Genomic DNA, 144179 nt, shown 5'->3' with positions numbered 1-144179 from the left:
GAAGGGCGTGAAAATGAAAGACTCCCTAGCCCTCGCAAACCTAATAGCGTCGGGGTCGGAAAAGAACAAGAGTTGACCAAGAGAGGTCGGATAGGATAGATGAAAGTGAGGAGCCTAACACAAGTAAGTGGAAGCAATGCCAGGACTCAGCTGAGGGCCCCGTGGTAGCCAACCCACGCTCCAAAGTTCAGAGCCACTGAGGCCCCTTTTAGTCGCCTCTTACGACTGGCAGGGGATACCGTGGGTGTTATTCTATTGCCCACACCCACAGGGGGAATCGTGATGAGGATGAAATGATGATGAAGACGATACATACACCCAGCCCCAGTGCCAGCGAAATTAACCACTGATGGTTAATATTCTCGACCCTGCCGGGAATCGAACCCGGGACCCCTGCGACCAAAGGCCAGCACGCTAACTATTTAGCCATGGAGCCGGACATTATTATTATTATTATTATTATTATTATTATTATTATTATTATTATTATTATTATTATTATTATTATTATGTCCCACTCGTTGGCTGAACGGTCAGCGTACTGGCCTTCGGTTCAGAGGGCCCCGGGTTCGATTCCTGGCCGGGACGGGGATTTTAACCTTAATTGGTTAACTCCAATGGCACGGGGGCTGGGTGTATGTATCGTCTTCATCATCATTTCATCCTCATCACTACACGCAGGTCGCCTACGGGTGTCAAAGAGAAAGACCTGCACCTGGCAAGCCGAACCCCTCCTGGGATATCCCAGCACTAAAAGCCATACGACATTTCATTATTACTATTATTATTATTATTATTATTATTATTATTATTATTATTATTATTAGTTCAACATGGACTTGTGTTGATATGAAGTGCTATTGCAGGACATAAGTCGGATCAGTTTATAAATTACATCCTGTACATGGATTGATCTGCTATACGAAGGATTAAATAAAAATATTTCACGTTCGTTCTGCGTGCTAGCGGCATTATGAACTGTGGTTTCTTGAAGTCTGAAAGCTTGTTGTGTAAGTTTAAGTCCTTCTGAACATCCTCCAGTGGGCCACGCCTAAGACAACAATAGGGGGAGGGGGCTGCCAAGCATGCACCCTGCTCTCTCGACGGAGCCAGATTTTCAATAATCTCCGGCAGGCGCGCTAGGAATGCAGCTGCAGGGTGGGATGTTCCTTGTCTGCTAGTTGGCGTTCTTCACTTCTGTGTGTACTCTTGTCCGAAGTCCAAGGATACTTAAGATATTTAGCTACAAATCCTCTTCGGCTAGATTCTGGTGAACTCGTAATGTTTCCTTATCACATTTCCCATAAAGCAAAAGTGCTCTAAAATCGAGTTGCTTGATTGAAGTGCTAAAAGTGTGGATTGTGTCCACTTGTATATATATTAGCAGTTAACCGCGGCTTTGATCGACTGGATTTCTTAATTGGATAAAAGTGATCGTCCCTCGGTACTATACTAAGACATTATCTAAAATTCCCTAAAGTATAAAAACTCGCCTAAAAATTGAGTTTCATTTACCCCAGAAACTCTATGTAAACCACGTTTTTGGCATTGCCTTTTGGGACTAAGATGACCATGCGACATAGAACTGTACAAGTGAGAGACAGTCTTCACTCAAGTCAAAAAAAATGTTTCTTTATTTTCAAAGGAGATTCCAGAAACCAATTTTCACGTCTGTAACATCTTCAGTTTTTGAGATATAAGTATCCGCATAAATGGTATTTAACCCCATTTTCACCTTTTTCGCCCGACGGGATATTCCGAAAACAAAAGAAGTGTTTCTTTATTTTTAAAGGAGTTTGCAAATACCAATTTTTACGTCTGTAAAGTTATAAGTTTTTGAGATATAGATATACTCATTTAAACAATTCACCCCATTTTCACCTCCTTAGCTACGGAATATCAAAAAATTCTCCCTTAGTGAGCTCTTACATTCTGATATAATGTATCCCCAAAATTTCATTTTTTTACGTCCAGTAGTTTTAGCTTGCGCAATGATGACTCCGTCAGTCAGAACATGTTATTTTATCTCTATATAGATATATAACGTGTTCTGATCTTAGGCAGATATTCACACAGGTGTTCTCCATGCACTCCTGTCTGCAGCCTTCCTCTTAGTTTCTTTGTAATTTCCTGCTATTTTTACACCGTCCACTATCACCATCCTCTAACATTCCATTTACCTTCTAGAGCTTCCATCAGCAAACACTCTCTTCGTGGCCATTTCCTGCTCCTTGTGTGGATGTTTTGTAATACCGTCCTCTTCTATCCAATACATGGTCGTCCCGTACCCTTTCCGTCCAGGACATCCTTCACATCCTTCTCCATAACGACATCTCAAGTGCTTCTAGTCTCTTTTCATCTACCTTACTTAGCAATCAGGTCTCCGCTTCATATAGCGCCACACTCCAAACAAAGCATTTCACCAGGTTCTATCTTAACCACAAGTCCAAACGTCCACATAGGTCACCGACATTGTTCTTCTAATCCAATATTTCGTTCGTAATAACAATAATAGTAAACGAAACTTTATTTAATAAAATTTAAGGACCCTGATTTATTTAAATTTTTTACATAAAATTGAAACAGACGGTTTTTAATATAGGCATTCATTTTTGAATGCACTAGAGTTCTTTTCCTATTTTTCTCCTTACTGATTGCAGTTTGGACAGACGTAGGTGACATGTGTTTTGCGAATATATTTGTTACATTTTCAATAGAACATGTTTGTTTTATTGTCACTGCTTGAGTGAAAAAACTTACACCGTTGATGGCTCGTAGGTTTTTGTTGTTGTTACTCTTTCTGATACACTAGCCATATCTTTAGGGTTTTAGATGCTCCTGATCATTTTCGAAGATTCCTCCATTCGTGATGTAATGTTCTCTTCCCAGTGACTTCCCACGAAAGGACTAAGCGAATAAAGATAAGTGGGAAAGAAATCTACAGTATTAGATTTGCTGACGACATTAACATACTAGCAGATTCTGAGAAGTAATTAAATAGAGTGTTGAAAGTTCTGGGTGATATATTGAGACATTACAAACTTGATATCAATAATAAAAAAAACAAAATTTTAGTTGTGAGCAAAGGTGGGAGGGGAGTTAATACAAACATAAGAATAGGATATTCCAAAGTAGACCAAGTGCAATATTTCTGTTACTTAAGAAGCGTTATAACTGAAGGCAAAATGTGTACCAAGGAAATTATAGGAAGAACAGCTGTTGCTAAATAGGTCTTTAAAAATAAAATAAATATAAGTCTAAAAACAAGAAAGGCTTATGTAAAATACTTGGCCTGGAGTATACTACTTTATGGTTGTGAGAGATGGAATATTGGAAAAAAGGGAAATAGTTTCATTGGAAGCAACTGGAATATGGATTTCGAGGAAAATGAAGAGGAAAGAACGGAAGAGGAACACCAAGGAAGATATACTTTGAAGATGTGAAAATCTTGGTGGAATGTAAAGACTACAGTCTCCGTGGCTTAAGCGCCAGCGCACCGGCCTGTCATCACTGGGTTCCGTGGTTTATATCCCAGTCACTCCATGTGAGACTTGTGTTGAACAAAGCGGAGTTGAGACAGATTTTTCTCTTGGTACTCCGGTTTTCCGTGGCAACATTCATTCCAGCAACACTTGCCGAAGAGGAGTGTGACAGGCTTCGGCAGCCGGCACAATTCCTATCCTCGCCGCTGGATGGGGGCTTCATTCATCCCATTCTTGACCTGGTCGAATGAATGGAAATAGGCTGAGGATTTTCAAAGACTATAAGGAAGTGAAGAGAACAGCAGGATTGAGAAGGGAATTGTTGCAGCCTTTAGTGTATAATGATGAAGTCAAGTTGCCAAGTATTTTCTCGTGGAAGTGTTTGTTCCAGATATATTCTCTCCTACTATTGAATGCCCAAGTAAATTACGATTTCATACTGGTTAGAGAAAATAATGATAACTAAAACACTGTAGCGCGCTAGTTTGTCAGATGAAAAGCGCCGATTGTCTGCATCCTCAGTGGACTGGAAGTCACCACATCTCTTATGAAGCCGCCTAGCGGGCCGTGAATGAATTACGTACACGAGAACGCTCCCTCCCTCTCCCTTCTTCCTCTCAACTCCTTAGATAATCCAAGATCATCTTGAGGGTTCTCTAAGACACTAGATCTCTCTCATTCTTCTTTATAAATGTACAAACTCTGCTTCATTGGATTCGAAAATCAAGTCAAGGATAAAATTTTATAGCTTGTTTGCTGCAACGTAAGTGTGCTTACTTCTGAATAATCACAAGGTAATGCTTGACTGGTGATTTCTTTTGTGTCGTCTCTGGCGATGTGGGCACAGTGGATAACGTCTTAACTACGAGGATGCTGAAAGTAGTATAGTGTTAGACACTGACATCGTAGTAGACCTATTGTTTAACATTCATAACTGGACCCCAGTTGTTAGACAGTAACATATTAAATGCAAAGTAGTTCGGTTACTAGGAAGTGTTATTTTTTCAATTTGGTTTATGTCGCAACGGTACAGATCGGTTTTACGGCGGCGATGGGATAGGAAAAAGGATAGGGGTCGGAAAGAAGCGGCCGTGGCCTTAATTAAGGCGCAGCGCCGGCATTTGATGGTGTGAACATGGGAAACCACAGAAAACTATCTTCATAACTCTCGACAGTGCATTTTGAACCCAATATCTCCGGAATGCAAGCTCACAGCTACGCGACCCTAACCGCATGGGTAACTCGCTCCTTATATGAAGTGTAATCGGGCCGCATTTTCATAATGTAGCGAGACTAAGATAAATTCTAGGAGTTCTGATCAGCCGTACCCCTAATTGTTATGCATACCTCATAGCATAACTGGTGTACAGGCTTGCGTATAGTTGTTACTCGCTTCAGTAAGTTTGTATTCTAACCTCTTACTGCATAAAAATTCGCGCTCTAATCGTAGCTAAAACAAGCAACGATAGAATAATAGTTACAGTAATCATAAACATAATTTCGTATGCGAATTTTTGAATAATGTGAACAAAATATCTTTATATTTGTGAATATAATTCATTTCAAAGTTTTAGCAGGAACTCTACTGCTATTTTTATACATATCAGCAAATAAATGACATCTCTTCACTGCCATTGTGAGGGAGAAATGTGAATTTTTTCACGTGAAGACTAGTTTTGAGGGCGCAATAAGTGCATTATTTTACTGATGCTTTACATTTAAAGCTTCTGACCATTCCTCCCTGCTGGAGATATTTTGTTTTGTTTTCGCTGCCATGATCGATCTGAAAACGTTTTGAAACGTGTATCAATTTGATTGCCACTATACTTGTTAAAATTTAGTACTGAATTATAATACTCTGTTTTCAGTTCTGGCGTTAGTTTAATTGAACCGAAATATGTGATGGGTAACGACTACCACCATGCAAATATTCAAAAGCTTGAAGGAGATGGTCACTGATGCCAACCGTCATGCATGAACGGGCTGTTTCTTGATGATTACGACTGCTGCAAAGACATCTGCAGGTATAATATTGGGATACGATCTGTTATAACCCCTACTATTTATGTGACTCACTCTACACAACTGCGCAGCGGGCAACGGCCTTACATAATAGGCTATCGGTTCGTATCAACACTCAGGTCTTCGTTATATACTTCTTTTCATCTCTCAATCTGCAAGCCTCTGAGAATTAGCTCTCCACAAGTCTCTTTGCAGTAAGTTTAGATCCACACCTCTTATATTTAAATCATCAGGAACTGAGCTGGACAGTGGTCCTCTTAATCTCCCTCTGCTTTTCTTACCCTCCATGATCGAGTCAATTAATCTGATAGGTAATCCATCTTCCTCTATTCGCCTCACATAACACCCCACTTATACGCGCAGCTTCATCCATGTACTTCAATTCTGTCTTAGCCTTTATCTCCTTTTTACGAATACCCTCTTGACATTGTTTCCACCTATCTGAACTGGAATTAATTATTATTATCGATACCTTCCTGTCTGTTGTCTCTCAAATACCTCTGATGTACCCAGCTTTCACTCACGTACTGAAGAAATGTTCAGATGTATAGATAATTTCATTTGAGAGATACTTTTCTTGCAGATTACCCTTCATCGTTACTGCGTTTATTTCTAATTCTTCTTTCTCCGTTTTTGGCCTACTTTGGACCGCGGCAAACAATTGACTTTCTGGTTAGTCCTTTCTTCTTCTCCCAGAACTTCATCATTTCTCCGTGGTTCCTCTTCCTCTCCTCTGACCAAATGTTCTTGGAGTTTTCATTTTGCTTTCGTTGTAACTCGTTGAATTTATCAATTTTAACTCGAAACATATCTCTATTGAATATTACTTTTGGATTGATGCCAACTTACTTCATGCCTTTTCTTGTTTCCTCTACCCATTTAGTAGTTGCTTTTAATTTGATGATGTAGGTAAAGATTTTCTTTCTTAGTCGACTCTCGTTCATTCTTGTGAGGTGCCCATACAACTTCAGTCTCCTCCTACGTGTGGTGTCTGCGATCTTATTTGTCTGGCTGTATAGATGTTCACTTCTCCTCTTCCTGCATGTACCATCCTTTCTTTTATTGGGTGCTACGACCATCCTCAAGATTTTTATTTCTTCTATAGCTCATCCATTTCCCCTTTCTTATTCAGTATCAGAGATTCTAAAATCTTAAGTCCCTCTGATTTTATAACCGTTGTTTAGTGTCTGATCTTTGCTCTTTTATTGTATCTATTCTGTATTAATCTATAGGATAAATCCATCTTTCTGGCCCTTCCCTACTTTGCTTCTTTATCAAGACCGTTCGGCTGGATTCAGTTACCAAGATATTTAAATTTATCTGACCTCTTGACTTTCCCATACTTTGTTTTCAGAAGCTTTTCTTCATTATGTTTGTATTCTATGTACTCTGTCTTTTCGTATGAGATCCTGAGTCTGCTCTCTCTGCGACTTTTTATTTATTTATTTATTTATTTATTTATTTATTTATTTATTTATTTATTTATTTATTTATTTATTTATTTATTTATTTATTTATTTATTTATTTGTGTCTTTTTGAAGTGACGAAATTAGGCTCTTTGCACAATCTTACATTTTACGAGATACAATTTTTTTATGTTTTTACAGTATTAATTTAAAATCCCGAGGAAATCAGTTACAATTAATGAGGAAAACATATTAATCAGATAAGGAGTAATAATAGAATTAATTTCTATTACTGAAATATTACAGGATAAATAAGGAGTGGACAGAAACAGGAATATATCAAATTGATAATTAAAGAATGTGTAAGTTAATTCTACAGTGTCTACTAACCAGCTAAGAGGAGAACTTACTCTAATATGAGTCAAAAAAGAAGTGAATGAATAAGACTATGGTAAAATCTAACCAAATGAGTTGGCCGTTCGGTTACGGGCGTGAATTTGTGAGCTTGCATTCGGGAGATAGTGCGTTCGAACCCCACTGTCGGCAGCCCTGAAAATGGTTTTCCGTGGTTTCCCATTTTCACACCAGGCACATGATAGGGCTGTATCTTAATTAAGGCCACGGCTGCTTCCTTTACAGTCCTAGCCCTTCTCTGTCCCATCGTCGGCATGAGACCTGTCTGTGTCGGTGTGATGTAAAGCCCCCCTCGTGGTCCAATGGGTCTCTTGTGCCCGCCGATCTTCTTTGGTCCTTTGTCCCTATACTTCTAGTGGGCTTCCATTGTTTTTTCAACTGTTTGTTCGTAGGCGACTTTTTCTCATCTAGTGAGTTTTGTCTAAGTCGTTAGTTGATCCTGGCGACTGGAGTGGCTATGCGCTAACTTCCAGTATTTCAGGGAAGGTAGGAGCAATTGCGAATGTGGAGTGATTGAAATGCGGTGGTGGCGACCATTGATTTATGGGCAAGGGTTATGTGGGTACTTTCATTTGGAGGCGTTGGGATCTAGAGGAGTTGTGGGGCGTGTGATATTGTGGTTAGGCACACAGTGTTCTTGGTGGGAAACTTGGCTTATGTTGTGCTGGTGAAGAAGAAGAGGAGCTCTATTGTGGGGATAGATTGTGTCAGGCGGTTTAGATTCTGTGTAGGAGAGAGGGTGAGATTTAGGTTTACAGAAGTAATGACGGAAGTTGTTGGTTGGATGGTTGTGGGTGGCGCAGGTGTTTGCTCGCGATATAGTGAGCTTTTATTGCCTTTTTAAGGAATGGGCAGCCTGGGTAAGAAGCGGCGTGATTCCCTTTACAGTTGGCACACTTTGCCTGTTCTCGTAGGACTGGGCAGACGGTGTGATGGTGATGATCGCCGCATCTATTACAGCAGGTCTCATTAGGACAGCTTGAAGCGGACTGATTTAGCTGTAACACATGATATTAGAGAAGACTGCGGGCGGGGTTTGTTGAGATTGGTGTGGATTCGTTTTGGGGTAGGTGCAGATTGGTAGATAGGGGAGGGGATATTTGAGGTTGTGACATGGGTATTGCTTGAGAAGTTTCTGATTGTGAAAAATCAGTTTGGGTAGGTCTGGTGCTGCGGGTTGTGTGGTTTTAATGCTTTGGTTTTGTTAGGTTTACTTTTGATTTCCTTGGTTTGTGTATAAACTGGGCGGGATGGTCGAGGTGAGGTTTGTGTTCTGGTGTCCATTAGGGACAAAGTTTGAGTGCCGCATTCCCAGAATGTAAGATATTCCTCTGATGGTTCTTCTTCTTATGGTACTGCTGGTTCAGGGTCTTGGAGGGAATCTGAAGGTTGTATAATTATAAGGTTGGGGATATATGGGAGTGGAGTGAGACTATGAAGTATGTTCTTCAGGAGGAAGTCTCGGATTGGTGTGATCATTAGCGTGTCACTTTGAGATTGTTTTATCACTGCAGCATGGGTTGGAATGATATCTGAAATGGCACCAAGTATTGCGCATCGGTTCATTGGAACAGGTCCTTGGATACCAAGAGGGATCATGGCTATGCTGCATTTAGGTGAAACGGGGAATATGGAGTTATTCTTGACATATCTGAATGGGTTTCCAAGTTTAGGTCTTCCATGTCATGTTGGGAATTAGTATTGGCGGTTGACCTGTGTGAGAGTACAGGCGACGGGGGTCGAATGGAGTGAGAGGGAGATTGACTTGGGGAGGAGAGGAACTGTGTAACTCATCGATGGCTAATGTAGCAAAGCTTGGGGGTTGAAAGGGTCCCGGCTTCTCGGTCCACCAGGCTTGTTCTGATTTCTGAGCATAGAAGGCATTTCGGGAGTATTTCTTGATGGGAATTCGTTTGGTAGGATTAGAAGGAGTGAGGATGAAATACTGGAAAGGTCAACTGCACTTGCGGACCGGGCTGTATGAACTTCAACTTGTTGTCCGAGTCGTGTCAGGCTAGTTTTGTACGTGGATTACGCCACGGGCAAGGCGCAAACTCAGGACACCAAGCTGATCGGACAAATTGCTGGGGGCCACCAGGGTGGCTAGTGGCTGCAGTTGTCTCCGTAGACTGTTCGCAGCTAGCGGCTGCTAGCGGCGGAGATTTCCTCTTCGGGGAAGCTATCTCCGATGTGCTCTCTACCGCTTCTCGTAGTGAGGGAAAGTCTCAAGCTGTACAGTGTAGAGATAAGGTCAGCAGCAGTCAGTGTCAGTATTCATAGTGAGAGAAATGGAGCAAGAGGTAGGACCATCGCGTGTAGTGAAGCACAAAAGAGGAAAACCGCTCAGAAGTGATCATAGGCAGTGCATTGTGAATGTGTTCAATAAACTAAGTGAACAGAATTCAGGTTTAGTCGTTTATTCAGAAGTTCAGATCTTCGCACTGTTGTATGTGATGCGCAGCCCTGTACGTCCGAACACGAGACGTTGATGGGGTGGAGGTCGGTACTGTACGTTCAGCGAATCACAACTTTTTCTTTGGCGGTGGGTATATAAGGCAGGCGGGCTGACGTCACAGACTTGTCTGCGTGCTGGTTACGTCGTGATCCCGAACACTTGCTGTGTAGCGCGCTGAGATGGAGCCAAAACAGATAATATTAAATGAGAAGAGTAAAACCTAAATCGTATTGCCTAAGATACTTACATTTAATGGATAATTTTTGGTAACATTTACACATTGTTCACTCATACAATCATTCAAGTCAGCTGTATGTACTCTGGGGGAAGGCTGTTTTAAACGTCATAGGCGAACAAGAGTTTTAAATATCTACCGGGATCGTATTCCATAACCCGTACCAGCGACCAGGAATGATATCTTTGCGGCGGCTAAGAAACAATACCTCGTATCTCTCACAGTGCTCTTCCTATCCATTATGTTCCTTCAGACATGTCACGCCTTCCAGCCACTTATACATATCACAACATTTTCCGTTGTGTTCATTTTCGTATGTTTGTGTATAAAAGAAAATTAACCTTATATACAGTATATAAGGGCAAGGTTCGTTTTCCTTTACGCGAAACCATAGGATAAAGAAGACAACTAAAATTGTTTTGATGGACTGCATATCCACAAGTGGCTCCGAGGTGTGATCAGTGAACATAATGGATAGGAAGAGACTTGTGGGATGCAAGGTATTGCTTTCTAGGTGACATATAGGTATTCGTTCGATGCTCTGCTATTTCGAAAAGTGACACGGAGCTAATATTAACGAAGACAAATCTAAAATTGAGCGCTTGTAATACTGCATAAATTTGTTGACCGTTGTAATTACGCTGACTGTACACAAACAACTCCTTTGAAAGGAAAGACTAATGCTCGGTCAGTCTCCTACTGTTGAGGCCTACTTGAGTGAATTACAACTCCTGGTAACTTCGCTTAGCAACGCGCACGAACAGAAGCTCATCGTGTTTCTATAGAGGTTGCCATAAAAGGGGTTAAGCAAGGAGATTACGAGCTCCTTTTGAGGGGACTAAATCTTACTCCAGACAGTTATAATTACACTGTATTAAATGGTTGGTTTGCGATGTTCTGTTGTTATCAGTGAACGCCAATTCACAGACACTGGCTGAGTTTGAACGGGAAGACAATGAGCCTGTCGCGCTAACAGAACACGTCTGTCATACAGGAGCGATAAGCTGCAAAGCAGATGTCAGTCAGCTCGACAAATCCGCGAACGAACTAATGGAGACCAAAGCTAACTTAATTTGTAATGAAAATAAATTCGTAATGCATCGACGATTTAGTTACTAAATTTAAAAATGTTGTTTGACTACAATTCCATCCATTCTTTGAATTTATTTCACCTCTTTTTCTCTCTCTAATGTGCCATCAACAGTCATAGAACGTCAGTCTTAACTTTTAAGTCTCCAAAGTCATATTTTCCAATTTTTCATTCCTAAATTTTTGCAAAATTATCAGAAACATGTTTGTCAATTCAAAGCCAAAATATCGTATGTATTGAATGCTTTGCATAGATGCAAAGCTATGAAATTACAGGGGATAAAACCGCGCTTTAATCTCACGGAATGTCCATACTCATGAATACTCTGTTACAAACTTGATGTTAGTATTGATTCAACATTCAATGTTTACAGTTTGTTTTACTCTAGTATTAAAAGCCTTAAAATAATATTTACTTCTGTTTCGTCACAGAAACCGCTTGATGTCTCACATATGATGAGATGATGATGATTATTGGAGCCCGGATGTTTGTGCAGTAATAGGTGAGAATGCAAACCAACTTACCTGGTAGGAACTGTCGTCTACCAGCTCTTCCTTCGTGTAGCGAGAGTAACATAAATTGTAGGGATTCTAGCAGGACTTACTCTTAATGTTGATGTAAAACTCATAGCAGAACCATTGTGCACCTGCCGTCGAGGCTTAACCATAACCCTGACAAGCTACCTAATACAGGTCTGGTCTCTCATTTAGTCTGGTATCTTACCCTTCATCTCACCGGCTTGCGTGACCCTACCAGGAGCCGAAACCCCCAATATCATTTGGAAGGTCCATCTAGGATCCAAAAACTTAATTTCGATAGACCACCTGACGAGTAAAAGTACCCAAAGCGTACACTCCGATTTTCATTAAACTAATGTCACTGAAAATACTTCAAATTGTTGACGAATGATACTTATATTGTCGGCACTCATGAACGTATTGCAAGAAACAAATGGAGATTTAGGTCCGAGAGTGGATGAACATTTATTTGAACTTGTGGATGTTTATGTAACTGATTTTGGTCTCCTATCCCTTTCAGACCGAGTACGCACAATTGTGCGGGTTCGTATTTTAGTTATCCCTGACCATATTTGATGTTTTTTCGGCGCTACACCGGACTGCAGTGATTGTGCAGGACACGTGGCGTGTATTTAAATTGATTTTAGTATGCGCTTGACCGCCAGGGCGAAGGAAGAAGAGTTTAAAAGGCACAGTTGATCGGCGAGATGGCAGGAAGCAGTAGTGCCGAAAGTAAGTATTTATTTACTGCGTTTATATTAATCTAGAAGCTTTACTGAATACCGGAATATATTCAATGAAGTGTGTACATTGGTTAGTGAACGTAAATTTTGAAGCTACACCATCGTACGTGATACAACGAGGTTTTGAATTTTGATACGCACAATTGTGTGGGTCCTGTTTTTCGGATGTTAGTTTTTATTTTGTAAAATAAACTATTAATATGTGTATTGAGGAGCATTTTAGTCAGTTCTTGACGTACAAACAAAAATTCACACCTCCAGTTTTCTTTCAGGTCTGAAAGGGCTATACTAACAAAGGATCATCTAAAAATATGTTTAGAATTGTATCCTTCACATGAGTCAATGAAAGGACATTTTTTTCGTAGATTCTTGGACAACTTACAGTGATGTGAACACTAATGTAATTTCTCCGTATGGTAAAGAGTTGGAACTACTGACGAGTTCTAAACAAACTACTTCTTTTACTAGAACGCTCGATTTGTATGGGTTCGGAATCTGGAAAAAAATTTAGGAAGTTTTCTGTTCATGTGCTAATTGTCACCCTGCATAAAACTTTCATAAGCGCAACAACATGATCAAAGGGCAATCTCTCGTTCATAACGAGTTTCCTCACCTAAGTTGGTAGACGTACCAGTTCAGTTATGTTTTTCCAGCAGGGTAAACATATGTCAGGAGTATGAAGATTTTCTCATATTAATCCACTTCTTAATGCCATGAAGACAATTGGTTTGTAGTTTTAAGTCATAGAGAAGTAGGCTGTTGTAATTAGGTCTGTTTTCATTACACAATGTTTCAGCTCATATAGTCCTTCCTTAAAGATTTCGTTGCGTCTCTGAAATAATGATTCAGTTACCTTTATCTGTAAGGAGGGGAAAAGAACAGCGCAATTGGGGCTGATGTAGGACGTTTTGACGATGTTTCTGTCTCCATGGTAACACCACTTTGTAGTTGCCTGCGGACGGTATGCAATACGTGTCTGCAGTGTTGCACATACACTATGTATTTTACGTCATAAAACTATGGCTAGCGCTAAAGTAGCACACCGTACTCAATGGGCCAGGGCTTTGATTCTCGGTTCAGTTCCCCCGATGAGCTTCATTCTAGTAAACTGTTCCGGTAAAGACACGTAATGCTATGTTATAAAAGCGAACTAGCGGGCAGACTCATTGCAGGACGTTCAAGTATCTTGATCTACACCATGAAGGATTCTATTCTTCTTCTTTGTTCAAATACCAAGTGTTACATTGCACTATTCGTCATCAGTAGGGCTACCATAGAAGTTAGCCAAGCACGACCATTGGGACTGCTAGCTCTGTAAAGTTTCGGCCTTTTCTAAATTTGAATATCTGTTTTTCTTAATCAACACCAAAATACTGTTTCCAAGCCGACATGCCTCTTCCATAGTTACCGATGACCCAGCGCTGAGGAGGTTTCACTTCTGACCTACCGTATATCCCAGTAGGACAGAGGGTTTCACCCCCTCCTCCCCCGATTAGAGTCGGTAACATTTATTGGCAATACAACGTACTCCCCTGAAAGAGCTTCCATTAACTTGATCTCTTAGAAAGAAAAAGATGGTTCTAAGTCACTGTCTCCAGCATGCAAGTTGCTAGCTACATCATGCAAACTACTCGGCCTGTTTCTCTGTTTTATTATTATTATTATTATTATTATTATTATTATTATTATTATTATTATTATTAATATTATTGGAAATAGGTACACTTTTAACGATTTAAATCCTAGAAGTGGTGTGGCAAGTATGATAGAAAAGCTTGGGTGGGAGACACTGGGGACTAGAAAGAAACGAACACGGTTATGTGGTATGTATGATGCCTACACGAATAAGCCAGCTTGCGGAAAGTTAAACAGTCGAGTAGAAAAGGCCATTTACATAAGTAGGAGAGATCATCCACATAATGTAAAAGGTAGATCGGAGAAAACTAATTATGTAAGTATTGTTTGTAAATATAGGAACTGATGATTGGAATGGTTTACCTGCAGCTGTCTCAGAGCCTTTTCCCAAAAATGTAAGATGCTTCAAGAATAGACTCCAGCATTCTGTAAGTTGTGTGTAAATGTCTGTGCGATAGTGTCATATTTTAAAGCAATGCTGAAAACTGTAGTATTAAGGCATTTGAATTATTTGAGGTATGTTTGAATTTGTATATGGACGTGCCCTATTTAGTAATTTAGTTATCAATTGGGCCGCTCAATGTACTGTAATTCACAGTGTAAAATTATGAAATACGTAAGGTTCGTGTGAATTGGTATATGATGATGCTGGATTTAGAATGTTAAACTGGTAGTATTTCCTGTAATATTTTTCCCATGTACTCTTGTTGCACTTGATGATGTTGTTGTGTTGTTGTTATTGTTGGGTAATTGTGTTTTAACTTTACTGTACTTTATTATCATAAGCGATCATTGTCGCCGGGATATTTTCCAGTTGCGATGTATTTGTTAATAATAATAAAGTAAGATTTGAGTTCTTAATTTTCCAAGTGTTAGAGAGCTGGTAAACATGGATAAAGGAATACGTCCTAGAACATGTTGACCAGCGATAGAACCAGTAAACTCACCCTGAAATAACACGTCTATTCAGAAATAGACAACTTGATAAAGTTCAGTAAGAGGAAACCTTCAATTACAACTTCATAATTGGGAATTGCCAAGCTTGTTCATTTATATCCTTCTTTATAAGGAACAACGTCGCTAATTTGCGATTTAATGAGTATCTTAAGAAGTCCCTTTGATGTCAAGAAATACAATTATTTCGTCTTGTTTACGTATTCTCGCTAATTATCTCCGATGTCTTAAGAATTATGTTGCGTATCCATTCTCAGGGTAAACGAATATCGCACTAATGAAGAACAGACAGTTCCTCTCGATCGTTCGCTGCTAAATTACATTTGCTACTGCGAAAATACTGGATCACTAGAAACTCACTTTTCGCATAACACACACCAAAGTAGAAGGGGTTGTCTAGCCGAAGGGGTAAAACTGGGATCATAGAACTCGAAACTCTAGCCAGACCGACACTGTTATTTTTCATTATTTTGTTATTTTCATTTCAAAATACAAAGGTGTTAGGTAATTTTTACTTTCTGTAACCTCGCACTGACTCTGTTAAGTATTTGGGTACTATGAGGACAGGATAGGGCTAGTTCTTGAATTGTATTACCTACGGCCTAGTTAACTTACAGCCTGCAGTTTTTGCCTGATATGTGCGTGAGAAACCATGGAAAAACCATGGAAAAACCATGGTCAAACATGCTGAGGGTTTGACCCATACCACATACACTATAATGCCATTTATTTCATACTCAGAACTTACCTACACTGACACCTCACGCAGGTCTTCTTGTACACTGATTCAAATAATCAGAATGTGGTCGAACTCAAGCCTCGTATTTCTAGAATCCCCATGCCATGAGGTGGGAGTTCTTTAACGGTGACTCTGTAAGACACAGATTGCTGTTTGCTTGCACGGCCAGTCTATTACCCGGTATCAATGGATCGTCATCTGAGCCTTTGGAAATATAAAGTTTTTACCCCTTCCTCATGAGTGAAAACATCAGCAAGTTGATTAACATTCACCGAGAGCGTTGGTCGTACGTAGCTGTGAGCTTGCATTTGGGAGATATTGGTTCGAACCCCACTGTCGGCAACCCTAAAGATGCTTTTTCCGTGGTTTTCCATTTTAAAAGCGGACAAATGCTAGCGTTGTACCTTGGTTAAGGCCATGGACTCTTCCTTTCCCATCCTTACGTCACCGAAAACATTCGATGTATTTTTTTTTGCTAGTTGTTTTTCGTCGCACCGACACAGTTAGGTCTTACGGCGACGTTGGGACAGGAAAGGGCTAGGAGTGGGAAGGAAGCGGCCGTGGCCTTAATTAAGGTACAGCCCCAGCGTTTGTCTGGTGTGAGAATGGGAAACCACGGAAAACCATTTTCATTTGATGTATTAGTGCGAATAGAAAAGAGAAAAAATGTGTTGGTAGCAGTGTTGCCAACTTGTATTTTCAAAATCCGCTAAATACTACTAAAATCCGCTGAAATTCCGCCAAGAAATCCGATCTCAAATAATGAGCAATAAAAAGAGCAATAATAATAATAATAATAATAATAATAATAATAATAATAATAATAATAATAATAATAATAATAATAATAATAATAATAATAATAATAATAATATCTGCACTCACCTGATCTGTGAGTTTCACTGGGATTAACCCCCTGCCTGCGAGCCGGCGAGCTAAAACTTGTAGACGTTTTACTGCCGGGTGCAAACTACGTGAATCCCCTACCGCAAGGGGCACACACAAAACAGGCCAGTTCATTAAACGGTCTTCCTTCATAGCATAAATATAAATGCTACTCTCTCACAGTTTCATTATCTGTCGTCATTCGTCAACCAAGAGATAAGTAACCTTTCCCCACGCATTACAAATTTATGATACCATGATCTCATAACATCAAATCCAAATAGCATGTTTTCTTCATGTCAGTGCTAGCTCCTGATAAGAAGTAGGGAATAGCTCGGAGACAGACTGGAGAATAATTTTTTTTTAAAACGTAAAGTGGATAAAACACTAAATTCTGCTATAATAAATCTAGAACTCCGCCCAAAATCCGCTGTCCGCTAAATTATATATTTCTCCGCCGACATTCTTCTAATTCCGCCAAATTTAGCGGAAAATCCGCTAAGTTGGCAACACTGGTTGGTAGCTCTCAGTGTATCACCGAAAACTGTATCCAGCATTTTCAAGGGAACCACTCTCTCCGAAGGTCATTATCACACTGAAAATATATTCTCTATTCATCGAGGTACTGGCGGAGAAAGCCGAAGCTCATGTTTTTGCCACGTTACAAATAGAAAGTAGTCTTTTGACAATGCCACATTTTAAAGGCACTAAACACTTACTAGAAGCTGTGTACTAAAAACTCATTCTTGTGCTAGCGGCCATGTACAAGGGCTGCAAATAAAGGAATGTCAACGTAGTCCGGACACTCGCAGGAGATCGGGCATGCGCAAATACGGTATTGGAGCTGCAGGTGGTGCTATTGTCGATGTGCTGTGTGCATTTCATGAGCATCCAATTGGGAGTGTTGTTACTGTGTGGCGTTAAAGTGAAGCGTGTCGATTTCACCGCTCTAAAGCATGTTTTCAAAAGGTGACCAACTTTGTTGGATTTAAATCGAGGTTACCCGCGACAAAAATGCATTTCCGTATACGACGATAGCACGATGGGTCAAGGCGTTTTTTGCGGGTCAGTATGAGACTGCGGGTTCGCATCATCGGTGGACTGTCCGGTAATTATCTCAGTTATCACACGGTGTGGTACATACTGGCGAAATGCCTTGCGTCCCGTTGAGTTCCACATCAACTCACGACGTTCAGAAATGGCACCGGCATCCACCTGAACACATACCACAACGAAGGAGACGCATTTCTGCTGCGTATTGTCCAAGACGCGGGCACGACTATTGAAGCCTGAATTAAAACGTCAATCGAATAAATGGCGCATGTCCACAGAAATTTGGACAGGAACCCAGTCGGGTGAAGCTTATGCTGGTTGTGGCATACGACTACGATGATGTTATTCGTACGCATGCTGTGCCTGAGCGACAAACCGTCGGCATTGACTAATATTGCCGATTTCTGGAGCGAACGCCCGTTGTCAAGTCGAAAACAATGTCAAGCTCTTATTGCAACGGTGGCTTTGGGAGGTCTTTCTTGGAACAACCTCCGTACTCACCAGACGTGAGTCCTTGTGACTTCGACCTGTTTCCAAAGTTGAAGGAACCCCTCCAACGTGGCCGATTTCATGTCCTGGCATCTGTACTCCGTGCAGTAGGGCGTTCCGTCACTGTCATCAACAGAGAACGCCTTGCGAACTTTACCCAGTGGCTTCCCGACATTCGGCAAAAGATAATAGACTTTGCGGGTGACTACACATTGGGGGAATGTAATGCAGTAGTACTTGTGTTCATTAGATCTTGCGCATTGCCACTACATTATTTACAACCCTCGTGTAAACCAGGAGGCTTTGGAACAGAATAAGTGAATAAAGCGGTGATTTGAAAGTCACCAAGAAGTGAGCACGTGATATAGCGTACCTGGACGGAAATCTCTCTGCGGCCTGGCGGGATCTCAAAGCCCCCGCTACTATCTAATGTAATTGGCTGGGTCGTATAAGAAGACGGCCTGTGTCTTGCCTGGATACGCCACTGATCCATGCGTAACAATGTCGCTCTGCTGACTCGGCTGCACGCCAGTATCAATTCCACAAAGTGAAGGCCCTCTCCTCCATTATGTGTTTCTTCTACGCTTGATTATAGCCAGGAGTTCCTTCGTATCGCATTGAGAATCCATAGCATTTTCTTTTGGGGATGCACGTACCAGGGAATTTGACTATTTGCGTTTAACGAAGCCTCCTTCATTAGTGTCATTATTATTATTATTATTATTATTATTATTATTATTATTATTATTATTATTATTATTGTTATCAGTGTATGTATATTACTAGCTGTTACGCGCGGCTTCGCTCGCCTGAAGTTCGTAATTTGATAAAACTAATCGTTCCTCCTTACTGCGCTGAGATATTATCTGAAAATCACTAAAGTACAAAAACTCACCAAAAAATTTAATTTCTTTTACCCCGAAACCTCTTTGTAAACCACGTTCGTGGCATTTTCTTTTCAGGCTAAGATGACCATCTACTGGCACAGCTAACTCTGGAACATGTGACATAAAACTGTACATATGAGGAACAGTCCTCTCTCAAGTTGGATATTAAAAAGTGTTTCTGTATTTTTGAAGAAGATTAAAAACTACCAATATTAAAGTCTGTAACATCTTCAGTTCTTAAGATATACGTATCCTCATAAAAAGAATTCAACTCCTCCTTCACTTCTTTCCGCACACACCCCCCCTCCCATTAAGTCGAATTAAAATAAAGAAAAATGCGTGCTTCTTTATTTTTGAAAGGCAATTCTTAATACCAATTTTTTACTCCTGTAACATGTTAAGTTTCTGAGATATGCTCATTTTAATAATTCATCCCCCTTTTCACTTCTTTTCACCCCGTTAGCAGGGTTTTCCGAATAAAATACTTACTTTCTTATTTTTAAAGGATATTCCATATACTAATTTTTACGTCTGTAATAGCCTTAAATTTTTGGTATGTAACTATCCTCATAATAAATGGATTCAACCCATTATTGACATATTTTTACCTCCACCCCTTAAGTGGAATTTATGAAAACAAAAAATACGTGTTTCTTTATTTTGAAAGGAGATTCCAAGTACCAATTTTCACGTCTTTGAACTGTTAAGTTTTGAGGTATAGGTATACTCATTTTAAAAATCCAACCCCCTTTACACCCACTTAGCGACTTACTAGACTGTAGTATAAATGAACCCCCAAAATGTATTTATGTCCAGTAGTTTTGGGTCAGCGATGATGACTCAGCCAATTAGGATTATAATTGATTTAATGACTACTACGGAGCGCTTGTGACTAGTTTCCTTTTTGGAAGTTCACGTTCATTCTCAATATCTGTTGAGCCCGGATAGTAATTTTTCCTTTCTGTCTTGCCAGAGTCGTTTCAGGAATTAAATACTTTTGTGTGGTGGAGACCGAGAACTAACCAGAATTAGGAGTGGTCTACGAGATAAAGATCAGAAAATGCAGTATAATCTAAATCTTTATGGACTTCATTGAGCCAAATACTTCCAGTCTTATAGCTGTTCTTGTTGGCGAGTCTATTGTTGTCTTTTCGTGCCTACCTTGCCTGCCAGCTTTGCCATTTCCAACTGTCGGTATATTGGGAGTTCTCTTTTAGTTGGAAATTTCGGTCCGGGAGTACTCTAAATCCATGAATGTTTCTGAGTCTTTCAGCTTTTTCCAGGTCGTCCACGATACCTTCCTTGTTTATTATCAGACTGATGTTTAACGGACAAAATTAATTAAAATTGAGCCGTAGGCCTAGTAAGCAGTCAATTAAAGTGTCAGCACATGTTAGCTGAGACAATACTATTATTATTATTATTATTATTATTATTATTATTATTATTATTATTATTATTATTATTAACAGATTCTCCACTGCGTATCAGAATTGGGGTCTCACTATGGCTGTGTAGAGACCGATCTTTCCATTATTTGAAATGCAGTTCTAGTTGTATCGGTTGCGTTGAGTTTCGTAGGCCTCGTCTTTTTATGAGGAGGGTACCGTCTCTACCATTCGGATGAATCCATTCACCGAGATATCGGAAAAGATCAATTTCCCCAATCGTTCCATGGGTAGTCTTGAAAGAGCCTTTTCCGGGAAGCAAGTTCTAGAAGTTCTGGGTGATTTTCGACAAAAGAGTAGCTGTACGGTAATGTTGCAAAGTTTGGGCTGGGAAGACTTGGGAGAAATGAGACGAGCTCCTCCACTAATTGGTATGTTCCGAGCTGTCAGTGGAGAGATTGCGTGCAATGACGTTAGTAGATGCATAGTTTCGCGTAGTATTTTTAAAAGTAGGAAAGATATGAAGATAAGTTGGAGTTCAAGGGAGAAATAGGGGCAAATATTCGTTTATAGGAGGAGGGGGTGTAAATTGGAATAATTTACCAAGAGAGATGTTCAATACATTTCCAATTTCTTTGAAATCATTTAAGAAAAGGCTAAGAAAACAACAGATAGGGAATTTGCCACCTGGGCGACTGCGCTAAACGCAATGGTGATTGATTGAAGTATTTGGTTTTAGTCATACGATATTCATTTCTGCTTTACATGGTGAAAAAAAAAATTATGCGGACAATCACTGAAAGACACGCAAGTAAAACTTTTACCCGGAAGCACTGGTTGGAGAGAGCACTCAGTGTTAATGTAACAGCATAACCACCAGTAGCGTTACCCTGCGAGTCATATACGACTATCACAGCAAACGGGGTTCGAAAAAGTCTTCGTTGATCTGTACACAAACGATAGATCGCAGGAGCATCGCCATAGTGGTTTGTTACGAGTAACACACACCATGTAGGATGGTAATATGTGTTAGATTAGGATTGGGTAGTCACCAAGCGTTTCTCGCTATGTATGTTATTCCTCCTGTTGAGTCAGTCACACAACCATTCACCCTCTGATTGTTATTATTATTATTATTATTATTATTATTATTATTATTATTATTATTATTATTATTATTATTATTATTATTATTATTATTAACAGAGGAAGTCAAGATCTACCTTGAAGTCTACAAATCCTATTCATCCCCCTTTTCAGTTTTTCGTCGCTTATCATTATCAGTGAATAGAATGATCACCCCTGGAGATTTTATTATTCGTGTTCCTGTACGTGTGTGTGTGTGTGGGGGGGGGGGAGATGAACGTAAGGAATAAACAATATTCTTCTCGCACTTCTTCCACTTCTTCCTCTTCTGTATTTTTACTCCTCAACTGAAAATAGCGCACTGTACGATGAGGAAGAAGTAGAATAAGATGATTTATTTTGCTACAGGTTTAACGTCGCACTAATACATCCAAGGTTTTTGGAGACGCAGGCATGGAAGGGTACAGCCCCAGCCCAGCATTTGCTTGGTGTCAAAATGGGAAACAACAGAAATACATTTTCACGGTTGCCGACGCGACTGTGGGATTTGAACCTACTATCTCCCGAATGCGAGCTCACAGCTCACAGAGCGAGAGAGAGAGAGAGAGAGAGAGACTACTGGCGAGTACGCCGGGCGGTTAGGGGCGCGCAGCTGTGAGCTCGCATCCCGGAGATGGTGGGTTCGAAACGCACTGTCGGCACCCCTGAAGATGTTGTTCCGTTGTTTCCCATTTTCACAGTAGGTAAATGCTGGGGCTCTAACTTAATTAAGGCCACGGTCACTTCCTTCCCACCCCTAGTCCTTTCCTATCCTGTCGTCGCCATAAGGTCTATCTGTGTCGGTGCAACGTAAAGCAAATCGTCGGACTGAGACTGAGGGGGGGGGGACGAGGAAGAAACAAGGAAAGAAACAGAGGAATCAATTAATTAATCAGTCACCATTGATCTGCATTTGAGATAGTCGCCCAGGTGGAAGATTCCCAATCTGTTGTTTACCTAGACTTTTCTTAAATAATTGCAAAGCATTTAAAAGTTATATGAATCGCTCCCTTGGTCGGTAGGAAAAAACAAAAAGAAGGGAAGAAAGAAAGAAAGAAAGAACGAAAGAAAGAAGCACTCTTCTTCTCTTTCTTTTAATTTTCTTCTTCAAGAAGAAGAAGAAGAAGAAGAGGGGAAGAAGAATAAGAAGAAGAGGAGGAGGATGTCAACTTCCTCTGAAGGTGCCACTAGTGGATTTCACGCGGAAAGCTAAAAGGAAAGTGGCATCAAGGAGACAATAATGGCAGGAAAATGTTCAGGCTTTTTACTCGCATAGACGGGTAGATGGAGATAACTACATTACTCCTAGTTCTAATACCTCACAAGCAATAATAAGACGAGGTATTTTAACGATAAACATAATCTTGCGCTGTGCAGAATTCACTCACTTAGTATAAACTCAATTCTGCGCTGTTGTTCTGGGAAACAAAACGAAGACGGCTTTCTACCGCGAACGGGCCTCAGCTTGCGAGTAGCACAAACTTTAACGGAGCGATCGAACGCGATCCTAGCAGCATACATTTTTCTCTCGCTGCCTTTAAAAAGTTCTTCCCTATTTAATTTAAAAAAGAGGCGCGTTATTAATACCAATAATTGTAAGGAATGCGGCTGGATATAGAAAGGGAGGGGAATTATCTGCTCCATGATTTGTGTTCGCGTAATAACAGTGGGGAGCGCTAGTCATTTGTTTGAATGGGAGATTACAAAGCCACGTGACCTACTTCGATCGCCCCATTGTTGAGATTCCATTCCAATAGTCGAGGAACGAATATTACTGCTGCTGTGTTTGAGAGGCTAACTCGCTTCTTAACGTCTGTGTGGGTGAGTTTGTTCTCAGCTTTCTAGAGCAACAGTTACGATTGGATGAAAGTCTTAGTACCCTTTTGTTATTTCGTTCGTAACTCCATTATTTATTTTAATTCAATTTACTACTGTTCTGCACTTAGGGCTGTCGCCGAGGTAGGAGATTCACGATTGTTTACCTAGCCTTTTCTGAAGTGATTTAAAAAGGATGGAAATTTATCGAAGTTTTCTCTTGGTAAATTATTCCAATCCTAGTTCCTCTTCCTGTGAATGAATCTACATCATATGCAGTTTTCAGCTGTTATCCAACTTACCTGTTACGAACTGTCGTCTAGACGCTCTTCAGTAGTGTAGCGAGAGTAACATCAGTTTTTGGCGTTCTAATAGCCCTGGACCGTAATATTTATGCAACTGTCATAGCAGAACTGTTGTCCGGGTGGAGTATACTTAATTGCTTTAGTATGTTTACATTCTAACCTGTCCCAGCCTAAACATCTGGGTTGTACTAATTCCAATCCCTAGTTCCTCTTCCCGTGGACTAATCAGCATGTTGGCCAGGCCTGCTTGGAACATAAGCCTCTCCATCTTATCTTTTCTTTCCACCATTTCTTCCTCTTCGCTCTTGCTTAGTCCTCTCCTCTTCTCTGTACACACTCTTCCACCTGTCTCTTGGTATTTCTCTTATCCTATTATCTCCATTTCATGCATCTAAGTCTAGATGCCTCTATCCTGTTCTGCAGTGGCTCTTCTTTTACTATATCCCTAACCTTCTCATTTCTCATCTTATCCATTTTGTCACTCCTATCCTGCTTCTCAGAAATTCCATTTCACTTGCCTGTACCTTTGTCACGGTTCTCTGCCTTATTACCCAAGTTTCTGATGCGTACGCCAGGACAGATACATAGTACGCCCTTTATCCTCCCCTGCGAACCATGTGACCTTGCCGCGATGGGGAGGGGGGTGGGGTGAATAGAACTTGCGCGTTCCAATGAAGCAGATAGCCGAGCCACATGTGCAACCATATGGGATGGGTATCTGTCGAGGGATCAGACTAACGAATGGTTCATCGAGAATGGGGGTAGCAGGCTTTCGGAAGTTGCAAGGGCGGCAGTCTAGATGATTGACTGATATGGCCTTGTAATAATACTCAACATGGCTAAGCTGTGTTGATACTTCTACACGGCTGAAAGCAACGGGAAACTACAGCCGTAACTAACTCCCGAGGACGTGCAGCTCTCTCTGTATGAATGACGTAGGCTACTGACGATGGCTTCCTCCCGGTAAAATATTCCGGGGGTAAAATAGTCCTCCATTCGGATCTCCGGGTGGGGACTGCACGAGAGGGGACAATTACCAGGAGGATGGATACTAATATTTTGCAAGTCGGAGCGTGGAATATTCGAAGTATGAACCGTTGTGGCATGTTAGAGAATCTGGAAAGGGAGGTGGATAGACTAATCTTCGATGTAGTTGGTATAAGGGACATGCGTTGGCAGAAAGAGCAGGATTTTTGGTCAGGCGACTACAGGATTATCAACACAAAATCAAACAGGGAAAATGTAGGAGTTGGTTTTATAATGAATAAGAAAATAGGGAATCGGATAAGCTACTACGACCAACATAGTGAAAGGATCATTGTTGTCTAGAGAAACACCGAATCAGTGCCCGCCACAATAATGCAGGTCTATAAGCCTACTAGTTCAGCGGATGATGATGAAATCGAAAGAATATATTGTACCGGTTACGACCTGTACATGCGTATTTTTTGATAGTTAATTGCATTCAATCATCACGCGTGATATTCCGAGCAAGCCTGGTTTGTTTACATTCGGTGGAACGAGCGAGCTAGTCGAGGACAGCTGTGTGTGAGACGTAGCTGCAGGGGCAAGTTAGATCACCCGCCTGACACGCCAAGTATAGCTGGCCTGACCTGGTATGTTCTGGATTCAAGCGTCACACCTTCACGAACATTCGATTAAGAAAATTTTAAAACTCCTCTAATAATTATGGTAACGACTTGAGCGACATGTCATTTTGAAGGGAATCACATAAACGTCGCGAAGCGTGAATCTCAAGTAAATTCGTCGAGGGATTCATGAGATAACCAGCTTCAAGGGATCACGCTATATGATAACGTAGAAGCCCCGAATCCGAATATAAGGAGGGCTCACTTTAGCCTGATCAGTCAGTCACAGCCGAGTATTCAGCCTGGCTCTACACGATGCCGTAGTCGTCAGAGGCTATCTTCGAGTAGTTACAGTCTTCATGCGGAACTTAAACCATCACGGCCATATGGGACTTATCAATTGTGCGCGCGTGAACTCTAAAATTATTCAAAGTCTTTATGAGCATAGACTTGTAATATCTGTGAGTGTTAAGGAACAAATCATTCTAAGTCTTTAGGAACAGTGACTTGCAATTTTTACCAGTGATGAACTCTAAAATTATTTAAAGTCTTTATGAACATGGACTTGTAATATTTGCGAGTGTTAAAGAACAATTTATTCAAAGTGTTTAAAGACAGTGACTTGTAATTTTCGCCAGTGATGAACTCTAAAATTATTCAAAGTCTTTATGGACAGTGACTTGTGATTTTCGCCAGTGATTATTCAAAGTCTTTACAGACATTGACTTGTAATTTTTACGAGTGATGAACTCTAAAATTATTCAAAGTCTTTGTGGACATTGACTTGCAATTTTCGCCAGTGATGAACTCTAAAATTATTCAAATTCTTTATGAACATGGACTTGTCATTTCCGCGAATGTTAAGGAACGAATTCTTTAAAGTCATTATGGACAGTGACTTACCAATTATTCAATGTCTTTATGAACTTTGACTTGTAAATTCTGCGACTGACGAAGAACACATTTTCGAAGTCTTTGTGGACGTTGAGTCTATCAGCCACATTGGACTTAGGTGATGAGTGATTATCTACAACATCGTCAGAGACCATCGGAGATCATCCAGAACATCGGAAGTTCGAGACTTACTCATACACGACCAACCTGCCAACGGAGTATTTGGCATCTTCCGGAACGTGTTCCAGCCTGTTCGGCTCGGTGAGTTGGAGACCCGGACCATTAAAAGGACGATGTTGAAGACAACCCCTATCTACAATGAGGTGATGTGCAATTTGATATGCATTTCATGAATAAACTCTTATTCAATCTGATTAAAATTTTTCTTGTAGATAGGACCCTGCCTCCTGTACCAAGCCCTAGCTAGTGTCCATCCATTTTCGCCCTGAGAACTATTTCATGCTTACGTTAAAATTAAAATCTTAAAGTCGGGCTCTTTTACTGGTACAATATGAAGTGGTAGAATATTTAATACAATATGTGAAAGGTGAAGAGAATCTAATTGTGATGGGAGACTGGAATGCACTGGTAGGGCAAGGAAGAAAAGGTAATGCAGTAGGAGAACTCTGATTAGGACAAAGAAATGAAAGAGGAATTCGGCTGGTTGAAATCTGCATCAATAACAATTTTTTCCCTGCTAATACGAAGTACTTAGTTCAAACACCACAAACGGCGTCTGTGTACATGGATGAAATCTGGAGACACAGGAAGGTATGAAAAAGACTTCATAATGATTAGGCAGAGATTCATAAATCAGGTGTTGGCTTGCAAAACTTTCCCAGGAGCAGACGTGGACTCTGATCACAACTTGTTGGTCATGAAATGCCGTCTGAAGTAGAAGAAATTGAATAAGGGGAGGAATCCAAGGACAATGGATCTAGACAAGTACAAAGAAAAGAATGTGAGGTATTGTTTCAAGAAACATGTTGCACAAAGATTAAATGAAAAGGCTTAAGGAAACACAGTAGAGGAAGAGTGGAGTGTCACGAAGAAATGAGGTCAGTAGGGCTGCTGAAGAAATGTGAGGAAGAAAGGATAGATCAGCTAGGAATCAATGGATAACTCAGGAGATACTAGACGTGATCGCTGTACGGCGAGAATACAAAGAATACAAAAAGTGAAGATTGCAGAAAAGCATACAAACGATTAAACAATGAAGTGGATAGGGAGTGCAGGACGGCTAAGGAAGAATGGCTGAAGGAGAAGTGCAAGGATGTTTATGGTTGTACGGTCCTAGGAAAGGTAGATGCTGCATACAGGAAACTCAAGGAAACATTAGGGGAAAGGAAAACTAGGTGTATGGATATTAAGAGCTCAGGTGGACAGCCACTTCTAGGGAAAGAAGGCAGGGCATAAAGATGGCAGCAACATATCCAACAGTTGTATCAAGGTAAAGATGTAGATGATATGGTTATGGAACAAGAAGAGGCTGTTGGTGCTGATGAAGTGGGAGTCACAATTTTGAGTTTTCTACGGAGCTTCGAGATACTTAAATAGGAACAATGCACCTGGAATTGATGAGATTCCCACTAAATTACTGACTGCTCTAGGAGAAAGCAGCATGGCGAGGTTATTCCATTTAGTGTGTAAGATGTATGAGACAGGAGAAGTGCACATCTGATTTTCGGCAGAATGTTGTTATACCTGTTGCCCAGAAAGCCGGTGCTGACAAATGTGAAAACTACCGTACCATTAGTTTAGTTTCTCATGCCTGCAAAATGCTAACACGTATCATTTACGGAAGAATAGAAAGACAATTTGAAACTGAGTTTGGAGAATATCAATTTGGCTCCAGGAGAAATGTAGGAACACGTAAAGCAATCTGATCTTAGAGGATCGAATCAAGAATGACAAGCTCACGTAAATGGCATTCCTAGATCTAGAAAAGGCATTAACTGGACGAAGCTATTTCAGATTCTGAAGGTCATTGGGATCAGGTACCGATAAAGAAGAATTATCTACAATCTATATAAAAATAATTCTGCAGTGATAAGATTCGAGTGCTTTGAAAAAGAAGCAGCAATACAGAAGGGAGTGGGGAAAAGCTGCAGTTTGTCCACCCTACTTTTCAATATTTATATAGAACGGGCAGTAAGGAAAATCAAAGAGGAATGTGGGAAGCGAATCACAACCCAAGGAGAGGAAATCAAAACCTTGAGATTTGCCGATTATATTGTTATTTTATCTGAGACTGCAGAAGATCTCGATAAGCTGCTGAATGGTATGGACGGAGTCTTGGGTAAGGAGTGCCAGATGAAAATAATTAAGTCCAAAACAAGAGTAATGGAGTGCAGTCGAACGAAGGCAGGTGATGCAGGAAATATTAAATTAGGAAATGAAGTATTAAAGGAAGTAGATGAATATTGTTACTTGGTAGTAAAATAACTAACGATGGCAGAAATAAGGAGGGCATAATATGAAGAGTAGCGCAAGCAAGGAAGAGCTTTCTTAAGAAAAGAAATTTGCTCACTCAAACACTGATATAGGAAATAGAAAGATGTTTTTGAAGACTTTCGTGTGGAGCTTGGCATTGTATGGAAGTGAAACATGGACGATAACTAGCTCAGAAAGAAAGAGAATAGACGCTTTTGAAATGTGGTGTTACAGAAGAATGGTGTAGGTGATATGGATAGAGCGATCACAAATGAAGCGATATTGAATCGAATTGGTGACAGGAGATGGCTGTGGCTAAATTTGACGAGAAGGAGAGATAGAATGATAGGACACATCTTAAGACACCCAGGACTTTTTCAATTGTTCTTTTGAGGGAAGTGTAGGCGGTAAGAACGGTAGGGGTAAACCAAAGTGTGAATATGACAAGCAGATTACGGCAGATGTAGGATGCAGCAGTTATGTGGAAATGAAAAGTTTAGCACAGGATAGGGTGGCTTGCAGAACTGCATCAAAATAGTATATGGACTGATGACTCAAACAACAAACAACGTCTTGTATATCACTCTTGTTCTTCTCTGAGGGACATCTTTGCTCATTTCTTCCACTACCATTTGTGATATTTCCCAGGTACTTGTTGTTGTTCCCCTCCAAGCAGGTCTCTCCTTCTTTGTAGGTGTGTTCACTACCTCGCTCATTTTGGCATTATACTTCGTTGCATATTCCACCTCATCCTACCGTGTTCCTCTTCCTTTTCTCCCCAGTTAACAAAGTCATCACTTTCATTTTTCCTTACTCAGTCTTCCTTCCCACTTTTGTCATTAACTCGTCCATTGGTATACTCAAGAGCAAAATTAACAGAGCACTTCCTTATCTTAATTCACCTTTTTTTTCTCTGTGAACGAATATTTCCCCCAATTTGCCATCTTGAAAACCTACTTAAACTTTTCTGATTCTAAAAACTCGATTCAAGATTATTCGTCTCCTAATGTCATTCCACGCCATATTCCCACTGACAGCCCGGAACATATCGCTTAGACGGGTAGCTAGTCTCCTTATTCTCAAAGATCGTAAATTTTTCGTAACACCGCTCTTTAGTCTGACATCGCTTAGAAGAAATCGTGCTGCTTTCCTTTGGATCTCTTCCAGTTTTCGAATCAAGTATTGCTGTGAGGGTCACATATTAAACAGCCATATTCTAATTGAGGAGTTTACAAAACGTATAAAATCCAAAGTAAAACTTTACATGAGTGGGAAAAATGCTCAGTGAAAAATTTCAAATGAAAATTAATTTTAGCACTTTTATTACGACTAGAAGAGCCTCCTTGGCTCAGGCGGCAGCGCGCCAGCCTCTGAACGCTTGGTTCGGTGGTTCAAATCCCGGGCACTTCATGTGAGATTTGTGCTGGACAGAGCTGAGGCGGGTCAGGTTTTACTCCGGGTACTCCGGGTTTCCTGTCATACTTAATTCCAGTAACACGTTCCAATATCATTTCATTTCATTTCATTTCATTTCATTTGTCACTCATTAATCACTGCCCCAGAGGAGTGCGACGGGCTTCGGCAGCCGGTACAATTCCAATCCTCGCCGCTGGATTGGGTCTTCATTCATTCCATACCTGACGCGGTCGAATGACTGGAGACAGGCTGTGGATTTTCATTATTATGACTAGAGTCTGGATGTTTAGGCAGGTTACATTGTCTGGCCATCCATCCATACTTCACATCACAGTCTACACGGTTGTTAGGTAACAATATTTTACATCGCAGTCTAAACGGTTGTTAGGTGATTTTGTCTGGCGTTTACATCACAGTCTGGACGGTTCCCAGGTAATAATACTTTACATCACGGCCTACACGGTTGCTATGTAATAATACTTTACATCACGGTCCACACGCTTGCTATGTAATAATACTTTACATCACGGACTACACGGTTGCTAGGTAATAATACTTTACATCACGGTCCACACGCTTGCTATGTAATAATACTTTACATCACGGACTACACGGTTGCTAGGTAATAATACTTTACATCGCGGACTACACGGTCGCTAGGTAACAATACTTTACATCACGGACTACACGGTTGCTAGGTGACAATACTTTATATCACAGCCTGCACGGTTGCTATGTAATAATACTTTACATCACGGACTACACGGTTGCTAGGTAATAATACTTTACATCACGGACTACACGGTTGCTAGGTAATAATACTTTACATCGCGGACTACACGGTCGCTAGGTAACAATACTTTACATCACGGACTACACGGTTGCTAGGTGACAATACTTTATATCACAGCCTGCACGGTTGCTAGGTAACAATACTTTACATCACAGCCTGCACGGTTGCTAGGTAACGATACTTTACATCACAGCCTGCACGGTTGCTAGGTAACAATACTTTACATCACAGCCTGCACGTTTGCTAGATTACTTTTCCCTCACACATTTTGTTACATGACACTATTTGGTTACACAAATTTTGGGGAACCTCAAGCTCTATGATATATTTATATAAAAAATGCTTGAAGACATCCACGTTTTGTCCGTATGGCATTCAGTGAAATTTCTAATGGTTCCCTAATGCGAAATGGTAACATTACTTCCCTTATGTCCGTCCATATGGCTAAATGGTTAGCGTGTTGCCCTTGGTCCAGGGATTACCGGGTTCGATTCGCTACACTGCGGAAGAGCGGGTAGACGACAGTTCCTAACAGGTAAGTTGGTTTGCAGACTTCTCACTTGCTCCAATGTACAACTAAAGCGAAGACTATGCAGGTTGGAATGAACAAAGTCAAGGATATACGCACTGTACTAGGGGCATCGTTTTATAATTAAGAAACGCAGAAAAATGCAAAAACTATGCTTCGTACGATTGAAGCAAATTATCCACACCTGAAAGCAATAATCATTCCATACTCATTAATGAAATTGAGGTTATTTTCCAGAGAATGAACTGCTAGGTTGTATGATAGAGGAAAATCCATCTGTAAAGTAAGCTATCACAGGAGGCCTTGCAGGCTTAAAGAAGCGTTTCTTGAGGACATCGATAGATAGCGACAAAGAGTACGCTCTTGTTGATTTTAGCACCGGAAATTTTTTGGACATCTTGAAGTGGCGTTACTATGGTTACGGCTGGCAATTCCGTGATCATTTTCTAGGTGGTGGTGGTGGTGGTGATTATTGTTTTAAGAGGAAGTACAACTAGGCAACCATCCTCACATTTTCTAGGAAGGGGAGTTTTTAAAATATATCTGAAACAGTTGATTTTAGGACATTAAAAGTTTGTTTTCGGGGTCCTTCGTGTGTTATTTCTTGAAGTTAGGAGCGTATAAATTAGCTGTATCGGTTCCTTTTACGACATTTTCGATATTTTGCCCAGTTGTTGTTTTGTAGCCCCCTTACAACATGGAGTTAAATTTGAATTTGCCAATGTAATGCAACTATGACCTGCCCGAATATGGCGTGCGCCTCGGTGTAAATTTTGGCACTGATCAGTGGAGGCGTATGGATGTAATCCAGGTCCACCAAGTCATTCACACGTGAGACTTGCAGAAACATCATCTCACCACCATCCTTGCGAAAAGCGTGCTGTGCTTAGTACCCTAATCAGCCAGCAGAGCAAGGGAGGTATGTGAGGAGGATAAATTAAGCGGTTAAGTTGAGTTCCCAACCAGAACATTTCTGAGCAATTGATACTCAATGAAACAGAGTGACGAAGCCTGTGAAGCAGCTAATGTACAAAATATGTAAGGTTTGTGGTAAATAAATAATAGTAATCCTATGGCAAAATATGTCGCGACCGGCCGAGTTGGCCGTGCGGTTAGGGGCGCAGAGTTGTGCTGTGAGTTTGTATCCGGGAGATAGTGGGATCTAACCCCACTGTCGGCAGTCCTCAAGATGGTTTTCCGTTGTTTCCCCATTTTCACACCAGGCAAATGCTGGGGGTACTTACAGTGACGGCCGCTTCCATCCCACTCCTAGTTCTTTCCTATCCCATCGTCGCTGTAAGACCTATCTGCGTCGGTGCGACGTAATGTAAAATTGAAGGAAAAGTCACGTGGTTCTTGTCCTTTGAATCTCGCCTTGTTGCTATGCGTACAATCTGTCACGGAGAGGATTGGTAATATTCTCAGAAGGCACAATATCAAGACCATTTTTAATCCTTATATCATGATAGGCTTGCGATCTATTAATGATCCTATTGGTTTAAACTGTGCTGGAATATGTATTGTTCCTTGGTCCTGCGCATCTCTTAATGTTGGACAAACATGTAGCAACGAGGGTTAAGGAACATTGCAGGCACTTATCAGTCAGAGAAGTCTGCTGTGGCAGAACATGCCATATATAATGACCATCAAATCATTTGTAAGCAGAAATGTTTTACACTTGGAATCGTTTGTGAGGTTATAGACATTGCTAAATACCCGAATAATTTTAACGAAAGGGACGGCTACACAGGCTGTCCCAAGAGGATGGTCAATATTCGGGCATGTGCCACGAGCGATGGTATGAAGCGAAAAGCGTCATATAGACATATGCCCTTTTCGGAACATTAGATTTTAGGCTAATGGCGCGGACGTATGTGTCTTATCGACCCAACCTCTTGGAAGTTTTGAAATGGGTATAAGTTTTCTGCGTATAATGTTCATCATATGCGTGTTCGTGAGACACTGATACGTACAGACAGTCGCTGTACGCTGCTCCATTTCAACAATGACAGGTTGTTGAACTAGACGTTCAGAACAAAAAAAAGAGAACTTGGAAGAATACCTGTTTCACGCAATGTCCTGAAAACTCTTGTAAACACTCAGCGATTTGGAATTCGACGTGTCAGAAAGCGCCGACGGTATTTCTGAACAGCATCAGGAACACTACCATCGCAGAAGCCGTAAATATACACCATATCTGCGTATTCTTCATTAGTGTGGATGTGTGGCGCGTGTACGAACACAGTTAACCGATGCTTGTCTCCGATACACTCTCAATCCCTCGCACTACTTCACTCACAACACACCGTGCACTATTACGCGTTCAATGGCCTAGTTTAATGGCAGAAGGATATCCCGAGAAAAGAGGTTGAAAGCACCGAGGTAGGTTCCGATGGAATAACGCGTCAAAGAAGTTGTACGTCGCTAGCCGAAAAACAAACGTGCATTATATGTGTTATATTCTAGGAAAGCATTCAGAATAGGGCATATGTCCATATAAAGTTTCTCTTCAGATGTTCTTTCCTTCGACACCCTGTATATTGAGTAGATCACGGCTACCCTGCGTGGTTAACTCTTCAACATATTTTTCCTTGACTCTGGATGCCCTGGAAAGGACTGCATTTCCAACATGGTCTCTCTATCTTGAGTCTAGTTACTGTGGAGTGACAGTTGCTACTATCATCTTTGTTATTGTTCTGAAGGTTATCCTGGCTGCAGGATTGAAACACGTCAGAATATAGTAAGTATTAGACGAGATTTAACATCCCATAAAATAAAAGGGCCAGTCAAATTAAAACAGATCACCTGCTACAACATGACCATGGAATGGTTTTGTTCAAAAGTAATTACCGAAAGCGTTATTACATTTATCTCACTTGGAGATGAGACAATCAATTCCAGTGTTGTAGGTCGCTGACGGATCCACAACCACGTCCACTCTTGCACTTCCTCGTCCGAATGAAACCGACGTGCACGAATGTCTTTCTTACTCCGTGATTTGTCGCCATCAGCACGTCCTATCACATCAGGAGTACCCGCTCAATGGGCAGAGATGTGCGCCCTTCTCGGAATCTCTTAGGTCACTCGTGTACCGTCGTCATGGACATACACTGTTCGCCACACAGAGCAGACATTATTTTCGCATACTCCAGCACCCTCAGTCACCAGAAAACGAACCAAACTTTCCTGATCTTCCTAGCTTGCCCGCATTTCTACAGCTGGACGAACACAATAGACCAACAAAGACATAACCCAACAACGGTGAGTTGTCACTGTGCACTTCTCCTACCACAGCGATGGCAGTATCCATACGTAAGAACAGTGTTGCCACTTTTCTAGCGGAATGTGTGTTATGATGGGTGATAGGTTTCTATTTGACTGCCTGATGTCATATTTATTTTATTTGAAGGGACTTTACAGCCAGACACGGAATTGAAAACACATCAACCACGTATATCTTTACTGTCTCGGACATTCAAGTATAAGGGGAGTTCAATATATATTGCAACACATTTTATTTCTCGGCCAGTTTCGGTTTAAACAATTGGAGTATTCCCGCTTCGTCTCGTACAGTTTCATTAATTTCCGATTGGTGGCTGCGCTATAACCAGCCTTCAAAACGTAACGGAGAGAGAGCAGTTATAGAGTTTCTTTTCCGGGAAAACTAGGGCATTACAGATATTCATAGGCGCTTCCAGAATGTCTACGGAGCCTTCTTCACGACAACGCAAGACCTTAGACAAGAGTGAGCACGTGACAGGAGCTCACCAAACTTCAGTGGACTGTTCTTCCTCATCCACCCTATAGCCCGGATCTCGCGCCTTCTGACTTCCATCTGTTTGGCCCAATGAAGGATGCACTCCGCGGGAAGCGCTACTTGAATGATGGGGAAGTTATCGATGGTTCCGACATCGACCAGTCGAGTGGTAACATGCAGGCATACAGGCCCTCACATTACGGTGGCGTACGGCCGTAGTATTGAACGGAGATTATGTTGTAGCAAATGGATTGCGGAGTAATCTGGTGCATTTGAATCCTCAATAAAACCAACCTGCTTTTATGATAAAGTTTTGTTGCATCATGTATTGAACTCCGTTCGTAATAAAATCAAAGGGAATATTTCATGTTTCAATTTCCCAACCAGATGGAAAGCACTACATTCTCAATACTTTTAAAGTCTTAGAAAATATTTAACGCTCTAATTTTATTCGTCTGCCTTCTATTGTTTGCGATCATTAATTTCCAATTCAAACGTTAGCATTACTATGTTTACTCACTTCACTGATAAAGTTAATTAAAATTAAAAGAATTATATTAGGACTTGTGCTGCACTGCCTACTCGGCGGAGTTTGTCATTATACAATAAGGAGTTTTCTCTGTCTTTTTTTTTGCGAACAGAATTAAATCTAGAGTTCCCTTAATTTATTGTGAATCTCTCTCCAATAAGTAGTCCGCGGATAGGAGAAAGAAAAGTTCGATTAGGATTTGTGTTTATAACAAAGAGAAGTTCAGTAATGTAATTAGAGGTATTCTTCTCGGGCAGAACAATTGAAGCACATTTCGGAGAGGTTTGTTGCTATGGCCACCTGCAGGTAGTGCGAGGTGGAATGTATCGGCCACGTCACAGGTACAAAGAGCTTTGTCAGATCTTGCCTACAATGTGCGTTAATTAGATCATAACACTTCCTACCGTTAGGTTGGTGAAACGTAATGAGTAGCAGCCAATAATTTTAATTCGCGCCGCTATTGCACCAGATCCCCTGACCATGACTAAAACCCTTCAAGGCAAATGAGATCTCGATCAGAAAAGACAGATGATTCTCGACTAAATCCAGAATATAAAGTTGAAATTGGAGGTATAAAAATAATATTTGCACATTGGAATAACAATTAATTATGCTCAAAAATATTATTATAATAAGAGCCCAGATATTTGTGCACTAACAGGTTAGAATGGGAAGAGTATTATAGCCCGCCTTTCAGTAATGTAGTGGGAGTAACATAATATCTAGGAGTCGTTTTAGCACTTACTTCTAACGCTTATGTAATCTCATAACATAAGTGTGTGTGGTGTGGTGGTGGTTATGGTTGTGGTATTGGGGGTTAGCTCACCTAATGGTTTGTGACGTAACATAAAATTCAAATAGGCAGAATTCGGATATATTATTAACTTAGTACCATATTTTATAATAGTGAGCAAATAAGCAATAATAATAATAATAGCCAATAAGCTGAGTTAGGGAAGCGTGTAAAAACCCAAAATATTCAAAATTAGTATGTGGAAAGACGATAACAAGATCAATAACAATTGTATTTTGAATAAATAAATTACAAACAACAAGAGAACCAAAATACTAGCGTAGCAGTAACAACCTCAATTAAGACTTGCGAAAAGTATAAAATATCATCAGTAACTTGAACTGGCCACAAAACATTGATTACAATAAAGATATGTCAGATAAAATCATATACCTAAGTACAATTACACAATATAATGCACCTGGAAAGAAGAACTCTTTACTAGCGAAGTAAAGGGGGATCACAAGCAGGGTTGGGAAACGGGACTTCGCCGAGCAACGAAAAAAGACGGAATATTTAGAAAAGTATCACCACATAAAGAAAGAATCTGTAAGGCATTGACGGAGAATATTGGACTTAATTTACCAAGAGTCAGACATCGTGATGCTTCAATTGCAAAACTACTTAGGGCCTATATGAAGTAATCGAGCATAGCACTCGCACGTAATGCACAAAGTTACGAGAATATATGAATAGAAGCACCAGATCCAGAAAGGTTCCGAGATAAGAAGTCGCAACAAATACAAACATGTCAGTGCTCACCAAGTGTCTCCAAATAAAACCTCCTGGGTGCAGAATGATAATAACAAGGCGTAACCAGCACGAAGCATGGTGAGATGTTGAGCCCTCTACACACAAACCACAGTCAACTGAGGAAGTGACGGAAAGTCTCAGTATATATAGCGCAGGTGGAAGGTTCTGGAGACATACGAAAATATTCGAGAAAGTTGGCAGACAATGACGTATTCGTGACGTGACGACGAGGTGGTGAGCGAAGACAGAGGCCTGCGGCCTTCAGTAGTATGACAGGCAGCGGTGCGAGGTGTTGGTAGTATAGCGGCGATGCAGAAGTCAATGACAGAGCTAAATTAAGTAGCATGTAGACTTTTGGGGGAAAGTTACAGCCGGTGAGGGTATACTTGTTACTCGGTTCGGTGATGGTAATGTATATTTCAGTTAATTGACTTAATTGTAATACTTCGGCCAAGTCCGAAGTAGCCCGTGCGTTTATTGCCAGTAACGATGCTGCTAATCAAACTCGAACGCATTAAAATATTGTGCCTGTATTCACCTTACGGAAGCCTGTTCTTCTAAACATAGGAAAGACGATAAATAAAGTACGCGGTACATAAGGCTGTCTACTAAAAACCAAATATCGCCGTCGTAATCTCTTTTTGTAATGGCTCATTACTGTTGCCAACTTGACTAGTTACATATTGAAATCATGAGAAATAACCATCAACAAACTAACCTCATAACGGAGGTTCTTGTTCCAAAGTAAATGATCAATCAAGATATTCATAATTGAATCTGTTTTCAAGATCACTGAGGAATTAAGCACTCCCTCTCACCCTCACTCGATTTAATGTTATCTATTTCTGCTTTTACTTTGATATACGTATTACATACGGTAATATCTAAGTTAATAATATATATGAATTCTGCATATTTGAAGTTCATGTTACGTCACAAGTCAATAACGGAGCTAATCCGCAATACCATCACTGCCGCCGCCACCACCACCACCACACCGCACATGAGATTTACATTATTACAGATGGCGCTGGACAGCAACACGTCAGGTAAAAATGATGGCACATTATCACATGATATGGGATTTTATTGAGACGAACAACGAATGCACAAACAAGCCAACAGATGGCGCTAGACAGCAACTCGTCAGTGACGACGCAAGAGACTGGTATACGGTATAAAAAAAGAGCTGTCGTGAGAGAGGGCGTCAGATGCTCATGCAATCGCAGCATGTCATGTTTGGCCTCCTCCGTCTCCTGACGTCAATCCGTGTGATTATTGGTTGTGGCGTTACCTGTCGCAAGTCTACCGCGATCGCTCGACCTCATTAGGCATACTTAAATACAACATCCGACGGTAATTTCCACGGATATGCTGTATGGAGCTGTTCACAATATTTTCTCTCGGCTACAAGTATTGTTGATGAATGACGGTCGATATGTTGAACATATGTTATAAGGAACATCGTCTTTGCTAATCCTGAACAGTTACACTAATTATTAGTTGTGTATCGTACAAAGTGCCATCTGTTGGTCATTTTGTATACTTTATTTTGGTGTCAATAAAACCCCATGTCATGTCATGTCACCATGTGTGTCAATTACTACCTCTCTACCTCCATTATTCCGTGAACTATTGCCTCGTCAAATCTTAACGAACTTTTGGAACATCCTGTATATGTAATAGCCAAGTCGAAATAGCAGTCAGCATGCGCTGACAGGTTCACACATCCTTTTTTTCGTAGCTGGAATACAAACATTTCTTTCGCGTTCAGAATAATTTCCCTGGTATGACCCCTGCTCCATTCAATTCCGCGATGGCTCAAGGAAACATTTTCTCTTCTCGTGTCTATGTAGCAGATGTTCTTAGAACGACCCTTTAACAACGAGTTTCTACCACATTAAACCGAGGTGTGTGTTTTTTTCGATACCTGTGACTCCTCTTTCTTTTATGATTTCCCCAAAGAATTGGCTGTGCATTTAAAGGCAAGTGCCGGTTGCCTGGTTACGCTGCTGTGCGAGTCTTGCGCGCTTTACTTTACGACTTGAGCGGGCTTCAAGGAATCATTACCCTCCCACACTTCATGTCACCACTGCAGTTGTGGCACGTCGACACTTTGAGTGAGTGGAAGAGTTCTCTAGGAAAGGAAGAAGTTGGTGAATTCCTCATCCAGCAAGCAGAGTTGTTTGATGTATAACTGGAAACTTTTTTATATTTTAGAGAAAGTAGTTCGTCTCCTTGGAAGTGAAGCCTGCAGATATATTCAACCTGTAAATGAGTATATCGCTGGGTTATCACTTTTTGTATACCGGTTAATATTTCCTGATATTGAGTGACTGCCTACACTTATAGGTCAAAATACACCGAGCTTTAGTTTGACTATTAGTATGTGTATTAAACTCCTCTTCAGATCAGTGATAAAAAAAGGCCGTTGCATATGTAATCAATATACCTCGGATTTTTAGGTGGTAATATGTCAGAATGCAAAGTACCTTGGTTTGTAGGAAGTGCCATGCAACCCGTTGTACCATAATCTAGGAAGAGTAGAATAAATTCAAGGAGTTCTATAGGCTGTACCCCTAATATCTATGCAAAACTCATAGCATAACCGTTGCACAGTGTAGGGTACACTTGTTACTGGCTTATGCAAGTTTGCATTCTAACCTATCACCACCTAATAATCCGGATTCTAGTAATCAATACTGAAGTTTTAACTGAAGCAAGCTCAAAGCCTCGCGACTCTGAACGCATGGTCAACTCGCTCGGTAATTGTACGATGAAACTGCTGCTGTAGTTCCTGTTTCAGTTAAAACATTACCGTCACCCCGCCACTGGTTTTGGAGCTCCGAGCTCTATTTTTAGGAGGAGGTGTTCATATGTTTAGATTGCAGATCCTCGCCTTCAAATTGTCCATTTTACATATATTTTTCAACTCTTTTTATGTGCCTCCTTGCATTGTGTTTCCTATCATATTGGTGTGTTATTTTCAGGATATCTTTCAGTACGTAGGAGAATTAAAATTAACTATCCATTGCTCTGATCACGCGAATTATACTCTTGAATTTGCAATGAGGAACTTTAAAAATCCGTAAAGAAGACAAAACTGAAAATGGGTATTTTCGATATTTCTTGTCTGAGAAGAAAATCAAGGTCATCATTATTTTGTTCTTTTTGCATTCTGTCACACCGACACAGATTGGTCTTCTGGTGACTATGGGATAGGACAGGGAAGGAAGCGACCGTGGCCTTAATTACCGTACAGCCGCAGCAAATGGGAAACCATCCTCAGGGCTGCCGACAGTGGGGTTCGAACCCACTATCTCTCGAAAGCAAGCTGATAGCTCCGTGGCCCAAACAGCGCGACCACTTGCTCCATAAATAATTAATTATGCATGCGTTAAGGACTAAATCCCTGCATGACTTATTATGCAGACCATATATTGTGTGAAATAATCCGACGCCTACCTGTATCGGCAACCAGGAAAACGTTGCTGTGAAGCAGTATTGTATACTGCAAACAAGTATGAAATATCAGCCCGAGTCTGTTTTCTTTTCATTGCGTTCTGTCGGTATAAAATCCGCCCCTTCTTGTTTCCCTTATGTGCCGCAGAGTCGTACTTCCCCACTGCACCCTCATTGCAAGTGATAACAGCATCACATACACCAATAACTATGGTACTATATTCTATAAAACAGTTTTGGTAGGCGTTCCCACACACAATTATTGAAACTTTCATTAACATTTTGAGTCTGGCCATGAAGACATTTTTTCAACACTCTCTCTTCACTGAGATCTCTGAAAACAGGTCTCATGGCACTAGGAAGTGAGTGTTTGTGTTGATAACTAACACCACCTGGTAAAGATTTCTGGAAACCACACCATGACTCGTCACCTTTTGGGCACAACAGATGTTGTGGGTATGAGTCAGTAGATGCTTTATGTAAAAATATTGCCTACACAGCTGACCTCATGTCCTTCAAATTATGGGTATTTCTCCTGATAGCTAACCCATAGTAAGTCTGAATCAAGTCTATTTCTGAGTCAGTTAATCTACCAGCACCACGTAGTTGTTTTTTGTCCTGCAACACTTTACCTTTCAAATCTTTTTTTAGTTTCCTAAGTCTGGCACCCATTCTCTTCTGCACATGACCCACACATTCAAGTTTCTCTATATTTACATTAGGGCCATAAGGCTGTGCTTCACTGAATAACTTATATCCTTTGGAATCCCCATCCCCTAGGTAATTCACATACCGCATTCCTCTCTCATCAACTGATCGAAGGAAGAGTTCTTTAGCACCAGCTGCTTCCATGCCCCCACTGGAGCCTTCATAATTCTTTACACATTTATGATACTTGATGTTTAACCTGCACCCTCTGCAGTATTTTGTGAGAATTTCAAAGTCCAGTACCTTACCTGTGTCACTAGATGTGACAGCAACTACTCCATGAGAGGAGGTGTGGCCTCTCTTCTGCCATGTCCCATCTAATCCCACAGTAATGCCACTATCACCATCGTTTTCTTGGATAGCTTCTGTTGCTGCAGTTCTAATTGTTTCATTACTCACTTCATGCAGATGTTTCTTTAAAATCCCATAGTAATTACTAAATTTCTTAGGTGGAGGGGTTAAGTCTAACATTGCACAGAGACTCTCTGCAGCTTTCTGCCCTTTACCTATGCACCGCGTGCCATTCACCATTCTTAAATTTATATTAAAATAGCTATCTGCAGTTTTTCTGAAGTCCTAGTTGACTTATTTATGTTACAATTCTGACAGCTAATAACCAGTTTAGAAGAAAGTCCTTTCCTAACACTTGTATCTTCAGTGATAAACAAAGAGTCTTCACATTTACAGTATTTACAACAGGTGTTATTGCTAATGAATTCTGATAATAACTGTACATTAACAATAATATTACCCTTACCAGTACTATTTACAGAATCACTGTCAACAACTTCTTCACCCAAATACGTCAGTTTTCTACTTGAACAGCTTCGAATATTTAGGCCTACATTATCACTTCGACTACTTTGTTCTTGCAGGGTAGAATGAACACGAAGTTCGCAATCGTTTACTTTAGTATATTTATTGCCCTGGAATTTACGTTTCTTGTACACACTACCGACCCTAGGCATTATCAGTATTTTATAACACCACTTATAGCTTGAAGATGAAACCAACGTGCAACAAAAATCTTCTATAACTTCAAATGAACCAACTTGTTTACAAACACACAATACAAAACAAAAGAAGACGTGGCAGCGCATGCCCAGACTACAGCAGATTAGCCTACATAAAAACAAATTTAAAAAAATTACTAGAAAAGTTTATCACCACAGGGGAAGGAGAAATTTAGATCAGAGTGCAATGGGGCGTGGCATGACTCAACTTACAGAGACGTGCACTCCTTTTAAATATTTTTTAAGAACTAAATATGCACAAAACAATATTAAAATGCATACCATTTTGTTCAGAAAACTTAGGAGAATTTAATACAATAAAAATCCAAAAATTCATTTTTTGACCCACTTCCCAGTCACATTCATCCATCTGCACTGAGAAGGCAGGATGCTGATCTTCCAGTTCATGACTACATTCCAAGTGCAATATTCAGACATCCAGCAATGAAATCTGCTGTTGAACTTTTAAATACGGGCTTCAATATAAATGATAACTGGGAAGGAAAAATGGATCCAACATGCACCACAAGACATTATGACTGTTTTAAATACCCAAATTAATCCAGCTGGTTTTGATCTGCCTCGAGGTACGTGGAAAACTGCCAACAGGATTCGTACAAACCATGGAGTATGTAATGACTTCCTCTACAAATGGAGCAACATTTCTGATCCATCTTGTGTTTGTGGAGCGACTTTCTGGACCATCCAACACATCGTGCAGCAGTGTGGTATTACGTCATACTCGGGAGACCTGAAGGACTTTCTAACGCCGATGCTGTTAACTGGATAGACAAATTAACTTTCACTATATGAGTGCATGCATTGTGGTTGTATACTCTTTTTCATGTCTAATAACTCCCTAGTTATTTTAGTATATCATTTATATATTGTTGCACTGTATATTCCAATGTGTTGTCATACGCTAAATAAATAAATAATAAATAGATAATAATGGAAACAGTTCGCATGTGTGTTCAGAGGTTGGTAGCTTTCACTTTATACTTCTGCAAGGGCCTTCGTACCTATGCGGAGATAGTTACTTTGCTTTTGACGTATGTATTTCTTCGTCTTCTGTCTCTGGCGGTGCGCGGAATTACTGAACAATGTTTTTGTCGTTAGAGACGGGAGTGCTCGTTAGCAATGCTACGTGCGATATGTATTACATCCATAGTGGGACCTGCCATTGTCCCTGCACGTATCTGGTCCCTGGCCTTCTTTATATGCCACGCGGCAGTCATGGGTTAGAAATAAAGCATCATCTTTATTACCGTCTGGCGCTCGACGCAATTCATGTCACGTAAAGCTTGCTGGGTAAATATTTTATCACTTTGCAAACCGCCTCCTAAGAAACTGGCACTGGTCAAGTGTGGCGGAAATCTGTTAGCCGAGCGTAGCAACAAATCTTTTGTGATTTTCTGAACGCTACCAGGATTTTCACACATAATTTCTTCACTGCTTTTCTGCTTATCAGCGTTTTGTTGTCGAAATGTCGTCGTGCAAGATATCGGTAGTGTTTTTGCTGTCGAAGTGTCTCTCACACGTCATATTATTCTGTAGTTACGCTTCGTCAATTAACTGTGTGTGGGGCTTTGAAATGTGGATGTACTGCGGAATGGTTGAAGGCCTGTACTCAACTTACCCGTTTGCAAGTCGCGGTGCACTGACCTCGAGACATAATGATCTAGAACACTGCATAGCCTTGGATGGGAGGGCGACCTGGAGAAATCACAGCCATGTTGACGTTCTGTTTCGGAGAGAGAGAAGTATCCTCTGCCCGTTGACTTCTCGAAGGTAAAAGCATTGAAGCAGGTATAGTTAGAAAGGTAGTAAAATTTTGGTTAACATTAAGCAGGGGTGATGGGAGAGAAATTTTGAATTTATCATACAACCACCAGACGAAACACTTAAATGATCACCCCTTGTTGGTGGGGGGCGCAGACGAAGAATACACCCACGGTATCTCCTGTCTGTCGTAAGTGGTGACTAAAAGTGTGACGAAGGGATAATAAAATTAGAGCCATAAGACTACTTGTGATTAGTACTGTTATGAGTGGCTGGTGACCTGGATTTTGAACCCCCTTTTTTTTTTTAATTCGTTAGGGCCATCTATGGACCACGGTGCTTGTGTTTTAGCTGTTTCTTGAAGTCATCGTCGTTGTTTGCCACAATTGGTGTTCTTAGCGGCTGGTTTGGCAGCTGTTTTCTTGTTGGTACCTCGAGCTTTCCTGATGGCCCAGTAGTCCTTCATTTTCCGGCTAAATTCAATCTTACGTTCCTCAGACCATTTCCTGGTCTCGTCTTTTGGTCTGTGGGTAACTTCTGTGAGGGATGTTACAAAGGATTTAGTTTTAAGAGTTGTATCATAGTTACTCCGATCAGCTATGTCGTTTTGATTTATGTGGAGTTCCGAAAGGCCCTTCTCCACTTGCTTCATCCACACGAACCCAGTAGCTTTGCCCTTGTTAGCAGCCTTGAAGATCCTATGAGATAATCTATTTGAGTCCATTCTGGATAGGTGTCCGTAAAAAGCCAGTCGCCTTCTTCTGATGGCATCTATGAGATTTTCTTGGTGTTTATATAGCTCACGATTTGGTTGATACCATCGGCTTCCATCTGGTAAAATTCTTGGTCCCACTATCCGTCTCAGGAACTTTCTTTCTTGTACCTCGAGGGCTCTTAGTGGGGTCTTCTTAGTTAAATATAGACACTCTGCTGCATAGAGGACTGACGGTCTGATTACTGCATTGTAGTGTCTTAGTTTGACATTCATCGACAGATTTTTTGAAGCATACAGCTTTCTACAGGCATGGTAAGCCTTATCTAGTTTGAGTCTCCTGTGTTCAAGAGCCATTGTTTCGCTGAGGTCCTCTGAGAACCATTCCCCAAGGTACTTTACACTTTTGACTCTCTTGATGTAGATATTATCACTGACTCTCATCTTTCCAGGGGCATCTTTGATGTTAGTAACAAACTCGGTCTTTCCTATGTTGATCAAAAGACCCGTTTTAGCCGCTATTGAGTGCAGTGTTTGGAGCTGAGTAGTAGCCTCCTGTATGTCATTTGCCAATAAAGTCAGATCGTCTGCAAAGGCTAGGCATGGTATCCTCAGGTTGTCTGCTTTAATCCCCATCCGTAATCCAGTGTTCTCTGGAAGGAATCTCATCCACTCTCTAATTATCTTTTCCAGAACGCAGTTAAATAATATACATGAGATGCCATCTCCTTGTCTCACCCCTGTTTTAATGGCGAAACTCTCCGAGAGTTGTCCTCTAAACTTTACTCTGGCTGTGGTATTGTGCAAGGTTGCTTGCACCAGCCTGTTGATCTTGTCGTTAAGTCCTAGTTCTCTTAATGTATTGTAAAGAGTAATTCTATCTACTGAGTCGTATGCTTTCTGGAAGTCGACAAATATAGCTACCCATTGTCGAGCTCTTGATTTGCTGTATTGAAGGATGGTCTTCAGATTTTGTATCTGCTCGGTACAGGACCTCGATGCTCTGAACCCTGCTTGATATTCTCCTAACTCTTTATCCAACTGTCTTGTGACCCCCTTTTATAACAAGCAACATCTCAAAAAAGAATGCATTGCCAATAATTGGATCCACTGATTGCTTTGGATTCATGGCCATTTTTCATCATCATATGCTTTATATTTTAGTCAGTGGATACATTTTGAAGTTTTAATTATCTTTCATTTCGTTGCACCTCATACCATTAGGGGCCGGTGACCTAGCTGTTAGGTCCCTTTAAACAACAAAAATCATCATCAACTTAAACGGTGCATATTGACAAATGAACTTTGAAAGGATTCTCGACAGATTAGAAATGGAATACTACCGGGGTAAGGAGATTAGAAACAAAGATATAATAAATTCAGTAAGAAAGTAACAATTAGAGTGAAGATATTGAGAATCAGGCAATTATGGCAATACGTAAGACTAAAAGAACATTATCAGAATTGTGTGAAATTATGCAAAACATGTCAATAAAGAAAGAAGGACTTTCAAACAGAGAATTAAGAGGTGTGCTGTGGTGGGTAATGGGGACATGTAAAAATAAAGGACAGGGTGAGAAACATAACGAAAATCATTGTTTGTTTCGTGGAGATATAATGGAAGAGATCCATGTATTGAGAGTATGTAGGAGAACCGACGCACTTAGAGTTAAATATTTGGGTAGTGAATCATTATCATAATCATCATCCAATCGTCTTCCATCATTTTGTTCCAGTCAAGGTTTCTTCTTCTTGCACTCTTTATTGAATCGATCCACTTTGTCCTTGTTCTTCCTCTCTCTCTCTTTCCCTATACATTCATCTTCATCATCTATTTTAGTATCCTTTTCTCCTCCATCCTCTTTACGTGTCCATTTAGGTTTACCATTCCGACCTCCTTTCACACATCTTCGTTTTTGAATCTGTCTTTCCTTGTATTTCCTTCATACTTCTTAGGTATTTCATTTCGCTGGTTGAATGCTACTCTCCTCCCCACTTGTCATTGTCCAGGTCAATATGGGTGCATTATCTCTTTACACTTCCAGACTAGGTTTCTTACACTAATCTCCATGTTGAGCCTTGTATTCTGCATTAATTCACTCCCTATGTATTTGAAACTGTCAACAATTTTCACAATACTTTTCCCTTGTCATTCTCCTCTTGATATCACCATAGTTTTGCTTTTCTCTGCACTGATCTTCATATCCTGTTCTTGTTCAGTATGTCAACTTCTTCTTGTACTTCTTTGCTTTTGTTCCCCACCCCACATTACCGTCTGCAAATTCTAATAACTTCATCTCCCTATTCCCACATGTTTTGTTTGTCTCTTTTACAGTTTCGTCCATAACCATTAGAAACATAAGAGGTGACAACACACTCCCCTGTCTCAGTCCAGTTTTGTTTTTAAACCGTTCTGTCTTTCCAAAGTTAGTCTGTACTCTGCTGACACAGTTTTCAGTCAATGAAAGAATCACGAATGATCTGCATTTATGGCGGTCGCCCAGGTGGCATATTCCCTATCAATTGTTTACCTAGCTTTAAAAAAATAATTTCTAACGGACTTTGAAATTTATCGAACATTTCCCTTGATAATGTATTCCAGTCCTTCACTCGTCGTCCTATAAGTGAATATGTACCCCAATCTGTTCTCTTGAATTCCAACTTTATCTTCATATTATTATCTTTCCTACTTTTGAAAGCTCCACTCAAGCAGCTTATTCGTCTACTTGTGTAATTCCACGCCATCTCACTTCTGACAGCTAGAATTATGCCGAATAATCGAGCATCTCGTCTCCTTACTCCCAAGTCTTCCCAGCCCAAAGTTTGCAAAATTTTTGAAACACTACTCCTTTGTCGGAAATCGCCCAGAACAAACCGTGCTGCTTTGCTTGGAATTCTTTGTGTTCTCGTACCAAATAGTCCTGGTGAGGATCTCGTACACTGGAGCCGTACTCTAGTTGGGGGTCTTACCAGAGATTTATACGCCCTCCCCTTTACGTCCTTACTACAACCCTTAAATAATCTCATAAACATGAGTTTGTGTACATTGCTTGCACCATTTCTGCAGTTTGTGTACTCAGTGCCTTTTTGACCATAGTTTCACCACATCCCAGGGAACACTATCCTATGCTTTCTTTTTTTGCTAGTTGCTTTACGTTGCACCGACACAGATAGGACGATGGGGCAGGGAAGGGCTAGGAGTGGGAAGGAAGCGGCCGTGGCCTTAATTAAGGTACAGCCCCAGCATTTGCCTGGTGTGAAATTGGGAAACCACGGAAAACCATTTTCAGGGCTGCCGATACTGGGGTTCGAACCTACTATCTCCCGAATACTGGATACTGGCCGCACTTGAGCGACTGCAGCTATCGAGCTCGGTATACGCCTTTGTTAGATCTATGAATGTCAAGATTGGGTTCACTGTGGATCTTCCACTTCTAAATCCAAACTGCTCCTCCTCCAGCTCTCCTATCTCTCTTTTCATTCTCGTCTTTAATATTCTTTCCATTGTTTTCACCACTTACGCAGTGAATATAAAACAAAAATAGAAATAGAGAAAGAATTCATGCAATTGTTAAGTTATTAAACAAAGAATGGATTACGGCGGGGAGAATAGCAAAATTCTATTGCTTTTACATAAATATGCGGCAAAGGAAATGAAGAAGAGCACTAAGTAAAGAAATGAAGTATAAGATATATGCAGTACTGTACAACATCTGGTACAAAGAACAAGTGTAACAAAAATGGGATAATAATTTTTGAAATGAGTATAAATATTATTAGGCTTAAATATAATAAGAACTTTAATTTAATGTGTGTATCAAACAAATGGTTTGCAATGAATTATTAGTCTCTCGCCAGTTGCAGACTATCGGGAGTTAGGCGTTGGGAGTAATCTGTTCTATTTTATTCTCAGAGACCTTGAACGAATTTTCGTGATTTATTTCGCCTTATCTATGTATATTCAAAAGGTTTACTAAAATCAGCTTTGTCAAATCCATCCGTCCGTTCTACTCGACATATTTGCTTAATTTTTGTTTGATTCTCTCTAGCATTACGTGCCGCTGAATCATCAGCCATTGATAGGTCTCTTAAGTTCAGTCAGTATTTAGTAATCCTAAAATCAAATCACTAAATTACCGCTACAATCATAACAGGCGAAGGCTTATTCTAGCCCGCAATGCATTCTGTACTTAGCGAGTTGTACACAGTTACGTAAAAAAATAACGACATCTACAGGCGAACCTTGTAATTTCAACCAAATTTGGTACGCATATGACTTAATACTGCGGAAGTGAGACACACCCCTAATGGTGGAGTGGGGAGGGTAACACATATCAAGATAATCGATAGCGATCTACATTATTGTAGTGTTGAATCCACAGTTTTTGGGGTCGCTGAAATAGTGTCACTCTGCATAACATTTAAGTTCAAGTTCAACGACCATCGCTCTGTTCAGAAACAAGTGGTGAGAAAGAAAATGATCGAGATTATGGATGTATATGTGTATGTTCCAGCATTGCTCTCAACCAAACTTTACACACACACACGACTTACTACCTCGAGAAAAATACTGTGGGGATAAGACACGCCTAACAGCCCTATGTTTGGAGGTTGGGAGGAAATGTCATGTAAAAACCATCAAAAAAGACCAATATTACTGTCGGATTTTTTATTATGGACACTCGAGTTTAGGTGTTAGTTACAAATGAACCGATAGGCCTATTTAAAAATAAGTTATATAAAAATTTTCCTTGTTTAATTATTCATTAGCGCCTAAAATACATATTTTTTAAGTTGATGAATTCGTTTTTTATTTGTGGTTGTAGTAAATATTGTCCGGGTTTTGGGTTTCTTCTCTAGGAACCTCTCACTTAAAAGTATATACATGGAAAACTACTCAGCTGATGATACTGAAATTTTTATATGTTATAGCCGCATGTATTCGTAGTGTAATACTGAAGTTGCAATATTTTCATAATAAAAATCCGACAGTAGTGTCGAATCCACACTTTTCTGGATCACTGAGATGAATTGTGACGCTTTGAATGCCGTTTATGCCCAAGTTCATCCTCCATCGGTGTTGCGGGTGAAAAAGGGTGAAAAAGAAAATGTCCCAAATGTTTGAGATTACTGTTGAATCCACAGTTTTTGTATTCGCTTGGCTGATTGGGACAGTTTTAATAACAGTTGAAATCATGTACGTCATGTCTATAGGGCGACGCGTTAATACATACAGTTATCAGTAAAGCCCGGATTTTTATGCAGTAACAGGTTAGATTGCAAACTAATTTGGTTAGTAGGAAGTGTCGGCCACCCGCTCTTCCATAATGTAGCAAGAGTAACATAAATTATAGGGATTCTGATGGGCCGTACCCCTCATGTTTATGCAAAGCCCATAGCATAATCGTTGTGAAGGTAGACTATACTTGCTACTCGCTTCAGAAAGTTTGCATTCTAACCTATTACTGCATAAAAACCCGGCCTCTAGTTATCACCTATTATTTATTTATTATTTATTTATTTATTTATTTATTTATTTATTTATTTATTTATTTATTTATTTATTTATTTATTTATTTATTTATTTGGAGAGATAAACTATTTTCGAAACAATATAGGCTACAACAGCTCTATGCGAAACAACATAATGCAGAACTAAAACTTTTAATTAAACACAATAATAACTCTAAAACAACAAACTACATCACAATTAAAAATCTACTGAGATTTACTTAACACATAATTAAGAGTTAATACAAATCCTTAAAGTGGACATTCAGAAAGTACCCGGGCAATGCATGGAGCAGTTCCACATGAAGACAGGTTATCTGAGCTATTTATAACGAATGCTGTGGTGCAGCACGGGTCCTCTAGTTCTAATTAAGATAGGAGTAAAAGTTTTGAAGATGTTTGCTTAGAGTATCATTTTCCACCACCAGTTCCAATGACGTAACTTATTTTAATTACGTTCTCTCTTATCAGGGACATAACGATGCCATTCGTCAATTACTGGAGATTTCATTGGCCACTTACGAATAGAATTGTATTGAGTTGACTTACTAACATGTTTTTAATTTTATCCAAAGTCAAATTTTTGGTAGCGGGACGTTGTAGCGAAAAGCCAGCGCAACATTCCACAGTTGTTACCAACTGTGTTCTTTGTAAGTAAAGAGACCGGCACTTCTTCTTCTTAAGACATCGTCGCCGTACGGAGTTTGGTGGTCCATGTAGCCAGCTCTGATCTTGAGAGTGCAAGATGAAAAGCTTCTTCTGATGTACGTCTGTGCCATCTTCGAATGTCCTTTAGCCATGGATTTCTCTGTCTACCAACGCACCGTTCTTGTTGTATCTTTCCTTCAACATTTGAAATTAGCGTACCAGTTGACGAAAGATGCGTACAACTAGAAATCATTAAGTATGAGAACAAAACTAAGCCACTATAACACCGTGATCAAAACAGAAGGAGTATACGCTGCCGAGACCTTGGATTTAATAAGCAGAGGATTGCTGGAACAATTGGAGAAGAAAGATTGGAAGATTCTAATGACGATTATGGGGCCTATATACTGTATGTTGGACGACAACGAACATTAAGACGTAACAAAGAGACTGCGGGAATTATAGAGTCGATGAAGAAGAGACAAATGCAATTTTATGGACATCTCCTATCTATGAATCAAGAAAGACTGACTCTAAAACTCCTCACACATTTCGAAGGGGAAAAAAGTGTTCCCAGGTGGTCTATGGAGATACATGCTGGTACAGAGATAATGGGCATTAGTCTTGAAGACATCCAAAACTGGAACCACTTTCGTCGATTAGTTTCAGACTTCAGAGGGTTCCTAGAAGAAGAAAATAAATCTTCAAAAGTTATTTTTGCAGAAGAAAGAAAGAAGCAGATAAGTCAACGAATGAAGCTATATTGGCAGAAGATCAAAGCCAGGGGAGGGAAAAGATCATCCAGGATACCGGAGTTGTCAAAATCGAACAGAACAAGAAAAAGAAGAATTGGCTGTAATAATTGATACCGCTCGCCCCTCATAACATGCCCTATGTATTGTGTTTTCCTTTGTTTTATAATAAGTAACAGTTCTTTTTGATTTTTCATCCGATGAAGGACCTCAACATTTGGAATTTTCAATATCCAAGGTATGCGCAAGAGACCGCGATACAGATGCATTTTAAATGCTTGGATCCAGGGTCCAGCTTTCACATCCATATTGGTGAATAGGAAATGTGCAACAGCGGATCATTTTCGGATTCGTAGCTGAAGACAGGTACTGGAAGTCACAAAATATCAGATATATTTCACTCACTTACGAAGTACAAAAGGATGATAACCACAAAAGTTATGAACAGTTTATCAGTTTCATGTGGTAGCGGCACGTTAGCACTCACCACTATTTTCTTACGTTACTCTGAAGTGGTCGCCGAGTGGCTGGCACAGGTAATGTTTGTTGACCTTACCCATTGACGCACTCACGATGTTGACCTTCCCATCGTAGATTGTGCCGATAAACCGGAGAGCTGTATCCATGGTAACCTACCTGTCAGACTTTCATCCTGGATCAACCAAGGAGTTCCCTGCAGGAAGCCCGTAACTCTCAGAGATTTTCACACTTTTCTTCGCGATTCATTTTCATTTATCTCCTGCCAGTTGCGTAACAATGTAGATAATTATAGTGTTAATAAAGAACGCGGAATGCAGCGTTATAGTCGCCGATGATTTAGGGCAGGACTCGTCTAACAGTCAACTGTGCGTCTAAATGTTAGAATGAATCAAAAGCAAGTGCGTGCGTATATGATTGTCCATCCCTTGTCCCATTTCTCTAGGACAGTCGTATTCAAAGTGTGCTACCACTAGGGGTACGCAAATTTATCTTACATTCTCATTCCAGTGAGCAGTTCAGGATAGAGCTGAGCTTGCTCATTTTCAATAAAATCTTGTTTTGTTTTAGTGTTTTCGTTTACCACTATTTATTCTAAAATATATCAATTTGTACCTCCCATTGGCTAGCTGTGCAAAAATGCTTACTCATGCTGCATTGCTCTCCTGTTTTTGGTGATTCCACTCCCGGAAAAACCACGTTTCTGCATCTGTCTTGTGAAGCCTTTCCGCGTTGCCTGAAAAGCGAAGAGAAGGCTCCAATTGTCGAATAACTGGGCTATCGTTAAAGAATGAAAATGCCAGGAACAGTTCTTCTGTAAAGTTCACTCCGAAGGAGTTGGGAGGTTTCGTTTGTCCGGCGACGATATATTATTATTATTATTATTATTATTATTATTATTATTATTATTATTATTATTATTATTATTATTATTATTATTATTATTATTATTATTATTATTATTATTATTGGGTAACAGGGTGGTGTGGTTGCTTAGCTGCTTGCCTGTCATCCCGGTGACCGTGGTTTGCTTCCCGGCCACAACTCTTTCATGCTCCAGTGCGTGCAGAGTCCCTGAGCAAGCGGGATAATCTTCGGAAGATGATGATAGTTAATATTATTTGGCATCGAACAACAATAATTTGTTATTTCTGGTATAATCACCATATACTCGTACTTCAGGGGTACGAAGGTAAAACGATTGGAGTTTCGGGGTACGCCAACAAAAAAGTTTGAGTGCCACTGGTCTAGGGGTCAGGTATTAAGTCAGGTGAAGTATCGTTGATAGTTTTTACTGCCGGATGCCCTTCCTAACATCATACTCATCAGAGGAGTTAATGAGATGAAATGAATGACGTGATATATGATAGTAGGGAGAGGGTGAAACCCGGTGCCGGCACATAGCCTACTCCCATCAAGGGATCTGCTAAAGGCTTAAGTTCCTCATCTGGTGGACGAATCACTATCAACGGCATCATATGCCTAATCCGTATGAAATGGCGTATGCCCTTTAGTGCCGGGTGTATTCGAGGATAAGTTTGGCTCGCCACATGCATGTCTCTCGATTCGACGCTCATAGACGACCTGAGCGTCGTGTTGACGAAGAAATGATGAAGACAACACATGCGCCCAGCCCCGGTGCCAGCGTAATTAACCAATTATGGTTGAAATTCCCGACTCCGCCGGGATTCGAACCAGGGCCCCTTGAAACAAATAGCAATGGAGCTTGGCCCAAGTCATATGAACACTTATGAGAGGTTTGGAGCTGAATTATGCTTTAATAGATACAATCTATTGATTAGACACAACAATCTTGAAAATAAATTCTGGTCCTTTCTACAAGAAAAACAACTTTCTTTGAGACAAGCAGCTTTTCGTTTGATAGAATTTTCTCCTATTACCTGCATATTCAAAGCAACCTTCTATAGAATGATCATCAAGACATTTATCTTAAAAGTGGTTGAAATTTTTTATTGGTGGTAACTTTCTGAATACAGCTTACATATATGCATAAAATACGTTTATTATTATTATTATTATTATTATTATTATTATTATTATTATTATTCGAATGTATACGAAATTCTCTGTTTTACAGGAAACACAGGCCATTCAGATCTCTCCCCTATTCACATTTGTGTATAATATTGAACAACATGACAATCTACAGGAAGCTATCCTTCTTACAAGGTATGACTGTAATGCAGTAACAAAATAGATGTTTAGGTGAACGAACGCATTCTTTACGCTGAGGCCATTCCAGTGAAGAAATTATGCTATAATGATACGAATATTTCTTCCTTCAACATAATGTTACTCGCGATTTCTACGACTGCCTAAACATTTCCTATGCATGCTGGAAGAAAACCGGTGTGCACGGAATACTTTTTCTGCTAGTCAACAGAAAGCTGTCTGAAGGATCCCTCAAATCCCAGAAGATCACTGCTGTTGATGGTGGCGCCAGGTCGTAGGGACTCGTTACTTCTGACCTCTTCTTGCTCCACGAACCAATCCCGGTAACTCTCCAGTTTCACTTTCCAGGCGGCTGGAACAAGAAAATTACAATTCTTAAAGCGGTGCATAACATTCAGATAACTAAACTCATGACAACCAGCGAACAGAGAAAATGGTGTCAGATTTTCCTATGATCATAAATATGTTTCTCGGTCATGACCATCCTTCAACAGCTGTTAATTTCAGATAACCGCCCGCACGGTTGCTAGGTAACAATACTTTACATCACAGCCAGCTCGGTTGCTAGGTGACACTGCCGCACATATTGTGTTATATGACACTATTTCGTTACCCACATTTTCAGAAGAACCCCAGCTGTAAGACATATTTATGTCAATATACAACGCTCTTACTAACCTGGAAAGAAAGAGCAATCAAAGCGTTTAACATTTACGGTACCCAGGATGATGGCTAACACAAGAACGGGATGTAATGTATTCTAATTGGTTTCAAGAAGTCGTCATCATTTTACACAGTTACCATCCTCCGGCCACGCTTGTTGTTGATTGTGGAGCATCCCCTTCCTACCGGCAACCTTCCAAGCAGGCCTGTCCAACGGGGCCCCTGGCATACTTTTTTACCGCCCTCCAAACGCAGATTTAGTTTTAGCAACTTAAACTGTAGGGAAAGGTTCAGGATTATTTTTAAAAATAAAAGTATCCGTTAAATTATTCTCTGACAGTCCTGAGCTGGCTTGCTAGATTTCTCGAGTACGTGGTTATCTGGTGAACTATTCGATGAAAATTCACGTTCGAATTCGCAAGCGCGAATTTTGAATTTTCTTCCTTGTTACGACATGCACAGTTAGACAGACTTACCTTTAAGATCTTGCAATGGCCCTGATTCTCCTCCGTATTCTGTCGGCAGAACTGCGATGGGGATGCGCTCATGTAAGGATGATAATCCAGCCTCCCGACCGTGGACATGGATCTGCACAAAAAACAAAGTATACAATAGTGATAATAATAACAATCTGTATAAAAATAATTCTGCAGTGTTAAGAATCGAAAGGGCTTTGAAAGCAATCCAGAAAGGAGTGAGGCAAGACTGAAGTAGAGAACAGGCGATGAAGGTTGGAAAGCGCATAGCAATCCAAGGAGCGGAAATCAAAACCCTGAGTTATGTCTATGAAATAGTTATTTTATCTGAGTCTTCAGAGGATCTGGAGAAATTACTGAATGGTATAGACAGAGTCTTGGTGAAGGAGTCCGAGATGAAATTAAATAAGTCCAAGACAAAAGTAATGCACTGCAGTCAAACGAAATCAAGTGATGCAGGAAATATTAGATTAGGAAATGAAGTCTTAAAGGAAGTAGATGAATATTGTTACTTGGGTAGTAGAATAACTAAGGATGGAAGAAGTAAGGAGGACAAAAGATCAAGAGTAGCACAAGCAAGGAAGAGCTTTCCTAACAAAAGAAGTTTGCTCACTTCGATCGTTCATACAGAAATTAGAAAGATGTTTTTGAAAACTTTCGCCCTGAGTGTGGAGTTGTATGGAAGTGTAACTTGAAGGATGACTAGCTCAGAAAAAAAACGAGAATAGAAGCTTTTCAAATGTGGTGTTACAGAAGAATGCTGAAAGTAAGATGGGTAGATCGAATCATGAATGAAGGTATACTGAATGGAATTGGTAAGAGGAGATCGATTTGGCTAAATTATACCAAAGAAGTTATAGAATGGTAGGGTACATGTTAAAATTAAAATTTCGTGTGGCTATTTCTAGCCGAGTGCAGCCCTTGTAAGGCAGACCCTCCGATGAGGGTGGGCGGCATCTGCTATGTGAAGGTAACTGCGTGTTATTGTGGTGGAGGATAGTGTTATGTGTGGTGTGTGAGTTGCAGGGATGTCGGGGAGAGCACAAACACCCAGCCTCCGGGCCAATGGAATTAACCACTGAAGATTAAAATCCCCGACCCGACCGGGAATCGATCCCGGGACCCTCTAAACCGAAGGCCAGTACGCTGTGCATTCAGCCAACGAGTCGGACAGGCTTTTGAGGGAAGTGTAGGCGGTAAGAACGGTAGATGTAGACCAAGGTATGAATATGACAAACAGATTGGAGTAGATGTAGGATGTAATAGTTATGTAGAGATGAAACGGTTAGCTCAGGATAGGGTGGTATGGAGAGCTGCATCAAACCGGTCTATGGACTGCTGGCTCAAACACCAACAATAACAGTAATAATTGTTTTTCGTCCCGTTGAAGCCGAGATGACTGCATTTTGTCCCCCAGGAATTCTTGTATGTGCCGGTAAATTGAACGGCACGAAGATGGCGTGTTTGAGCACCTTCAAATACCATCGGATTAAGCCGCGATACGACTTTAACTCAGAAGGTCAGAAGGTTCACAGTATGGCGAGTGTTTTCTAATCGAATGATTTCCGCGTTAACGAGGTGATAAAAGATGCAGAGGCAAGTGGGGAAAGTAGTATGCTTCGAACAGCTTATTGTATCTTCTAAATTGACTGATCCCGAACGACGTGACCAACTCTTGAACGTGTACTGCCAGAGATCTATGAGAACAATTGTTGTAGTACATACGGGCCGCACACTATCTACAATCAAATACAGTGCAATGAAGAAAACTCCAGCTTGTGAATAACAAATAATTTAACACCCCTCACAACCAGGTAACTAGTCGCGCGCTCCACTCGGGCGCCACTGTGCTCAGCAAGAATTTTGAAGCTTTTTGCCAGAAAACAGGAACTCTATCTTTTGTGCATGCGTGCCCAACTTTTCCGATGTGCTGTGGAAAGAACAGCCAAGACATCACTTCCGAGCGAGCCTTCCTTCGACCACTTAGAGGCAACACTGATCACACCAGCACTTCCACCGAAATGAGACCGTGGCAGGTGGTTCCCTCTTGACTCAGCGGTAGTATTAAAGAGGGGATCGCTCAATGCAAACGGGAAAACAAAATACTGTGCAGGAAGACATCACCCGTTCCCGCCAGGTCTTTTAATACTCCTTTAATTACAAAATGTTTAGTTCATAATTTTCACTACAACAACATTTATGTTTTGCTGGCTTTATTTCAATGATTTTGATAACGTTGAGTTCTGTTTTTGCACGTTCAAATCAAATGCCTCTGAGTTCGTGAATGTTTTGTCATTGCAGGTGTTATTGTGTCTTTAATTAGTTTTGTATGAGGAATGTGTATATTTTTTGGGTTGTTGCGTGTTTGTTCGTTATGAAAAACTCAGTGGAGAGCCTCTTGCAAACCACATATTTTTTTAAATATTTTTATTTTTTGATGGGGGGATGGGTTACAGCACACACCTGATTTTCTGCACAAGTCGCCACTGGCCACATATAGCTTTACAATGTTATATCAGGCTCAGACTGTAGAGCGCTGGTCTTCTGAGTCAAACTTCGCAGGTTCGATCCTCGTTTAATCCCATCCCATCGTTACCATAAAACCTTTCTGTGTCGGTGCGACTCAAAGCAAACCGTAAGAAGTAATCGCATAATCGTTTATGCAGTCATTTTTTCATAATTTTCCGTAGGCATGGGATTTATTTGTGACACAGTTGCAGCTCAACACTCTCTGACACTAAACAACTACAGCAGAACAGTAAATATCTGTATGTAATTACAAATACAAGTAACTAGATATGGGAATTATAGGCACGACTAGTTTAGAATGCAAACCTATTTAAACAAGGCGCAAGTGTAATGTAGCTGCTGTACAGTAATGCCGGCGAGCTGCATACATTTTAGGGGTTCTGACAGTTCAGATCGCTGATGTGTATGCAAACCTCAATGCAGAACACTTGCATTAAAACTTATCGGTGCCTATAATTCCCATATCTACAAATAACTAATAATAATAGTAGGAGTAAAAATAATGTTATTATTAAACATTTCGGCCAATTATAGACCACTTAGGAACTAAGACTACGGTACACTATTTGCCTTTTTCCTTTCTTCCCAGAACTTCTTTATACGTCAGCTGATCGCTTGTCTCTGTTCCTCATTTGAGTTTGACGTCGAATTTGCGAAAGCGAAAAATCCACAGACGTTGTCTGTCGCCGGAAGTCCAGCCTGTTAGCCATGATATTATCAGTGATCGGTAGTCTTTGTAGATTCCGTCGTATCTCTTCCAGCCAACCGATGGTGTGTATTAATTTTGAGATTAATTCTTTGCCTGCCGTTCTTCATTCTGTGAAGGTGATCATAAAATTGAAATAATGACAATAATATGGTCTTGTTTGTTGAAACGATGGAGGCAGAAAGGGAGGAAATCCTTGAACTGGAGAAACGAGCACTTAAAATAGGACTTGGAATCGAAAATCAAACTAAAATCATGACTAACAACAAGCACTCACATAAACACCTCAAAGTTCAAGAACAAAAGATTGAAATAGTAAAATAATTCAAATATCTCGGAGAATGGATTGATTGGAATGCTGTGGAATGCAAAGAAATGGAATCGAGGGAAAATAAATTTGAACTGGCCTTCCAGCTAACAAAAGATACATACAACAAGAAATCCCTTTCATGGTGGTCCAAAATTAAATATTTTCTGACTCCAACTTGGCAGGTTCGATCCTGGCTCAGTCCGGTGGTATTTGAAGGTGCCCAAATACGACAGCCCAGTGTCGGTAGATTTAGTGGGACGTAAAAGAACTCCTGCAGGACTAAATTCCGGCACCTCGTCGTCTCCGAAGACCTTAAAAAGTAGTTAATGGGACGTAAAGCAAATAACATTAATAACAGTGATTAAACAAGAAGCGCTATACGCAGCACAAACACTAAACACGAATTTCAAATACCAGATGGAGAAACTCGAGCTAAAGGAAAGGAAAATGTTAAGAAAGGTCATAGGACCAAAATTACTGGATAATAAGTTAATATACATCAATAAAATTGAAAATTCTCAGGTACTGTGCGAAAAGGAACGATAAATATCTACGGTCATCTTCTCAGAATGAACTCTAATAGATTAACCTCTTTAACGAATCTTTGACTTCTTGCGTAACCGCAAAACAAAACCCAACTGGTTTAAAGAAACTGAAAGACACCTGGTAGAATTAAAAACCCGAAAAAAAAAATATTCGATCGAACACCTAAAGTAATAACTAAAGACGAAAATATTCCAAGACAAATTTACATTAAAAGCTAAACTTATTATCTCGGAAGGCGAGAGAAACGAGGATCAGAAGGAATGGAGAAATAGTGGGCGCTAAGAAAAGAACAACACACAGAGAAATGATTGGTTCAACGTACCCCAAATAGGGCGAAACTAAATAATAATAATATTACCGGTAATAATACATTATTTAATTTTACAATGATAATGAATGCACAGTGACACGAAGTAACTATATTTATCCATTCATTCATTTACTTCTTCGTCGATTTATCAAGCAAGTCTGTGGGATCTACTCAGCTCGTACTCACGGCAAACCATCTTAATCTTGCAGGTAGAGAATTCCGTGACCTAGACTCGACGCTACGATCATAATCTCAACAGTCACGTAAGACTTTTTTTTAGTCTTGTGCTTACCTTATTGACGGAAGATAAAAACAAGTGAATAACTTATTGGATTCAAGTTGTCTCCATTGGAACCGCACTGTATTCTCTCGCCCAGTGATTACTGTAATTCGGACCGCTCCTCCTTCTCGAAGCTCAAAGACGATTAAACTGGAGAGAAGACCTTCCTCAGCACAATCCACAAAGTTATCAACTAATTTACATGGAAATGCACTGGTAATACCATCAGGACGCGGTTAATACTCGGTGTTCGCCTTCCACGAGAAAAAGAAAACTTAAATAATTTAGCCTTAGCTTTGTGGACATGAGGGAGCTGGAGAAACGAAGGAAAATGTTCTACAGTTCCACACTGAACTGCATGTACACAACATCTTTGCCTGCTATGGGATAATGATCTACACTGAAGAATGTAGTGTCCTTATTATTCACCTCAAATATCTCCTGACCATTGGCGATATCAAGCCTACCGAGCTCGATAGCTGCAGTCACTTAAGTGCGGCCAGTATCCAGTATTCGGGAGATAGTAGGTTCGAATCCCACTGTCGGCAGCCCTGAAAATGGTTTTCCGTGGTTTCCCATTTTCACACCAGGCAAATGCTGGGGCTGTACCTTAATTAACGCCACGGCTGCTTCCTTCCCGGTCCTAACCCCTTCCTGTCTTATCGTCGCCATAAGACATATCTGTGTCGGTGCGACGTACAGCAACTAGCAAACAAAAAAAAAAAAAACGATATCAAGCCTCAGATTATTTTACAGCAATACGTTATCCAAACACGTTTTTGAATGAAAAATTTGCAATGTGATGGAGGGAATCGCACTGCAACGTCAGAATGTTCAAGTGAACATACAGATCTTAAAATAATTTGTTTCATAGAAAATAGTAATCCAAACTGATCATAAAAGATTGGGTTGTAGACGAATTAATGCTATATAAGTTTGTCGTACTAAGTGAAGCCTAAAATCACCTGGTATCACAGAATATTTGAACCTGTAGATAAGATGTCACTGAAACCGATGTTTCTGTAACTATGTTAAACTGTATTACGTATTGAAATAAATTAGATACATTCATTACAAAATTCTTTTAATATAGAAAGAAGAGATACTCAAGTATGGTATTTTTATGCTTGTGATGATGTTCGAAGGGTAATTAGCTTAGGAAAAGCCATGTCTCCACCAACAATCATGCTCAATAGGAAACACAGGATTTCTGTCTGTAGCCCGACAAAGGAATCTCCTGACACGCTTTCCACAGACCATTGACAGTGCATGTACCTCTATTTCCTAAGGCCTTTTTAGGAGTCCACATGCACAGAAGTCATTGGGTGATCCATCGGGTGCCTTAATCGGAATGTCAGTAAAAGGAATTTCCAGTTTCCATCTCTATTGTCTCTAAGAACAGAGGAGTCGAACGAGAGGTGTGACTGGATGCTTTGTCTTGATGTATCTATACCTGATTTTTCGCCTTTCCATACAGTGCTGGGATATCTGTGTTGTAAATAGGTGTTAATTTTCCTAATGCTAATGGCTTCACGTCGCAGCGACACAGAAGCTGGAAGGAAGCAGCCGTGGACTTAATTAAGATAAAGCCCCAGCATTTTCCTGGTGTGAAAATGAGAAACCACGGAAAACCATCTTCAGGGCTCACAGCTGCGCGCTCCTAACCGCACGGCCAACTCGCCCGGTAAATGGGTGTTAAACCTCTTGCTAATAGTATGTAGAGTTCACCTTCACATTATTTGCGACACAGTGAATGGTTGACTTGACATTGTAGCAGTATCCAGCGATGATCATATAACCCCACTGAAAACTTTCCTGGCATTCTGCATACAATGTTTTATATTTTCTTGTCTCTTGGGCGGTTGTAAATCGAGCAGTGTTTGTTACAGTCACTAAGGTACAGATACGCTTCGTCTAATGTCTCCACATTTCTACATCTGTCCTCTGCCAGACTGCCCTCATACAGCTCTCTTGCGTTAGTGCGACATTCCGAAATGAGACGTAGCAAAAGCTCTAATTGCACGTCTTTGTTGATTACAGTGTTAACTGTTGAAACAAATATCCCCAACTTTGGGAGACAGGTTTACCAACTGAGACAAGGGCCTTCACTTTTCCCGACAGGATTTAAACCTAGTTGGCCTTCAACTTTTTTATTCAATACAGCACCGATCTCGTTCTTTGATATCAAGAAATCATGCAGAATAGCTATATTTCGCATTGGAGAGGACTGTTACGTAGCCCTCCCAGTAAGGGTCAATCCGCTTTGGCATCGTTGCAGCTAATGTGACACACGTTCTCAGTACTGGCGTGGATCAGCACTCCCCGTTTCGACGTGCTAATTTCGATAACAGCGCCGCCATCGGCCTTCAGACTCGTCACCAGGGATCCCGAACGATCTGTATTTCTAGTGATCTTTACGCTGTCTATTTTTAGTGATTTACTTAGACCTAATATTTACAATATTGCTACGAATAAAACTCCATCTGTTTCATTACCCTAATTTATTTCAGGATGACCCAATAAATGCACACACGCACACACACACACACACACACACACAATTCTAATCAGCTATGAATGGCTGCACATACTAATTGCTGTCTATTTACAAGTCCCTCTTCCTTACGGCATAGTAGGCGGTCCAGCCCGCTGCTACACCGACGGACGCTTAATTCTTACTTTCACTTTCCCCAAGTCCGGTCACCTCAGACAGCTGTGTGTAGACCGCTGGATCTGAACACAGGGCTTCGAGCCACTCGACACAAGATGTCTGTTAGTTGGTTCGACTCCACAGACAGTCCAGTAATTCACACAGTCACATGTAGTGAACAACTCAGCAGTAGTCACCAGCAGGACGATACTCACAACAGCGAACATTAACACAGGTCCATTTACTCTCACAATCACGATAACGGTTTTCCTCGCCGACGCACGCCGAGCCTCAGTCCACAGAAATACACGAAGACACAGTACAATCTTCCGTTCCGTCGTCTGCAGCCCACTCTGTCTCTCTCCGACACCGCAACAACAGTTCCTCGTTCAGACGTCGGTGGGATACTACCGACAGTCAACGCGTCTGTCGCTCTCAGGCCAGCCATCGAACCCCAACACACTGACTCCACCCGGGAGCCCTACTCTGACCCCGAGTCCAGCACCAACACTGGCTCCACTACGGAGCCCAAATGTGACGGACTGTCTGCGGCTAGCCTCCCATTTTATAGCTCGGGTGAACTGAGCCAGAATTTTTACGAGGTGGCTAGAGGCAGGACATTCCCGTAGAATCTCCAAGAAACTCACAGGTAAGCCAGCCGACGAGAACAATACACGGAAAAGGCCGGCTCCACCTCACAAGCCAGCTGGGAGATACCCGGTCGTCTGAATCACTAGCTCCTTCCTGGAAGTATCAAACGGGGCTGGCACGTAACAATAATTTTCTGCTTTTAAAATTCGTTTCCGAAAATTATGTCGAATAATACTTGTTTTGTTTATAAAAAGTGCCTGCTATTGAGAAGCAACATTTCCGTATATGCTCATGATGTTCTGCCGGGAAATTAAAAACGTCCGCTGTCTGGATGTGCCGCCTACTCCGAAGTGTCCCTTTGGACACGTTTTACTGATAGGGGCTAAAACAGAAAAACGTGTGAATTATATTATCCGTGATATTAATGGTAAGCGTATAAAATCCATTAATTATAAAATAAACTTTCCTTATTTTAAAATAATTATTACGTAAGGAGTGTTCTGCAATAGGATTTGTTATAAGCAACATAAAAGGATTTACCGTTTCTCTTTCTTTGTTCCAAAGTTTCCCGAACGGATGAGCTGTTGGTTAGAACTTGACGCCTGAGGCAAGCGTTGCTATCTTAATCTGTTATTGTTAATTTTCTACGTGAAGAATTTATTGAAAGCCATCTGGAAGGTAGCTACATTTCCTAAGGCAAAGAGATAATTGAGGAAATACAGAATGAGACATACTCTATCAGATAGGCACAGTGGAGCCGCTTTCAGCAACACAGCTCACTTTCTGGTAGCCGCAATCCACCGTGCCAGTAAGGAGCAGAGCGTGATTTTGTAACCACTATTTGGGTCAAGATGTTGGCTGTATTGAGGGATTTATGTCATCAGGGATTGGCTATTACAAACAGCCAAGAACATTTATAATCACAATCATATTACAGCGACAAATGATGGTAGAGCCCGGTCAGGCGGGCTAAGTGGTTCAGACGGTTGAGGCGCTAGCAGGTTAGAGCCTGGCTCGGTCCGGTGGTATTTGAAGGTGCCCAAATACGTCAGCCTCATGTCGGTAGATATACTGGCACATGACAGAACTCCTGCGGGACTAAATTCCGGTCCCTCGGTCTCTCCGAAAACAGTAGAAGTATTTAGTGGGACGTAAAGCAAATAAGATTATTGTTAGAGACCAAATATTTAGTCTGTAATAGGTTAGAATGCAAACATAGCATAATGTGTTGGCTGGGTAACTAAATAAAGACACAACCTGGTATCTTAATAAGATTTATTAACTAGTTACTAACTACTAAGGTCGTAATATTGAAAGATGCGTTATGACGGTTCTTACAGGGAGGTCCGTTTAGTGCCTGCCTGGGTGAGAAGACGGGAGTAGCGGGTTATGGTTGCCATGGAAACGTGGGCGGACCCATAGTGGTTGCCATGGAGATAAGCCTGCTGGCCGACTCGTGTTGATTGGAGTTGTCAAATTCTCACTTCTGAGTTACGTACAACAGAACACAGCGATCTGAATGAATAAACAGGTGAGCCAGAAGCGAGGGGAAAGGAGAAAAAATGCAAGAATATACTATTTCTCTCTTAGCCCCCACTGTTTATTTACTCTAATACGGACTCCGATCATTCACACTACAGGCTCACACAGTCACAGTCCACAGTTCGCAGCCCGCGCACGACAGTCGCGCAGTTCATATAGATGTTCGCTGTTCACACTCCGGTAGATCTCGGCTCAATGTCCCATGTCTTTTTCCACACTGTAACAGAGACACGACTCCCTCTCACAGCACCTGGCCACACACACGATTGCAGACGACGGAAAGAGTCCTCAGCTACAACAAGCTAGCACATACAGACTGATTGCGCTCTTCGCCCTCGCCGCTCACTCACTGACTGAACCGCCAACTCCAACTCCTGGCAAGTCACTCCTGTCTTATATACCTGAGCCAGTCATTCCAGAGCAGTCCGGATACTGGATGTATCCAGAAGCCTCGCGAGGTGGAAGGCTCCAGGTTAATCGCCTCGTACTCTAATTTTTATATTACGCTGCACCACAACGGGTGGAAGATTGAGGGGGCCGGCCTGACACATAAGTCTGAACATGACTGGTGTGGCTTGAATTGGTGGACGGGCCAAATGGTGACGTCGTGCGCTAGCCGCTCGCGTTGGAGGTTGTAATGGCGGACTAAGAGGCCACAAACGCAGCAATACTAAAACGAATAACAAGTATACTCTAACCGGACAACAGTTCTGCTATGAGATTTGCATAAACAGTAAGGTCCCAGTCTACTAGAACCCCTAAAACATACGTTACTCTGGCTACACTACAGAAGAGTGGGTAGACGACAGTTCCTACCAGCTAAGTTAGTTTGCATTCTAACCTATTACTGCCTAAACATGCGGACTTTACTTGTAAGGGTTACACAAGGCTGGTATCTATCACCTGTGTTGTTTGTATTTTACGTGGATCATTTACTGAAAGGCAGCGAGAGATTCACTTTGGTGGAAAATTAATAACCAGTTTTGACTTTGTCAATGATTTGTTCTTAATGACAGAGTATATAGAATGCCTGGGATATTATATTGTAGAAATGGAAAGGAAATATAGGGAATACAACATAAAAATGAGCATTTCCCAGACTGAAATTGAAGTGTTTATTTGTCATAGCTGCTGTGCTGAAGTGTCAATGTTTGGACACCAGTGAATCGATTGGAAGTCTTTGAAATGTGGTTGATGAGATCCCATAGCTAGACCATGTCACCAACGAGATCATTCGAAGTATTAATTCTTGCAAGAAACGGGAAAGCAGACTATTTTCATCACGTCTTCCGGTATGAGAAATATAGCCAGATGCAACATATCGCTAAGATGAGGATAAACGGTTAAACATGGAGAGAGAAAAGTTATAAACTGTCTTCAGTGTCATGTCTCTCGAGCGATTGGCTGCACGGTTTGGTTTCTTAGCTGTCAGCTTGTATTTGGGTTGCCACTGCTTCATAGTGAGACGTGGTCACGTGAAAAGAGGGATAGTTATCTAGGTATTCCGCTCCTAAAATCACCAGCACTATCAATACCAGAAGACACAATAACTCACCCTGGCGGCGACTTTCGGCTTCAGAACTGTCCGCACCACGGCCAGCAGCTTGTCGACGAAATTGGGTGCGTTCACAAAGTGCATGGCGCTCACTCGGACATTGAATGCACTCTGCGAAGAAATAGAGAAACCTTAAATTATTTATCACCGAAACTAAGTATAATCTGCTTACAGAGAATTCTGCAAACTTCACGTACATTTATTGCAGTTCATTAAATAATGGTTACATTTTAAAAGCTATAGTATTTAACTTCTTTTGTTAAATTTGTGTATTAATTTTTTCTACTACATAAAGTTTGCTCTATAAATAATGCAACGCAGTGACTAAAGCCTAACATTGTTTTTAAATATTAATTTTCTATTTTTTCATTGAACATACGTTGAGTATCTAGTATTCTAATAAATATGCAGAATTATCTCGCCATTTTACAGACACATATAAAAGAGATAAAACTGAACATTTGAGAAATTCTAACAATTTACAGACATCATTTATTAAATGCTCTACACATGCTCAATCATAAAATTGAAGATTAATAATTAAAACTATATTAAGCTTTAGCAACAACTTTACATTTCCGAGATGATAGATGAAATAAATGAAGTTCGAATGCTTAAGGCAGTAATAGGTTAGGATGCAAACCACCTTACTTGGGAGGAACTATCATCCACCCGCTGTTCCGTAATGTAGCGAGGGTAACATACATTTTGAGGGTTTTAATAGGCCGGGACCCCACTGTGTATGCAGATCTCATAGCAGCATTGTTATCCGGGTAGAGTACACTTGTTATTGGCTTTAGAAAGTTTGGATTCTAACCTATTACGTGTAAATTTTCGGTCTCCAATGGCGAAGAAAATTATTTACTCACTGTGGCGCACAGTTCCAGCTTCCTCATGATGGGTACCGTGAACCTGACCAGGTGCGCTATGCTCAGCCCCTCCATGTCAAGGAGGAGAATGTCTCCCAGGGACGTGTCTTCCGCCAGCCGGATCTCGCTGATCATGAGCGCGGCTTTACACAACTGCAAGGGTTCCACGGTATTGGCGGGTACTGGTGCCATCTTGAACACCGACACCCTGTAGCCGTCAGGAGTCAGTCGGGGTAGTGGCACGAACGTTCTGAAATATGACGGCATACATTCATTACTCAAAAGTGTGACGTGAAGTGTTATCCAAATAGCGATCAGTAGTTGCCGGAGAAAAGTGGTTAAGACATTTTCATGTAAGGCAAAAATATGTTATAGCTCAAAACGTGTTGGATGAAAACTGAAGACCAACTACGTACGTTAATAAAGTTTACATCATTTTAAACTATGAGGATGAATGCGTAAGACAACGTGATGCATATGATGGCCACCCAGTTATGGTATGTCATTAGCAATCGAATGTCACTTACCACCTCCCGCCTGGTGTAGCTTGGATATAGATGTCCCACACAGACGAGTTACATTATTTTGATGTATCTTGCCCAGATTTCTCAGTATACAGGAGAAACTCAACTAAACACCGCCACAATCCTCTATTTTAACTAGCTCTGTGGCGTCGTTTGGTTCTAGACCTCTGATCCTTAAATCTTTAGAAACTGAATTTAATCATCGTCGTCTTGGTCTCCCTCCAGTTCTCTTACCTTCCATAATAGTCCATTTCCATCTTAGGTAACCTAACCTCCACCACCAGCCTCACATGAAATCACCACTGGAGCTTCATCAATCGAGTTAATCCCTGACCCATCCTTTGTCTCCTACTTCTGTGTATCCTCCTGCCATTGTTCCCAGCTGTTTTTATGAGCGATCATTCTGGCTACTTTCGTGTCTGTTACTTCTAACTTGTGAAAAAGATATCCTGAGTCTACCCACCTTTCATTCCCGTAAAGCAATGTTGGTTTGTAAACAGACCGACGTAAAGACAGTTCCGTCCGGGAGCTGACTTCCTTCTTACAGAATACTGTTGATGGGAACTGCGAGCTCACTGCATTAGCTTTACTGCACCTTGATTGAATCTCACTTACTGTATTACCATCCTGGGGGAACGCACATCCTAAATACTTGAAATTACCTACCTGTTCAGCTTTGTATCTCCAATCTGATATTCAATTGTCTGAGATTGCTTACCTACTGACATCACTTTAGTCTCGGAAGCTTAATTTTCATACCATACACATTACACCCATTTTCAAGTTGGGGTAAATTAAAAAATGAAGAACTTTTTGATTGAAAATTGATAAAATATTGGCCTTAACAAAGGTGTTCAAATGACTCATACGCGGGTAATTTGGGAGGAAGCTAGACTGATTTAGGAATTGAATTAGACCAAATGGTTTCGGACCGCGCGAGTTGGCCGTGCGCGTAGAGGCGCGCGGCTGTGAGCATGCATCCGGGAGATAGTAGGTTCGAATCCCACTATCGGCAGCCCTGAAGATGGTTTTCCGTGGTTTCCCATTTTCACACCAGGAAAATGCTGGGGCTGTACCTTAATTAAGGCCACGGCCGCTTCCTTCCAACTCCTAGGCCTTTCCCATCCCATCGTCGCCATAAGACATATCTGTGTCGGAGCGACGTAAACGCCCTAGCAAAAAAAAAAAAAAAAGGTTTCGGAACACTTGAAGGACCAGCTCCGTACTGAGTAACGGATTTACAGATCAGGTTTTGTCACTTACTCAGAATAACGTGTGGCAGTGCACATACCTGATTTTAGAATGCTCTGTTTAATGGAATGAAACCGGGCGAGTTGGCCATGCGGTTAGGAGCTCGCATCCGGGAGATAGTGGGTTCCAACCCTGAAGATGCTGGGGCTGTACATTAATTAAGGCCATGACCGCTTCCTTCCCATTCCTAGGCCTTTCCTGTCCCATCGTCAGTATAAGATCTATCTGTGTCGGTGCGACGGAAAGCAACTAGCAAAAAAAAAAAAAATATGGAAGGAGATGGGTAGTAGTTTTAATCGTTACAATTGTCAGTTTGTCATCATTATATCGTGTACACTGAACCACGAATTTATATGTAGATCTGTACTGTATAGTTACAATTTATGTTAGGTTATCTGAGCAAACACTACCATTAAGTGAAATGTTTCACCTACCCTTACCCTCTTATTAGAGTGTTCTATACTCGAAAGTATTCCCCCAATATCTCCAACTCCAATAAGAACAATCACACCCCTCCAAGTCTTTCTTGTGGGGAAGCTCCGTGTAGTTTTCACCACTTAATTTTAAACGTTCATAACTTTATTGACCATAATGAAAATTTCTCCAATTACGTACACGATAATTAGTACAATGTATCAAATATTTGAGGTAAATAAATGTTAATATTATCTTTAGGATTTTTTAAAAATTATATTTATTCCAAAATTTGTCACCGTGTAATGTGCTCCGATAGCATGTAACTCCGACCTGTGATCGTGTATTTGGACTGTTAAATATAAACACTTGTAAGTTATTTGATGTAAGTATTATGAAATCCTAAGCAATAAAATACGACACTATCGAAATGTGGTCATGACTTGTGGAAGGTAGGACAATGATAAAAGTAATTCATCCTGTAATTTGGCGGAGTTTTCATGAGCCCACGTTTTACAACTATTGCACTGAGTCCAATAGTCATCATTAGACCTCGGTTTATTACGTGGAAATAAGTTAGAATGCAAAGTAATTTGGTTTGTAGGAAGTGTGATGCAACCCGTTGTACCACAATGTAGGAAGAGTAGCATAAATTCAAGGAGTTCCATAGGCTGTACCCCTAATATATATGGAAATCTCATAGCATAACCGTTGTACAGTGTAGGGTATACTTGTTACTGGCTTAAGTAAGTTTGCATTCTAACCTATCAGCACCTAATAATCCGGACTAAGACTCATCATAATACATGCCACATGAACTGCAAACAGTTTTTCATTTTTATTGTATCTGTAGTGAACAGTTTCTTGACCGTTGCTCAGCTCAAAAGCCTGCAGATTACGAGCTGTCGTGTGGTCAGCACGACGAATCCTCTGGGCCGTTATCTTTGGCTTTCTAGTCTGGACGTTTCACCGTCAGATACCTTCTCAAACTGTAATCTCGTAGGCTGAGTGGTCCACGAACCAGCCTTGAGATCTAGGTAAAAATCCCTAACCTCGCCCGGAATGCAACCTGGGGCCTGCGGCTGAGAGGCAGGCACGCTCTTACTACAGCGCGGGGCCGGACTCAAATTATAAAACAAGTTCTTTTAGAATCACCAATAAAAGTACGAAGAAACGTAATTATTAGAATTGTTTCAGCAGTCCAAATTTCACACTCTCCGAGAGTCCAAATTACAGTACGCGATATGCAAAGATTTAATGAAAAACTAAATAATTTGAGTAATACCTAAAAATTTATGAATGAAAGCTTAACACCCTTCCTACTGAAATAACTAGTTCACAGTACACGTATCTGACACCGTACAAGCTTACAAGAACTGAGAGTATTAAGAATGTTTTGCTCTTCCCCTTTCAACTTTAAGGGGAGTAGTCAAGGTCCACATCGGCAAATTTTTACATTTTCACTTTTTACATTGCAGTAACGTGTGAATCATTCTGTTTAATGTGGCATTTGTTTCATTAAAATATTCGAACATTTACTATTTTAAATAATTTATTTAAATTATTGGTGCACTTCTATTTCAGGACACGTTGTGTTCAATGTATCACTGATTTACACGCATCTCAGGGACTATTCACTCTAGAAGGCTGTGGTTTTGGCGTCCCTTGAAGAGCAAGTTGGTCACCCTGTTTGAGCTGCAATCGTAAGATGTAGTGTTGTTTTGGCGGAGGTTTTTAAAACTGCAGTAGGTGAGCTTTTCCCAAACTTCTACTTTTAAATGCAATTTACTCGAAATAACCTTTTCCGAAACAAATGTTCCCTTTTCTCAGAAATTACTGGGTGAATTTTGGTGAAATGTTTGCCAAATATTTGTGGTACTGTTGTGGTAGTATGGATCTACTTTGGTTGACATTTATTGAAAAGTTCATTTTTATAATAAAATATCTGCAGAAAATTTTTAAAATTGGGAATATTTAAAATAATCATAACTTTTTTCATAGCATATACATTAAAACTATTCTAGATCTATGTATTCAAAAGACATGAGTTAACATCATATTAAAAAATCATCTTTCTACATTCAATGGCTGCTGAGATAAAGGTTCATTTATTCTGCTGTTTTAACATTGACGAGATACAGCATTACGACTCCTGTCTTGTTGACGTTGCCTCAGACAGGGGGTTACCAAAGACCAAACTTGCAAATACCAAGAATTTTATCGGTCCAATTTACACGGACGTCCTCGAAGTGGGCCCTGTCTTAATCATCCAAACCTCAGATTTCCGAAGACAATGGCGACTCCGTGAAAGAATCACAAATTCGACCAAGAATACCTCAAGTACTACAGTTTTACGTTAAATGAAGGTTGTTATTCTTATGAAAGGTGTATTATGATTAGGCATTTACTTAATTTAGATGTTTATGGGACGAGTTCACGTGTTGAAAGTGTTTGGGTAGGCTCTGGTGCTAAAGCGCAAGTTCGTGACTCACAGAACATCGATGGCCGCCTGTAGCGATTCACCGAGCGGATCTCGGTCTCTCAGAATCTCGGGCAGCAGGTTCCTGAGAGAGAAGTACTGGTCCAGACACTGCTGAGCTCTAACGATGCTGAACTTGCACGTGGTGAGCACTCGCTCCAGTCTCCGGCCATCTGAAAACAAAATGCCGTACTACAATTTACTTTCGTATAATTACAGTCCGGATGTTTGGGCAGTAATAGCAAACTAACTTATCTGGTAGGAACTGTCGTCTACCCGCTCTTCCATAATGTAGCGAGAGTAGCATACGTTTTATGGGTTCTTATAGGACGGGATCCTACTGTTTATGCAAATCTCTCATCACAAAATTGTTGACCGGGTAGAGTATACTTGTTATGTGCTTTAGAATGTTTGTATTGTAACCTATTACAGCCTAAACATCCGGGGTGTACTTAACACAATTCTGTGGAAGGTGAATAGCTCTCAACGTGATGAATGCGACGGTTATTCTGGTGTATTCCAACATCTTTGTGCTTAATGTGCATGTGATTTTGCTCTGATAAAACCTATCTTCAGTGTGTAGGAATTTATACTACCTATGTAAGAACCACCGGTGGTCGGGGGGGGGGGACGTGTAAACTCCTAGAAGACCGGGTGAGTTGGACGTGCGGTTAGGGGCGCGCAGCTGTGAGCCTGCATCCGGGAGATAGTGAGGTCGAGCCCTGAAGATGGTTTTCCGTGGTTTTCCATTTTCACACCAGACAAATGCTGGGGCTGTACCTTAATTAAGGCCACGGCCGCTTCCTTCCCACTCTCAGGCCCTGCCTATTTCATCTTCGCCGTAAGACCTATCTGTGTCGGTGCGACGTAAAACAAATATCAAAATATTAAACATTTTAAAGGGGTAACGTAAAATCCTAGACTACTTCTGCAATTTCTACTATGCAATCACTAGAGTCCGGATGTTCAGGCAGTAACAGGTTAGAATGCAAACAAACTTTCCTGGTCGGAACTGTCGTCTACCCGCTCTTCCGTAGTATAGCGAGAGTAACAGAAGTTTTAGGGGTTCTAATAGGCCGGGATCCTACTGTTTATGCAAATCTCATAGCAGAACTGTTGTCCGGGTAGAGTATATTTATTATTTGCTTTAATATATTTGCATTCCAACCTATTACAGCCTTGACATCCGGACTTTAGCAATACCCGTGGGATATTGTGAACTGCAACACTACACTAAAATATGAACTTCCACCGAAGTTCACTAGCACCAAATCTTACTTACTAGCTTTATCAGACATAAGACAATCTGTGAGATATGCGGATTATGTGACAGTTTCTTTCCTTTATAGAAAACACTCGCAGTGCATCGCAGCACTAGCTGGTACTCGTGCCTCACATTTCAGGACGAACCAACTCCATTACAATTACACATTACCTTGGCTTTTTTGCGAAATATTCTTCTTATTCTTCTTTCCTTAAGGCCTCTGTAGGACCACGGGCAGCTCGTTTATGGTTTGCATTTTCTTCTTCTCCTTCCAGAAACCCTTCATCCTCTCTCCTTCTTTCCCGTTCTTCAGCAGATATTTCCAGTATCTTCTTCACTTGTCTGCCCCACTGGTGCTTCTCTGTCCTGTGCCCGTACCTTTCTCTCTCATTGAGCTCTAGTGTATATTTATTTATCCAGTTCTCTGTCCGTTCCACCTTGGTCCTTCCTCGGTACAGACAACCCTCTTAGTTCCCGTCATTCCTCTTGTCCTACCGGTTGTCTCCCTTACTATCCTTCTCCATCCTTATTTATTTCTTCGGAGATCGTCCTCGTGTTTCAGTACAGTTCGTCCCTTAATCGTTATTCCGATCTTTCACCTTCTCTTTTTGTTCCAAGAATCTTTCTCTGCAGAATTTTACCATACTTCTTTCTCCAGTTGCTCTGCCCCATGTCTTCCTAGTGTCATCGTCTCGGGTGAGTTCCTGGCTGTTTCCTTGTAGTCTGTTGATATGTTTCTTTTAGTGTACGCTTCCCTGGTCGCAAGGTAGGTTGTCCACTTCTTCTTCTTCCTCACCCTGTGTTTTATCCCACCGCAGCTCCTGTTCCTGTACGTTCCATTGCAAATACGGTATCCTAGAATTCCTATTTTCAAGAACTTTCAACTACTGCCGGAAAGAAATACTTACTTCCTTTTGAAGAAGCATATTTGGTTCAATTTCTCCGTATGTACAAGTGTTACGAATAGTATAGAGTGGAATGCTCTCATCTCCCAGTTTCGGTCCACTGGGGAAGGAATAATCATTTATAGTAATCCATAGTTTTTTCTATACACGTATTCTTTTCCTTAGTACTTTTTATCTAATACTACATGAAACATTATGATTAAACTTATTAACAACTTCCACCCAATTTGTACATTGTAGTTTTTAAAAAGTATATTAATTAATAAATTATAATTTTGTTAAACAGACCAGGGAAAGCATGCATCTTATTCTACGCTCTCTAAGTTGTATTAGTGCTTACTTTTGCGTAAAATTTTAGAGCTCAGTCTTCTAGAATGTAAGTGCTTGGAGCGAATATGCTCCTTGAAATAGTGTACTTTGTAAATTATTTTGCCGATAATTTTACCTATTGTACCCGATTTTTGACTTATAATCCAACCTTATTAAACGAGCTTACGATCTCTTGAACAGTTTTGTTGTTGCTTATTCAGACTATCTATCAAATTTTAAAATCAGAAAAAAAAGGAAAGACATAACATTTTAGAATGTAATGCTTTAATTTATTCTCTGATTTTTTCCCTGCCCACCCAGTCACCCCGGCACCTTCTTACATCTCATCGGTCCACTAAAACCTCCGAAAATTAATATTAATATTTTTTTATTTATTCCGGACTATATATCAGTCTCTTTTCGGACCAGCTTTCCTTTAAGGGAGCGAAATCTGGGTGGACTCAGGATATCTTATTCATAAGTTAGAGGTAACAGACATGATATTAGCGAGAATGATTGCTGGTAGAAAGAGGTGGGAACAATGGTACTGGGAATGAGGAGAAAAATGGTAAGTTATGAATGAACCCGACCGATGAAACTGTTCGGCTTCGGTGGTGGGGTCATGAGAGGTGAATGGACGAGGATAGGTTACCTAGGACACTAATGCACTCTGTTATGGAAGTTAAGAGAACTAGAGGGAGACCAAGACAACGATGGCTAGACTCAGTTTATAACGACTTAGAAATATGAGGTATAGAAATAATGAGGCCACAGCACTAGTTGCAAATAGAGGATTGTGGCGACGATTTGTAAATTCATAGAGGCCTGCAGGCTGAACGCCGAAAAACATAACGGTCTATAATGATGATGTAAGTATTTATTCTGGCAAAGTTAGGAATGTACTCCCTTTCTTACACTTAACCAGACTTAGCCTAGAACACTGTTAATAACTACTAATGACAATAATATGAAATCAATATTAACAACAATAACAGTAATACTATGAATAAAAGTAATAGCACGTAGAAGAATAATATCATCTGTATAATGTACATCGTACCTAGAAGAAATGAAAACCTACTACCTTTCTTCCAGTCATTGACCGGGTCAGGGATGGAATGAATGAAGCCCCCATCCTGCGGCGAGGATAGGAATTGTGCCGGCTGCCGAAGCCTGTCGCACTTCTCTGGGGCAATTATTAAAGACTGATAGATGAAATGAAATGATAATGGAGAGTATTTCTGGAATGAAAGATGCCAGGGAAAATCGCAGTATCCGGAGAAAATCCTCTCCCACCTCCGCTTTGTCCGGCACAAATCTCACACGGAGTGACCGGGATTTGAACCACTGAACCCAGCGGTGCGAGGCCGACGCGCTGACGCCTGAGCCATGGAGACTTCACCTAGAGTACATTAAAAAATATAGGAATAATGAATAGTATATATATTTGAGGTGCCTAGTATCAAACACGGACAAAAGCCATTTTGTTAATTTTTCAGTAGAGCCACATTTTTCTTTCTCTATGTTAACCTCCTGATACGAGTGTGAAACTTTTTGTGTGCCACATTGCCAGCCCTGTGAACAAGTAAACCATTGTCGACACTTAATAATTTCATTCTAAGCAATATAAAACACGTTCAAATATGACGATGTACATTTTTGAAACTAAGATTGACTTTTGTCCACTTTTGAAACAAACTATCCCAATATTTTGAAAAAAGTTGCGGGATGGCATGATAGTAAACTTCTGTTTTAAAAGAAATGTAATGAAAAAATGAAAGAAATAAGTTTTACCTTATACTTTGTTAACAACTAACATGATATTTATCTGAACTTATTGTGGTCGTCATCTTCTCCAGATCTTTCTCAATGAGTCCAAAAGTCCTATCTGACAGCAAATATGAGTTTCCAATAACTGGAAATAGCAGTTCTCATTTCTTTTCCTCATTCTCCAGCCACTTATAAACAGACACATTGTCAGGGCGCAGCTTGCTTTGAGATGTGCCTGTTACAACAGACAGTTTGTAACAGTAAAGTTCTCTGGAATAATAAGCCGACTGATCACTTAATTTTGGAGAAACAAGGTTCTTTTGGCAATCATAGGACATTAAAAGAGAGTCCTCTTCTTTTTTCTTAAGTTGTCGATAAAAATTCTCTGCTTGTTTTTTGCGGATAGTTCTCTTCAAAGTTAAGGTTGTTCTTTCCTCTTCATACTTTCCAAACTGAATACATTGCTCTAGTTCCAAGCATGTAGTGCACTCATCTGTGCATGGAGAAGAAAACCCGAAATTTAAGCTGGTATTAAAAATGTACCTAAAGTAAGCTCCCTTTACTTGCAATTCAACTTATGGTGGACACTTCGAAACATTGCCTTTCATATTAAACGAAAATATTTTCCCAAATACTTATGTTATAAGTAAAACACTGAAAAAACATGAGCACTAAACTTCCAAGCACGCACCGACAAGAGAATGTAAACAAATGGTCGCCATGCCAGTTTGATGTCACTTGTAGCAATCTGGCTCAAACGGTCATGTCCGTTTTTTATAGAAACTCTCTTTGGAGGTGTCCGATTATGAAAGAAACTGCATATTTCTTTGTTAAAAATTAAGTACAAATATTCGTTTATGAAAGACATGGGCCACTAATTCAGAGAGAGCATTAAAAATACTATAATTTTATATTCTTAACTCAATTTTGATATGGGTGGCTCATGTCCGTATTTGATATTAGGCACCTCACTTTAAAAATATATAAATGTGTAAAATGTACCGAGATATCGCCTTCAATTGATATGTGAAGAGAAGGATTAGTAAGAAGAAAAAGAAGAAGAAACAATATAAAAGTTTAAAATATATTGAAGATTGTACCACCCACCAATAATCAATAAAAATAATAATAAGAAGATCTGTTAAATGAATGAATGCGTGAATGATTGAGTGGATGAATGGATGAATGTACTGAAATTCTGTTAAAAATCTCCTCTCTCAGTTACGGATAACCACGAACTTGGCAGAGAGTCTCATGAATGAATGAATGACTGAAAGAATTGATGAATGACTCCATGACTGAATTCTTTTATTGTGAATAATTACTATGCAGCGAATTATTCACCCTCTTACATACTTTCGTTTAGCAAAGTAAACTCGTGAGCTGCGTATGCCATTTTAAACACACAACAGCACTCGTACCGTTCTTGAATTCCTGGCAGTGCCGGGAATCGAAATCGGACCTCCGAGGTCGGCAGTTAATAGTACCAACTTTTATGCTATGGAGGCGAAACTTTCATTTTCTGAAAACCTCGTTTGGATGTCTGAAACCGGTAAGAAAATACTGGGATTGCGCACGACCACCCAGTGCATTTTATCTCTGTTTGTATTTTCGTTTTCATTTAGTTTAAGAGAGGATTGTTACTTAGTTTTACTCCGTAATAAAACAGTAATCACAGCTACCACCATCTTCCGAGTCGTTGGAATCCCTCGCACTAACGAATGTTGCTTTGTTCGTTGGTAAACGTGTACGGACCGCTTGACTGTAATCAGTACACCATTGAAGTTATTCAACTGTGCTTCAGTCTAGCCTACAAAAGAATGCAAACATGCTATGTTCCTACAATATGTTGTGTGAGAGAGAATAACACAGCGGGAATGGAACTCATAACTCTGGCTTGGAAGTCAGTCTTGCGCTCGGATAAGCCAAACAATAAAGTCGAGGGAATACTGCACCTGGTATACAGTCATTCATTTGTACGAGAAACAGTCAACTTTATGACTACCTGTTTAAAAGGAACTTCATTTAATATCGAAACTACCGTCTGTCATAGACATGCACCTGAAGAACCAATGTGGGTGGGGCATACAGGGAATAACTGCTTGTTATTGCGGAGATTTAAACGAACATTTTGTGTTTCTAAGCAAAACCAGTTTACCTCTGTGCGAGACAAAAGCACTACGTTCAACTTTTGGAGCAAAACTTACTTAATTATGATTTAGAATAAAAGGCCTTAGTGTACTTTTGGGATATTTAGCATTTTATTGGATTGCCTATAACTTTATCAAAATAACAAGAATCAGAAAGTGTTTTGTGGATTTGGTTACGTAGGTAATGTTTTAACTTCCTGAAAATGTAGGACAGAATACGTTAATTGTTATTCCAAAAATCTTTCACTTGACTAAAGCCATATAGAAGATATTGTAGAATACTTTTGTACTTCAAAATACTTTGTTGAAAAAAAGGAATGTGTGTCTTGGAGAAAAGCAACTTTTTAAATATTTCCTGTGTCATTTGGAATAGAAGGAATGATTTCTCTTTTACAATATAAATAATTTGCTTTAGAAGTATAATTCATTTATTAGTAAAAATCAATTTATGTCTATTTCAGATTTGATTTAGCAGAAAGTAAATTATTTAGAGAACAAGTTGTAAATACCACTCCGTGTTTTACAAAAAAATGTAATTTGTTAAAATCCCTTTTTTAGAAGTACAAAGCGTATTTTACAAAAATAATTTGTATTTCAGAAGAGACAACTTATATGTGTTTTAGAAGAACAATTTTTGTGTTCGAACAAAAAATTTAGCTTTGTTTGAGAAGAAAAAGTTCTAGCGAAGATTTTTTAAGAATAATTTGTATTTTAGAAAAATAATTACTTTCCTTTTCGTAGACCAACTTTTGTTTTAGAAAGAATTTGTTTGCATTTAAAGTAGTCGATTGTTAGTTTAGAAAAATCAATTTGTTTTTTAGTTAATCAATTGTGTATTTGTATTTTAAATAGGCAAGTGTTATTTTAGTAAAAATATTTATTTGTATTTAGAAAACCAACTTGTGTTATAGAAGAAAACAAATGTTAATTTGTTCGATCAAAAATAGTAAAACAAATGTACTGTGTTCCAGAAAAACGACAACAGCTGCATATGGTGGGGAGTCGAAGCGGAGGATTTGGAGGCCAGATATACAAGGTAGACTACCACGTTCTTCTTCAATTTGTGTCTATGATCTTAATTGCGAGTTCCGAATTGTTCTTCCGTACCTCCATTAAACACCTGATTGTCTCCCTAATTTCTTTCTGAATTAACAAATCGGTCCTTATTGTAATTTATTTTAAAGTAATTAAAACTTATAAATCAAGTTTGATCACATGAAGCGTAGAGACGTTCACCCAATGGAGCGTGCCCGTAACGCTGGTTGCATTTTCCTCGTAGGTATCAATTCGTCAGGAACTGCGTTGAACAGCGGCCTTCTGTAAGTCCAGGCAATTGTCTATCAACGTCTAACACAAGATTTTTGTACCCTTTACACTATGTACCTATCGTCTGTACTGCGAGGTGTAGTTGTTAGTCACTATCCTGCGTTTGGTCTGTCAGAGCCAGACCTAACAGATTTGCAAGCGTTAGGAGGTGGCGCTGAAGTGTACACACGTGACATCCCACTGGAGAGATCTAACCTTGTTTAAAGGTATTTAAATCACACCGTAAGGATGGCTAATGCCACTAGGTTTCAAGGTAGGAGATATACCGATCTTCTTCTTCTTTTCCTGCCGCTTTTCCCACACCTGTGGGGTCGCGGGTGCGAACTGCGTCGCACATGGGGATTTGGCCCTGTTTTACGGCCGGATGCCCTTCCTGACGCCAACCCTCTATGGAGGGATGTAAGCACTATTGCGTGTTTCTGTGGTGGTTGGTAGTGTAGTATGTTGTCTGAATATGTTGAGGAGAGTGTTGGGACGGACACATACACCCTGTCCCCGAGCCAGAAGAATTAATCAAAAGCGATTAAAATCCCCGACCCGGCCGGAAATCGAACCCGGGGCCCTCTGAACCGAAGGCCAGTACGCTGACCATTCAGCCAACGAGTCGGACATAGGAGGTATACCGATAGATGTATAAATTCCTTTATTATATTACTACTTGGAATATATCTTGAAAACTGCCCACTATTCTTGGGGAAACTTAAAGCCTGACGGTCGTAAATGCATACTTTACACGTTGCCACTTGGCGACAGCTGTCCTGTTATTACCGCGAGAAAGTTATTGCCATGACAGTAGATGACGAGAAATGGCTGATTGTGCAGCGTCTGTAGTATCCCGTGAGGAATTACGTTGGTAATGGTATGACAGTCTTTAGGAGTTGTAGTAAGGATGTAAAGCAGAGGGCATACAAATCTCTGGTAAGACCCCAACGAGTATGGTTCGAGTGTAGGGACCCTTACCAGGATTACTTGATTCAAGAACTGGAAGAAATCCACAGAAAAGCAGCTCGGTTTGTTCTGGGTGATTTCCGACAAAAGAGTAGCGTTACAAAAATGTTGCAAAGTTTGGGCTGGGAAGACTTGTGAGAAAGGAGACGAGTTGCTCGACTAAGTGGTATGTTCCGAGCTGATAGCGGAGAGGTGACAAGAGTAGACGAATACTAATTTTGAGTGGTGGTCTGAGTGGTGTTTTTACAAGAAGGAAAGATAACAATATGAAGATAATGTTGGAGTTCAACATGACAAATTGGGGCAAATATTCGTTTATAGGAAGGGGAGTTAGGGATTGGAAAAACTTACCAAGGGAGATATTAAATAAATTTCCAATTTCTTTAAAACCATTTAAGAAAGGGCTAGGAAAACAACAGCTAGGGAATCTGTTACCTGGGCGACTGTCATAAGAGTCATGCAAAGTTTTGACCTCAGTCACACCGAATCATTGAATGTAAATTTTATCGATAATCTTAGAAAGTGCCGTTTGACGAGCACTTTTGCCTTTGTACATGTCTTCGTGCTGTTCCCACCAACATCGCTATACAGCTCAACGAATTTCATGTTAGTGTCGTCGCCCGACTTTGGAGCCAAAATTACGCGAAAAGCTTACAAGTAATTTAAAACTTAAAGTATTTGCATTAACGAGGCCACATAGACGGCTGCACCTCTCGGTCGACACAAGCGAACTGGCACAAAATAAATATACAGCTACTGGCCAATTGTCGCGACAATACTGAGCTCCCGGCGGTGGGGGGGCGCAGCTTAGTTCAGTTGGTTGTACTCAGCCTACTCCTGGAGGCAAGCGATTGCCTGGGTAACTGTGAGGACAATTGTCTAGACAACTGGATCGAAGTGTTCACACGTAGCCTTCTGACAACTGACTTATCAACTGGCATAATGTAAACGCGGCATGAACGTCTTCAGCAGCTACACACGTGCTCTTCTTGGCTTATCTTGCAATCAAGACGTATACTGAATGGAACTTTACATGATGTGTCCCCACATTGACCGATGAAGAAGTCTTACCACAAACTTGCTTCCTTTTCCTGAAGAGTTAGATGTCATGCTCGAGCAATCTGTAACGGGCAAGACAGAAACCAAGAATCAAGAATTCGAAGGTTATTCATCATATCCCATATTTTCTGCTGGATGATTCACATTATTGTTCATGGCATTCCAGTAATATTTCCGATCAGTTATGTGGCATGTCTGGACATTATCGAACTAATCAGAGAACGGAGATTTGATAAAATCGAACACTCCATAGGCAGAAGCAAGTAAACAGGAATTCAGTTGAAGTATGACTTCCACGGCCTCCAAACGTTATTAGTAAACATGGCAGTGTCCAGCTATTTTAAGAGTAGAGGCTCGAGGCACGTTATTATGAAATCATCAGCATGAGCAAGGAACGAAGGAACAAACCACAGTGATCTCATCTACATTTTGGAATAAGGAGACGGTGGTTGTAAAAGAAGTATGCAGTGTAAGCATGAACGAATTTTTGTAAGAAACTGAGGATAGTTTTACAAAATTCCATGGACGAACATAAACTGACCAGTCCATCATAATTTGTAGCGAGGTTAAGTAGATATCTTTCCTTCCACTACACAAGAATAGTAATGCTTGCATTTTATTACTAACCATTACCACATGAGAACCCTTGTTTCACGTACTGTTGCAGTGTTATTTGATACTGATATTGTCATGCAGAATCTGTTGTAAGGAATCAGAAATTTAAGAAACAGTCAGTATATGGCATGAACTGTAAATTAAAAGAATTGTGCCCTTGTTCAAATGGACTGAAATGCTATTGACCTACCCAAGGTTTTTAAAAGGGTAGATCACCGGAGAGTACTGACGAAAATGAGGGTGTCTGAACTATATTAAAGAGTGATTAAAAGGGGGGGGGGGCTAAATTAAAAAAATCTCTGAGAATTTGAGTAGGTAAATCATTATCTAACCCTGTAACGATTAGAAAGTGGTGTCCCACAAGGAAGTAGCATTGGTCCTTCGGTTTTATATATATATATATATATATGATACTAGTAAAAATCACAGATAATGGTTCATGCGGATGATGTTATACTGTAGAGCGTAGTAGATAGGTTACAGGATTGTGAGTGAATGCAAAAAGACCGCGACAGTGTTGTGAGATGGACAGAAGGCAGTAGTATTGTGCTAAAACAGGTGAAAAGTCAGCTTGTAAGTTTCACCAGAAGGAAAAACCCATCTCAGTTTTAATTGCTGTGTTGATGGGGGTGATAGTACCTCATTAGATCACTGTAACTACCCAAGTGTTAATATAAGGAAATAACTAAGGTAACCATATATATGGGTTTTTAAAGAAATGTTGCAGATCTGGTACTTAGGGGCTGTAGTAAGGATGTAAAGGAGAGGCTTATAAGTCTCTGATAAGGCCATAATTAGAGTATGGTTCCAGGGTATGGAACTCTCACCAGGACCACGTGATTCGAGAACTAAAAAAGTTCAAAATAAATAAATGTCATACGGAAAAGGATCGTGTTCTCCTGACGCATCGTGAGAATGGACTGGGGAAGGTGAACAAGAGAACCAGAGTATGCTGGATGACAGGTACAAGGAGATTTAGAGCAATGGGAATACAGGAACGAGAGATGTACAATAGAGTGATTGTTAAATCAAATATTCAGGCTTGCACAGGTTTTCAGGACAGAACTAGGCCCAGAAAAAAATCATCATGGACAGAAGAGCCTAGAAGTTTGCAAAGTATGAGAATGAAAGAATATTTGACAAGGAGAAATACGAGAAGAAACGTAGCTGAAACGAATTAACTTGGTCCTCGGCTGGCCGAAATGAAAAGAAGAAGAAATAAATAAATAACGAAAAACCACGCAGTTTATTTTGAGGCCATAAATTTCATTTTTAATATCTAGAATTGGTTGTTCATGCATTCAAAGATTTTATGTAGGCCCTACTGATCGATATTCTGTGAACAGTGTTCATATTTTCGAATGTGTTACTGTGAACTACTTTTAGAGACATATGATTATTCCAAAAAAAACATTAATACACAAATTCCGATGTAGAGTGAAATGTTCCGTGAGGAGGAAGCTATATATATATTTATTTGTGATTCACTGACTGTTGTATAATAGCTGCAGGGTCGACTGAGCGATGGGAGATAATGTATCTTCCTCTACAGTGAAATTCATTTGTCCCAACAGCTGGGAGATAAATCAACCGCTTCTACTCGTTATTTCTCCTCAGTTAGATACTATTTTAACCATTGTATAAAAAGATGATGAAGATGGAGATGGAAGGAATCTAGGGAATCCAGACGTAATTACTTTCTTGCGGCTAGAAATGTAATTGTTCCTCGTCGTTGCCTGGCAACTGCACTTTGTGTTCGTCAGCTATGACATAGCGCGATGCTATTAGCGTATCTTCTCTGTTGCTGGTTTCATGACTCGTTCCTTAACCGTTAAGAGCATTTAAGCCTAAAATTGGCCTCCTAATGTATCCGTAAACACCTTCACCCCATCCTTGCGCTCTTGAGCGAAGTAAGCCAGCCAAAATTTGGTTCAGTTATCAAAATGTATATCTTAACATGACACGTTTTACTCTGGAGGTCTGCACAAACATGCCATTTCTGACAAACTAACAGTGATACATTCGATATGTCACTAACTAATTCAAGGTCTTATGGAAAATGCTACAATTATAAGTTTAACGTGATGATGCAACCTTTCCTCATTAGGATTTCCTGCTTCGAGCCCTCCATTCCGCACAATGAATACAATTTGGAGCGCCGCACCGAATGAACTCGTCGAGTGATTTAAAAGGTTCAGAAATAGGCAGGCGAACAAATATAGACGACATTGTTGTGAAACAATCTTTCCAAAGCCAGCCATCCAAATATTGATCACTACATTTAAGTTCTAAAATAAATGTAAGACTTGGAATCCAGGGTAATAGGGAATAAATATAATGTGCACAAATAAATGTTATTGAGAATTAAATTACTCGCACTGGGCAAGAACACATTACTCGAGTTGAGTTTGAAAGGGCTGCTTGTTTTAAATTCCAGCCTGTGTTAAGAAGTCGGTGTTTTATGTTTTCAAAACATTTTAATTTACATGAAAATGTTCTTTTACCAGATACTGACCAACCACAAAATTGTAACCATACCAGTAATTTGTAAGAATTATGTGCGTAAGTCTATGTTATCGAAAATTCTGAGTTTGCAAATCAGAACGAAAATATGGTTAATGTAGTGTATTTACATTGTTATGTGCCAGCCCCGTGGTAGCCCCTTTCGGTACTTCCACGAAGGGGCTGGTGACTCAGACGACCTGGAATCTCCAGCCGGCTTGTGGAGTGGGGCCGGCCTTCCCGTGTATTGTTCTCGTCGTAAAGCTTTCCTGTGGGTTTCTCGAAGATTCAGCGGTTATGTTCTGACTCTAGCCACCTAGCTAAAATCACCCTAGCTATAAGGAAGGGAGGTTAGCCATGAACAGTCAGTGGTGTCAGTGTGAGACTCAGTGTGTTGGGTTTGGTGACTGGGCTGAGGGCGACAGAGGTGTTGACTTGTCGCTAGTGTCCCACCGAGGTCTGAAGCAGGAGCTGTTGTTGTGGTGTCGGAGAGATCAGTGAGTAGGTGGACTGGAGACGACGGAACGAAAAGCTGTACTGTGTGTTCGTGTATTTCTGCGTGAGACAGCGAGGGAAGCCGCTGTCGCAAATGTGAAGGTAAAAGGACCTTGTTAATGTTCGCTGTTGTTAGTATCGTCCTGCTGTTGAATACTCTTGAGCTGTTTAGTTGATCACAGACTGGACTGTCTGTGGAGTCGAACCAACTAACAGTCATCGTGTGTCGAGATCCAGCGGTGTACACACAGCTGCTGTATGAGGTGACTGGACTTGGTGAAGTGAAAGTAAGGATTAAGCGTCCGTTGGTATGGCAACAGGCTGGACCGCCTACTGTGCCTTAAGGAAGAGAGACATGTGAATAGACTTTTAATTAGTAAATGTGACAACTCATAACTTATTAGAATTGGGTGTGTGTGTGCGCATTTATTGGGTCATCGTGAAATAAATTAGAGTGATGAAACATATGGGATTTCATTTGTTACAATATGAAGAAAATGGATGATCGCTCTCTTAGGTAATGAGAAAGCAATGTACGTCCCAGAGCTCATTTTCGTAGCTCATGTAAAGAGGGGGTATTTACCTTTCCTACTGATAAAGGGCGATGTTCAGCTTTCTTTATCTGTTAGTTATTAGTAACATTCGGCGATTGAAGTGCGCAGACCGATAGAACTAACAGTGCAGTCGTAACTAACACATTTCGATGTTCTTAATTTCGAGATGTGACCTTACATCACGAAATGATGTCAAGAAAAAATGGTGAGACTGTATTAAAGTTTGCAAAAGTGAAGAATAGTATGCAGAGACTGTAAACGTTGCTCAAATCCTGTTCGTAATATCAAGTGTCAAAGGCTCTCTTGCCTAATATAACCGCAGTGAATCGAGGAAAGAAACAGATTTACAACTTGTTCTGTAAAAGGATTTGCTTTAATCTAATTTCACTTCATACGTTTTACATGCAACCGTATGTTTGACAGTTTGTGAAGTAACAGGAGACACTGCTAAAGTATTAGATTTCGTTATGAATATGTAGGAGCTGCAAAGTGATATAAATTACCAACTTAGTACATGGAATTCTTGACGAGAGCAAGGTGTTAGTATTTCCAGATTTCGGAATATTCCGACCATTTGGTCAGGAAGCCAGACGTTTTATTGTGGCAAATAGATGTTCTTAATACAACTGACTGAATCGGGTTCCGAACCCGCAAACCCTAAAATATGATGGGGAGTAATAAGGCAACAAATCCATGAAAACTCTCTGCCAGGAGCATGAGAGACGAGTGCCATAGTTACAGGATTCTTACGAAGACAGTAGCAGTTGAAATCCTAGTGAATGCATGTACTATTTGTGAATGAACCACATTCCTGTAATTCAGAATTCACACAATAAATGTAGGCTCCATGGCTATGATCACGACATCATTATGTCGGGGCCAGGTAAAGGGTTCCTAGGACCTTCAAAAGAGTAACATAAATTCTAGGGGTTCTGATGGGCCGTGCCCCTATTGTTTATGCAAAAGTCACAGCATAACCGTTGTGCAGATTTTTAGGCAGTGCTCGCTTGGAATGCAAACTAATTTGCTAAGTAGTAAGTGCCGTCTTGCCCGCTCTTCCATAATGTAGGGAGGGTAACATACATTCTTTGAGTTCTGGTTTTTCATTACCCCTAATGTTTATGAAATCTCTTACCATACATGTTGCGCAGGCCAGTGTATACCTATTACTCGCTTCAGCCTAAAATTCCTGATTCCAGCTATGACTCATCACAATTATTAGAGTCCGGATGTTCAGGCTGTAATCGGTTAAAATGCAAACATAACAAGTATACTCTACCCGAACAACAATTCTGCTATGAGATTTGCATAAATATTAGGGTCTTGGCGTATTAGAACCCCTAAAATTTATGTTACCCTCACTACATTGCGGAAGAGCGGGTAGGCGACAAATCCTAGCAGGTAAGATGGTTTGCATTCTAACCTATTATTACATAAACACCCGGACTCAAAAAAGTAGCACGTGTCCTTCTGAAAGAATGGCACTCTGAGACTGTAATTGGAAACATCTAAAAGATATGCCCCATTCGTTCTATGTCACTCGAATAAAATAACTATTTGAAATTCATGAGTCCCTAATTAGCCAACGAGGAATGTAAAAAAGATATTATTTGCAGATCTGTGATTCATATATGCAAAAATACACGTAAGAAATATCTTCAAAACTTAGCACCTTTCATAAATTTTTAACTTAATTATTGTATTGTTGAAGATCGATGAGATGTTATCATTTGTTCCTTTGATTTAATTCTCAAAAATACATTCCTAAATGGTTTGTTAAAGAAAATTTCTTACCAATAATTTGCCGTTCATAACCTTCGAACTTTGCACCTTTTGCCTGATAAGTATACTCCAGAATAAATTAGAATACAAAGTAATTTGGTTATTAGGAAGTGTCGTCTAGTCCGTAATGTAGCGAGAGTAACATTAATTGAACGGTTTTCTATGGACCGTGCCCTGACGTTTATTAATATACTAGACACAACCTACAATTGTGGTTACTGTTTTAATATTGCAGAGGATCCTCATTCATTGTGTAAAGAAGTTCACCTCAGGGGGATAGAATGGGTCCTGTGATAAGTACAAACATTTAAACGTGAAGGGTACAGTATACCTGTTACTCTCTTTAGTAATTATGCATTCTAGCCTATTATTGCGTAAACATATCCGGCCTCTACCGATCAGAATTCAACTTTTAGTCGCGTGTGGCTCTAATTTTAGTACCTCATCACCCGATGATGTCTCACGGAGGCCAGACTCTTGTTGCTAGGCACACTCGTCCTCCTTCTTCCCAAGAGATACAGAACTCTGTCGTCCCACATCTCGTCTAGAAATTTAAGAACTTCCATGTTTTTGTAGCGTTCACCGGCCCAGGTACAAACTATTGACGTGCCCTACGTCTATGAAAGTTTACGGGCTACAGATTAAACAGCCCCGCACGTCCCACAACTCAATAAGACTTGCCTGAACAATCAGAGAGGACGAACAGGAAACTTGCTCACATCAGAGCAGAATCTCTTCACAAACATTCTTTGTACAAGTTCTCCTTTTTGAAAGAGAAGTCAAAAGGAATTCATTCCACCATTTGAATACCTTTTGCGTTTATTTTTATTAATGTATCAACTTTTGCTGTCTCCGTTTTTTTAGCCCAGAAATGTATCAATTTATCATACAGGTCACAACTTACTTTTCAATGCCTTTTCCTTTTCCGCACCACTTCAAAGCACAGCGTGTGCCTGCAGACTTCTATTGCTACGTTCCGTCTCTCTCAAATCAATAACGGGAAATCTATGAATTCTTCTGCTTGTTTGTTAATATTTATCATCTCTTTAGGTATTAATATACCAGTCGCATCTTACATTGGGGTTACTATAAAGCTGCAGAGGATCCTCATTCATTGTGCAAAGAGGATCACCTCAGGGGTGTGATAAGTACAAACACATACAAATGTACAAAGTGAGTCTCTCGTGTGGCGCACACCTATTTTGTCGAGCTTTTGAGATTTAACACATCAATTTTCAGATACTAGAAGGGAGTATTTCAAAGCCTCCGTGGCTCAGGCGGCTGCACTCCTTGGTTCAAATCCCGATCACTCCATGTGAGATTTGTGCTGGATAAAGCGGAGGCGGAACGGGTTTTCCTCCGGGTACTCCGGTTTACTCTGTCATCTTTCATTCTAGCAAAACTCTCCAATAACATTTTATTTGGTCTGTCAGTAACTATTAATCGCCCTAAAGGAGTGCGACAGGCTTCAGCAGCCGGCACAATTCCTATCCTCGCAGGTAGATAGGGGCTTCATTCATTCCATTCCTGATCCGGTCGAATGACTGGAAACATGCTGTGGATTTTCATTTTCAGAAGCCAGTATTTATAAACGCGTTCTCGTGGCATAGTTCTGTGACACTGACTCCGTAATATAAGGCAGTGTAAGTTACCATTAAATCATCTGCCTGAGGGTGGGGGCGGTAGAATAGGATATACAGTATTCTCTTCCTATCGTAAGTGACTAAAATTGACCTCAGGGTCTGTTAACTTGGGAGGGTAGGTTTGGCATCATCATCATCATCTAGGTATTCTGCCTTATGGCAGGTCTTGTCATGGGATGAACCTCTTCCACTGTTGCCTGTTCTGCGCCAAGTTTTTCATGTACGAATATTTATTTCCTTGGATATTGTCCAACATTTTATATTTCTTCCTTCCTTTTCCTCGTTTGCCTTTCACCATTCCTTCTATTCCTTCTTTCAGTAAACAGTCCCTCTTCCTACAATGTCCGATTTTTCTCCTTCTAATGATTTGTAACATACTTCGTTATTCTCCAACTCTTCGTAATACCTCCTCATTCCTTACCCGATCTTCCCATTTCACTCGTTCTATTCTCCTCCATACCCACATCTCTAGTGTCTCCAATCTTCTCTCATCTTCCTTTCTCAATGTCCAAGTCTCTGCGTCACACAGCGCTATGCTCCAAATGTAACACTTAGCAAGTCTTTTCCTCAAATCTTTGTTTAGTGGTCCACAAAGTAATTTTGATTTTTTCTTAAAGCCTTTTTTTGCTATGGCAATTCTTTTCTTAATTTCTGTCGTGCAATACATGTCATCTCTGATAATACTTTCCAAATACTTAAAGTTTTGACTTGCTCTTCATACTAATACGGCAACTTCTACCTTTTCCTTCAATTATCATACTTCTGGTCTTCTTCTTATTGATTCTCATTCCATATTCTTCTAGTTTCATGTTGAGTTTATCTAACATTTGCATCATTTCACCTTCGCTTTCTCCCATCACAACCCTATCATCTGCAAATCTTATACATTCCACTCTCCTAACTCCAACAAAAATTCCACTTTTTCGATTAATCATTGGTTATTTCTTCGAGATGTTCAACAGTATTGGCATTGCTTCCGCTTATTTGTGCGGGGCTCCACACGTTTATCTATACTGTCCGACCTCCCTTGGTCAACTCTTGTTCCTTCCCGACCCCGACGCTATTAGGTATGCGAGGCCCAAGAAGCCTTTCATTTTCATGCCCTTCGTAGCCTCTGTCTTTCCTCGGGCAACACCTTCATTTCGGAGGTGTCGGACCCTTTCCCCTTAATTGGTGTTAATAGAGGATGGTTGCTCAGTTGTATAAACACCACCACCCTGAAATCTGAAATCCGGTTTGTATTACATTAAATTTTTTTTTGCTAGTGGCTTTACGTCGCACCGACACAGATAGGACGATGAGATAGGAAAGGCCTAGGAGTTGGAAGGAAGGGGCCGTGGCCTTAATTAAGGTACAGACCAAGCATTTGCCTGGTGTGAAAATGGGAAACCACGGAAAACTATCTTCTGGGTTGCCGACAGTGGGATTCGAACCCACTATCTCCCGGATGCAAGCTCACAGCGGGGTGCCCCTGACTGCACGTCCAACTCGCCCGGTTTTTAAATTGGACGTAGACTACGTTTATCGCCTCGTTCCATTGCTGAGTTTTTCGGCTTCATTCTTAAATGGTTAGCCTGCTGGCTTTTGGTCCAAAGCGCCCCGGGTTAGATTAACCTACTACAGCCTAAACATCCGGGCTCTAGTTATAATGCAGACACTGTACACCGCCGGACCGAAATGAGAGATTTTCCCACGTCGAAAGAAAAGCATTGCTAGAGCTTCCTTTAGCCTGCAGGATGAAGCTTCTTCCAAAGCCGGATGCATGTTTACGGTTGGTTGCCATGACAACCAAGAAGCTTTGCTAAGACGTGTTTAAAATAGAAGTGTATCTCTGTTTCCATATCTACCTGGGAGATTCACAACCTGCTGTAGCCTCCTTCGGTAATCTGGTTCACTGACACAACCAAGAGCAAAAATAGCGGTATATTTGTGTCATCCCTTTCAGCTTCCCTATTGTAAATATCTTATTCTATACTTGATTGTTCCCATTACTATTGTATTTATTCTTAAAACTAGCCAAGTCTGCTTATTATCAGCTTACCTGTTTAATGTATTTATTGAAGATGCCTTAAGGAATTTCACTGCCAACACAAATGATGTTAATATCAACGGTCAGCAGATTGATTTTATTCGGGTTTGAAGACTGTACCGGGGATTCACCGTCTCCGGCCACTTTTAAACTGCCCGTCTTCTGTAAGGCCATCTATGTAATCTAACTTTAACTGATGTAGTACTAAATAGTTCTATTTTCAACTGTCAGATGTCTCTACCATAGGTTTAATTGCTCCATCTTGCGGCTTCCACAAAGAAACTTGTAATCGCATCTAGTGACAGAATACAATGTGGCGGGGTGGACCTAGACATAGTGAACTCGTTCTCATATCTGGGTGTCACTTTACAAGCTACGGTCACCTCATTTAGAATTCACGTAAGAGAAAGATCTTTAGCTGCCATCAGAAGCATATATGACATTACAAACCCGAGTAGACTATCGCTAGACACAGCCATGGCCTTATTTTACGCCAAGGTCCTCCCAGTTCTCACATATGGTATGGAACTTATTTGGGAAAGACTAACGGTGTCCGACCTTCGGACTATTGAAAATGTAAATTCCAGATTTCTGAAACGAACACTGGGCATCTCCAAAATGTCACCATCACGACTTGCGTATGAATTATCCAAAGAAACTTTTTTACTCGAAGATTTGAAAATGATAATGCAGCTTCCACATACGCAGCAAGAAGAGGAAGTTCTCCAAGAGAGAAAGAGGAAACAAGCAGAAATCAGCCTGGACTTTTACTCAACTGATGCCATGATTGACCGCAGCTGGACCGGTCCAAATAATGACATGAGAAGTGCTTTGAATAGGCTGGCGGTACATGGGTTTCACCATCGTCTATGCCGGCGATCAGGCTTCCATGAACCGTCTCTATAATGTGTGTGTATGTTGTGTGACAAACATTGCGATCGCTATCATTTCAGCAAGTGCAACAAGACAACAAAATCTTTAGTAGAATATGCGAAAGGCTAATGTATTTTAATGCACATTTGTGCGCTATTAAATAAATAAATAAACTTGTAATTTTGAGGTTTGTGAGCCTGGTTCTTAGGATTTTTTTAATGTATCAAAGCTGTCTACACTTCTGCTGCTTCCTTCTTCAATTGTAATCAACCTATCGGAAATGTATACATGTTTTCTGTAGCCAATTGAAATATGGGGTTTGTACAGGAACCCAGCCTATCAGTGAAGACTTCTAGAATGTTCCCCTAAGAAGTACCTACTATAAAAGCTGGGTGTTTTAGGGCCGTATTGCCAGTTTAGTGAGTGCGGAGTGTTCTTCGGGGGCCGGGACCGCGGTCGGCTTTCGGAAGGCAGAACTTTCATAACATGTGATAGCTTGAGGGGAAGGTTTAAATGTAGATTATGTTATGTAAGGGAAGAGTGGTTACCCTCTGTTGATTCCCATTCAACTTGGTATGGTGTCACTAAAGTTTCTAATCCTCTAAAATTCCTAACACTCTTTTGGTATTTAATGTTTCTCATTTAGTCACCCCAGTGTAAAATGGGCTTAGCCTCTGTATCTTTGGGCCATAAGCCCACTTAGGGTTTTGTGCAAGTGTTTCACCTCCTAGCGTTTTGTTCATGGCCACCTCTTATTTTTACACTAAGGTCATTTAGTATGGGCACTCATTTGCCCTGTTTAATCGCTAATTGTTTCTGGAACAGTGTGTAACAAACTGTTGAGTGATGAATAACCCCACCTCAACGCAACGAGGTGTAGACACTTTAATTAAGAACAATTAATTAAGTTCGCTATTAGAAACAAGTGCCTCTGTGAGGCTGGACTATAATAATGATAGAGTGTAGACTCCTACAAAGGGTATTTTCCTAGAGCTTTCTAGCTCTTATAAATGTTGTACCTGATTTTTTGGACTTTAAGTCATTGTCGTTGGAGCTGATGAACTCATTATAAGTTGTTATTATTTATTCAGATCTTTTAGTAATCAAATTTTAAATACAAATGGAAATAAATAAAATTTCGAACTTTGTTGTGCTAAGTTCTACTCGTGTTAAATTACTTGTCCACCCATTGACCCCTCACACTTCTTATATCTGTGTGATCCACGATGTTTCCGGAACACAGACGATATCGCCGTAGTCGCTGACTCAGAAACTGTCTAAAATGCTAACTTACGTATGAAATTCAGTGCTAAGAAAAACAAAGGCGTTAGTTGTCAGCAAACATCCTCAGCTAATTCATATTAATGTGAAGGTTGCGAACAAGAAGATTAGAACAGGTCACAGAATTCCTCTATCTTGGAGGTATTATTACACATGGCAGATGTAGGATGGAGCTCAAGAGGAGGATAGCACTGGCCAAACAAGCATTCATCAACAAAATAAATTTGCAGGATATCCAAGTAAGAATTTTTGTTGTTGAAAAATCTTGTCTGGAGCGTGCTGTTATACGGTTGTAAATCCTGGACATTAAATAAGCAAAATAGGAGATGGCCTGAAGCTTTTGGAATGTGAAAATTGGAGGTGAGGATTAGCTGTACGCAAATGAAAGTGTTCTGAATGAAATCAAAGGCACAAGATACCTATTCAACATCCTGAGACATAACATAGTCGTGACCAACGTTACTGAGGAAAATGTCTGGGAAGGAAAGGGCGAGGAAGACCGAACACCGAGTATCTTCATAATTTGATGTTAAATATTAGATATACCACCTGCCCTGAAGACATGCGATTATGGTTGCATTGACAAGGCATCGCCTTTAGTAGCTAAACTCGTGTCCTCATCCCGAGGTGTCTGATATAATTAATAAAAATAGCTACTGTAAAGTCAAGCTCAAAGAAAGAACAATAGTTTTAATATTTAATTCATGTCTCGTTGTAAGTGACTGTTTAAAATGAATGACAACATGAATGTGGTATGATTCCACAATATGTGGGAGAAGTGTGTTAGAGACACCATTGTAACATTCGACTCGACTGTTATAGGGTACGGGAATGGAACCTGGGGCCCCCGGGTAAGAGGCAGGCTCGCAAGGAGATGTACAAGGAGACCTATGCGAGGATAGTTAGACTCAATATTCTACGATTTAAAAGTAAACAGTTCACAACAGTTTACAGAGATACTTGCTAACAGGCTTGCTGACTGAACGCTGATGATGCGGTGATGGAAAAGTTCAAAGTAAAAGTAATTGGGATGAATTACAGTTACCTGACACTAGATTACTCAATTTCAATTAGGAATTATCTCAACAAGTGATAAGTAAAAATAATACATATTACAATTACTTGACAGAATGTCAGCCTTAAGCAAGTCACTGACACTTTTTTTTTTGCAAGGACATGGAATGATACCAAACTTAGCAAAGAAAAATATGTACTTTTCTCTATTTTGTTGTAGCATAGAGACAAAAATTCGCTATTACCATTAAATGAGACTGAAGATTATATCATGGAACCTTTAAAAATGACCTTTTAAATATTTTTTTCACTTAAATAATTTGCCATGTACTTTGCAATATAATTTGTTCTTAAATTTCTCATCGCCAAGCCTCGATCATGTGCGGGGTACTATATATTTCCCTTTAGTGAAAAGACACTCAAAAAGTGTGTTTGAAGGACTACCTGTGTTAAGAACATCCTCCGCAATTAAAAATACTGTAGGAAATGTTTGATGATTTTGTAAGTCCTTGAAAGGCAAGGAAGTATCTCATCCAAGACTGGTAAATTTAAGAAGAAAGTTACCGGTAAAAATTACAGTTTGTTACAGTGGCGATGACTGGGAATTAGAAAAATTGGTGGGAGCGGTGTATGTACACCAAAAGTGGGAAAAAATTCTACAAAATCTTCTCTGAGTTAATTTCGACAGTAGGAAGAGGGGGAAGAGGGGGAAGAGGGGGTAAAGTTTGACAGTTTACCGACGTAAGTGCGTTAATAATAGTTTTTTTATTTTTATTTTGATATTTTGATCCAATACTACACAATAAAACTTTCACCAAAGGAACAATATTACACATCTACTACAATTAAATAGAAATACGGTGTGATTATACAGTTTACATCATTTAGTATTTGACTGTACACTAAGGAACTAACAGACTGCCAGACGAATGTCCATGACCTTGGCAAAAATAACCCTTCAGCCCTTCCTCACACCACATGAGAAGTGTCCACTACTTGCTGTGGCGCTATACAAGTCGGTTAGCCGCGACGGACCATGTTTTGTGCGCATTTCCGCCAATAATTTTTGTTAATAATAAAGATAATAAAGGAAAGAATTAGCTGTTAAGCAACAGGGCTTGTACAGATTGCTTTTTAAAATAATTCCTACAATTCCTAGTTCCAGCCAGCTAAAATGGAATAAAATACGTTTTTCTCCACAAAGTGGGCAGGGGGGGGGGGAGTGCGACCGCACCCCCTCACCTACGCCCCCCAATCGCCGCTACTGAGATTGTAAAAAAAGTTTACGATTTCAAATTTTGAAGGTTTTTGGTGACGGAAGAATCGGGAAGGCCTTGGATTGGCAAAGAAACAGCGTGGCCTTAATTGAGGTACAGCCCCAGCATATACCTGTTGTGAAAATGAGAAACCATGGAAAGACAGATTCAGGACTACCGACGGTACGGTTCAAACCCACCATATACCTATTAAAAGTAAAATTTACTACAAGAATATTCGTTACATATAATCCAATCACTTTTACTCAATAACTTAATATTAAAAGAAGGAGCAATTCAGAAAGCAATGACATAAGTCTGCCGTTTGTCCCCTCTTCTTTTCAATGTTTATACAGAAGAAGCAGTATGGGAATTCAAAGATACGGAAGGGGAATCACAATCCAAGGAGAGGAAATCAAAACGCTGAGATTTGCCGATGATACTGTTATTTTATCAGAATCTGCATAACATCTGGAGAAATTTATGAATGGTATAGGCAGAGTCTATGAGTACAAGATGAAAATAAATACGTCTAAAACAAAAGTAATGGAGTGCGGTCGAACGAAGTCAGGTAATGTCGGAAATATTAGATTAGGAAGTCTTAAAGCAAGTAGCTGAATATTGTTATTTGGGAAGTAAAATAACTAACGATGACAGAAGTAAGGAGGACATAAAATGCAGACTAGCACAAGCAAGGAAGAGCTTTCTCAAGAAAATAAGTTTTCTCACTTCAAACATCGATATAAGAAATTAGAAAGATGGTTTTGAAGACTTTCGTCTGGAGCGTGGCGTTGTATGGAAGTGAAATATGGACGATAACTAGCTCAGAAAGAAAAAGAATAGAAGCTTTTGGAGTGTGGTGTTACAGAAGAACGCTGAAGGTGCGATGGATAGATCGAATCACGAATGAAGAGATACTGAATCAAATTGAAGAGAGGAGATCGATTTCGCTAAATTTGATAAGAAGAAGAGATAGAATGATAGGACACATCCTAAGACACCCAGCACTTGAATTCACCTTTGCCGGGTGCAGTGCCTCAGACGTTTGAGGCGCTGGCCCTCTGACCTCAACTTGGGAGATTTGTTCTTGGCTCAGTCAGGTGGTATTTGAAGGTGTTCAAATACTGTACGTCAGCCTTGTGTTGGCAGATTTACTGACACGTAAAAAATCTAAATTATGGCTCCTCGGCGTCTCCAAGACAGTAAAAGTTGTTAGTGGGACGTAAAACAAATTATTATTATATATACAATTCGCTGGGGCCTCCAAGGACCACGTTAAGTCTTGTTGGATTTGACACTGAACTTGGCCTTCTTTAGAGACCAAATTTCCCTAATTCTTTGTGATTGGGCCTGCTTACGCTCCTCTGTCCAAGGGGCACCGTGTCTTCTCTTCGCTTTCTCGTCACGGTTTAGCCCGTTCGTCAATATTTCCTTGCGGAAGCGATCTCTGTTAAGGGCGTCTGCAGCTGAGATATGTAGCATTTGCAGGTCTTCTTTGGTATTTCTAAACCAGGTAATTGTGGTTTTGCGGTTTGAATTAAAAAAGTGAAAGATTTATTTAGTTAACTTTCTTTCGTCCATTCTTTTCATATGACCGTAAAATCGTACCCGTCTTTTTCTGATTGTGTCGGTAATTTTCTCTATTTTGCTGTAGACTTCCTCGTTGGATCTCTTCTGATGGATTCAATTTCTGTACTTTGATCCCAAGATTCCTCTCACAATTTTGCGTATTTTTTTTCTCCAGTTCTTCAAGGAGTCCTTTGTTGGCATTTAGACACAGGGTTTCGGCTGCATATAGAACTACTGGCTTTGTTTCATAGTGACGTATCTTGGTGTTTTGGGAAAGGCATTTTTTGTTGTAGATTGTGCGGGATGTTTGGTAGGCTATTTCCGGTTTGCGTACTCGCTCCTGAAGTGCTTCTTTGTCCAGTCCATTTTTCATGATGATCTCACCCAGGTATTTGAATTTGTCTACTCGGGTGATGTCCCCGTATTTTGTATGGAGTTTTGGTGGAGCCTCTTTGATGTTAGTCGGCAATTTCCTTTAACATTTCAACTTGAGCTCTAGCAGTTTCTATGTCGTTTGAGAGAACAGCAATATCATTGGCAAATGCTAAGCTGTCTGTTATGATCCCCTTGGATTTGGTTCCTATTCTTAATGGACTGTAGTTGGTTTCCTGTGATCTCACCCGCCAGGTTCTGATGATCTTTTCAAGAACGCAGTTGAAGAGTATCGGGGATAGGCCATTACCTTGTCGGACTCCTGTTTTGATGTCAAAAGGAATGCGAGACACGTCCGTGGAACTTCACCTTGGATTTTGTATCGGTCAGGGTGGCTCTAATTAATGCCAACACTTTCAAATCAACTCCAAATTCATTTAAGATGTTTAGCAGGACTTCCCGGTCAATAGAGTCGTACGCTTTGTAAGTCCACAAACACGGACACATACGGCTTGGACCTTCTTCTTCTTCTTCTTAGTCCGCCTCTGTGGTGTAGTGGTTAACGCGATTAGCTGCCACCCCCGGAGGCTCAGGTTCGATTCCCACCTCAGCCATCCTCGATGTGGTTTTCTGTGGTTTCCCACTTCTCCTCCAGGCATGGTACCTAACGTAAGGCCGCGACCGCTTCCTTCCTTCTTCCTTGTCTATCCATTCTGATCTTCCCATCCCACCATAAGGCCCCTGTTAAGCGTAAGAGGTGAGGCCACCTGAGCGAGGTACTTGTTCTCCTCTCCAGCTGTATCTCTCGATCGAAAGTCTCATGCTCCAGGACACTGCCTTTGAGGTGGAGTCCGAGGGAAAAACCAACCATGGAGTGTAAAGAGATTAAGAAATAATAATAATAATAATAATAATAATTATTATTATTATTCTTGGTGTCCATGATCGTTAAGGCGTTGAAGTATAAACGGTCTGACACAGTGGTTAGGCGGTTCGAGTCCCGTTGGCCGAAAAAATTTTTACTATCAGAATGTTGGTCGGCAGGGTAGGGGAGATGGTGGTATACAATTTCTAATCACTAGATTGGGTGACCAAAAGCCTGGATTAAATTCCAAACCTCTCCGCAGTGCTCATATGGAGTGAGGGCATGTGACACTGTTGATGGTGATTCGTCCGTCGGATGGGGACATTAAGCTTTGAGCAGGAGTAGGCTATGTGCTGGCAACGTGGTTCACCCCCTCCCTTTCTATATCATATATCACGTCGTTCTTCTCATTGACTCCTCTGATGAGAATGACGTCGGGAAGGGCATCCGGTCATAAAAACCCGCCATGACAGATCCATCACACCTCATACTCAGCGCCTTAGAGGAACGGGCCAATGGTTGGACAAACTTTATTATTATTATTATTATTATTATTATTATTATTATTATTATTATTATTATTATTATTATTATGATTATTATTATTATTATTATGTCCGACTCGTTGGCTGAACGGTCAGCGTACTGGCCTTCGGTTCAGAGGGTCCCGGGTTCGATTCCCGGCCGGGTCGGGGATTTTAACCTTAATTGGTTAATTCCAATGGCACGGGGGCTGGGTGTATGTGGTGTCTTCATCATCATTTCATCCTCATCACGACGCGCAGGTCGCCTAAGGGAGTCAAATAGAAAGACCTGCACCTAGCGAGCCGAACCCGTACTGGGATCTCCTGGCACTAAAAGCCATACGACATTTCATTATTATTATTATTATTATTATTATTATTATTATTATTATTATTATTCAGGCACCGTGTAATCACAACAGTTTTGCCACCACAGCCAGAAGAAACATGAATTTGATTTATGAAGGTGGAGAGTGAAATGATAAACGCACCGGTCAGAAAGATACGATTAGTGTTGAGAACCAATGTGTTGCTAGATTTTATGAGCACTCCTGTACTGTCTTGGAATGTGCCACTCTCTTCAGGATTTACAACACCACTGACGCTATTTCTGTCCACCTGCCCTAACGGCTCTTATTATATTGCTGGACTTCACTTTCTCTGCTTCCTACCTGCACTGGGCGTCCTCAAGTTCAATTGGAAAGGTATTACTGGACATACAGAACTGTAATTTTAGTGTGAATAGTTCGACCCCACTGTCCGCAGCCCTTAACATGGCTGTCTGTGGTTTCTCTTTTCCACACAAGGCAAATGCTGGGGCTGTACCTTAATTAAGGCCACGGTCGCTTCCCTCCCAGGTGCAACGCGAAGCAAATTGTAATAAATAAAACTACATGTCAATTCAAAGACCAGAAGCTTTCATTGAACCGAAGAGGTCTGATGGAGAAGCTAGAAGTCACAGAGAGGAGAATTCTCAGGAAGATATTAGGTCCGGTAAACGAACATGAAGAATTCCGAGCTCTACGGACATGTATAGAGGCTCTCTGATTGTGCTAGGAAAAGGAGAGTAGCTCTCTATGCCATATAGTAAGACTGCCTTGCAAAAGACTCACCAATCGCCTGCTCATCTTTTAGCAGAACAACAAGGTCCGTACCACTTGGCTGACAGAAAGTGAGAAGGACATTGAACAACTGGGAATATCAGATCTTAAAGGTAGATGATGAGTATGACATACCCTAAAATAAGTCCATGGATTTCAGGAAAAAAACAAAAAACGAAAGAAAGGTATCCCCTGGACAGATGAAAGAAAGGAGTTACACCGACAGAAATTGCGCCAATACTGGGAAAAGATCAAAGCCCAACAGTTGAAGGAACGTGCTCCAAAGTTGGCACATTCGAACCAAGAAGAAAAAGAATAATAAGAAGGAGACCAGTTACTTGTTGGGGTGTGCTTTGCCCTTCTTGCTCCCAGCCATCTCCAATAGATGGCGCTAGTGTTGAAATTACAAGAACTCTAGCTGCAAACACCCATTTTAGAAGCGATCGGTACTGCAAGTAGCTTTGAAGATACGTTTTCTCTGTAGTCCGATTTTTTAACAGATAAATGCCGATATTGTCTACTAATTAATGAGTCGGACGCTGGTTCTCTCAGGCCTAGTGCGTACCTTCCTAGTGTGAACAAAAACCTGCCCGTCTACAAGTATGAGAAAGTCTTAAACTATCTACTCTGAATAAATAAATAAATACAGATTAAAAGAAAAAAGAATTGAGGGCAAAATCCAGGGAACCAGACAAAGAGGACGAGGGCCAATGCGATGGATTGACATGATGAACGGCCCCCTACAGTGTTCTCTCAGAGCAACCTCACTGAAAGCTTTAGATTGGCGGAGTATGGTTCTTCGGCTAGATGGCTGAATATTATGATAGTCACGACACCTCAGTCTTGAGGCAAAACGAAGAAGAAGAAGAAAAGAAAAAAGAACAAATACGATTATCCAACAGGCCAAACGCCTCCTATCTCCTTACTTCAGCTTTAACCCGCCTGAATCTCTTGACCAGAGAGAAGGTGTTACCCTTACCTTCTAGGGGGAGGAATGAAAAGATGTATAAGAAACAAAACGAATATTATTGAAAAGTAACTTATAAGAACATTATTTTTCCTTTCGAAAAGTTCGAATACCACGACGGACCGATCCGTAAAGTACCAGTGGATATGAGATCCAGAGGACCTCGAATGTATTTTGCTTTCATTTATAATATTCTTATATTTCGTACCGTTAACTATTTTTAATCCTCCCTACCTTTTCTTTAACTGATCAACTTTATGTATTTCTTCATGGTTGAGCTATTTGTTGCCGGGCCCGTAGTGTAGGGGTAGCGTGCCTGCCTCTTACCCGGAGGCCCCGGGTCAGGGAGTTTTGCCTGGATCTGAGGGCTGGTTCGAGGTCTACTCAGCCTACGTGATCAGAATTGAGGAGTTATCTGACGGTGTGACAGCGGCCGCGGTCTAGAAAGCCAAGAATAACGGCCGAGAGGATTCGCCGTGCTGACCACACGACACCTCGTAATCTGCAGGTTTTCGGGCTGTGCAGCGGTCGCTTGGTAGGCCAAGGGGTTAGCTTAGGAACTACCGGTATCTGTTGTTTGTACAACAGAATGCCGATTATGGAATTTGCGGCATTTATGGCAGACGCCCAGGTAGCACATTCCATATCAGTTTGTTTACATAGTCTTTCCTCACCTAATTCCGAACAACTTCCTTAATTATTTCAATCTCTAACTCCTCTTACTTCTTCTTTCTCTTCCTCAATGAAGGATACCAATTCTACCGCCTCAGGGGCAGTGTCATGGAGTTTCAGACTCTGGGTCGGGGGATACACTTGAGGAGGATGACCAGTACCTCGGCCAGGCGGCCTCACCTGCTATGCTGAACAGGGGCCTTGCGGGGAGATTGGAAGGGACAGACACGGAAGAGGGAAGGAAGCGGCCGTGGCGTTAAGTTTGGTACCATCCCGGCATTTGCCTGGAGGAGAAGTGGAAACCACGGAAAACCACTTCCAGGATGACTGAGGTGGGAATCGAACTCACCTCTACTCAGTTGACCTCCCGAGGCTGAGTGGACCACTTCTCAAATTTCGTTGCAGAACCGGGAATGAACTTGAGCCTGCGGGGATAGCAGCCAGTCACACTAACCACTACACTACAGAGGTGGACTAACATCTCTTCTAATAAAATAATATTTTATCTTCATATTATGTTCTTTCTTACTTTTAGAAACAGCAATTTACAAGGCAAGGGCGCGAACCAGGATTCACGAATCTAACGTAAATTTTGCTTACACTTTAAATGAGCCAGGTATAAAACAACGGCCAAAACATATCTTTCGGAAATTTACTCATGCGACTTACAGAAAGCGTTGAAGTTCTCACGTTTGAATTGTCGCGCTTGGCTACGGAGGACTGCGGCGCGTGCCGGAGGGACCGCACAACTGATCTTCCGTTATTAATTGGGTAGCATTCGCGAAAATAATGTAGTGGCATTAAGAGAAATAATGTAATTCCTGTATTGATTGTGGGTCAGTAAAGGCAATGGAATAAGACAGTTATAGTGAATCTAACGGTTAATCAGAATAACAAGGTACGTTACACACGAACGCAAGTTACTCCCGACAGCTTCTGCGACAACAAATGAGATCGCAAAGAAATTGGAAAATTATTGAACATTTCCCTTGGTAAGTTATTCCAATCCTTAACTCCCCTTCCTATAAACGAATATTTGCCCCAATTTGTCCTCTTGAATTCCAACTTTATCTTCATATTGTGATCTTTCCTACTTTTAAAGACACCACTCAAACTTATTCGTCTACTGATGTCCTCCCACGCCATCTCTCCACTGAAAGCTCGGCACATACCACTTAGTCGAGCAACTCTTCTTTCTCCCATGTCTTCCCAGCCCAAACTTTGCCAAATTTTTGTAACGCTACTCTTTTGTCGGAAATCACCTTGAACAAATCGAGCTGCTTTTCTTAGGATTTTTCCCAGTTCTTGAATCAAGTAATCCTGGTGAGGGTCCCATACACTGGAACCATACTCTAGTTGGGGTCTTACCAGAGACTTATATGCCCTCTTCTTTACATCCTTACTACAACCCCTAAATACCCTCATAACCATGTGCAGAGATCTGTACCCTTTATTGACAATCATATTTATGTGATTACCCAATGAAGGTCTTTTCTTATATTAACACCTAGGTACTTACAATGATCCCCAAAAGTAACATTCACCCCATCAACACAGTAATTAAAAGTGAGAGTACTTTTCCTATTTGTGTGAAACTCACAACCTGACTTTTAACCCCGTTTATCATCATACCACTGTCCACCGTCCATCTCACAACACTATCGAGGTCACCCTGCAGCCGCTCACAATCTTGTAACTTATTTATTACTCTGTACAAAATAACATCATCTGCTAACAGCCTTATCTCTGATTCCACTTCTTTACACATATCATTGATATATTTAAGAAAACATATAGGTCCAATAATACTGCCTTGAGGAATTCCCCTCTTAATTATTACAGGGTCAGATAAAGCTTCGCCTACTTTAATTCTCTGAGTTCTATTTTCTAGAAATATAGCCAACCATTCAGTCACTCTTTTTTCTAGTCCAATAGCACTCATTTTTGCCAGTAGTCTTCCATGATCTACCCTATCAAATGCCTTATATAGGTCAATCGCAATACAGTCCATTGGGCCTCTTGAATCCAGGATATCTGCTGGGAGCTCGTGTTACAAATGTCAAAAGCACAAAGCGATTTCACATCAACCATACATAACGAAGCGAGAATAAAGGCTTAACATCACATGCTCCATATTTTTCTTTCAGAGCAAAAATAACTTTGCCTATGTTGATTACCATTATATTAGTTCGCCGCAGATGTGCCAATGCCCTCTTTCTTTATAAGTGTCTGACGAATAGAGTGGATTGCTCAACATTACTGTAGCTGATTCCATTACATGTTCCTCGTCGCAATACTAGGCAAAGGTATATTTTTCATCTGCCTAAAGTGAGAACTGTGGCTCAGGCTAACTCATGGTTTGTGAGGGTACTGACATCACTGAATGAGGTGGGTGAATCAGTGGACCTTTTCCCACTCACCGCCGTCTGAAATCAGACATGCCCTAATGACCTCATGAATGTAATGCCTTATCTGTAAGATATGTAAATGTTATTAGATGTACTTTAATAATGTCAATTATTTAAGGAGATTTAGTTTTTTTATTTCGTTAGGGCCATCTATGGACCACGGAGCTTGTCTTTTAGCTGTTTCTTGATGTCATCGTCCTTCTTTGCCACAATTGGTGGACCGAGCTCGACAGCTGCAGTAGCTTAAGTGCGGTCAGTATCCAGTATTCGGGAGGTAGTAGGTTCGAACCCCACTGTCGGCAGCCCTGAAAATGGTTTTCCGTGGTTTCCCATTTTCACACCAGGCAAATGCTGGGGCTGTACCTTAATTAAGGCCACGGCCGCTTCCTTCCCACTCTCAGCCCTTCCCTGTCCCATCGTCGCCATAAGACCTATCTGTGTCGTCGCGACGTAAAGAAACTAGCACAATTGGTGTTCTTAGCTGTTGGTTTGGCAGCTGTTTTCTTGTTGGTACCTCGAGCTTTCCTGATGACCCAGTAGTCTTTCATTTTCCGGCTAAATTCAATCTTACATTCCTCAAACCATTTCCTGGTCTCGTCTTCTGGTCTGTGGGTAACTTCTGTGAGGGATGTTACAAAAGATTTAGTTTTAAGAGTTGTATGATAGTTACTCCGATCAGCTATGTCGTTTTGATTTATATGGAGTTCCGAAAGGTCCTTCTCCACTTGCTTCATCCACACGAATCCAGTAGCTTTGCCCTTGTTAGCAGCCTTGAAGATCCTATGGCATAACCTATTTGAGTCCATTCTGGATAGGTGTCCGTAAAAAGCCAGTCGCCTTCTTCTGATGGCATCTATGAGATTTTCTTGGTGTTTACATAGGTCACGATTTGGTTGATACCATCGGCTTCCATCTGGTAAAATTATTGATCCCACTATCCGTCTCAGGAACTTTCTTTCTTATACCTCGAGGGCTCTTAGTGGGGTCTTCTTAGTTAAATATAGACACTCTGCTGCACAGAGGACTGAAGGTCTGATTACTGCATTATTTATTTATTTATTTATTTATTTATTTATTTATTTATTTATTTATTTATTTATTTATTTATTGATTTATTTATTTAAGGTTTTGTAAATATGCATATTAAAGGCCTCTTAGATTTAGTTTGAACTTGGTTATTATTTTAGGAAATTAGTGTTATATACTTAAGGTGTATTTGTTGTATATTATGTTTTACTGAATCATCTTTAATTGGAAAAATAACCTGTTGATGATAAATAAATCTATTCTATTTTCATACGACTATAAACGTATGTCAGCGTCGCCTCAAATCAGTTATTGGACACTGCGAGTTGCAGGTAGGGTATAGAGTAGTGGCCTGCGTAATCGAGCACGCAAATTCAAACATACCAACTTTAACACTTTATGTAGGTCGCACGAGTAAATTTCCGAAAGAAGCATTTAGGTCATTGTGCCCTTCCCTTGTCAGAATGAAACTTAATTTTATAATATTTAGATGTTTTGTAAGGTAATGTAAAATGCGGAAATAGGGACGGATTTAGCAAGGTATTTTTGGGTGACGTTTGCGATTGGAACGATTACTCAAAAATATTTGATAAGGGTTAAAAGTAACCACAAGTACAAACACACTTCAGTATTAATATTATCCTTAACGACTTCAAGACAAACGAGAGGAGGCTAAGTTAAGCTTCATCATTTCCTGTTCCGTTGTACAACCAGCAGATAGTTCACCCATTGATAAACAGATAAAATCAATCAGTTTTAAAATAGGTATGAAGCATTCAACAAGAATTACCCTTAAGAAATATTAAACAAATGAAAGCAAAATATATTCGAGGTCCTCTGGATCATGCAAGTTCTGACAACTGTTGGTACTTTATGAACTATTCCATGATAGCATTCGAACTATGCTATGCGAGCTAAGAAGACACTGATAGGAATGGAGAGTTCACAGCCGTGAATCGGACTGCTTTTCTCCATGTACTTGAAACACCTATCTGGCCGACCAGTGATTAAATTAATGTACAATGCTTTATATCCATTCAATTTACATACTAATCAACAAAATGCAAATATCGCAGGATTCACTATATATTCAATTAATTTTGCTACCTGTTCTATGAAACAATACCGAACACTGCTACTGGATTGTGCGATATGAGTCTGGTTTTAAGGAATGACGTTTGTGTGCTGAACAGATACGGAATCTGGAGATCCGCAGAAGCAACAAGACGATAGTCACCATCGTGGGCCTGAATAAAGACTGTGAATCTACAGACAGACAGACAGACAGACAGACAGACAGACAGACAGACAGACAGACAGACAGACAGACAGACAGACAGACAGACAGACAGACAGACAGACAGACAGACAGACAGACAGACAGACAGACAGACAGACAGACAGACAGACAGACAGACAGACAGACAGACAGACAGACAGACAGACAGACCTTGTTCGACACACTAGAGGAATTTCTCGCGGACAGGAAAACCAGAGAACCGATTCGTCAGACCCTCACAAACGCAAAATCTAAGGTGAAATTTTTGGGCAAAGTTTCTGACACTTTTGAAGTATATACAGGTGTTCGACAAGGAGATGGACCCTAATTTTATTCTTTTTAACTTGTTTTTAGACAAAGTCATCAGAAAGAAGGAAAAGGATATTGCATACATAAACATCCGGACTGCTGGGAACAAAATGAAAGTGAAATAAACTGTTGAAGTGAAAGCTGTTCGTACGTACCATTCATTTCCGGTAGATGGGGTTGAGAACGCAGCCACTGTCTGAGTTTTTCCACAGCCTCATCGATACTCTGCCTGTTCACCTGGAACTCTTCGTAGAGGGCCTCGGTGTTCTTCGGGGATGGCCTTTGCAGCGTCATTGACGAAACTGTGGACAGTGGGTGAAACGGAAAAATGTTTTCAAGAATTTTATTATTTGTATTTTTAACTAGTTCACTTCTTAACTCATATAAATACCGCCTTAGGTCGTGTTCAATACATATGGATCATACCGAAGAGAGTTAACTACAGAACAAAATTCGACAGTTCTAGCCGTTCAGGTAAGTAATTCAGTGTTGAAAACATCCTAGGGATGTGAGCTACAAACTTTAGGTAAATAAAATGCAATAAAGTATGAGAATATATTCTTTATTATTTCGTAAACAATTAAATCCTTTCCGTCATCATTGTTATCCGGTCGATTATATTAGCAGTTTGCCTTTTTCTACTACAACGAGCGCTAATGTAAGAAAGGCCTGAGGAAGACCAAGGAACATATTAAGGAAAGAAGTATGTGAATAAGTCAATTTGGCTAGGATAGCTGCAGTCGCTTAAGTGCGGCCAGTATCCAGTATTCGGGAGACAGTGGGTTTGAACCCCACTGTCGGCAGCCCTGAAGATGGTTTTCCGTGGTTTCCCATTTTCACACCAGGCAAATTCAAGGCCACGGCCGCTTCCTTCCCATTCCCACCCCTTTCCTGTCCCATCGTCGGCATAAGACCTATCTGTGTCGGTGCGACGTAAAGCAACTAGCAAAAAAAAAAAAAAAAAAAAAAAAAAAAAAACACGAAAAAAACAAGCGATTTTAGGCTTTTTCCAAACTGCATTTTAGAAAGTTTTAGATATTTGCTTTTTTTTTACATTTTAAAGAGCTATCCAAGGCTCACAATTTGAAAACTTTCCGAGCCCTTAAGCCCTTCAACTTCTGGTACAATTGAAGAAATTGCTTAACTTAACGTTTTTCGTAGTATGCGGACACCTACTTTGTCTGATAAGAAACGTTTCCAACATTAAAATGTCCAACCGGACAGCAATGGGATCTGAACCCACATTCTTCCAATTTCGCATCGGATACTTTTATCATTTGAGCTGTGGTGGGCAGGTCAGGATCTAAATAATAGGTCTGCCACTACTGCAGGCATACCTGTAGAGTGCGTCCAAATCGCCTGGTGTGCGCCAATTCAATAAGTATTTAATTTTCACGACCATACTATATTCGAAATAGACTATTAAGATATGACTCGTGCATAGTAGAAATATGACCCCGGATATCAGAGCTCACCTGGTATTTGCATCCGATGCGTTGAGATCCGACTGGTGTTCTGTACTTAACATCTCTTCGGTATACGCATGCACATAAATGATGTCCCGATGTAAACAAAGCATGTCGCCCCGCCCCCACCTCACCATTTAACGCATTGCTGCAGGGTAGACAGCCCGCAACGGCTCAGTGCTGGATGTATAGCAACACACACACTGTGCCTTCAACAATACCCCAGCTTTCCAGTACTGAATCGGGGCAGTGTTGATTGTTTATGTCGTGACACTATTTCTGTGCATGCGTGTACTGTATGTGGAATCGCGAAAATTCAATACTCATTAACCTTTTTAAGTTTTACAGTCTGTCAAGCACAAGACACAAACTTGTAAAACACTGAAAGAAAACTTGTTTGTTAATGAAGGAATCACGTGTTTCGTTCTGTAACTACATCCTCAGACTGATTCAAATAACTTACTTACATGTTTGCTTGTGTATGTACAACCTCCCTCAGAAAATGAATGATCGCAGGTATTGTATAAGGTCCTCGCAGGTACATTTTTTGCAGCTTCTTATCTACTTGGGAAGCGAATTTTAGTTTGAAAGTAATTAAGATGAAACATTTTTAAAATTTGCTTTACGTCGCACTGACACAGACAGATCTAATGGCAACGATGGAGAAGGGAAGGGATAGGACTGAAAAGGAGGCGGCCGTGGCCTTAAATAAATTACAGCCACAGGATTTGGCGTGAATACGGGACACCACGGTAAACCATCTGAATATTTCTGTAGTCTTATATAATAATAAATACGAGGAATATAAATGCGCTTATATTTTTGAGTGACTATCCATTATTGTTCACATGACACTGACGTTCACTCAGCCTACAGTGGCAAAGGTGTACAGTTAACCACTCTACGGTAGCAAGTGCCGAGGTTACGGATACAGGAAGCCTTAACTTTTAAACCCTGCGAGGACCTTCATGGTCTGTGCTGAGACGACTTCCCCTATTTTTGTTACAAGATATAGGGAAACCTTTTTTAAAATAATAGTAAAATTGCTAGTCGTAGTTATGTATCACGCACTTCCCCTCTTTATCACAATCTACTAATTTTCTCTGACACTTACGTTATCCTTCTCTCTCCAAACCTGTCTGGAGCAATCGGAAAAAAGCAGTGCTCGTCTTATAGAAGGGTGGGAAAGGATTTACCAATACATTTCTAAGAAAACTGTTCTCCCTTGTAATTACGAGGTTAACTTCTTCTGGTGCAGATTTCTGTTTACTTGTGGAAGCTGGTGTTATTGTGAATATTTTTACATACATTTGTAACAGCCTACGGCGTGTACTATGTAGCAGTGAGAGGCAGTGTTAGTATTCTCAACGAAACTAACTTTTCCAAGTATTATATTAGGAAAAATAAACTTGAAATCAAGGATGTGGGAAGACCATTTCCGCTTCAGAGCATTTCTCAGCACCGCTCTTCTTTTTGTAGAGCTCTCAAACTACACATTTATTTTCACAACAAACAGCAACAGAATTGAATTCCTCATGTGAATGTTTGTTTTATCCGTGTGGTTTAATTTCATGTTTATGTTATCAATGGGAGAAAAGGTTATAGTCACGACTGCAGTGAACACAGAATTTTTCTGAAACTGGTTTGTGTAGAACTCATTTCGCGACTGCAGCTCACCATGGAAACTACTAAGAGCCCGACTGTTTGGGCAGTAACAGGTGAGAATTCAAACATACTAAAGCAAATAACAAACAAATACACTATACCCGGACAACAGTTGTGCAATGAGATTTGCATAAACAGTAGGGTCCCAGCGTATTAACACCCCTGAACTTTATGTTACACGCATCACAGTACGGAAGAGCGGGTATACTATCGTTCCTATCAGGTGAGTTGGCATTCTAACTTATTACTGCATAAACATCGTTATTAGATTTTGTGATAAAATAAGGCTTTTCATTATCGTAATATTGTAACATTCACTTTGAGGAGGATAGTTTTCTTGTTGATTCAATAAATACTGTTTTTATGCAAGTATTCTTTCGTTAAAAATAGAAGCAGTGCGAAATGTCTTTCTCATTCCAAATTCTGTGATCCACTGTCACAGTTCTCTCCCAGAGCATACAAATGGCGAGCGTGTATTGAACCACCACGAGGCCATTGTTTCCCCTTACCTGTGCGATGCTCCTCTCTTTCACGATGTGAGAACATATCTCCTTAAACGATTACTGTGCGTTTATAATGCCGTGTGGCGTTCGGAGAGATTGGTATCCTATAGGTGACCTGTGTGCCTATGAAAACGGAGCCCTACCTACCATTACATCTAAAGATGAAGAGACAACAAACACCAAGCCCCCGAGACAGGGGAATTAACCACTGGAATTCAAAATGCTCGATTCGGCGGGAATCGGACCCTGGACCTCTTTGACCAAAGGCAAGCAATTTAATAGGAATGTAATGAATTGCGCTGATGGATCGTGACTGCAATTTTCCCTCTCTTGTCACGCAACTCTGTCCTGTAGAGTTGAGCTACTTGCAACTTTGAATTGTGCACCTCCGAAGTGCGACGGTTAGTGCCCGGGTTCGATTCTCTGGTATGTGGTTAAAATGTACGTACAGTCTCCTCCGTTGGGGGTGTGCGTAAAATGAACTACACCACTTCGCCGACGAGCAATAGTTTCCCTGTTTGTTTGGCCGCATCTTCGTAAATGTGTTCGAAAACATTCAAACTCGTGTCCTCTTGCCAAGGTGGTGCATACCAGCCCTCCTGCCATCTCCGGAAGTAATGGGAATCTAACCAAGGCCTCTGTGGAAGGCAATTAATAAACACTAACCGTTACTCTACAGAGAAGAGATATACCGAGCGCGTTGGCCGTGCGGTTAGGGTCGTTCATTTGTGAGCTTGTATTCCGGGGATATTTGGTTCCAATACCACCGTTGACATCCCTGAAGATGGTATTCCGTGGTTTCCCATTTTCACTCTGTGTACGTGCCACTGAGTTAGTGCGGCGTTAAACAAGGAGCAAACATTAAAAAAGAGGAGGAAGAAGCAGAAGAAAAAGATGTAGAATGATAGGACATATCTTGGAGAAACCCAGGACACTTGTTCAGTTGGTTCTTGAGAAAAATGTAGACGCTAAGAACTTTAGGGGTAGACCAAGGTATGAATATGACAAACAGATTAGAGCAGATATAGGGTGTGGGAGTTACGTAGAAATGAAAACGTTAGCGTAGTTTGGATAGCTCAGTCTACCAGTCTACGGACTGATCACAGGAACATAATAGTAATAATAATTATTATTATTATAAGAAACAACAAAGCATCTGGAGAAAACTATATAGTGACCGAGTTGTGGAAAAAAGCTGACAAAGAAAGCAATTACGTCCCTTTAACGTGTTTTCGATAAAATCTGCAAAGAAGAAGAAATAACAATAGAGTGGAAAACAGCTAAACGAAGGCTTGAAAACGGACCCCAACAATTATAGAGTAATATCATTGCTGGATGTAACATACACGATTCTTTCTAAAGTTCTTTTAAACAGGGCAGAGCTACAATTGCACCCACAACTTGTGGAATACCAGGGAGGTTTTAGAAAGAGTATGTTATGCTCTGAAGAAATACTAAACCTCAAAAACATTAAGGCATACCAAAAATTAAGGGGAAAGACGTATGTAATCTCATTCATTGATTTCAAAAAGGCATATGATTCTATAGATAGAGAATCCCTTTTATCAGTCCTGGAGGAAATGGGTTTGGATAAGAAAACAAGTAATATAATAAAAAGTGAGTATCACAAATACGTGTTCAAAAGTTAAATTCATGCTTCAACTATTAGATTCCTGCGAAATGAGAACTGTGGTACGACAGGTAGATGGGCTCTCACCGTTGTTGTTCAACTGCGCGTCTGAGAAAGTAAAACTATCAAGAGGAGAAGAAGAAGAACCTTAAGATCAATTGTATTGCTTCTGTAGATGACATGGCCTTGTTTGCTGAAACAATGGACGAAGCAAGGGAACAAATCCTTGAACTGGAGAAACAAGCAGCTAATAGGTCTTCATATCTCCTTCGAAAAAAAACAAAAAAAAAAAAACCATGACAAACAACAAAAACCCACGTAAATACCTCAAAGTCCAAGAGCAGAAGATTGAAATTGTAAAATAATTCGAATATATTGGAGAACGGATTAGTTGGAATGCTGTGGAATGCAAAGCAATGGAATCCAGGAAAAATAAACTTGAACTGGCCTTGCAACTAACAAAAGATACACACAGCAATAAATCCCTTTCCTGGGGGTCCAAAATTAAACATTATAAAACAGTGATTAAACCAGATTTCCGTGGTTTCCCATTTTCACACCAGGCAAATGCTGGGGCTGTACCTTAATTAAGGCCACGGCCACTTCCTTCCCACTCCTAGCCTTTTCCTGTCCCATTGTCACCATAAGACCTTTCTGTGTCGGTGCGACGTAAAGCAACTAGCTGATTAAACCAGAAGCGCTATACGAACAGAAACACTGAACATGAATTTCAAAGGCCAACCAGATGGTGAAATTCGAGCTAAAATAAAGGAACATTTTAAGAAAGACACTGGGACTAACATTTCAGGACAATAAGATAACATGCCGGTACGTCAAGATTGAAATGTTCTGCAAGAAAATTGAAAAACTCTCAGATACTATGCGAAACAGAAGGATACATTTGTACGGTCCTCTCAGAATGAACTCTAATAGATTAATCAAACAAATTTTTGACTTCATCTGTAAGCGAAAAACAAAACCGAACTGGTTTAAAGAAGCTGAAAAAGACCTAGTAGAATTAAAAATGACAGGAAATTCGTTATTCGATCGGGAAGGTAAAGTAATAACTAAAGACGAAAATATTTTTTTTGCTACGGGCTTTACGTCGCACCGACACAGATAGGTCTTATGGCGACGATGGGATAGGAAAGGCCTAGGAGTTGGAAGGAAGCGGCCGTGGCCTTAATTAAGGTACAGCCCCAGCATTTGCCTGGTGTGAAAATGGGAAACCACGGAAAACCATCTTCAGGGCTGCCGATAGTGGGATTCGAACCTACTATCTCCCGGATGCAAGCTCACAGCCGCGCGCCTCTACACGCACGGCCAACTCGCCCGGTAAAGACGAAAATATTTCCAAGACAAATTTGCATAAAAAGTCAAACCTATTATGTCGGAAGATGAGAGGAAACGAAGATCAGGAAGAATGAAGAAATACTGGGTACTAAGAAAAGAACGACACACAGAGAAATGATTCATTCAACGTACCCCAAAGAGGATGAAACGAAAGAAGAAGAGATAATATTTGCGTTACGTCCCACTAACTACTTTTCACTGTTTTCGGAGTAGCCGAGGTGCCGGAATTTAGTCACGCAGGAGTTCTTTTGCATGTCACCAAATTTATTGACACGAGGCTGACGCACTTCAGCACCGGACTGGGCCAGGTGGGGTCAGGAGGCCAGTGCCTCAACCATCTGAGCGAGAGAGATTGATAGGACACGTCTTAAGACATCCAGGACTTGGTTAGTTAGGTAGAAAGATCGGTATGTGTAGGCCAAGGTATAAATATTACAAACAGATTGGGGTAGATAAGGATGTAGTAGTTGTCTAGAAATGAAAAGGTTAGCATAGGTTGCCGTAGTTTGGAGAGCTCCATCTAACCAGTCTGCGTAATAATCACCGAAACAACAGAAACAGCCCGAATAATTTGGCAATCCTTATGCTCACTAACTAACCCCATGGCACTAAAGCCCTTCAAGGGCCATGGCCTACCAAGCGACCGGTGCTCAGCCCGAAGGCCTGCACATTGCCGTCATTCTTGGCTTTCTGGACTGGGGCCGCTATCTCACCGTCAGATAGCTCCTCAATTCTAATCACGTAGGCTGAGTAGAGATACAGGAAAAAATCTCTGACCTGGCCGGGAATCGAACCCGGGGCCTCCGGGTAAGTGGCAGGCGCGCTACCCCTATATGTGCTCAGGGCAGAGCGAATATTTTAAATTTCATTTTCCGTTGTACTGAACAACAAAGGATATGAGAAGACATAGCTCTCAAGAACAAGAACTTACCGTTCTGTTGTTTTTCCGCTGCTCGCTGTGACAACTGACCTGACTCACTCGAGCTAGTCAACGCAATGGCACGTACACAGAGTGAAAGAGGTGCTTGTCGCGTGGTCACAGGTAAGAGTTACCCTGGGGAAGATCACCGCCCGCAGAGATATATTGAGAAACTTCCTCTTCACAAGCCGGACGTAAATGATCAACAAGGAAACGTTGTATCGGTGCAGAATTCACCTGTGATGAAATGAAATGTCGTATGGCTTTTTGTGCCGGGAGATCCCAGGAAGGGTTCGGCTCGCCAGGTGCAGGTCTTTCTATTTGATACCCGTAGGTGACCTGCGCGTAGTGATCAGGATGAAACGATGATGAAGACAACATACACCCAGCCCCCGTGCCATTGGAATTAACCAATTAAGGTTAAAATCCCCGACCCGGCCGGGAATCGAACCCGGGACCCTCTGAACCGAAGGCCAGTACGCTGACCGTTCAGCCAACGAGTCGGACACCTGTGATTATAACTCTGAAACACCAGAACTCTTCAAGGTTATCAGGCTGCATTTATTCTTCATATTTCATCACACAATGTATTTTTTTCGTATTCTTATTTTTAGTATTTTTTCTCGAACACGATTCCTTGCTTTTGTCAGGTCTTGATGACGCATTATCTTTATTTACCTCTACACAGAGGCTAAGAACTGGAGTCTGTCTTACTCACTTTCGGTGACTCATTGTCCTTCTGTCTTCGAAATAACGGCCTCGATTCCGGTGGACGTCGTGCTATACAGGAGTTCTGTCTTAATTAAACCGACGGCCGCTTCCTTCCCGCTTTCCTATCCCACCGTCGCCATAAGAACTAGCTGTGCCTGTGCGATGCAAATCAAATAGCAATCTTATCCCCTGTGGGTACGGGACGCAGACGAAGAATACCCTCACGGTATCCCCTGCCTGTCGTAAGACGCGATTAAGGGGGGCGACCAAGGGATGATTGAATTAGAACCATGAAAGTACTTATGATTAGTACCATCATGCGGAGAAAACCATGGGTCGCCTTTACTTGCGAGTAGTACCATTATGTTAGACGCATAATAGGCTTGTGTTTGATAGCAAGAGTGGATGGGTTACTATGGGCTTAGAGTGCCCGTGATTACTACCATTATATGCCGAACACCACGCGCTTACGTTGCCTGTGATTGGTACCCACAATGGGAGGAACACACCGGGATAGTACGAGTCCCTATGATTAGGTCTGCGATACCTGTGCGACGTACAATACTTGTGAGTAGTACCGTAACGTTTGGAACAGCGTGAGTCTACGCTACTCTTGATTAGTACCGCAACTTGAAAAATGCTATGGTTCTACTTTCCTAGCGATAAGTACCATTATGAGGGTCCATTGACCTGGATTTTGGACCCGTTTGGACGACAAGAATGATTGATTCAGAATTGTGCTTTGTAAGCAGTCTCTTTGTCAGTAATACTAATGTTTCAATATAGTTTCTGGGAACGTGAGTCGGATCCACTGATTGTTTTAAGTTAATAATCATTGTTCATCGTCATCTTTTTGAATTCAGTGGATCGAATTTGGAATTATTTTTAACTATCAACATTGTGAGTTGACTCCGCTGATTATTTTTAATTCATTCTTTATCATCACGTTTTGAATTCTAGTCAGTGGATGAATTTTTGACTTTTAAATTGCCATTGCATTTCGTCTCATTTCGTACCATTAAGGGCCGATGACCTAGATGTTAGGTCCCTTTAAACAACAAGCATCATCATCATCAAATAGCACAAAGTATTCGTACTGATGAAATTCCCACACGTCTCTCTCTCTCTTATCGTTCTCAGGATCGTGATCTCAGAGGAGGCTATTGGTCAGACGTGCTTCACTAATGATGTTCAACCCCGTTATACTCTTGATAACATTCGACCATCTCTCTAGCCGGGAAAATTTCCAAGAATGATAAGTTTTTCTATGCTGTCATTTCCACGCCGCATATCGTGTTCAAATAATTCTAAAACTCTTTGTCTGCATATTGATGATAAGGTTGAGCTGGTTTATAATGCCATCATTGGTGCGAAATGCTGTCCAACAATCTTTGCCACACTACATTTCAGATGAATTGATTTTCTTCAGGTCTGTAGAACGATGGCCCCTCGTCCTGGCTCCATGGATACTTCTCTCATTTTCAGTGTCACCAGATAGAACGATACTTCCATAAATGGGACAAATTCGTTATTACATTTTTGACTTTATACCTTCTGCTCTTAATTTCAGGAGCACAGCCTCTGTTAAAGTAATAATGGAATAATATAATAAAGTTATTCGTTTTACTTCCCACTAACTACGTTCTTACGATTTTTGGAGACGCCTATGTGCCGGAATTTTGTCCCTCAGCAGTTCTCTTGCGTGCCAGTACGAGGCTAACATATTTGCGAACTTTCAAATACCACCGGTTTGAGGCAGGATAGAACCTGCCAAAATGGGCTCAGAAGCTCGACGCTCTACTGTCTGAGCCACTCAGCCCACCTAAAATATTCTGTACCAAATTTAAGGAACTTCGAGCCAATTTCAATCGCGATACAAGCCGTGTAGCGGCAAGCTTAGATTTGCGAGATGCAGGGTTCGAATCGCACCTTCGGAAGAACAAAATAGAGTTTTGCATAATATCTCATTTTCACACTAAGCAGAGGTTGTACCTTTATTACGACTAGGGCCGAAAATTTCGTCTTCTTCTCAATCTTTTCCTAATTCTTTGAAATTGGTACTACATGAATACGACCTAGTTCTACGGACCGATGCCCCTCTTGCCACCAACCCCATTAAGAGGAATTTATTGCCTCTTACTGTGCAGGTTCTCAGTCTGATATGTGTTGAGACGGATGGAGACAATTCCCTACCCCCAAATTATTGGAATTAACCAGATTAATGTTTCCGAACCCAGGACTCTCCGAACCGAAGGCCACTACGAGCCAGACCTAGATGCTAATAATAATATGTTGAGTACTCAAGCTGGGCGCTGGTTGGATTGCTTACAGATCCGCCATTAGGTGTCATAGATGGCCGCATACGGGGCGTAGAAGGTAAATGAGGAGTGAGGTTGTTCCCTGGTGCTTTCCTCACCGAGCCAGTAGTAGTAGTTGTTGTTGTTATTACACATCAGTTTGCCAACCAACACTATAAGCATTGTCTGCCTAAGGAATTTTATTACTAATATCACTCATACCTCAGCCACTTTCATATTGTCAAAACCAAGAATAAGGCTGAGGCAGATCAGTGTTCTAGCCCATACCGGGAGACATAGTGGAGTGTTTAGTCTTACTTGCTTGAAGCTACTAAATGTCTTTCATGGCCAATCAAACTGACCAGTGGTTGGTGACTAAGAAATTGTACGGAAAGGATTTATACCTGTGAGTACTGTGTTTCTGAGATACGTGTAGCAACACAATACAGAACTCTGATAATTAGGAGAAAATAGTTTCTAGCGTGTCACAAGCACAAGGAATGCAACAGCCTTTGCACCCGCCGCTACAGCCAGTCATTCACCCGCGTCTACATCAAGATCAAGAGCAAATGCGAAGGGTTTGGAAACAACAGTTAACTTCCCGTTTCAGTACAGAATTATAGTCCCAACTGTGTACTGTAGATCTGTGCATGAAAATTGCGAAAATTGAAACCACCGCAAAGTTTTATTTTAACTCACCTAGTGAATGGATTTGGAAAATACGTGTTTCCAACAAGTGGCAGTGTTTGATTTGTAAATTGTGCGGTAAATTAGGAGATAATTATTTATGTAAACCAAGAGTTGTGCACTAATTAAAACAGGCATATTGGCTTTGACAATATGAAAGTGGCTGAGGTATGAGTGATGCTAGTATGCCATCTCTTATGCAGCCAGTCCCCGCTATGAATGGTGTGAAAATGTCGCTCATATGGTCGGTTGGTGCACGTATTTCAGTGGGCTTGGCAGACTGATGTGCAATAGCAACTTCTGGCTCAGCGAGGAAAGCAACGGGAAACTACCTCATTCCTCATTTCTCTAGAACGCCTCTTCAGTGACACCTAGGCCATCTATGACAGCTAATGGTGAACCTGTTGAAGATCCAACCAGCCTTCGGGCTGCATACCCAACATACATTCATATTCCTTATCTTTCTCCTTTTCAGTAAGGAGCCTCCGTGGTTCAGGCGGCAGCGCGCCGACCTCTCACCGCTGGGTTCCGTGGTTCAAATTCCGGTCACTCCACGTGAGATTTGTGCTGGACAAACGGAGGTGGGACAGGTTTCTCTCCGGGTACTCCGGTTTACCCTAACTTATTTCATTCCAACATCACTGTCCAATATCATTTCATCTGGCAGTCATTAATTATTTCCCCAGAGGAGTGTGACAGGCTTCAGCAGCCGGCACAGTTCCGATGCTTGCCGTTAGATGGGGACTGCATTCAATCCATTTCTGACCCGGTCGAATGACTCGAAACAGGCTATGGTTTTCCCTTTTTCCTTTTCAGTGTTTATGTTGAAAACGCAGTAAATAAAATCAACGAGGAATTTAAAAAGGAAATCCCAATCCAAGGACAAGAAATCAAAACTCAGGTTCTGAAGAATATCTGAAGAATTTGCTGAATGGTAGAAACAGTCTGGAGACAGAGTACGAGACGAAAATAAATCCCAATTAAAAGTAATGGGGTGCAGTGGCGTAGAAAATATTGGATTTGGAAATAAAGTGTTTAATTAGTGGTATAAATATCAGGCCGTTGTTTTGAGAAAGGACCGAGCTCGATAGCTGCAGTCGCTTAAGTGCGGCCAGTATCCAGAATTCGGGAGATAGTGCGTTCGAACTCCACTGTCGGCAGCCCTGAAGATGGTTTTCCGTGGTTTCGCATTTTCACACCAGGCGAATGCGGGAGCTGTACCATAATTAAGGCCACGCCTGCTTCCTTCCCACTGCTATCCCTGCCTGTCCTATCATCGCCATAAGACCTATCTATGTCGCTGAGAAACTTCTATGGGGCCATGACAGAACTATGTGAAAACACATTCAGTTCAAGACGCCAGTGTGAGGGGCTTTGTCAGTGGAGGGTTCTTTTGTTGAGGACATCACGGCCACCTTGAGCTTAGTTATTCTTTTGTTTAACGCCTTCTAAATGCCACTGGTAGTGAACTAACTTCCCAGAACAAACTTTAAAATTGTTACTTAATTGTTTAGCACATGGTGTGCGTTTTTCAGTCCCACGGAGCAAACATAGAGCGGTATCAGGAGTGTTAGATTAGTGTCTCTGAGTCTGGCCAGCTGAAAAGTGCAGAGGCTTTACTAGATTTCGTCGTGAAACAGCCTGTGTTACGGGGTAAGACTCGTCTATCCGGCAGCTTAAAAGAGTATGATGTAATATTACATGATAATATATTAATAATAAGGCAATCATAGAACAGACACTGACAGACACGAAATCCAAGTTTAAATTCATGGGGGAAACTTCCTTTGAAATCAAAACGGGAGTAAGACAAGGAGATGGTCTCTCTCTCCCCTTTACTCTTCAACTACGTCCTTGTAAAAGAGATACAAGAATGGCGCTAAGAAGAATTGGACCTAGAATTTCACCAAACAATTACTTTAGGGAGAGGAAAAACTAGTGATAGATTACCTGGCATTTGTGGATGACTTAGCAATATTAACCCGAGGCATTTCAAGAGACCCAAATCAGATTGAACTCCTGAAAGAAATTACTGAAAAAGTCGGCCTTCAGATGTGTTTGAAAGGACAGAATACATGACCTGCAACAAGCAAGCACCAACGTTCATGCAGATAAAATATGGAAGAATTAAACAAGTATTACAACTTAAATATTTTGGTGAACCAATTCGGGAAGATGGACTCGAAACGAAAGCCAATTAAATTAGATGCCAAAAGATTGAAACTCCTATCGACTAACATAAGACATCTGTAACAAAATGTGTATCTCCAAGCACAGAAAACTAAGACATTACAATACAGTCATTAAACCGGAATGTCTTTAGGGATCAAAGACGCTGATTTTGAGCAGGAAAGCAGACATTGAAAACATTAAGAAGAAGGAACGCAAAATTATAAGAGAAATTATAGGCCCAAGACTCACCGACGGACAATACCAACTGAGATGCCAATACACAAATATTCTCAGTTACATTAGAAAACGCTGGCTAAGATTCTATGGAGATATTAAAAGAATGCATCAAGACAGACTCACAACACAAATAGTCGAATATTTTGTAAACAAGAGTAAAGCTAAAACACACACAGTGAAATGGATTGGATAAGTTAAAACCGATCCGAAACAGCCAGGAATTACACCAAACCAGGGTAATCTTCAGAATCAAAATTCACAAATGGCAAGTTGAGCAAGAGGAAAGACCAAAGAAGAAGACTTGAACAACGTGGTCTGAAGACAGAATGGAAGTTAACAGTAAAAGAAGGCAAATGCACGCCTTACGTAGTCCTAATAATCTTCATTATAGGCTGTTATGCCTTTCAGTGTTCAGTCTGCAAGTCTCTGTGAATTTACTCGACGTCTCCACAATCATCTATTTGTATGCTAACTGGTTCTGTGGATTCGTTTAGTTTCATATCTCTGATATTTAAATCACTAGAAGCCAACTCTAACCATCGTTCTCTTGGTCTCCCTATACTTCTCTTATCTTCAATGAGCGAGTCCATTTTCCTCCTAGGTAACCTATCCTCCTCGTCCATTCGCCTCACATGACCCCACCACGGAAACGTGGTTATAAGAACCGCTTCACAACCGAGTTTATTCCTGAATTACCCTTTATCTCCTCATTCCGAATACTCTCCTGTCATTGTTGCCACTCGTTTGTACTAGCGATCTTTTTTTTTTTTTTTTTTTTTTTGCTAGGGGCTTTACGTCGCACCGACACAGATAGGTCTTATGGCGACGGTACTAGCGATCATTCTCGTTACTTTCATAATAATAATAATGATTATGTTTGTTGTTTAAAGGGGCCTAACAAGTAGGTCATCGGCCGCTAATGCTTCGAGGTGCAACGAAATTAGACGATAATTAAAATGTGTCCACAGACTAAAAGAAACAAAAAAACCCAATGATGATGGGGAAATGGCCATGAATGTAAAACAGTCAGTGGATCCAATTCACAATGCCGTCTTTTCTGAGATGATGCTTGTCATAAAAAGGAGTCCAAAATCCAGGTCGCCGGCCCCTTATAATAGTACTAAAAACAAGCACTATGGTGTTCCAACTATAGTGGTACTAATCACAGGTAATGCAGAACCATTCTGAACACAGGGAACCGACACATTCCTGAGCAGGGTACGGCACCTTTTCTCGCAAGGACATTAGTCCGCGCAGCCGAGTGCCCGTCCCCCACCCACATGATTAGTAATAACAATAATAATAATATTGAAATGTGGATTATGAGGAGAACAGCGGACCTGTACTCATAAACTGACAGGTTCACTGATGCCGTACGCAAGAGACGCCTGAAATTCTGTGGCCATATCCGTAGAATGGAGAGCGACAGACTCACCTAAATATTATTTAAAGTAATCAACTCGAAGGAGGTCAAAATAAACTGGCTAGAAGAAACCAAGGTGGACCTCTAAGAAATGAATATCACGGATGACATCATAGGAGATCCTGGAGCCTGTAGCACAAATTCACGGAGAAACCTAAAAAAGAAAACTGGTAAGTGGCCCACAGAACGGCAGATGCATACAGTGGATTCACGAACAGATTTTGGTAGGATAAGAAGACGAAAACCATCGGCCAAGGAACAAGTTCAAACGCGCTCATATAATGGGCATAACTAAGAAATAATAATAATAATAATAATAATAATAATAATAATAATAATAATAATAATAATAATAATAATAATAATAATAATAATAATAATAATAATAATAATAATAATAATAATACAAATAACGACCAAGAGCTAAGAAAAGAATTGAAGAATTCCTCTTGAGAAGACAGCATTTATGACCAACATTGAAGAGGACTCTCAGTTGTTGAAGTTAGGAGGCAAAAAAGTAAGTAGAGTTAAGAGCTTTACGTATTTGGGGCAAATATTACAAGAGAATGGGTTGGAAAATAATACCATTAAGGAGCGGGAGAAAAAAACGAAAATTGCGTTTCAACTGGCCCGGAACGTTTCAAATTGTGACTATTGAATAGCTCCATGAAACTAAAAAATAAGGAAAATTCGAAAATCACTTTCGGGTTAAATGCAGTTTAGGAAAAAACAGCCTAAAATCGCTTGTTTCTTTACTCGTCTTCTTTTTGATACAAATCCTAGCCTGTTTATGTTCCTTTGTTCAATACCCTCAAGTTGTTTTAGATTTTCTGAAAAATGTATCGTAATGGTGCTTGATTGAAGCAATCCATTGATTCTCATTAGCGTCGTAGTGGTAGAAAAGGTAGACTGCTAATCTAATTGACCGGATAAGGATGATTAAGAAAAGGATTGTAGCTTTTAGGAAGAAATGTACAATGTATTCTCATTCTTTATTATATTTCATTTACCTAAAATTTGTAATTAATAGCCCTAGGATATTTTGAACATATTTTGTTTGCCTGAACTGTGGACTTTTTGACTGTTTATTAGAAAACATTCCTTGTGATTTCCCCGTTCCTGAGCAGAATGTCACTCAGTGATTCCTCATTGCAGGGGAATTGTAACTCCAGTGCATGTCATGGTGAGAGAGTATGATGCACTGCTGCATTATGGGAGTGTTAAACAGGACACTTGTTCCCGGCACTCAACAAAAGCTCTAATGTCACGTGACACAGATAAGCTCTGCATTAGCATTTGTCAAATGTGGAGGAGGGATGTTTTCACTCACCGTATTTCATCATTAGCTGAATATTAACGACGGATAGTGACTTGCCTGTGTCACCAGAGTGGCTATTATGGTACATATCAATTGTGTTTGCCGTTCTCTTCTCATAGTTTGACCCGGTTATTTTTTGAAAATATAGATGCAGTTCTCAAAACAACAGCACCTAAATGTCAGCCATGATAAGTTTCAATTATAATTAGAAAGGAGAGAGCATCAGTTTTTGGTACTGCCGGGATAGCTCTGTAAATCAACAATTGACGAGCGGCCAAGCGTGAAACGTGGATCCTATTCACATTTATTCAATAGAGACGAGGAGATTACTCTCAGTCGCTGTTTGCTGATCAAACACATGCTTGTGTTTTTAGCTGTTGTGATACAGTAAATCTGTTTATTCTCCCCCCCACCTTTTTACAACCCCAGTCAAGTTTTATTTTCTCCCTAACTTGTAATGTCCTTGGGGATAAAATGCCCAATCTCATCTCACATATGCTTCCTAAATCTTTAAAACTTCAACTATAATTGAGGCATTTACAACAGAAGCTGTTGAAGTGCACAGCAACTGTTATGGAAATAATCAAGATGTTCACGCAGTAATAGACTGGAATGCAAACCAACTTACCTGTTGGGAACTGTCGTGTCCCCGCTCTTCCGTAGTGTAGCGAGAGTAACATAAGATTTAGGGGTTCTGATAGGCCTGGACCCTACTGTGTATGCAAATCTCATAGCACTGCTGTTGTTCGGGTAGAGTATATTTGTTATTTGCTTTAGTGCATTCTAAACTACTACAGGCTAAACATCGGGGCTCTAGATCACACATTTAAAATGCAATGTGTATTTATTTGTCATCACAAAATACCCTTTTACTTACACCAGAATTTTTAAAGCGGTGATGCTTGAGATGATGTCCTGTGGTATGCAAGGAGGTCACTGTGTAACATTTCAAACGTGAATAAAACCTTTAGATTTTAGACTTTTAGAAAATGTTCTCTTCAGATACAGAGACCGGACGTTTAGGCAGTAATATTCGTAGTTTAGAATGCAAACTTACCGAAGCGAAGAACAAGTATGTTGTATTCCGCACAACAGTTCTGCCATGAGATTTGCCTAAGTATTAGGAGCAATACACGAAGGTGCATTTACAGTAAACTGGCGTTCGACACTAATACTGGATCACAGTTCATGTCTTCGTATACTCTGTGAGGGAGATCTTTCTTTGTTGACATAAAAGTAGGTGGTATATTTCGCAAACGGAATATCTTACGGTTCATAATGTGAGTCTTTATGCATGTCTCGTGGAGGTAACCGTGCACTGTCAACTGGCTCAGTACTTGGCGGTGTTTTTGATTGGGTCCAGTAGAATAGAACTCTTCGCATATTTGTATTTTCTTCTCTCCTCGTTCTTGGTTCATTACAGTTCGCAGAGTGCTCTTAAGCTGTCTATAACGAAAGTCGCTCTCGCCAGCTCGTGGAGAAGTCTTGAAGGAATGAATCTGAATAGGCCTGGAGCTACTTTGAAGAAGCAGCTTTCATATTTTCAGTTGTGCATAGGTCTCTTGTTGAAAGCTTTAGCCAGATGGGGTGTAGTGCGTACGGTAATTGCTATTTGTAGGGAGTCTTCTGCTTTCCTATATTTACTGCAGTTGTCGCTCTTTCCTTTATATATAGCCTCTTCGAGGTGTTCGTGGTTTGTAGTGTGATGTATAAATACTTGTGCGTGCTTACTCTCTCCAATGGGTTGTTCTTTAAGTAGAGGATACCATCCCCAGCTAGATGTTCTTTGTTTACTGTGAAGATGTTTCCATTTGCCCATAATGCTAACGCCTTGAGTGAGAGCTGGATGTCCTGTGTGCTAGTAGATGCAGAGACCATATCATCGCCAGCTTCATTGTCTTGCTGACTTTGAAGAGAAGGGGGCAGATAAAGTCTCCTTGTAGTACCCCGCTTCCTTCAAGTCCACTGTTTCTGTATGGAGTACTTATTGTAAGTCAGGATGTCCTCTACTGTCTTGATCAGCCCATGAGTTTTTTCCACTTTTGATATCAGGTATTTTCTTTCGATCCAATGATTTTGGGCATAGAAATTATGCTACTCTCACTACAGTACGGAATAGCGGGCTAGACGTTATTCAGAGCTCTAGCTATATCTGTTTTACACACTTTTTAAAATAACGTGCAGAGAGTGTACCAAAAATGTGGGGAATAATTTGAGGATGGATACTGCTACCAAAAAAGTACAAAAATTCCAAATGTCATACGGTCGACATTTACGAGAATAGGAGGAGAGTTCGTATTTAGGATTATGTATGGAGTCAGGCTACCGTTACAGACAGTGCAGTACTTCCCCAGCTTGAGGCACAAGGTTGCTCCCCACCCCGAATTCGTGCAGTCCTTGAGTGTATCCGACAATCAACGAGGCGGCCTGTTCAGGTGTGAATTTAGACGCATGTTGGACATTCTGAGCACTTATTGTATCCCACCTGTACGCCAATATGGCGACAACTATTTGACATGGGATGTGAGAGGTATTTCTATTCCTAAAGCTTCCCGGACAAAGTTCTTGTTGAGAACTTCACGAAAAAGCTGAAATTATATACTGAAAAATAAATTATGGACTTCCTTCACTTGTAGGCTGAAAATGTTGAAGTATTTCACATGGACATAATGTCATTGTGCATTTAAATAATAATAACTTGCGTATGACATTTACTTGTACATTTTCAACCATTGCGTATCTGCATTAATTATACGAGGGCTAGTCAATAAGTATCTGCAATTTTGTTCCAATTGTCTTTAGGTTGGCTCTAGGGCGTCGTTTGCTCACCAGCCGCTAGATGGCATCGTTGTCGTCGTCTGTGGAAGGTTTCAGCGTTATCAGATTAGTACAGCTTTACACTGTTGCCGCGTAAAGATGGCTGGGCCATTCTCTGTCTGTACCAAGGAAGAACAGCGTTGCTTAATCCTTTTTTGTGGTCTGAGGGGGACCAGGAGCGGAAATTCATAGAACAGTCACTCGTCTGTTATTCAGGATCGTTGATCATATCACGTACTTGTTCAATACTGACATCAGTTACAGCTGCAGATGGACGCCCGGATCTTTTCTCATCCTCACGCTCGTGCGACCCATTTTGAATTGTTCAATCCACTGGTAAACACTTCGTTGTGGCAAAACATTGTCCCGGTATTGTGCTGGAAGTCTTCTATAAATTTCCGCCAAAGAGCCAAACCAAAACACAATTAGAGCAACACTGAAAAATCTTATTGACTTGGCTACGTAATAATTACAACATTTGCCTGAAGGTAGGCAAAATAATCGTTCACAATTTCATTCTCACCTACTTCTTGAGCTTCAACTCGAAGAAGCTGTGTCCGGCGTCTTTTTTGTCTCTATTGGAAGGTTCTCGAATAGGATGATTAAGTGGTAGTAAATTCAACATATCCTTTTCCTTGTACTCAGAAATTCTACATTGCTCATGTATACAAGCTTCTGAAGAGGTAGCGGGAGTTCACTCTGCTGAATTTATTTCTAAGTAATCTCCTTCGGAATGTACGACCGTCTTAATCTTCGCTGGAAATGCGCTTCCCTTCTGGTAGACTGTCGAAGATACCAGAATTAGGTACCGCCAGTTTTTCACTATCTATTTAGCTCGATTAAAATTATTATTCAAGCTGCCGCTGTAGATTGGTGCTAGAGTGTTGCCCTTCGGATCTCAAGGTAGCGGGTTCAAACCCGGCAGAGGTGGTCGGATTTTTGAAGGGCGGATAAAGTCCATTGGTCACTACATGCCGTATGGTGTCGGCATATAAAAGATATCTGGCGCTCACCCGAGAAAATTAATTGATTAAAAAACTCAGCCATAGATGCACAATAGAGATTCGATTTACTCTGCAATCTAGTAGGCCTACAGTAAAACGGAACGTCGAAATTGACGAGCAGACAGCCAGATGGCGGCAGATTAAAATATCTTCACTCGGTGGCTGAGGCCATACGATTACTATTTTCTTTCTTTCTTTTTTCTTTATGCTGGAATAAACGCCGCGATTGAACATATTTATCTGATGTCGTTGCCTTTTTCTTTTCCCAAAATTTCTTTATCTTCCCCTTGTTGCTTTCCTTGCGATCTTCTGACCAAGTTCTGTTGGTGATAGTGCTTGGATGGTGTGTAAATCGGTGATTGGTGTCTAATTTTCTGAAGTTAGATCTTTGTAATACAATGCCATTTGTGGTGCATATTTCCTGAAGATATCTTCCGCCTTCGAGCTGATATTTTTTTTTTTACTTTCATTGAAAAGGCATGGTTCAGAATTATTTTGGTCAATCTCTGAGAATATATCCGTAAAATTTCAAACGTCTTTTCATAAATGTTTCCGAGATATTCTGAGTGTGGGTACAGGTCATGAGATGTCCTTATAATCCAGATACCCACTGTACAGGCAAGTCCAAAATTGTTTTTAGATTTTTCTTTCTTGCTCTTCTACATCTTTAATCAATGATCTGTCCCCAATTATCAGCGTTTTAGATGCATACAGAACTTCAGGCTCGATTACGGTGTTGTAATGCCTTAATTTTGCATTTCGGAATATGGATTTTTTATTATACTTGTTCCGATCGATTTTTTATGCTCTTTGTAGTTTAGCCCTGAAGGTTGGATGACTTCTCCCAAGTATTTGAATGTAGATATCTGGAATATTTGCCATATTGGGTTTTCATTGGTTGTCCACCTACGTAGTGGGTTTCCAGGTACGAAATAAGGAGATTATTATTTATTTCCTTCTTCCTTATGTCCATTCAAAGAGTGTGTTTGAAGTTGTTCGTTGGCTCGATAGTTCTTGCCTTCTCATTCTCCAAAAATCTCTTCCCGAATGCCCTGTGTTGCATCTTGCGTTCTGTGGATCACTTCCTACCAGTTTTGTTTAGGTTTCTCCATGAATTTGTGCTTGGCTGCCGTTGTACTAAAGATTCCACGATCTATGATACTCATTTTTGGAGGTCCGCCTTAGTTTCTTCTACCCAGTTTATTTTGACCTTCTTTCAGATTATTACTTTAAATAATCTTTTGCTGACTATTCCGCTGTCCATCCTATAGATATTCAGCTGTCTCTTGCGTACGGCACCAGTGAATCTGTCCGGTTATTATTATTATTATTATTATTATTATTATTATTATTATTATTATTATTATTATTATTATTATTATTATTATTATTATTACCTTTTCAAGGTGTTACTATTGTGTGTCGCTCACAGTTGAGTTTCTTGTTCAGAACTTGACAAAAAGTGGGCGATTAGCTACGAGGTTGAATGACAGATCTGTTACCTGAGTGCTAACAATAAGAACACTCTGTGGAGACGAGGTGACTACTCAGGAAATGGAGTAAATTTATCTGGCTGAGCTGCTGGCGAGGAGATAGCAATGAGCGGGGAGCACAGGAACTCCATTACAGGAACGAGCTCTGAAATACTCTACATGAGGGTTGGTTTCACTTGTTCATTTATATTCATCCTTCGCGATCTTTTCTTGTCGCACTCGTATTACTTGTATCGTGTAAATTGCTGCTGTCGGAAGATGTGCTGTTGAGTGAAAGACTCTTCTTACAAAATAAAGCACATGAACGAAATAAATTCTGTTCTCATACCTTATTCTAGTTCTTCTCTGTGTTTTTACCCAATATTTTGCAGTCCGCACTGTGAACCCAATAGTTGCTGACATAAGATCAATAACTCAGCAGGGCTTCCACACCTGTCTCTCCTGGGTTCGTGGACACATGGGGACAGTCGGAAATGAAAAAGCAGACCTACAAGCAAAATAATCTGCAGAATCTACGATGGAAGTTTCATATAGCAGAGCTCCAATATGTTACATGAAGAGAAAGATGAAAGAACACTCAACTCTCCTGTGGAGTAACATCTGAAGAGAACATTGAAAGAACCCGTTACGAGAGATGTATTCTTTCCCAAGATCCAGTATCGACTTGACTGTACAATTCTTGTGCCAAAGTTTGAGCTTACTTCTTATCCGGTCATGGTAAATGTTAGTCATATTTTGAGTGATTTAAGGCCAGTATTCCAGATGATCATTCCCGATTTTGTGGATTCTCCCATACAGCTCATCACCTGCTTTTTTAATTTCCTGAATTTGGAAGAACAAGTAATACTGTAGACTGTCACCTGAAGTATTGTGACAGTGAACTGGCAAAAACCTCCGTATCACAATATATTCAAAACGAAGTGTTAGTATGATCATTTTCCTAACTCCGGGCTGAGTGGCTGAGACGGTTGAGGTGCAGGCCTTCTGACCCCAACTTGCCAGGTTCGATCCTCGCTCAGTCCGGTGTTATTTGAAGGTGCTCAAATACGTCAGCCCCGTGTTGGTAGATTTACTGGCACGTAAAAGAACTCCTGCGGGACAAAATTACGCCACCTTGGCATCTCCGAAAACCGTCAAATGAAGTTAGTGGGACGTAAATTATTGTAGTGATTATCATTATCATCGTCCAATATTCATTCGCCATATTTTTGACAAGCTTTCACTATATACTTTTATATGTGCTGAATCTTATGGTAGGTATATATAATGCTAATATGCTCTGTCAAATAGCGCTTCTTTCTGTATTGGAAATTCAGTAATAATAATAATAATAATAATAATAATAATAATTATTATTATTATTATTATTATTATTATTATGAAACGAAGAAGAAGGCAACGAAGATGAAGGATAGGTGATTCGCCTGGGCTATCTTAACTACTACCTGTGGCACACATCACAACCGTAACCTAACTCTCTACGTATAAAACACAGCATCAAAGTTTTAACTACGCCAGTTATTTTTAGACAGTAATAGAGTAGAACACAAACTAATTAACTTATAAAGAAGTGTCGTGCAGTCCTCTCTTCCAAAATGCAGCGAGAATAACGTACTCTACATGCTAGGGCTCCTAGTGCGTCGTGTCCCTAAGGATTATGCAAATGTCATAGCATCACCATTGTGCAGATAGTGTCTACTTGTTAATCGCTTCAGTAAATTTGCATTCTCACCTCTTAGTGACTAAAAATGGTTGTTAATAATAATGTTATTTGCTTTACGTCCCATTAACTACTTTTACAGTCTTCGGAGACGCCAGAAATGGTTGTTGGGGTGATCCGGAGCCTGCCCCGTCCCTCTCCACCTCCCCTACACACTCGCACTCGTGACCGGTCTGTGAAAGGTTCCTATTGACTCTTTCGTCAACTACAGCTCTACCAGTTTGATCTGCACCAGCATATGAAAAGCTTCTCGTTGAAATCAGGGCGGAAAAAGCAGATAACAGAAATGTGGAGCAATTTCTACACCACAATGGCTATGACACCACTTGAATGGAAGAGAGAATGTTGTGAGCTCAGGCACATTTTAACGCGATTTTCGGTACACAGGTTTTATCGCAACATTTATAGAACTAAATGATGCCATGAACCTAGTTCTCAGAGTGCTTGTGAAGTCTGTGGATTCATATGTAGTAAATGGCAAGAATCACTAACCAAATTTTGCACTGAATTTATTTTAAATTACAGAATGTATGCCTCTCCACTTGCTGCAAAAAAAGATATTGTTAATTAATTTTATCATGTAAACACCGAACATAATTCCCCTTTCCTTAAAAATCTGAATACCTCTGCCGGGTTTTAACCGGGGTTATTGCAATCCGAAGACTGGTGTTCAGTCTGCAAGTATCTGTGCATTTACTGATCGCCTCCGCAACCCTCGATTTGTAACTAGCAATGAGGTCGGTTTAGTTCCATACGTTTTATCTATAAAATCATTACAAAACTGAGTCTAACCGTCGTCCTGTTTGTCTCCCTCTAATTCTCTTTATCTCTATGATCGAATCTATTATTCTCCTACTTAAACTATCCTACTTCATTCGCCTCACATCACCCCACCATTGAAACCCAGTTAATCCCTTAATTACTCGCATCGGGTCCCAGAGAACCGAGTGAATTTTAAAAAACAATTTTCTTTGATAATTTATATTATAAAATATTTTCAGGGCTATGTACTTTGATTTGCTGTTGACTTATTCGTCGTAGTGCACTAGGGGGATTGTTGACAATTGTTATGAGCGTGCGTGTTCTGGTAGAAGATATTACGTAGAAAGGACTAGAACACTAGCGAACGGCTATAATTTTTTTGTTGTACATGTAAGCGTTACTTTATGATGCGGGTCCATGGTTTAACGGGTTACAATTCTTTAGTCCAATGGTTTTAGGGTTCGATTTCCGGCTGGGTCGAGGATTTTGATCTTCATTTACTTCAGCTCGGGACTGGGTGTTCGTGCCACCTTCAGCATTGGATTTCTTCCCACGTATTGGCCCACTCTTACAAGTGACCTGAAGCAGGCCTCTCCGGATGCCATTCGCCTTTATAATAAGCAATATATTTAACGTTTTGTAATAATCGTTATTGTGGTGTATACTGTTTGTATTAAGACTGACACAAACTTCCAGTTCCTCGTTCGAGGGGAATCAACCATTCGAAATTAACAAACTCGGCCCGGCCAAGAATCGAACCCAGAGCCCTGTGAATCAAAGGCCACTACCCCGATTATTCATCCAACTGGCAAGAATTCACATTCTTTATCGAAATTAATATATTCCTTCATATTACGCCATGGACACTAAAGACTTTTTATTTCGCAATTGTGGGTCAAAAAGACCCGACGCGAGTGTTTATGTACCTTTCTGTCACGCGAGTACTTAAGCGTTATGTATACCGCTTCATCCATCGAGGTCATTCCTGACTTAGCCTTAATCTCCTCACACACAGAGTACGCTCCTGCCATCATTCCGAACAGTTTTTAGCAGCGATCATTTTCGCAACGTTCATGGCTGTTACGTTGAGATTATGAATAACATAATCTGAGTCCACCCAGCCTTCACTCCCGTATAGCAAAGTTGGCCTGTAAATATATTTTCGTCCTGGGGATGACTTATTTCTTGTATAATACTGTTGATCGCAACCGCGAAGTCACTGCATTAGCTTTGCTGCGCCAACTATACTACCATCCTGGGAGAACATACATCCTAAATACTTGAAATGATCTATTTGTTCACTTGTGTGTTACCAGCCTGACATTCAGTTCTCGATCTTTTTTTGCCTACTGACATCACTTCTGTCTCAGAAAGGCTAATTTTCGTTTGATATTCATTGCACCTATTTTCAAATTCCAATATATCAGATTGCAGGCTTTCACCATACTCTACCATTATGGTGGTCAGAATAGCCTAAACTGCTTACTACATTTCCAGCTAACTGAATCACTCCCTCTCACTTTATACCAATCAATAGATAATTCATCTAAACTATGAACAAAGGTGGCCTTGTCTAACTCCTGTAAGGACCTTGAACCAAGAACTCATTCTACAGATGGCATCAAAATAATGTTCCATTTCAAATAAACATGAGTTAACTATACTATGCTTTTAGCTCAGATAGTACGAACGAAACAGGACTTTTCTGACGTACATTACATTGTCTTCTTGTACGTAGGACGTCAGCATAATGCGTCAAGTATGGTACGGCGGGTGGTATAAGCCTAGAAGCAAACGAAGCTAATACCTACTTCACAAACATCGCACGCTACTTCAAGCCCGTCTCTCGAAAAAAAACTATTCGCTAATTAAAACAAAAAGTTTACGAATTGTGGACATTCGTCCCTGCCTTTCGTAAGGTTATTAGAAATTAATCCCCCAACCCCACAACACCCAGTATTTAGAGCGATAAATGAACAGGGAATTGACAGAATTAATTGTCGGCAACAACTCGAACTATATATCTTTGGTGTGTGCAGCTCTCTAACGCCGGCGTGAACGAAATATACGACACTGCGTCACAAATTTATAATCACTACACTCTTTGTTTATTTGTGTTGACACACTTGATGGTCAAGGTCATGTGTGGTAGTTGGGGGCTTTCCATAAGCTCCTTAGCGTCCTGCAGCGAATGGCGCTCTCTCGCGAGGTGGATAACGATGGCTGATTCGAACATTTCAAATGGTTACTATGAAAACGTACTGATGAGATTTACACCTTCTGCTAACATGTACAATGTTTGTAACGGGTCAGTTTTTAATGGTGTCATTAAATCCGCCGATGAGTGCCGATTATGTTACAGGTTTTACCGGCAGGTTTTTAATCGTCGTTCTCTTTATGAACATACTGCTGAAGGTCTTTGGCGTCTAGTGAAGTTAGTTACACGTTTATAAACCTCATTTAATATTCTTATACTATACTGATGATACTATTTACAATTCTATTGTAGATTTTTTTTTCGCATTTTAAGAAAGGGAATTAAAATCACCATAATTTTTCTGAATTTTTAGATTTTTGCGTCGAGCAATTTAGCAACTTTGAAACGAAAATAGCTTGTATAACTGAATACAGATTTCATCCTTTTGTGTATTTAATGTGATAGAAGTGCAGTCCAGAGAGCAAAATCAATTTCTTCTTCTTTTTCTTCTCCAGCATGATTAGTCCCGCTGACACGTGGGGTCGCTGATGTGGATCTGTTCCGTCGCTTCATTTCTATTGAACACAAGGTGCTCTTTGAGATCCGAGATGACAGAGTCTTCCGTCTCCCACAGGACCTAACTCTTCTTCTTTTAACGGAAGTGACGTCATATTAGTCGTTACCGAAGATCTTGGTCGCCAAAGATGCTGCGGCTACAAGTTAAGTTCCTTTCACGTAGAGTTGTATTACTCCTTGATATAGCATTGAGTTTCCTTTATTGAGAGATATATTCATGATCATTAGCTTTGCGAAAAGGGAATATTTTCTTTTTGTTTTACATTTGACTTTACGTTGCACCACCATAGATAGTTCTTATGGCTACAATGGGACTGGAATGGGCTAGAAGTGGCCAGGAAGCGACCGTGGCCTTAATTAAGGTACAGCCGTAGCATTTGCCTGGTGTGAAAATGAGCAACTGCCGGGCTGAGTGGCTCGGACGGTTGAGACGCGGGCCTTTTGATCCCAACTCGCCAGGTTCGATCATGGCTCAGTCCGATGATATTTGAAGGAGCTCCAATACGTCGGCCTCCTGTCAGTACACGTAAAAGAACTCCTGAGGGACAAAATTCCACCTCCTTGGCGTTTCTGAAAACAGGAAAAGTATTTAATGGGAGGTAAAGCCAATAACATTATTATTATTATTATTATTATTATTATTATTATTATTATTATTATTATTATTATTATTATTTTAAATGGGAAACTACGGAGAAGCATCTTCTGGGCTACCGGCATTGGAATCGGAACCCAATATCTCCAGAATGCAAGCTCACAAGTGCACTTATATCTGATGAAACATCAACTGATATAACAATAATGTGTGTGTGTGTGTGTGTGTGTGTGTGTGTGTGTGTGTGTGTGTGTGTGTGTGTGTTAAGGGGGTGTTTCCAAGGTATGGCAGCAGATATTTGCCGTTGCCTACGTGATTATGAATCCACACAAGTCCAAAGTACACTGAGAACTTAGTTGATAGTATCCTTTAGCCCTACAAATGTTGTAACAGAATCTGTGTACCATCATCCTCATTACAATGTTCCTGAGATCACTACTGGTGTCCGGATGTTTAGACTGTAATACATAGAATGTAAACATACTGCACCAATTAATAAGTATACTCTCCCGGACAACACAACTGCTTTGGGTTTTACATAGGCAGTAGGGTCACGGCATGTTAGAACCCATACGACATATGCTACTCCCGCTACATTACGGAAGAGCGGGTGGACGACAGTTCCTTCCAGGTAAGTTTGTTTTGCATTCTAACCTATTACTCTCTAAACATCTGAACTCTAGTTATAACATTCTCGAATTCACTTTTCGGTTGAAACCTAAGAAATACCTTCGCTTGCCACTTCATTCTTCATTCTGGCTGGTTCACCATCCATTTTGAAGGGAATCTGGAAGGCAGAAGTGGCAGTGGAAGACCAAGACAACATCAAAGGCAAGGACACCTATTGGCACTTGAAGCTGTTGGCCAAGGAAAGGGAACGTTTTGAAAGACATGAATTTTACCTACAAACCTTAAGGGTGAGAAGAAGAACAATAATAAGGAAGCGATACTAGTGATCAGCTCTTTCAATGCTTGCTTGACATGTACAGTATACGCGTTTCTGAGGACACCCTACGTGTTGACATGCACCGTCCCTTGGGGGACGATAATAGGATGCACCCTGAGGTATTGCAGGTAGTAGTAATCCAAGGGGTTCCTGAGCAGACTTGGTAATTAGGAGAAACATGGACCTCCTCTTCGGATTACGGTTATGAACTGTGAAGATATTTACTAGTTCACCTTGTCACTCATCATCTTAGGACTTATTAACGAGAACATGAAACAAATCTGTAATATAAAAATTAATAAGATGGAAATCAAATTTAAAAACTGCACTCGTGACTGTAATCAGAATGCTGACATCTTGTTGAAAGGTGACATGTTGCAGGAAATAAAATCATTTGCTTGTATAGATAGTCTCATTAGATCAGAAGGAAGATAACACAAGCGAAGCGAGATTTTAAGAAAAATGAAAGTCTAACACCTAAAACCATGTCGCTAGTAACGAGATCCGTATTGAGCGTTGCTACTTCATACGGACTATAAGAAGAACTGAAAAGGATAGAGTATTTGAGATGTGCTGCTGGCAATATGGTGAAAATATCATGTTTGGGAAGGAAGAATGAACAAATAATCCTTGTGATAAAGTAGAGGTTCATCCTCATTGATGGCATTGAGAAAAAGAAAATTCAACTTATCTGTCATCCTGATAAGAGATTCCAGTTGGTACACCGCTCTACTGGAAGGTTGCATTGATGGAATAATGCCCAGAGGAAGACCTAAGGTAGCCTTCCTCGATACACCTAACTAGGACTCTTTATCAATAAATCGAACTATTGGCTGAAGGAATACATCAAATATGCTACTCGAGAGAAAGTCGGTTTGAATACTACTGTCGCCAGCCCTAAAAATGTTCTTCCGCGGTTTGCCATTTTAACACCAGGGGATGTATGTTAATCAAGGCCACTTCCTTCGCACTCCTAGACCTTTCGTATCCCGTCGCCGCCATAAGACCTACCTGGGTCGGTGAGACGTAAAGCAAATTGTGAAAAAAAATTAAATACAAAATAAAAAATCTTACCTATTGTACAAAGTTTACAAGACATCGAGTGGCGAAGACTCGAACTTCTGTGTAACTTAGTTTGTTAAGTAAGCCTATAGGTAGCGCAAGAAGTCAAAAGATAGAAATCTTAGTTTTACAACTCAGACACCTTAGTTCAGCTCTGGTGTAAAATTTCCCTTGCCGACTTTGTGGGTCCCTTTCCCCTGCAGCGGGTCAGGAATTAATTCCTTACCTCCATATTATGGTTAAATTATTTTTCCTCGGTCAAATTACGTACGGTGTGCGGACGGACTGCCTGGCACAGTAGATTGTAGTGTCGGAGAGCCACCCTCCTATAACTTGTCGTCTCCCTCAGAGGGAGTGCAAATATATCAGAGCAGCGTCGTCGTTCATAATTCCGCGACCCCATCGCGGAGAGCGTCCTTAGCAGCAGGGGGTAAAGTTAGTGCGGGAGTAAAGGCTTGTAGAAGACATTACCCTTTCTCGTAACACATGCGCCTTCGGCTGGGGATATGACGGTCAAGAATGTATGTCACATTCACTCCGAGGTAAGGTGCCTTTGTCTCCGAAGGTTTGCTAAATGAGTCATATAGGTCGTGTTGATTACGAGTACACATCGACGAGATGGAGCACCAGACTTTCCGATTGGTCATAGGATGCTCTTTCCAGTTGTGCCTTGTGCTGTACTTAGAATCTCTTCTATATGGACTGAAAGGAGCCAATTCGTTGACAGTTTATTTCGGGTACATTGCGGTCGTTAAAATTAAGTATTAATTGAACAATTAACCACTTGACGGTTTCGTTCTTAGAAACAATAAATTTCCCATGTATGCTGTCAAATTTCCCTTTGCGAAGATCAAATAATCATGAATTGATATTTTATTATCAACTAAGGAATGTTTTCGAGATACGTCTTTGTGGAATTTTTAGTCGACGCATGTAGGGCGAAACTGACTCAGGGCCAATGAAGCTAGCACGAATGAAATAACTAGTTCTCTAGAGTGTGATGAGATGAGACCTGGTTGATAAAAGAGTCTTCTGTATGTCTGTAAGTAATGGCCATCCATCAATACTTCACATCACAGCCTGCTTGGTTGGTAGGTAACATTAAATCACATACATTTTAGAAAGACATATTATTTGACAAAGGACCCTTCTATAGTATTCTGTGTTCAGATTGCTAAAAGGACTCGCAATTCTTTACCAAAAGTGGTATAATTTTTTTTCCTTGTATTGATTTGACTTGATTTATTTATCATCAGCAGAGTTATTACTTCTCCAATTATAGATGCTATAATAAATTCAAATAAAACACATATAACAGCACTTATTAGTAGTAGTACTCCTACTACTACTACTACTACTACTACTACTACTACTACTACTAATAATAATAATAAATGAGCAATATATTCTGTACATGTTTACAAAATACATACGGAAGAAAAAAACAAGGAAGCAGAAAAGTATATATACATTTGAACAGATAAAACGTGGAAATATAACTTTCAGTTACACAAACGCAGAACAAGGAACTCTCTGTCCATGCGGTGTCCAAAGGATGTCTACGAATTTGCGTCACTGAGGAGTGGAATTACATCCACCATCCTGGTAATTTCATTCAGGGATCTTAGGGCCTGCATAAATCAAGAGTTCCTGTGTGATTCAGTTCTGCACCTGGTAAGTGAAAGGTGACAGCATGTAAGGTGTTACGTGAAGGAACATGAACTGGTAGCAACTGAAGTAAATTAGGACAACCAAGGAAATTACCGATACATTTGTGTATGAAACATGCATTAACATACTTGCGCCTAGTTCTAAGAGACTCAGTACGCGTGTTTGTATAAAACAGATGATAATCCACCGATGAAAGCTTGATACCCCAACATCTTTCACTGACCCATTTTGAGAATCTCATCTGCACTCGCTCTAAGGCATTAACTAAGTATTGCTGCAAAGGGATCCACACTTAAGAGCAGTACTGTGGGCTAGACCGTATAAGCGAGAAACACAGGAGTTCCTTTTCGTAATGGAGACTATATCGTCAAATACATAGTTCCTCCCCCACATAGAATTGCATATTTCATAGCGGTGGTACATTTCCTTGATGATCTGCCTGCACGCAGCCGTAATATTACGTTCATAAACTGAAATCCACTGCTTTGTACTGAATTGCTTGTTGATCTTCTGGCAATTTGCAATATTATGTTAATAAGAGGAGATTCCTACATCATTATGCTAAATTTTGAAATAGTGCACCCTGGTGGGGGTGTGATAAGCGTCATGCAATTGTAATTATGATGAATTATTGAGGAATATATATTTCATGTTCAGAATAAATAGTATCTTACTGTACATACAGTAAGAACAGGCCAGGCCGAGATGGCAGGTTTCACCATACCACAGAATGTTGTCTCCAGTGAGATTAACAAACACAATGAGGGACAGAATTAGGTTTCTCAGAACTTGGGACAACGAAGGAAAGAGAGAGGGTAACTTGTTGCCAAAGTTTTCATAGCCCCGGGCAGTCTTGGTAGTAGCAACAGCGCAGAGAGCCGGGTGCAAATTTCTGAGAAATGATGGCGAGGTATCTCCATGTAACTAGCGGGAGTGGAGCACGGGGTTGGCACTGGAAGAAAAAAAAAATATGAGCCTTCCCGGTCACGTGGTTAAGGTGGACCAATGGAAAAATTCACTTGACCAAAGCAAGGCGACAACTTCGTATTGTAAGAAGCACTAGCGAGGCTAACTCCGTGGATTAAACTGATAGGAAGAAGTGAAATATCGATTCAGAATAAAGTGGAATTTAGGAGCCTTACTATATCATAAAACTTATAAAAAGTTAATAATTGCGGGAGATTGCATGGTGTAATTCTGAGAATTCATGGACGCTATTCGTTGATTGGCTGAAGGCAAAGGACGCCACAATAGAGCGCGAAATCCCGAGCCGGTATACGGCAGCTAAATTCGCGAATATATCCATTACCAGCGAACGATAATAGTTGAGAATTGGTATAGAGTATTTGAGAACATAATTACATCATTGGATCATATGTTTAAGCCACGGGCCAAACCGCAAACTGTCGTATGAAGATATCGGGACTGTGCGTTCTAAGATGACCTCCGTTGAACTCGGAAGAGAGGGGATACAAGTATAAATATGAGGTCGTATACTAGGACTCGAAAGTACTTCTGATATTGTGTTCGAGCGGATACCACGCCAGTGGTGCGTAACTACTTTTGACAAAGCGTTCGAGCCGTGATTACGCCAGGGGTGCGAGTGTGTACTTACTCGTGGAGTAGAGTTCAAAGTATTATATTGTTACATAGTACAGTGATTCATGACGTGTTTTAGCTCATATTACAGTCTTGAGCAGTCTACTAGTATGAAGTGTTTCAAATAGACAGGACTCAGTAAATCATAACTTACGGAGTGTGAGATTCTACCAACAGATTAGGAAGTGCGTTACATGAGAACGGTCACGAGTGTTTATGTCACCTAGTAAACAGTCGATTCTAAACTGATACCTGGTCAGCTACACGAACGTGAGACGGGAAATTCAAGTGCGCGCACGGGTCGTAGTAAAGGGAATCCCGAGGTATCCCATGTTCCTAGTGTCCGGGAAAGGAATGAAGAATGTAAATCTACATTAAGTGGGCTAGATACAAGGCCGAGAGTGTAAAATTTGTGAATAGAATTTAGGGTGGAAATTATTCCAAAGTGCAACAGCTAATTTATTTGTTTTTATTCAAAATGTGTAAAGTTGAGAAGGGTCAAGGATTAATTCTTCAAGCTGGCATGAATACCAGTGGAATGCATTGCTAAAAACCGGAGGGGCTATGGCTTCTCGTCCGGTTTTAGCAGACTACAATGGCAGAGTTGAGTACCTTTTAACATATTTATAGAGTGCTATCGTTAGGGGGAGGAAATCATATTTTATCATGGTAACTTGATTGTGAAACGAGCCGTTACGGCTCGTATAAGTTCAAAGATAGATAGACAAAGGGACAAATTAATATGTAGATTAGATCAAGCACTCATCATAATTTTGATTATTAAATAGAGTATAGTAGGGTTGAGTTGTTCATTCAAGTGCTTGAGTTGTTTGCTATGATATGGAGCACGTTTCACGTAAAGATAATGTAAATATTCATTTAGGAGTGCTTCCAAAGTGTTTTTCCGTTATCGGAATTTTTATAGATATTAAGGCATGTTGTTAAGATAATCCAGAGGTAGGATTGCCAAGTGATTTAAATTGTTGTGGGACGGAATGAAGTCCATTGATTTATTTGTAAATATCGCGAAGTTCGCCAGTGGACAAAATAATAATAAAATGTACAAGTGTCGAAGTAATACATTAAAATTTGGTAATGTGTAAAGGCGTGTTTAATAATAATCTTTGAGAATAAAGGCACGGGCATAGTTGGATAGTATGATTGCAAATTAAAGTAATTTAAATGTGGAGATCACATGTGCCGTGAATAATTATAATTTGTGCACTGAATCCGGTTTTAACACTAATTGTTGATTTAACGTTTTTGGACTCCATAATAATCATAATTTTGGTAGAAACGAGATAGGCACTTTTATAATATGGTCACGCTATGTTCGAGATCCAGAGGGATTTGAGCCAAAAGTTGAGATTTGGAGTTTTGTGGGACAGAAATCCGGCCCGAAATGAAAGTGAATTGTACTGATGTTGATGAAGAAATAGATGGATCTTAAGGCCCACATAGAGGTTGTATTTATATACCGGTGTATTGAGTGGCAGAATAGAGTCCACACACCGAGGGTTAATTTGTGAAAATGTTTTGAAGAGTTCCAATGGATAAATGGACTTCAAAATGGAAAAGGAAGGAATAATTTAACACTTGCAGAGATTGGAGGTATTTGCCCAACTGCGAGGTGTTATGGGATTTGAGAATTGTCTTAGGAGCATATGGTCTCCATGAATTAACGGCAGTACGAAAATAAGGTTGCGGGTTCGAAAACTATTATGTCCCGACCGATGTGAATTCGGATCTTGGTGATTTCTGTTTGGGAGAGAACGTATGTGACCAAATTATAAAGATGGGGAATAAAATTAAAGATTCTCGAAAGAAGTAATAATAATAATAATAATATTCCAAGTAAATCATAGCTGGATTGATTAGTGCCAAAATAAATCGGAATTGTAAAAGGGGTTATGCGTTAAACATATTAAGAGTGGACTACCGTGTAACAGGCGAAATAAATTTTTTAAAAAAATTAATAATAATAATAAATATTTTAAAAAAAACTTTTTTTGAAGAAGAAGAATTTTTTATATTTTGGACATAATAATGATGTTGGGAGTTGAAATGAAACATTTGAGATTTTAACTAATAATAATAATAATAATAATAATGAGAATATTTGAAGAAGGAGAAGAAGAATAATCAAAGAAGCTACTTTTATTTATTTCAGATGAAAATAAAAAAAATTGCGAAAAGTTGAAATATTAGTCCGAGGATGATTACGGGTTACGATAATCGTGATCTACACGAAATATAATGATAATAATAATAATAATAATAATAATAATAATAATAATAATAATAATGATAATAATAATAATAATAATAATAATAATAATAATATTTAATAAAATATTTTTTTATTTTTCTTATTATTTCGGATGATGATGGATGATACTAGGGAAGTCAGCTGGCGAATTAACGTAATGATGTCAATTGGTTGTAAATAATAAGTTAATATGTGTAAAATGAAGGCAAATCCCTACATCTGGACCATTAGGTTAGAGTCCCTTTGTCGTATTCCTTCAACTAACGATTAGCATATCTTGGTTAGGAACCCGGGGAGAGTTTGTAGTTTCCCGGGTTGGTCTCATCTCAATCAAAGTGGAGGCGATAACATGGTCCATGTGATCGCGCCTACTTAGCCAACAGGTATTTGGTCCATGATCAAATATGGTCATGGTGTTAACGAAGGTAAATCTGATACCTTCAGATATCAACGGTTCTACCACCAAAATGGAAGGGTGGTCAAAAGTGATAAATATTATGTAATCATTTTTCAGGAATAATTTGCCAAATTACCGGCAAATCCAGGGTCAACAGATTTTGATTGTGTGTAAAATTTCATTTGTTTACTTAAATAAATGCTCCTTTAGCATTTGCAAGGAAACAGTTCCAGGTTCTTGTTCTTGTAGAATAGTAAACCCTCGGTGACCGTTTAAATATCCGTCCCCATTCCTAGGACGGAGCCTTCATGATTTCCCTTTGATCTGAATATATATAATTTGTGTGTTTTATGATGAGCCTTAAAGTTAAAGATTAGAGTGTCCCGTTCAACCCTGTAGTACTGATTGGATGGCGCCCTTAAATTTAGTTTGAGATCTTATATCTCAAAATATTTTTTTTATTGAGTATTAGTTGCGATGGATTCGGACCGTAACACTCCCTGAGATAAATGCTGGTTGGGACTCTGGCTTTGAGCGGGTACAATAGGAACACTAAGGTTTATTCAAGTGCACAGAAATACATTGAATGTTATTCGTGTACTGGTTAGAGGGGCTTATCTAACAGTGACTGGAACTAAATATTAGTAGGTGTATGTGTTGATTTGTATTTCCTTTATTTGTTTGTTAATAAAAAAACTTCAGTTAAGAAATTCTGTGGCACATAAAGTTCAGTGATAGCCAGAGACATAACGAATAAGATACTGCGGGGGGGGGGAATCAAAGAAATTGTATAAAACCTATCAATAACACACACAACTTTAACTACAGCAGATAATAACTTCATGTAATCTATATTCATTTAATATATAAAAAGTACTTGCTATGAGACTACAAAACTCATTTATTTGTAGATACCTCCTATGGGCGGGGGATGCATACGAAGTGTACGCCCACGGTATCCCCTGCCTGTCGTAAGAGGTGACTACAAGGTGCGATCAAGAGATGATTAAGAATCATGAAACTACTTGTGATTAGTACTATAGCGTAGGGAACACGCTCGGTCGCCTTTACTTGCAAGTAGTTCCACTATGTTACATACACAATAGGTTTGTGATTAGTAGCAGCAGAGAGCGGTTCACTATGGGCTTCCAGTACGTGTGACAGTACCACTATATATGGAACACCACGAGCTTGTGTTGCCTGTGATGAGTACCACTATATGAGCGACACCACGGGATATTTCGGGTCTCTGTGTTTAGTAAATCTATGTCAAGAACACCATGGGTTTGCGTTGCCTATGTGTGGCGTCATTATGTGAGAAACACCATAGGTCTTGTAAGTAGTACCATAATGTGAGCCTGCGTTACTTGTGATAAGTACCGCTACATAAGAAATACAGTGGCTCTATTTTACTAGCGATAAGTACCATTATGAGGGGCCGTTCACCTGGAATGTGGACCCCTTTAGACAACAAGCACCATCGATTCAGGATTGTACTTTCGAAGCAGTGCCTTGGTCAATTATACTAGTGTTTAAGATAGTTTCTGGGTAGATGAGGCATTGAGGATCAGATCCACTGATTATTTTACGTTCATAATCATTGTTAATCGTATTTTTGAATTATAGTCAGTGGATCTATTTTCAAATTATTTTTAACTTGCAGTATTGTGAGAGTGACCCGCTGATTATTTCAAATTCATATTCATCCATTCATTCTTCATCATCACGTTTTGAATTTTGGTCA

The 144179-nt window shown here is 40.4% G+C and overlaps 1 protein-coding gene across 1 annotated transcript; it reads right to left on the bottom strand.

Annotated features, from left to right (window-relative positions):
- Positions 1-54585: 54585 nt before the first annotated feature.
- On the bottom strand, positions 54586-107240 carry LOC136886789 (alpha-tocopherol transfer protein-like). The gene is made up of 6 exons (XM_067159595.2): positions 107102-107240; positions 72094-72253; positions 67413-67662; positions 66544-66654; positions 55525-55636; positions 54586-54737 (listed from the first exon to the last, which is right to left on the bottom strand). The coding sequence occupies exons 1-6, from the start codon at positions 107238-107240 to the stop codon at positions 54586-54588; spliced, it is 924 nt and encodes a 307-aa protein (XP_067015696.2).
- Positions 107241-144179: the final 36939 nt, after the last annotated feature.

This window comes from Anabrus simplex, chromosome X, assembly GCF_040414725.1.
Source record: "Anabrus simplex isolate iqAnaSimp1 chromosome X, ASM4041472v1, whole genome shotgun sequence".
In the NCBI taxonomy this organism is placed as follows: domain Eukaryota; kingdom Metazoa; phylum Arthropoda; class Insecta; order Orthoptera; family Tettigoniidae; genus Anabrus; species Anabrus simplex.
The sequence above is the reverse complement of the archived record's forward strand: the minus strand, read 5'-3'. Positions and strand labels throughout refer to the sequence as shown.

Bases quoted from the DNA above. Each gene is read 5' to 3' on its own strand.
- LOC136886789 (XM_067159595.2), bottom strand. From the start codon at position 107,240: ATGACGCTGCAAAGGCCATCCCCGAAGAACACCGAGGCCCTCTACGAA. The intron at 72,254-107,101 runs GTACGTACGAAC...TTTTGTTTTCAG, and splicing joins CCATCTACCGGAAATGAATG to ATGGCCGGAGACTGGAGCGA. The intron at 55,637-66,543 runs GTGAGTTATTGT...TTTTTTGTGCAG, and splicing joins AGCCGAAAGTCGCCGCCAGG to ATCCATGTCCACGGTCGGGA.